The sequence below is a fragment of the Ranitomeya imitator genome, chromosome 1 (genome assembly GCF_032444005.1).
Source record: "Ranitomeya imitator isolate aRanImi1 chromosome 1, aRanImi1.pri, whole genome shotgun sequence".
Lineage (NCBI taxonomy): Eukaryota > Metazoa > Chordata > Amphibia > Anura > Dendrobatidae > Ranitomeya > Ranitomeya imitator.
The window spans coordinates 810,125,406-810,264,009 of NC_091282.1; the positions used below are offsets into that span (position 1 = coordinate 810,125,406).

Below are 138,604 nucleotides of genomic sequence, written 5' to 3' on the forward strand. Positions count from 1 at the left end.
CTGCCTTCTCCATGGGAGAGATAATCCTTTTGTTCTGAAAGCAAAAAGAAAAATATCAGGACTAAAAATAAAATTAGGAAATTTGGCTATTGTAAAAGTTGCAACATTTCCAGATTACACAAAAAGAAAAATATCTGGATTAAAAGGGATTACCGTATATATAGTCGAGTATAAGCCGACCCGAGTATAAGCTGACATTCCCCTAATTTTGCAACTAAAAACTGGGAAAACTTAATGACTCGAGTATAAGCCTAGGGTGGAAAATGCAGCAGAAAGCGGGAAATGTCAAAAGTAAAAATAGATACCAATAAAAGTAAAATTAATTGAGACATCAGTAGGTTAAGTGTTTTTGAATATCCATATTGAATCAGGAGCCCCATATAATGCTCCATAAAGTTTATGATGGCCCCATAAGATGCTCCATATTAAAATATGCCCCATATAATCCTGCATAAAGGTTAATAATGGCCCCATAAGATGCTCTTTAGACACATTTGCCCAATATAATGCTGCACAAATGCTGATTATGGCCCCATAAGATGCTCCATAAAGATATTCGCCCCATATAGTGCTGCACAAACATTGATTATGGCCCCATAAGATGCCCCATACAGACACTTGCCCCATATAGTGCTGCACAAACGTTATGGCCCCATATAGTGCTGCACAAACATTATGGCCCCATAGATGCTCCATACAAACACTTGCCCCATATAGTGCTGCACAAACGTTATGGCCCCATATAGTACTGCACAAACGTTATGGCCCCATACAGTGCTGCACAAATGTTATGGCCCCATATAGTGCTGCACAAACGTTATGGCCCCATACAGTGCTGCACAAACGTTATGGCCTCATATAGTGCTGCACAAACGTTATGGCCCCATATAGTGCTGCACAAACGTTATGGCCCCATATAGTGCTGCACAAATGTTATGGCCCCATACAGACACTTGCCATATATTGTGCTGTACAAACATTATGGCCCCATAGATGCTCCATACAGACACTTGCCCCATTTGCTGTTGCTGCGATAAAAAAAAAAAATCACATACTAACCTCTCCGTCGCTCAGGCCCCCGACACTTTTAATAGTCACCTGCTCTTTGTTCCGGCCGCCACTCCATCTTCAGCACTGACGTTCAGACAGAGGGCGCGCACTAACCATGTCACCGCGCCCTCTGACCTGAGCATCACTGCTGAAGACAGAGCGGCGCCCGGAACGGGGAGCAGGTGAATATCGCGCAGCGCTCCCCCTCCCCGTTATAGTCACCTGCTCCTGGTGCTGTCCCTGCTTCCCCGACGCCGCAGCTTCATCCTGTACTGAGCGGTCACCGTTACCGCTCATTACAGTAATGAATATGCGACTCCACCTCCTATAGATGTGGAGCCGCATATTCATTACTGTAATGAGCGGTACCATGTGACCGCTCAGTACAGGAAGAAGCTGCCGGCGCCGGGGAAGCCAGGGACCTGCAGGGGCCGCGCCAGGAGTAGGTGAGTATATGTAGACAGCCCCCGCTCCCCCTCCCCCTGCCGACCCCTGGGTATGACTCGAGTATGAGCCGAGAGGGGGACTTTCAGGCCAAAAAAGTGGGCTGAAAATCTCGGCTTATACTCGAGTATATACGGTACACATATTAAAACAGATTATCCATATCAACACTGATTATCAAATTCAGATTCTCAAGTGAACTAATCCAATTTCCAAAGGATAATAACAAGAGCACCGAATCAATGCTGTCCATTCACTTTGGTCAAGCCACGTGCCAATAAAAACATTACCCTAATAGCATGTTCAGAACAAAATGTGGTGAAAAATCAACAATGATATACCAGTAAAAATGTCCATTTGAAATGAAAAAACTGGGCAACATACTAAGTTGAATAATTTTAGAACTTTTTAATTTTAATGTCACTCGTGAGCAGTAAAATTTGACTAAAAAATAAACTGAAATCTTTTTGGGTTGAAGAAATAAAATAAATAACTAAAATAATGTGGTTGCATAAATATGCACACCCTAAGGGTTCACACACTCTGGTGTACAACACATCCGAGTGCTCTCCGATTTGTTTTATCAGACAGCACTCAGTGAAATGTTATACTATGGGGCAGTGCAGATCTGTGATGTTTATCAGAGAGCACTCAGTGAAATGTTATACTATGGGGCAGTGCAGATCTGTGATGTTTATCAGATAGCACTCAGTGAAATGTTATACTATGGGGCAGTGCAGATGTGATGTTTATCAGAGAGCACTCAGTGAAATGTTATACTATGGGGCAGTGCAGATCTGTGATGTTTATCAGACAGCACTCAGTGAAATGTTATACTATGGGGCAGTGCAGATCTGTGATGTTTATCAGACAGCACTCAGTGAAATGTTATACTATGGGGCAGTGCAGATCTGTGATGTTTATCAGACAGCACTCAGTGAAATGTTATACTATGGGGCAGTGCAGATCTGTGATGTTTATCAGACAGCACTCAGTGAAATGTTATACTATGGGGCAGTGCAGATGTGATGTTTATCAGAGAGCACTCAGTGAAATGTTATACTATGGGGCAGTGCAGATCTGTGATGTTTATCAGACAGCACTCAGTGAAATGTTATACTATGGGGCAGTGCAGATCTGTGATGTTTATCAGACAGCACTCAGTGAAATGTTATACTATGGGGCAGTGCAGATCTGTGATGTTTATCAGATGACACTCAGCCCAATGTTATACTATAGGGCACTGCAGATCTGTGATGTATCAGATAGCAGTGCATGGATTCGGCATGAGAAAACAATCACAGAACGCTGCAAGTGACTCCAATATTCGGGTCACATGCACTCATACCAGTCTATCAGACTGCACTCGGATGTCATGTACTCTCACAGAGGCAATGGAGGAGATGGAGAAATTAAGTTCTCCATACTCTCTGCACCAGTGATGTGATTCTCTCATGCAAGATGTCGTATCACACTCGGATGACACACCGATAAGAGTTTGAGCCGAGTGTCATTAGCATAATTGACCAGATTCTCTCGCATTAGAGCATATACACCAGTGTGAGCAAGCCAATAAACTAATACTTTGTTTAACTACCCTTTGAATTTATAATTATCTGTCTTTTTGGGTAGGAGTTTATCAGAATTGGCTGTTTGTTCACTATTCTTTGCACAAGGCCAACAAATCTGTCAGATTGCGAGGGCATTTCCTGTGTACAGCTACAGTATCTTCAGGTCACCCACAGATTATCAATTGGATTCAGGTCTGGGTTCTGGCTGGGCCATTCCAAAACTTTGATCTTCTTCTGACAAAGCGTTGAGCATCTATCTTGGCTACAAACTCTGTCAGTCCACTGTTTACCCAGCTTCCTGATGAACCTGTATCCCATGGGAGGGAAAATGCATTGAGGCCCTGCCTTAGGACCACTTCTTTTTTTTGCAATTTTTGCTTTTTATCAAACTATGTCAATTAGTGATTTCCCCCATTCTGAGTAAATGCATTGGGTATGACCATTGTCACAGGTTGCATCACTAATTATACAGATATACACATATGAACATTAATTTGTATGCTGTGAGTAGGGCTCTTCCTGCTTGATCACCACTGGGTTTGATTATGAGTGCCATTTTATTTTGTGTCACTTCATCATTCTTTATGCTACACTGGCTGTTGATGGTTGAATTTTGTGTAGTTTTAGGAACAGAGAGGGAAAGTCTACATTGAGAGGGGGCGCCACAACTTGGGTTGCTTCTAGAGAGCCAATCTCCGCAGCAAGGCAGTACCAGACAATAGGGCTGTTTAGTGACAAATTATTTTCCTCCCATCAAACCTGTCACAATTTTACCGTGACACAGAGGGGCCAGAAGGCCGGGGTGTCTGATTTTACGTACTCCTACACTGATTAGAAGCATATTAAACAGTGCAGGTTTCTGCTATCAATGCACAGGGATTAATCTGTTCAGTTGAGACCTCCTGGAGCTTTCCTGCTTTGATGATCTCAGCTGTTCAGTGTTGGCCACTTCCCTCTGCTATTTATACTCGCCTGTGGCAATCATTGATTGCCAGTGTTAGCTCCTACTGCCTGGAGTTGGAGGTGTTGGTTGTTTGAGGAGGCATTTGGAGTGTTGTTCAGAAGACTGTTGCTTGGCGATTTGTCTGTGTGCATATCCTCATCCTCTGGTATTTGGTTTTCCTTCCTTTACTTCCCAGTGTTTCACTCTGCTGTTTGTGAGTGCATATTTGTATGATTGGTATTGGTACGTCTTCCCTTGACTGAAATAAGCTCGTAGAATACCGGCACCTCTGGGGAGGAGTTTTTCGTGTGCTATTCTGACTGCATGACCACTGTTCGCTCTATTTGATAGCTGTGTTCTTCTGTGAGGTTAACAGGGCACAGCGTTCTCTTGTCTTAAGTGACTCTGTGAAGTAACAGAGTTCACTTATACCGCCATATAGTACCGTCAGTTACTAACAGCGGGTTTTACTCCTACACGGTGGACCCCGGGTTGCGAACGCAACTATTACTCTATAAATATATATTTGGTGCGCTCTAACAAACCCTAACAACAAGAGAATGTTGTCACATGCAGTACTTGCCAGAAATTCCAGCAGCTCCTTACATGTTGCTGTAGACATCTATGCAGCCTCCTGGACCAATTTTCTTCTTGTCATTTCATAAATTTCTGAGGGATGTCCATTTCTTGGTAATGTCACTGTTGTGCCAAATTTAAGCCATTTAAGGCCTCTTTATCCACTTAGGAGATGTCTCTTTTCTTCTACACTTGTTCAAAATTTCTGCACTCATTAAAAAGCAATATCAGCTAGGACAAATTAATTTTTGCGTGTTTTCAACCTCATTAAGAGTTTATTTACCATAGAGCAGAGCTGTAACAGGCTCTGTGCACACAATGCGGATTTTGCTGCGGATCCGCTGCGGACCCGCAGCAGTTTGACATGAGTTTACAGTACAATGTAAACTTATGGGAAACCGAAAACGCTGTGCCCATGCTGCGGAAAAAAACGTGCGGAAAAGCAGCGGTTTACATTCCGGAGCATGTCAATTCTTTGTGTGGAATCCACAGTGGTTTTACACCTGCTCCATAATAGAAAACCGCAGGTGTAAAACCGCAGTGGAATCCGCACAAAAACGGCGGTAAATCCACGATAAATTAGAAGGAAACACGCAGTGTTTTTGCCCTGCGGATTTATCAAATCCGCTGCGGAAAAATCCGCAGTGGACCATTCTACCTGTGCACATACCCACATAGTGTGAGTGAAAAGCTACATATGCTTGCGCTATCTCATATCAATGCTTCATTAAAAGCAGCACAGCTCAGGCTTTTCATGTTTCATGCCCTAAACACTCTGAAATTATTTTGTGTATGTGTGTGTGTTTGGATGGTTGGTTATAGATAGACTGCCAGTAATCAAGTCTCATGGAGTGGAAGGCAGCAATAACACAGAGTTCACCTTAGCCATTGATCAGAGCCTTTGGGGTTCTCAGTATAGTTGGCTGGTGACAAAGTTTATTGATTCTCAATGTGAGAGATTATAGCTGATAGCATTAGACCCTTCTAGAGCAGATCTCAGAAAATAGAAAAACAATTACAACTGGAGTGTACAGACAGAAAAAAATGGTAATAAATGCTTCATGCTTATCACATAGTGATTAGGAATACTATTATTACTCCAGTACACACCCAGTGACTTATTATATACAATATTGACCTGAAATGAGAAATACTTTAAACTTAAATCTCTGCTCTTGTATGGCTTCATGTGTTTAACATATTGCCTGTACTGCACCCTTGCATCACGGGGACAGGATGCTCTAGTTCTTAAATTATTTGAAAACAGAGACTTTCTTATTTCCATCTTTATTCCACACATGGAGAAAAGAAAAAATTATGATACTCTATAAAAATCAAACATCATACATTCTCCCATTCCAAGATAAAAAAGCCTTTATGGAAGCAAAAATCTTACCTGATCATGCTATTTTCTTCTGGAGCCTTTTTTAAGGTTGGGTCTCAAAGCTTCAGCACGACCCTGTTTTAGACCCTACATTGCAAAGAAATTAGCTTTACTAGATGCTAATAAAGCTCTGTTTGTAGCATAGTTAAGAAGAGGGAAGGAACTGTTACACATAGTGCAGGACCCATGTCGCATGACTTTTGAAATATGAGGTTATAACTCTAGAACACTTCAATGGATCCTGGTGATTCTGACATTGTTTTCTCGAGACATATTGTACTTCATGACAATGGTAAAAATTCTTTGATAGTACCTGCATTTATTTGTGAAAAAAACGGAAATTTGGCGCAAATTATGAAAATTTCGCAATTTTCCAACTTTGAATTTTTATGCAATTAAATCACAGAGATATGTCACACAAAATACTTAATAAGTAACATTTCCCACATGTCTACTTTACATCAGCACAATTTTGGAACCAAAATTTTTTTTTGTTAGGGAGTTATAAGGGTTAAAAGTTGACCAGCAATTTCTCATTTCTACAACACCATTTTATTTTTATTTTTTCACAAAAAATTTAATTCAGCTCCAATTTGTTTTATTTTACCAAGGGTAACAGGAGAAAATGGACCCCAAACATTGTTGTACATTTTGTCCTGAGTATGCCAATACCCCACATGTGGGGGTAAACCACTGTTTGGGCGCATGGCAGAGCTCGGAATCAAAGGAGTGCCATTTGACTTTTCAATGCAAAATTGACTGGAATTGAGATGGGACGCCATGTTTCGTTTGGAGAGCCCCTGATGTGGCTAAACATTGAAACCCCCCACAAGTGACACCATTTTGGAAAGTAGACCCCCTAAGGAACTTATCTAGAGGTGTGGTGAGCACTTTGACCCACCAAGTGCTTCACAGAAGTTTATAATGTAGAACCGTAAAAATAAAAAATCATATTTTTTCACAAAAATTATCTTTTTGCCCCCAATTTTTTATTTTCCCAAGGGTAAGAGAAGAAATTGGACCCCAAAAGTTGTTGTACAATTTGTCCTGAGTACGCTGATAGCCCATATGTGGGGGTAAACCACTGTTTGGGCGGATGGGAGAGCTCGGAAGGGAAGGAGCGCCGTTTGACTTTTCAATGCAAAATTGACAGGAATTGAGATGGGACGTCATGTTGCGTTTGAAGAGCCACTGATGTGCCTAAACATTGAAACCCCCCACAAGTGACACCATTTTGGAAAGTAGACCCCCTAAGGAACTTATCTAGAGGTGTGGTGAGCACTTTGACCCACCAAGTGCTTCACAGAAGTTTATAATGTAGAACCGTAAAAATAAAAAATCATATTTTTTCACAAAAATTATCTTTTCGCCCCCAATTTTTTATTTTCCCATGGGTAAGAGAAGAAATTGGACCCCAAAAGTTGTTGTACAATTTGTCCTGAGTACGCTGATACCCCATATGTGGGGGTAAACCACTGTTTGGGCGGATGGGAGAGCTCGGAAGGGAAGGAGCGCCGTTTGACTTTTCAAAGCAAAATTGACAGGAATTGAGATGGGACGCCATGTTGCGTTTGAAGAGCCACTGATGTGCCTAAACATTGAAACCCCCCACAAATGACACCATTTTGGAAAGTAGACCCCCTAAGGAACTTATCTAGAGGTGTGCTGAGCGCTTTGACCCACCAAGTGCTTCACAGAAGTTTATAATGCAGAGCCGTAAAAATAAAACAAAATTTTTTTCCCACAAAAATTATTTTTTTAGCCCCCAGTTTTGTATTTTCCTGAGGGTAACAGGAGAAATTGGACCCCAAAATTTGTTGTCCAATTTGTCCTGAGTGCGCTGATACCCCATATGTGGGGGGGAACCACTGTTTGGGCGCATGGCAGGGCTCGGAAAGGAAGGAGCTCCATTTGGAATGAGGACTTAGATGGAATGGTCTGCAGGTGTCACATTGCATTTGCAGAGCCTCTAATGTACCTAAACAGTAGAAACCTCCCACAAGTGACACCATTTTGGAAACTAGACCCCCTAAGGAACTCATTTAGATGTGTTGTGATAGCTTTGAACCCCCAAGTGTTTCACTACAGTTTGTAACGCAGAGCCATGAAAATTAAAAAAAAAAATCTTTCCCCCCAAAATTATTTTTTAGCCCCCAGTTTTGTATTTTCCCGAGGGTAAGAGGAGAAATTCGACCCCAAAAGTTGTGGTCCAATTTGTCATGAGTACGCTGATACCCCGTATGTTGGGGGAAACCACCGTTTGAGCGCATGGCAGAGCTCGGAAGGGAAGGAGCGCCATTTGGAATGCAGACTTAGATGGAATGGTCTGCAGACGTCACATTGCGTTTGCAGAACCCCTAATGTACCTAAACAGTAGAAACCCCCCACAAGTGACCCCGTATTGGAAACTAGACCCCCCAGGGAACTAATCTAGATGTGTTGTGAGAACTTTGAACCCCCAAATGTTTCACTACAGTTTATAACGCAGAGCCGTGAAAATTAAAAATCTTTTTTTCCCACAAAAAATATGTTTTAGCCCCGAGTTTTGTATTTTCCCAAGGGTAACAGGAGAAATTGGACCCCAAAAGTTGTTGTCCTATTTGTCCTGAGTACGCTGATACCCCATATGTTGGGGTAAACCCCTGTTTGGGCACACGGGAGAGCTCGGAAGGGAAGAAGCACTGTTTTACTTTTTCAACGCAGAATTGGCTGGAATTGAGATCGGACGCCATGTCGCGTTTGGAGAGCCCCTGATGTGCCTAAACAGTGGAAACCCCACAATTATAACTGAAACCCTAATCCAAACACATCCCTAACCCTAATCCCAACAGTAACCCTAACCACACCTCTAACCCTGACACACCCCTAACCCTAATCCCAACCCTATTCCCAACCGTAAATGTAATCTAAACCCTAACTGTAACTTTAGCCCCAACCCAAACTGTAGCCGTAGCCCTAACCCTAGCCCTAACCCTAATCCTAACCCTAACCCTAGCCCTAACCCTAGCCCTAACCCTAGCCCTAACCCTAGCCCTAACCCTAGCCCTAACCCTAGCCCTAGCCCTAACCCTAGTCTTAACCCTAACCCTAGCCCTAACCCTAACCCTAGCCCTAACCCTAGCCCTAACCCTAGCCCTAACCCTAGCCCTAACCCTAACACTAGCCCTAATCCTAGCCCTAACCCTAGCCCTAGCCCTAACCCTAACCCTAGCCCTAACTCTAACCCTAGCCCTAATGGGAAAATGGAAATAAATACATTTTTTTTATTTTTCCCTAACTAAGGGGGTGATGAAGGGGGGTTTGATTTACTTTTATAGCGGGTTTTTTAGCGGATTTTTATGATTGGCAGCCGTCACACACTGAAAGACGCTTTTTATTGCAAAAAATATTTTTTGCGTTACCACATTTTGAGAGCTATAATTTTTCTATATTTTGGTCCACAGAGTCATGTGAGGTCTTGTTTTTTGCGGGACGAGTTGACGTTTTTATTGGTATCATTTTCGGGCACGTGACATTTTTCGATCGCTTTTTATTCCGATTTTTGTGAGGCAGAATGACCAAAAACCAGCTATTCATGAATTTCTTTTGGGGGAGGCGTTTATACCGTTCCGCGTTTGGTAAAATTGATAAAGCAGTTTTATTCTTCGGGTCAGTACGATTACAGCGACACCTCATTTATATCATTTTTTTATGTTTTGGCGCTTTTATACGATAAAAACTATTTTATAGAAAAAATCATTATTTTGGCATCGCTTTATTCTCAGGACTATAACTTTATTTTTTTGCTGATGATGCTGTATGGTGGCTCGTTTTTTGCAGGACAAGATGACGTTTTCAGCGGTACCATGGTTATTTATATCTGTCTTTTTGATCGCGTGTTATTCCACTTTTTGTTCGGCGGTATGATAATAAAGCGTTGTTTTTTGCCTCGTTTTTTTTTTTTCTTACGGTGTTTACTGAAGGGGTTAACTAGTGGGCCAGTTTTATAGGTCGGGCCGTTACGGACGCGGCGATACTAAATATGTGTACTTTTATTGTTTTTTTTTTTTTTATTTAGATAAAGAAATGTATTTATGGGAATAATATTTTTATTTTTTTTTCATTATTTTGGAATATTTTTCTTAATTTTTTTTTACACATTTGAAATTTTTTTTTTTTTTACTTTTTTACTTTGTCCCAGGGGGGGACATCACAGATCAGTGATCTGACAGTTTGCACAGCACTCTGTCAGATCACTGATCTGACATGCAGCGCTGCAGCCTTCACAGTGCCTGCTCTAAGCAGGCTCTGTGAAGCTACCTCCCTCCCTGCAGGACCCGGCTCCGCGGCCATCTTGGATCCGGGGCAGGAGGGAGCAGGGAGGGAGGTGAGACCCTCGCAGCAACGCGATCACATCGCGTTGCTGCGGGGGGCTCAGGGAAGCCCGCAGGGAGCCCCCTCCCTGCGGGAAGCTTCCCTGTACCACCGGCACATCGCGATCATCTTTGATCGCGGTGTGCCGGGGGTTAATGTGCCGGGGGCGGTCCGTGACCGCTCCTGGCACATAGTGCCGGATGTCAGCTGCGATAGGCAGCTGACACTCGGCCGCGCTCCCCCCGTGAGCGCCGCCGATCGCGCTGGACGTACTATCCCGTCCGTGGTCATAGGGGCCCACCCCACACGGACGGGATAGTACGTCCGATGTCAGAAAGGGGTTAAGGAAAACATCCAGAGGTCCAATTTTTGTGGAACATCTATAGTACATACCGTTTATTTTTTCATCAACATAGCTTTGTTTTTTGTGCAATGAATTGTAATTTTTAATGTCAACATAAATTTTACAATTCCACTATTGTTTTTTTAGGGTTTCATTTTTACAGCGGTCATAGTGTAATAAAAATGCCCTGGCAAAATGATTCTTCAAATCACTTACATTATAACAATAGCAAACTTGTATTTTTTTATTACACTCCTCAATACTGAAGTTGCAACACTACAATGGAAACATACTACATATACGCTGCTTTCCCAAGTGCATATATAAAAGAAATGCCAAAACCACAAAAAATGTTTTTTTCATGTAAAGTAAATATGGATTATACAATACATTTATACCATACAATGTCAATTAAATGAGGATTATACAAGTATAGAATTTTCTATCCTCCCTACACAAATGGTAACCGTAATCAATAATCATGGATTTCTAAACCTAAAATAATGCATTAACTAAGAGCCAGCAGAAAGGGGGGGATATCATTTCATTTGTTTTAACTCATTCCCTCCCCTGGTTATAACAGTACATTCTAGAGAGGGTGTGAGTGCATGGCAGAGAGCTCAGGAGCTGAGTACCCTTCCTGCAGGGCAGATCCTGGCTGACTAATATAGCCACCTGCCGCTAGCTATGATCACTGCTGTTAGACTACTTAAGTGTGATTTAAGTGGTGATCTTGGTGGGGCGGCCTTTCCAGCATTCATCGCAACCTCCTACCCACAATGGAATTGGGATCAAATACTCTCCCCCCTAACACCCATTCCTGTGAATTGCGGTTCAAGTTGCCTATACGGTATGTGGACCAAAAAGCTAAATGAAAATGAAATAAAAATTGTTTTTAAAAATACATAAAAAACAAACAAAAAAGGATTTGAATCACCTTCCTTTTCCCCATCCAGAAATAAATGCTAAACCGTTAAAAAAAGCATATTCATTATCTGCAAGAGAACATATTATGAAAATATAACATTATTTAATCCTTAAGGTAAACACTGTAAGCAAAAAAATAAAAGTGACAGAATTGTTGTTGTTTTTGGTCACCACACATCCCACAAACCAATCAAATTGTTGTATGTTGAAAAATAACATTGATAAATAAAGTTATGGGAAAAAGGTGACACTAACGGATACTTTTTAAAAAATTTTAAAAGCTCTGAATTTTTTAAAGGGAATCTGGGTCACCAAATTTGAGCTATCTAACCTATTAATATAGCATACAGGTTATAGACTGCTGAAAATAGTGATACCTGTTTGTCTGATCAGATGCCTTGTTGTTGCTAACAAATCATCTTTTATCACTTTATATACGTGACCTCTTCCAGGCTCCGGGGCAGATGGCGTCTGGAGATAACTCTGCCCCCAGAGCTGCTTATACATGAAGGGGAGTTACTAATGTGATGTGTAATGGCTACCGGTGTGATGTGTAATGGCTACTCTCCTGATCTCACTGCAGAGCTGTGTGTGATTATAATTGACACATCTGCAGGTTCCTCTCAGCTTCAGTTTCCATCTTACTGGCAGACATGGTTGTAATACTGTTGTAATTCAGCAGAACTCAGGAGTGGATGAGAAATGCAGATGTGGTGACGTGTTCCTATTAGTGATGAGCAAATATACTCGTTACTCGAGATTTCTCGAGCATGCTCGGGGGGTCCTCCCAAGTATTTTTTAGTGCTCGGAGATTTCGTTTTTCTTGCCGCAGCTGAATGATTTACATCTGTTAGCCAGCATAAGTACATGTGGGGGTTGCCTGGTTGCAAGGGAATCCCCACATATACTTATGTCAAAAGAAAAAGAGAAGCAGGCACCGCACAGAATAATTAGGGATCAACCAAGTGCATATATCTATACAGAGAAGACCAAACAAAGAAAGATACGCACACAAATGGGATCAACCTCAAAAAAATATATATACACAATATTTATTGTTTTCAATACAAAAACACAACAAGGCAAGACATATTATATTAAAAACATTTGTAACCAGAAAAAAGGCTGATAAGCCACACATTCCCCCAGGTAAATACAAAAGTGTGGTAACACAGCACCTTACAATAATTAGTAAGTCCGGACAAAAAATGCATATAGAAGTGTAAATATAGAGAAAGGGATGTTCGAATCCCCTGCCTATCTGCTGCCAGCTATACAAGAGATCCCTCTAACGCAATGCTCATGTCCTAAACATAGGGACAATAGTATAGGCATATTTCACCCGACATACAGGAATCAGGTCCAAGAAAATACAACAAGAGACACCCCAAAGACACAACAAATTACTTATCCGCGCCAATAGTCCGGACACCTAGATAAACCTGGGCGGTCATATGAAATTTCAACGACCGGTAATCGAGTGCTGACCATGGGGAGAGAAAGACCAAGACCCCACGCGTATCAACGCTACACAAGCGTCTTCATCAGCGGAAGTAGCATATACTTATGCTGGCTAACAGATGTAAATCATTTAATCTAAACTTTGCTGTGCAATAAAAAATTATATTGTGGTACCGTTTTAGCAAGAAAAATCAATGTAAATACTTTTATGCCCAAAAATGACAAAAGTATTTTAGTAGTGATACCTGTCACAAAATGGCCCTTTCTACCACAGTAAACACATACTCCCCCCCTTTACGCCGAACAACAGATTGCATTCCAGAACGAGTTGCCCCACCCAACTGGATGGGTTCTGTCATTGAGTTACCGCGACAGAGAGAAGCCATAAGACCGCATCATCTGATAGCTCCTACTCCTGCGCTGAAAAGAAGCACTTCACCTTCTTTTTAAACGGTGCAAATTTCATTTGACAGTACAGGAGTTATTTGGGCATGTTGAGAGCTCTGGGAGTCTGGGCTCTCAGCTGAGAACATTTAGCCACTCCTATCCCCTATATAATCTGGGTCCTGACTGACACACATCGTCAGAGATGCTTCATGGCTGGGAGGATAGGAGTTAATGGTTATATGAGAAGGCATCTGGTAGGTTTATCTGAGGCTGCTGCTTGGTTTACTAAGTGTGATAACTCCCTTTCCTTCTACTTTGGTTTTTCCTGGTTTTGCTAAGATGGCGCCGCCGTGCAGTCGCGTGGTGTGCGGGGGGCGTGGCTAAAGCGGTGACGGCACCTGTCCAATAGATGGACACAAACAAAGGGCCAATCCCGACTCGTTTCGAGGGTACCCTCTTTCTCAAGGTGTGACCACCCTGCTCATCCTACCTATTATATAGCCACGTAATCAGGCGCTGTGTGTGACAATGAACCGCCCTCCTGCATCCAACACCGCCCAAAATATCACACATAGTACATCCCCAGCTTGTGAATCTCAGTGTTGCTCACAAATAATTACTACACCTCTAACTCAAATGCTAATGCTGGTACTAGACTTCCCCCTCTGTATTCGCCTTCAATGTCCAACATAAGAATATAATAAAAACATCAATATTTTATTCTAAACAAGTTACGAAATATAAATATGTGCCCAAAAAACTTTTATTATGTACTATACAAATACTAAAAAATCTTAAAAACCCCTGTAAACTACCTGTTAATCACCATATGCATATACAGTTTACACTCCATATTCTCTAAATACAGTTAGGGCCAGAAATATTTGGACAGTGACACAATTTTCGCGAGTTGGGCTCTGCATGCCACCACATTGGATTTGAAATGAAACCTCTACAACAGAATTCAAGTGCAGATTGTAACGTTTAATTTGAAGGGTTGAACAAAAATATCTGATAGAAAATGTAGGAATTGTACACATTTCTTTACAAACACTCCACATTTTAGGAGGTCAAAAGTAATTGGACAAATAAACATAACCCAAACAAAATATTTTTATTTTCAATATTTTGTTGCAAATCCTTTGGAGGCAATCACTGCCTTAAGTCTGGAACCCATGGACATCACCAAACGCTGGGTTTCCTCCTTCTTAATGCTTTGCCAGGCCTTTACAGCCGCAGCCTTCAGGTCTTGCTTGTTTGTGGGTCTTTCCGTCTTAAGTCTGGATTTGAGCAAGTGAAATGCATGCTCAATTGGGTTTAGATCTGGAGATTGACTTGGCCATTGCAGAATGTTCCACTTTTTGGCACTCATGAACTCCTGGGTAGCTTTGGCTGTATGCTTGGGGTCATTGTCCATCCGTACTATGAAGCGCCGTCCAATCAACTTTGCAGCATTTGGCTGAATCTGGGCTGAAAGTATATCCCGGTACACTTCAGAATTCATCCGGCTACTCTTGTCTGCTCTTATGTCATCAATAAACACAAGTGACCCAGTGCCATTGAAAGCCATGCATGCCCATGCCATCACGTTGCCTCCACCATGTTTTACAGAGGATGTGGTGTGCCTTGGATCATGTGCCGTTCCCTTTCTTCTCCAAACTTTTTTCTTCCCATCATTCTGGTACAGGTTGATCTTTGTCTCATCTGTCCATAGAATACTTTTCCAGAACTGAGCTGGCTTCTTGAGGTGTTTTTCTGCAAATTTAACTCTGGCCTGTCTATTTTTGGTATTGATGAATGGTTTGCATCTAGATGTGAACCCTTTGTATTTACTGTCATGGAGTCTTCTCTTGACTGTTGACTTAGAGACAGATACACCTACTTCACTGAGAGTGTTCTGGACTTCAGTTGATGTTGTGAACGGGTTCTTCTTCACCAAATTAAGTATGCGGCGATCATCCACCACTGTTGTCATCCGTGGACGCCCAGGCCTTTTTGAGTTCCCAAGCTCACCAGTCAATTCCTTTTTTCTCAGAATGTACCCAACTGTTGATTTTGCTACTCCAAGCATGTCTGCTATCTCTCTGATGGATTTTTTCTTTTTTTTCAGCCTCAGGATGTTCTGCTTCACCTCAATTGAGAGTTCCTTTGACCGCATGTTGTCTGCTCACAGCAACAGCTTCCAAATGCAAAACCACACACCTGGAATCCACCCCTGACCTTTTAACTACTTCATTGATTACAGGTTAACGAGGGAGACGCCTTCAGAGTTAATTGCAGCCCTTAGAGTCCATTGTCCAATTACTTTTGGTCCCTTGAAAAAGAGGACGCTATGCATTACAGAGCTATGATTCCTAAACCCTTTCTCCGATTTGGATGTGGAAACTATCATATTGCAGCTGGGAGTGTGCACTTTCAGCCCATATTATATATATAATTGTATTTCTGAACGTGTTTTTGTAAACAGCTAAAATAACAAAACTTGTGTCACTGTCCAAATATTTCTGGCCCTAACTGTAAGTGAAGTCCGTGAATGGACTCCACCCAATAAAATTTGAGTAAAATTAAATAATATGTTTGTACAAAGAACTTAACCTGAAATATTCAATAAATTAAAAATTTAAAATATTAAAACCGTGCATCTTCAGATAATATATAAAATATTATTTGTAAAAATGCTACACAACCTACAGGGCATACAACTCAATTTCATAGTTCAGTCCCTTGGGGGCATGGCTATCCAATGTGAAAATCCACTTGGACACCACTTTTGACATGGTCTTCAAATAGTCGCCTCCCCTCAGATTTTCCTTAACCCTTTGGATCCCACAGAAAGATGTATGGTCACAAGTCCGGTTATGTTTGTCAGCATAATGACGTGACAAAGGATGTCCCAGAAAACCTTTTTTAATGTTGTCAAGGTGTTCTTTTATTCTTTCTTTGAGTCGTCTTTTAGTACGACCAACGTAAAGTTTATCACACGGGCATCTCACTATATATATAATCCCTCTGGAGTGGCAGGAGATATTGTCCCGAATAATAAATGATGCAGTCCTATCTGCATTCCAAAATAAAGTCTGAACTGATAGTGTGCTTTGAGTGCGTACGAAGCACGAGCAACTCCGACAAGCAGAAAACCCCCCATTTTTGGAATGTTGATGCCCAGATGTAACCACATTGCCCATTCCCATTTTAATAGTCGGGGCTAGAAGGTTCCCAATGTTCTGAACCCTTCTGTAAATAAACCTCGGGCAGTCGGGCAGCAATTCTCCCACACTTTTGTCTTCTTTCAGGATGGACCAATGTTTCTCAATGATATTGGTGAATCTCCTTCTATTTGCATGATATTGCATAATGAAAGGCAAATCAGTAATCTCCTGTGATGTATTTGAAATTTTACATACTGATTTTTTTCCTTGGAATAAATCTGCTCTCACCAGGGATTTTGCATTCTTTCTTGCTTCTTCCAAAAATGACAATTGATATCCATTTTCTGTAAACTGAGACACCAAATATCTAGATTCCTCCTCATAATCATGATCCTTGGTACAGTTCCGTCTAATGCGTGTGAATTGGCTTTTTGATAGCATTTAGTTGAAAGCCTGTCCATATCCACATAGATATTGAAATCTAGAAAATTAACATTGGTATTGCACGTACCAATGTTAATTTTCTAGATTTCAATATCTATGTGGATATGGACAGGCTTTCAACTAAATGCTATCACAAAGAGGTGGATTGCAATAGTTACATCCAAACAGACAGTTGCCAAGCCAATTCACACGCATTAGACGGAACTGTACCAAGGATGGTGTGGCAGTTATTGCTGATAATGGTAGACAGTGTGGAGGCTTATTTAGGGTCATAACATGGACAGATATTTTTATGCAGAGGGCATTTTAATAACACTCTTATTTTTAACCCCTTAGCGACCGCCGATACGCCTTTTAACGGCGGCCGCTAAGGGTACTTAAACCACAGCGCCGTTAATTAACGGCGCTGTGGAAAAAGTGAATAGCGCCCCCCAGAGTCGGATTTTCTCCGGGGTCTCGGCTGCCGGGGTTAGCCGAGACCCCAGAGAACATGATTCGGGGGTTTTTTTACCCTCCCCGCTTTTGCGATCGCCGGTAATTAACCGTTTACCGGCGATCGCAAAAAAAAAAAACGCAATCTATTTTTAATTTCTCTGTCCTCCGATGTGATCGCACATCGGAGGACAGAGAAAAGGGGTCCCAGGTGGCCCCCCAATACTTACCTAGCTCCCCCGGTGCTCCTCGTGTCTCCCGGTGGGCACCGCCATCTTCAAAATGGCGGGCGCATGCGCAGTGCGCCCGCCCCCGCGAGAATCTTTGGGGTATCGGCTGCCGGGGGTAGCCGAGACCCCAAAGAGCATGATCGGGGTCGGTTTTACCGACCCCTGTTTTGCGATCGCCGGTAATTAACTGTTTACCGGTGACCGCAAAAAAAAAAAAAAAAAGTAAAGTGTAATTCTTTGTCCTCTGATGTGATCGCACATCAGAGGACAGAGAAATAGGGGGATTCGGGGACCCTACAATACTCACCTGTGTCCCTGGAACCTCTTGCTGCTCCTCCTGGCCGCCGGCAGAAGAAAATGGCGGGCGCATGCGCAGTGCACCCGCCATCTGTCTCCATCTGCCGGCCGGCAGGAGAATAGCAGTTGGGGCTAAAAGTAGGGTTAGGGGTAGGGTTAGGGGTAGGGTTAGGGGTAGGGTTAGGGGTAGGGTTAGGGGTAGGGGTAGGGCTAGGGTTAGGGTTAGGGCTAGGGTTGGGGCTAAATTTAGGGTTAGGGTTGGGGCTAAATTTAGGGTTAGGGTTGGGGCTAAATTTAGGGTTAGGCTTCTTTCACACTTACGTCGGTACGGGGCCGTCGCAATGCGTCGGCCCGACATACCGACGCACGTTGTGAAAATTGTGCACAACGTGGGCAGCAGCTGTAGTTTTTCAACGCATCCGCTGCCCAATCTATGTCCTGGGGAGGAGGGGGCAGAGTTACGGCCACGCATGCGCGGTCAGAAATGGCGGATGCGACGTACAAAAAAACGTTTCATTGAACGTTTTTTTGTGCCGACGGTCCGCCAAAACACAACTGATCCAGTGCACGACGGACGCGACGTGTGGCCATCCGTCACGATCCGTCGGCAATACAAGTCTATGGGCAAAAAACGCATCCTGCGGGCACATTTGCAGGATCCGTTTCTTGTCCAAAACGATGGATTGCGACGGAATGCCAAACGACGCAAGTGTGAAAGTAGCCTTAGGGCTAGGGTTAGGGTTGGGGCTAAAGTTAGGGCTAGGGTTGGGGCTAAAGTTAGGGTTAGAGTTGGGATTAGGGTTAGGGTTTGGATTAGGGTTGGTATTAGGGTTAGGGTTGGCATTAGGGTTACGCTTGGGATTAGGGTTAGGTTTGGGATTAGGGTTGAGATTAGGATTAGGGGTGTGTTGGATTTAGGGTTTTGATTAGGGTTATGGTTAGGGTTGACATTAGGGTTGTTTTGGGGTAAGGGTTGTGATTATGGTTAGGGTTAGTGATTAGGATTATGGATCAGGTTGGGATTAGGGTTAGGGGTGTGTTGGGGTTAGGGTTGGAGCTAGAATTGGGGGGTTTCCACTGTTTAGGTACATCAGGGGGTCTCCAAACACGACAGCCAATTTTGCGCTCAAAAAGTCAAATGGTGTTCCCTCCCTTCTGAGCTCTGTTGTGCGCCCAAACAGTGGGTTACCCCCACATATGGGGCATCAGCGTACTCAGGATAAATTGGACAACAACTTCTGGGGTCCAATTTCTCTTGTTACCCTTGTGAAAATAAAAACTTGGGGGCTACAAAATCTTTTTTGTGGAAAAATATATATATATATTTTTTTATGACTCTGCATTATAAACTTCTGTGAAGCACTTGGGCATTCAAAGTTCTCACCACACATCTATATAAGTTCCTTGGGGGGTCTAGTTTCCAAAACGGGGTCACTTGTGGGGGGTTACTACAGTTTAGGTACATCAGGGGCTCTGCAATCGCAACATAATGACCACAGACCATTCTATCAAAGTCTGCATTCCAAAAAGGCGCTCCTTCCCTTCCGAGCTCTGCCGTGCGCCCAAACAGTGGTTTACCCCCACATATGGCGCATCAGCGTACTCGGGATAAATTGGACAACAACTATTGCAGTCCAATTTCTCCTGTTACCCTTGTGAAAATAAAAACTTGGGGGCTACAATATCTTTTTGTGGAAAAAAAAATATTTTTTATTTTCACGACTCTGCATTCTAAACTTCTGTGAAGCACTTGGGCATTCAAAGTTCTCACCACACATCTAGATAAGTTCCTTGGGGGGTCTAGTTTCCAAAATGGGGTCACTTGTGGAGGGTTTCTACTGGTTAGGTACATCAGGGGCTCTGCAAACGCAACATAATACCCGCAGACCATTCTATCAAAGTCTGCATTCCAAAACGGCGCTCCTTCCTTCTGAGCTCTGCCGTGCGCCCAAACAGTGGTTTACCCCCACATATGGGGTACCAGCATACTCAGGACAAATTGGACAACAACTTTTGGGGTCCAATTTCTCTTGTTACCTTTGTGAAAATAAAAACTTGGGGGCTACAAAATCTTTTTTGTGGGAAAAAAAAAATATTTTTTATTTTCACGACTCTGCATTATAAACTTCTGTGAAGCACTTGGGCATTCAAGGTTCTCACCACACATCTAGATAAGTTCCATGGGGGGTCTAGTTTCCAAAATGGGGTCACTTGTGGGGGATTTCTACTGTTTAGGCACATCAGGGGCTCTCCAAACGCGACATGGCGTCCGATCTCAATTCCAGCCAATTCTACATTGAAAAAGTAAAACGGCACTCTTTCTCTTCCAAGCTCTGCGGTGCGCCCAAACAGTGGTTTACCCCCACATATTGGGTATCGATGTACTCATGAGAAATTGCACAACAACTTTCGTGGTCTAATTTCTCCTGTTACCCTTGTGAAAATAAAAATTTGTGGGCAAAAAGATCATTTTTGTAGAAAAAATGCAATTTTTTTTTTCACGGCTCTACGTTATAAACTTCTGTGAAGCACATGGGGGTTCAAAGTGCTCGCCACACATCTAGATAAGTTCCTTAAGGGGTCTAGTTTCCAAAATGGGGTCACTTGTGGGGGGTTTCCACTGTTTAGGCACATCAGGGGCTCTCCAAATGCGACATGGCGTCCAATCTCAATTCCAGCCAATTCTACATTGAAAAAGTAAAACGGCGCTCCTTCACTTCCAAGCTCTGCGGTGCGCCCAAACAGTGGTTTACCCTCACATATGGGGTATCGACGTATTCAGGAGAAATCGCACAACAACTTTTGTGGTCTAATTTCTCCTGTTACCCTTGTGAAAATAAGAATTTGTGGGCGAAAAGATCATTTTTGTGTAAACAAAAGCGATTTTTTATTTTCACGGCTCTACGTTATAAACTTCTGTGAAGCACTTGGGGGTTCAGAGTGCTCACCACACATCTAGATAAGTTCCTTAAGGGGTCTAGTTTCCAAAATGGTGTCACTTGAGGGGTTTCCACTGTTTAGGCACATCAGGGGCTCTCTAAACGTGACATGGTGTCCGATCTCAATTCCAGCCAATTCTGCATTGAAAAAGTCAAACGGCGCTCCTTCACTTCTAAGTTCTGCCGTGCGCCCAAAAAGTGGTTTACCCCCACATATGGGGTATTGGCGTATTCAGGAGAAATTGCATAACAAAATTTATGGTTACATTTCTGTTTTTACACTTGTGAAAATAAAAAAAATGGTTCTGAATTAAGATGTTTGCAAAAAAAAGTTAAATGTTCATTTTTTCCTTCCACATTGTTTCAGTTCCTGTGAAGCACGTAAAGGGTTAATAAACCTCTTGAATGTGGTTTTGAGAACCTTGAGGGGTGTAGTTTTTAGAATGGTGTAACACTTCATTATTTTCTATCATATAGACCCCTCAAAATGACTTCAAATGTGATGTGGTCCCTAAAAAAAAATGGTGTTGTAAAAATGAGAAATAGCTGGTCAACTTTTAACCCTTATAACTCCCTAACAAAAAAAAATTTTGTTTCCAAAATTGTGCTGATGTAAAGTAGACATGTGGGAAATGTTATTTATTAACTATTTTTCGTGACATATCTCTCTGATTTAAGGGCATAAAAATACAAAGTTTGAAAATTGCAAAATTTTTAAAATTTTCGCCATATTTCCATTTTTTTCATAAATAATCGCAAGTAATATCGAAGAAATGTTACCACTAACATGAAGTACAATATGTCACGAAAAAACAATCTCAGAATCAGCGGGATCCGTTGAAGCGTTCCAGAGTTATAACCTCATAAAGTGACAGTGGTCAGAATTGCAAAAATTGGCCTGGTCATTAAGTACCAAATTGGCTCTGTCACTAAGGGGTTAAGGGTACTGTGTTTGGATGTGCTGCAAAAGACCGGAGAAGAGGGAGGTCTGCAGAGAACAGCTGTGGATGTGAAAAGTCATCATGGCATCTAGACAAGATGGAGATGAAAAAAAGAGATGACTGAAAGATGTAATCTATAATGTACCTGGATATAAATGTTTATTTGTGATACTAATTTTCATTAGTACTGAGGTTTCTGTATGGTCCACAGTCTGATGATGGCTATTAATAACAATCCCTAGTGACTCTTTACCATTGTTAAGGACATACTTGGAGTTGTAACTTAAAGCAATACAATTGTTTATGGGGCTAACTTGATAGTAGAATTGATTGTTGTACCAAGCTTGGTTCTTGTGTTCAAGTACTCTTGGTTCTGGTCATGTATTTATGTACTTATGGTGGTTCTGGTGATGTATTCATGAACTGATGGAGGTTCTGGTGAAGGATTAATTTACTGATGGTGGTTCTGGTGATGTAGTCAAGTAGTGATGATGGTTCTGTTGATGTATTAATGTACTGATGGTGGATCTAGTGATGCATTTATGTGCTAACGGTGGTTCTGGTGATGTATTATGTATTCATGCACTGATGGTGGTTCTGGTGACGTATTCATGCACTGATAGTAGTTCTGGTAACATTCATGCACTGATGGTGGTTCTAGTGATGTATTTATTTACTGAAGAGGTTTCTGGTGCCATATTCATGTACTATTGATGGCTCTGGTGCTTTAATTATGTACTGATAATGATTTGGGCTTCGTATTCATGTAGTGATGATGATTCTGATCATGAATATATCACCAAAATCATCATCACTACATGAATACAGCACCACCACAACAATCACTACATGAATGTCACCAGAACCCGAATAAATCACCAGAACCAACACCAGTTTTGTGCAAGCAGTATATGTCGCATGACGGATGCAAAAACCATCAGATATATCCCTTTATTTATAATGGGGATCTGTTTATTTTCTATTAGGGTATTTGCCAAATGCTGGACACCTTAATTGAAACCAATCGACCCAAATTACAGTTATGCATTATTAGTTTCCATAATTATCCTTGGATTCTACGTTCAAAATATAGGACATTACGTTAGGGATGAATGCTGCAATTTTTTTTCCCTGTATTGTGTAAATGGTCCGCAAAAAATTATTGATTCTGTATCTAAATTTGAAATCGCTCCCTGTTAAGTCACATCCATAAAGTACAACCCTTTTTTTGAATGTTGAAAAAAAAAATTGTGAAAAAGGTAGCAATTCTAGTGGAAGTGGTCATCAATTGCTACCTAACACATCTCCCCTGCTCAGCCAAGAAAGGGGAATGTGCATTAGAGGTCCTGTTACCTTAAGGTACCTTCACACATAACGATATCGTTAACGATATCGTTGCTTTTTGTGACGTAGCAACGATATCGTTAAGGGAATCGTTCTGTGTGACAGCGACCAACGATCAGGCCCCTGCTGGGAGATCGTTGGTCGCTGAACAAAGTCCAGAACTTTATTTCGTTGCTGGATCTCCCGTGGACATCGCTAGATCGGCGTGTGTGACACCGATCCAGCGATGTCTTCACTGGTAACCAGGGTAAAAAAACAAACACTACATACTTATCTACCGCTGTCTGTCCCCGGCGCTGTGCTCTGCACTCCTCCTGTACTGGCTGTGAGCGTCGGTCAGCCGGAAAGCAGAGCGGTGACGTCACCGCTCTGCTTTCCGGCCGCTGTGCTCACAGCCAGTACAGGAGGAGTGCAGAGAAGCAGAGCGCCGGGGACAGACAGCGGTAGGTAAGTATGTAGTGTTTGTTTTTTTTACTTTTACGCTGGTAACCAGGGTAAACATCGGGTTACTAAGCGCGGCCCTGCGCTTAGTAACCCGATGTTTACCCTGGTTACCCGGGGACTTCGGGATCGTTGGTCGCTGGAGAGCGGTCTGTGTGACAGCTCTCCAGCGACCAAACAGCGACGCTGCAGCGATCCGGATCGTTGTCGGTATCGCTGCAGCGTCGCTTAATGTGAAGGGGCCTTTAGTCTTTGAGCCATTCCTTTGCTTTTGTTGTGGGGGTGGGCGACATTAGCTTTATCTGCCCTGGGCACCAAAATACTTTGTCCAGACTCTGCGTACAGACTGGAATAAATGTAATTCTGATCTTAAAGTGAACCTGTGAGCTGATACATGCTGCTCAATCAATGGCATGTACATCACGTATCAGGCACTGGCTGTAAGATCTCAGCAGCTGTTACAGTTTATAGCATATAGACTTGGGAAAGAAATCGCTGTGTAACTAGAAAGTGCTAATGGAATTTTCAAGATCCATTTGTGGTAAGTAGTTTCTTAGTGCAAACTGATATTCAAAAGTGGAGTTTTTTATTAATTTTGATTCACATAAAAGTGGAAAACTATTTTAAAGTTAAAAATATAATGTAGGTTGTATTTGTGATTCAATTTCAAATTATACTTCATCAACATATTACCTTGTAAAAGCCAGTGTGATATCCAGTCATATACCAAGCCATGAGCATACAAGCTAGTACATCTTCATCCTCTTGTTCCTCTTCATCATAATCCTCCCATTCTGTGCTGAAGAAAGGAGGTGGCGGTGGAGGTGGCGGAAGGGGTGCTGACTAGGGGAAAGAAAATGGAGAAAAGTGACAATAAAATGGGTCTGAAAAACACAGGGATAAATTATAATGTACAAGGTGACAGCTACATACAGGGGGCCAATTGTGCCAGGCAGGAAGATGAGCTCTCACAGGAGGTGGTGGTGGTGGCCAAAAGCAGCCCTGTGATTGGCAAAAAAAGAGAAAATGTAAATAAATATATATAGATATATATATGTCATTATGTTCACTGATTTTCCTTAACATCATCAAATGAATGAAAAATGCTACACGTGGACAGGAATCAGACAGGTTATTTAATTATCCCACTTCTAGCTCTTCTCTTTCAAAAAGCTAAAGCTACTTCTACAAAGCTGGAGCTGCAACATGAAGCAGATAGTTATGAAGAGATTGCAGTCATGATAATCTCTCCTTGCCCTTTCAGAAATATAAACACACGGGCCAGTTACATGGATGACAATCCATCAATTATTTGTATTATTTGAGTGCAGGCTCGGACTGGCCCATAGGGTAACAGGGCAATCCCTCGGTGGGCCCCAACCCCACTCTCTGGGCAGTTCATGGCATAATTCACTTGATTCATTCCGTACAGAAAAAGCAGCATCTCATGATGCATTAACCAAACTACTCAGTTTATTATTATATAGAGATATAGGTAAATTTGTGAACGAGGTGAAAAGTGGGCCTCACCAAAGTCAATGTTGCTGGTGGCCCTTGGTGCCCTAGTCCGACACTGTTTGAGTGTGTGAGGAAAACTATGCCGACACAGGGAGAGCAGATAAACCCTATGCAGATGTTACTTTTATGTTAAATTCACGCTCATACAGTGGTCTCCTCTGAGCACTACATCAGGATTTCTGTTGGAATCCCAAAAAGACAGGATCCTGACGGGAACGCCTACAGAGCCCTGATGGAGCCATTCATTTAAAGTTAACCTGTCACCATGAAAATGCTGTCCCATCTGCAGATAGCATGTTATAGAGGCGAGGAAGCTGCGTAGATACAGTTGTGCTCCAATGTTTACATACCCCGGAAGAATTTTTGCTTTCTTGGCCTTTTTTCAGAGAATATGAATGATAACACCAAAACGTTTTCTCCATTCCTAGTTAGTGGTTGGGTGAAACCATTTATTGTCAAACTACTGACCAACAGTTCTCATACCTCATTTCTTAATACCGTGCATTGACGCCTCTAACATCAATGACAGCTTGAAGTCTTTTGTGGTAATTGTGCATGAGGTTCTTTATTTTCTCAGATGGTAAAGCTGCCCACTCTTCTTGGCAAAAAGCCTTCAGTTCCTGTAAATTCCTGGGCTGTCTAGCATGAACTGTGTGCCTGAGATCTCCCCAGGGTGGCTCAATGATATTGAGGTCAGGAGACTGAGATGGCCACTCCAGAACCTTCACTTTGTTCTGCTGTAGCCAATGACAGGTCGACTTGGCCTTGTGTTTTGGATCGTTGTCAAGTTGGAACGTCCAAGTATGTCCCATGCGCAGCTTATGGGCCGATGAGTGCAAATTTGCCTCCAGTATTTGCTGATAATGTGCTGCATTCATCTTTTCTTCAACTTTGACCAAGTTTCCTGTGCCTTTGCAGCTCACACATGCCAAAAAAATCAGCGATCCACCTCAATGATTTACAGTAGGAATGGTGTTTTTTTCATCATATGCCTTGTTGACCTCTCTTCAAATGTAACGTTTGTGGTTGTGGCCAAAAAGTTAAATTTTGGTCTCATTACTTCAAATTACCTTGTTCCAGAAGTTTTGAGGCTTGTCTCTGAGCTGTTTTGTGTCTTGTAGGCGAGATACTTTCTGGCATTTGCGCAGTAATGGCTTTCTTCTGGCGACTTGACCATACAGCCCATTTTTCTTCAAGTGCCTCCTTATTGTGCATCTTGAAACAGCCACACCGCTAGTTTTCAGAGAGTCCTGTATTTCAGCTGATGTTATTTGTGTTATTTGTTGTGTTGTGTTATTTGTTTTTTTCCTTGGATATCTTTTTATATCCCTTTCCTGTTTCATACAGTTCACCTACCTTTTCCTGTAGATCCGTTGGCAATTCTTTTGCTTTCCCCATGACTCACAATCCAGAAACGTCAGAGGCTGGATGAAAGATGCAAGAGTCTGTCTGGATCCTAGAAACTCACTCAGCTTTTATGCACACACACTGATTGCAAGCAAACAGGTCACAGGTGAGGATGTTACCTTTAGTAGCCATTCAAACCCATTTGTGTCAACTTCTGCGCATGTTATGAGGCCAAAATCACCAGGGTATGTGAACTTTTGATCGGGGTCATTTGGATGTTTTGGGTTGTCATTATGATTTAAAAATAGAAAACACAGTAGTTTGACAATAAATGGCTTCAACCAACCACTAACCATGAGTGGAGAAAACGTTTTGGTGTTATCATTGATATTCTCTGAAAAAAAGGCAAGAAAGCAAAAAATTCTGCAGGGGTAGGTAAACTTTTGGGCACAACTCTATCTGTTGAATTATGTTATTATGCAATATATTTTATTGTCTGTGCAAATCCCCTCTGAAATGTAAAGTGCTGCACAATATGTTGGTGTTATAGAAATAAAAAAATATTATTATTGTTATTACTGTAATTGGGGGGATTTTTAATGTACGTGGGTGGACTGAAGGGACATTATTAAATGTCACTTAAGAAGCATTATTGTTATAGGATCACTCAAAGCATTGTCAGAGTCAAAGAGGAGCACTGAGAGCAGTATTAGTTTCTTGGGATCTAGGCACTGTTTTCTAGAGCACATGCACAGGGCTTTAACCCCTTAACGACCGCCGATATGCCTCTTAACGGCAGCAGTTAAGAGTATTTATTCCTCAATGCTGCCTTTTAACGGTGCTGAGAAATAAGTATATAGCGCCCCTCCAGCGTCTGAAAATCTCCGGGGTCTCGGCTACCGGGGGTAGCTGAGACCCCGGAGAACATGATTCGAGCTGGTTTTTACCATCCCCTGTCACGTGATCACCATTATTCACTGAATAATGGCGATCACAAAAAAAGGACGGTTTTCCATTCATTTCTTTCTCTTCGGATATGATCTAGCATACCAGAGAAGAGAGAAATGGGGTCCCTCGAGCCCTCCAGATACCTCTGCCATCCCTGGATCCTCCTGCTCTGTCCTCCAGCCCTCCATGTCATCTTCCTGGAAAAAAATGGCAGGCACATGCACAGTGAACCCGCCGAGATCTGCCGGCTGGTACCCGGCAAAAATAGATTTTTTTTTCTATTGTTTCATTTTGATCACAGCCATAGACCTTAGCACAAAATGTGTCAAAAATGAAAAAATAACCCCTTAGTTAGATAAAAAATAATAACATTTTGTTTTTTAATTTTTTCCATTCTTTGCAGTTAGGGTTAGGGTTGTGGTTAGGGTTAGGGGTGTGTAGGAGGAGTATTCTTCACATTCAGAGTGTTAGTAGACACAGGATGCTTACATTCAGGATGTCAATTATAAACTGCCTTTCCATGTACCTGTCGGACAGGAATATAATGAAGAAAGGTGGGAAGAGATACGTTTTTGAACCAGTTTCTGTTCCTGTCCATAAGTAGCATGAGTAATCATCATATGATGCTGTCCAATAAGATGTTTGAAAAATACATACTGTATTGTACTTGATAAAATACACAAAGTGCCAACAAAACATCATAGCTCACAAAAATACAAGGGTAAATGTTTACCTAGAGTTCGTTTAATGCAAAAAGCAGGTGTATTATGCAATACTCACCTTAGGTGGTGGAGGAGGAGGTAATGAAGGTGGAGGTGGTGGAGGGGGAGGTGGAGGCGGTGGTGGAGGTGGAAACGTGTACATCCAATCGGACTTCTTCCCTTGTTTTCTCCAATTGCGGGATAGGTCAGGTGAAGAGGTAGAACTCCTCCGAGTGTACAGCCAATCAGTGTCTTCCTCATCCTGCCAATCAAAGCTGTTAAATGTGAAAGCCAGCCTGCCTCCGGCGTACTGTGCATAACCTCCCCTGGTCTACTGGTGGCATGTATTGCGATAACCATGTAAGCATCAAACAGATAGATGTGTAGCCACAGCAATTCAGCAATTTCAGGCCATACAGTTGCACACTACAACCCACCAGGAATATGAAAGTAAGGTATATGAATTATTTTTGCATCGGAGAGTGAACTGTCAATGACTTTTTTTAGCTCAGTGATTTCATTTTTGTTTTTGTTTTTTCACTTCAAGAGAATCACCACCTTTTTATCCTATGTCACTTTTAGGCCCAGAGTTCTGTGCTGATTATTTCTCACCATACTGTTATAGCAATCAAAACTCTATACTCCATAGACTTGAAAATATGATATTCTGAATACCTGCCGCTGCCACTAGGTGGAGATTAGTAGCTTCCTGCACACGGTTTTTTTTTTTAACATTTGATTAGTATGTGTAAACAGTATGCAGTAAGCATTTACGTATCCCTTTATATATTATGGTGGCTGTAAGCTACCAACACGTTTTGCTTTATCTATGTCCATGTTGGGAATGTTGAGAACTGAACTAGAAAAAAAACAAAATCTAATTTTAATGAATGAATGAGTGATAAAGCTATATTAAAAAATAAATTAGCCCCCGATTAGAGAAGCAATGCACATTAATCAAGTTTTACACTTTGCTGGGAGTTTGACACATGGTAGACGCCCCGTCCCTGTCTCCAGTTTTGAACAAAAGTGCCTCTCTGATCCTATGGGCAGAGGGACGATATCATTGCTCTATTCAATTACAAACCCACCCCATGATCGGGAGAAGCTGAGATTCATGGGACAGTGGGAGGAGGAGTTGGGTGTCGAGCTGTCGGTGGAGACTTGGAGGAGGTGCTGCGACACGTTGTCCAAGGGCAGTCATCAATCCTCATTAGTAGAGACCTCGGTCAAAGTCCTTCACAGGACCTATTTAGTGCCAACTAAACTCCATAGCATATTCCCGAATGTCTCAAACTTATGCTTTCGGGGATGTAACTTACCTGGGGACATGACACATATATGGTGGACATGCCCAGTGGTATCCAATTTATGGCAAAAGATTAATCTTCTAGTGGACCAATTGGCTGGGAGAAAAACCAGTTTGGACGCCCCTGTTTTCCTCCTTGGGGCGGGAGACCCGACTCTTCTTAAAAGTCTATTTAAGTTGGCTACTTTCCTTTTTATGGCTACTAAAATTCCCATCGCTTCGAAGTGGAGGTCCCCCACGCTGTCGCTACAATTGGTTAAAGATAGGATGAATAAAATCATGCTTTATGAACGCATTGAGGCTACCAGAAATGACATGTGGGATCAGTTCTTCAAGATATGGAGTCCATGGATGGACCTGCAGCCTAATCTACTCTTGAGTCAGACTCTACACCTGTCCCCATAGGGGTTGGAACCTGCAGGGACAATGATTGATACATTTTAAGATGTAAATGCAGTTCCCCTTTCCCTTAATGTTTCCTCCCTATGTTGTCTTGGTATTGTCCCCTACGTTCAAAATAAGTTTATGTTCATATATTTCTCAGTTATAGACTCCCCTGCGAGGGAGTACATCTACATTTAAATTTTGTACTGTTATTGAAAATTTCAATAAAAATTTTTTTTGAAACTAAACAATAAATTAGCATATACAGTAATTGTGACATTATTTAGATTAAAAAATGTTAATTAACACTTGAAATAGATCACTTTGTTTGTAATGACTCTATATAATATGTGAGTTTAATTTTTTTTGTATTGAAGAACTGAAATAAATTAACTTTTTGATGATATTCTTAATTAATTTGGGAGAAGCATCTGTATATTCCTAAAGGTGCTATTGACATGAAATTCTCACCAGATGTCGGTAACAACCCATCCAATCCACACAGGCAAAGAAATCAAACCATAGATGCCCATACATTAAATTATGTGTAATAATGTGAAATGACACAGGAAAAAAGTATTGAACCCATCGGTGCAAAAAGCCATGGAAAGTGATGACACCAGGTAAAATTGATCAGTATGGTAATTAGAAAGCAATCCACTCCCAAGGCTCAAGAAACAGCTCAGCTTCATTAAGGCTATGTTAACATATTGCATTTTGCTGTGTTTTTTTAATGCAAATTAAAAGCTGTGTTTTACAGTACCAGCAAAAGCTATGAGACTTCGGAAATCTCATGCACATACATTGTTTTATTTTCCTAACTGATTTGGAAAACTGCATTTTTTTTTTTTTTTTTTTTTAAACTGCAGCGTGTCACTTCTTTCAGTGTTTTTGCAGTGCTTTTTCACCCATAGAAAGCAATGAGTAAGTGCAAAAACACAGCAAAAACACAGGTATTAGGTTTTGCTGCTTTTTTGGTGCTGAAAATTCAGAAACAGCAGGATGTGACCTTACAGGAAAGAAAATAGACAGAGATAAATAAATTTAAAAAGTGGCGTCCTCCTTATTTTTACTAACCAGCTGAGGAAAAGCAGAAGGCTGGGGGTTGGTGTTATTATTCTGGGAAGGGGCCAATATCCATTTCCATTATGGTTTTCAGCCTATCAATAACAGCTCACAGCTGTGAGCGTAACCTTTACTGGTTATTAAAAAGGAGGACCCCAGAAAATAATGTGTGGTCCCCCCTATTTTTAGTAACCAGCTAAGGCTAAACAGACAGCTGCAGACTGATCTTAAAAAGGCTGCAAAGGGGCCGTGGATATTGGCCCCCTCCCAGACTAACAACACAAGCCCTTAGCCGCCCCAGAAATGGCGCATCCATTAGATCCAACAACTCTAGCGCTTAACCTTGGCTTTTCCTGCTTGCCCTGGTGCGTTGGCAAGTGGGATAATGGTTTTGGGGTTGATGTCAGCTGTGTAATGTCCACTGACATCAAGACCAGGGGTTAGTTTGTCAGACATCCCCAATATTGACCCCGTAGTCAAAAGTAATAAACACACACAGAGAAAAGCCCTTTAATTGTAAAAAAGCGCCCCCTCTTTTACCCATTTATTAGCATACAAAAAAAAATCCATCCATAACATCAGTAATATCACCGCTCAGCACGGCTGGTGGAACACACTGACAGTAGCGTAAGAATGCGGCTGCAGTCACGTAATTAAGGTTTCTGCAGGTCACAGGCAGCGGTTCTTACGGTAACCTCTGTGTGAGCCATCCTGTGAACTGCGGTAACCTTACTGACGTCACCGCTCGCAGTGTGAGAAAGAACTCATGCTGCGAGTGGTGACATCGGTAAAGTTACCAAAGGTCACAGAAAAAAAATATGGGTGGTTCAAAAGGAAGTTGCATTATGTGACGTCCTTTTTCTGGGGGCACTAAACTTTATCAGCATACACAAGAGATAAATGTACAGGAAAAACGCAGCAATAATGCAACAAAAAATGCAGCAAAATATGCTTTTTGTATGCAGCTTCTTTACAGCCAAGCAAGTAGGTTTTGCATGTCGAAAAAAAAATGCTGCAAAAACGCAAAGTGTGAACATAGTCAAACAACCTAAATTGTCCATAAGCTAGTTATAACTTGTCTCAAAGCAGAAAACTCCCTAGTTACAGATCAACACTGCTGTATTTTCTGTGCAACCTTGTGCAGCCTTTTAATTTCTTCTTGCTTTGGGAGCACACACATGCAATGTTCACTACTGCATGGTGAAGCATGTGCAATGAAATATTACGTCCTGACACAGTGCCAGTGTCATGACTTACTTTGTGGGCGCAGTTAGGGCACAAATTTCACGGCCCCCGAAGGATGGCTTGAATACCCAAATGGCCCTTGGCCGAAAGACGGTTCCTCACCTCTGATCCAGTGGTTGATTTATAACTCATATGCTTGAATCTTGGGTTACAGCTAATATACAAATATTGACACCATGCCTTGCTGCAGTGCTAACAAGTAACTGACTCTTAAACAGCATTTCATTTTTTCTCTGTGCTAAATCAGAATTTGACACCCTAGTTTGAACATTATTGTTTGTAATTGAACAATCTATATTTCTAGAACAAAATGACAGCTCAGTGACCGATACAGGCAGCATCATTTCCTGAACTTACATAAATTTAGTCACCTCGCCTCACCCGTCAACTCAAGAGGAGAGTAAATGAACAGGAGAATGGAAGAGAGATTTGGCATTTTTAAAATTACTGCTGTTGGTAACCCACCATTCTTCGGAGTTGTTAATGGCACATGTTAATTCATCTCCTATGATTTGTTAATACGAGAAATTGCTCTCTGTGCATTTCATACATTCTTTTCGACGACCTCCTCACAGTTATAGAGCCCTAAATATCAAAGTGCATGGAAAAATACTTATCAAAGCAACAAAATTCACGTAACTTCATATCGCAAATGTCACTCAGATCTACCGGTTTAGGAACACCTACACCTACCTTCAACCCTACCAAAAAACAAAAATTGCAAAAATAATAACGATAAACAACTATTTACAAAGTCTCAGATGACAACATCATCAGAAAATCCAGAGGCATTGCTTGAACTTTTAACTGGTGAGGACAATACCCCTCCAAAAATGTCACCATGCCAAACTCCTCCAGCTGCGCCTGCAATAGAAAACCTGCAAGCAGTTGCTGTCGCTCAGGAAGTCTCAAGATGCTTCAAACCATTCTTTGATAAGAGATTAGATGTCCTCCGTGAATCTATCAATTCGGTTCTAGCCCTGATTATAACAAATGCACAACAAATTGCTGAACTGGAGAACAGGGACAATAATTGTGAAACTACCTTCATCTCTTTCGCTCAGGCATCCACCAACAGTCAAAGAGAAGAAATTTCCCTCCGTGTCAAGTTGGAGGGCCTAGAAAATAGAGGGATAATCTAATCACCTTTCTCACTACTGATCTAATACAAGCTTTGCAACTTCCTATCACTACGCATTCACTGATGGTTGAGCCCATTGCATAGGTCCTCAGGGAACAAAGAATGAGGACGTCCACTTCCGAACATTGCTAGATTCCTAAATTGGTCCACTAAAGAACAAATCTTCAGAGCGTACTGTCGAATCAACTAACTAACAGAGTTAAAAACAATCATATCCTCAGCCTTCAGGACTTTTCTTCTTCGATCACTCAAAAACATAAAGGCTTCCTACACATTTGTCAATACTAGTGATGAGCGAGTATACTCGTTGCTCGGGTTTTCCCGAGCACACTCGGGTGGTCTCCGAGTATTTGTGATTGCTCGTAGATTTAGTTTTTGTTGACTCAGCTGCATGATTTATGGATGCTAGCCAGGGTCGGTTTTAGACAAAGTGGGGCCCTAGGCAAAAATTTAAAGTGGGGGCCCCAAATGATAACATTACACTGTGGCCCCCATATTTAGGGGCCTTATATCGGCCAACGGGTCTGTCACTATTAGCTGTACGCAGGGGCGTTGCTAGGGTCAGAAAAGATTGGGGGCCCAAGACAAAGAGTTGACCCGAACGCCCTCTTAATTTTTTTTTAACTCTTCAGATAAAACAGTGCTAAATCTCTGAGAACAGATAGATGTCATCTGCAGTTCTATGTAACACCAGAGATAGCAGTGATAACTCTCGGAGTACAGATAATTTAGTATATATCACCTGCAGTCCTATGTATCACCACAGATAGACATAGCGTTTCAGAGTAAGACTATGTTCACATGCAGCATTTTTTTCAGTAGCCAAAACCTTTTCTATTAGCAGTAAAAATGTTGCGCTCAAAACACCTGTCTGTTTTTCAGCTTGTTTTGTGGTGCTCTTCACACTTTTTTAAGCTTTTTTTTTGGAGTGAGGATGTTTGTTTTGTCTACAGTATGTTTAAGGCCACGTTCACACGTTGAGTGTTTGGTCAGTATTTCAAATCGGCATATGTAAGCCAAAACCAGGAGGGTGAGAAATACAGAAGTAGTGACGTGTTTCTCAGGCTATGTGAACACGTTGCGGATTTTGCTGTGGATCTGCAGCCATTTTCCATGCGGTGTACAGTACCATGTAAACGTATGGAAAACAAAATCCGCAGTACACATGCTGCGGAAAAGCTGCGTTGTATTTTCTGCAGCATGTCAATTCTTTGTGCGGATTCCGCAGCGTTTTACACCTGCTCCATAATAGGAATCCGCAGGTAAAAAATGCTTTTGAAAACCGCACAAAAACTGCGGTAATTCCACGATAAATCTGCAGTAAATCTGCAGGTAAAACGCAGGGCGTTTTACCTGCAGATTTTTAGGAATCCGCGTGGAAAAATCCACAGCAGATTCCGCAACGTGTGCACATAGCCTCATTGTTCCACTGCTGTTTCCGCATTACAAATACTGACCTAATAGTTTAATTCACCAAAACCACTTAAAAAATTGCAGTGAGAAATGCTGTTGCAATATCTGCAGCTTTTATATTCTTTCATTGCTTGCTACGGGTGAAAACACACTGAAAGAAGTGACACGCTACAGATTTAAAAAGCGCTACAGTTCTGAAATCCAGTCAGAAAAACAAACAAGCGCGTGCAGGAGATTTTGGAAATCTCATATGTTTTGCTGGCACTTTGAAAAGCAGCTTTTCGCCATTTTCATAGGCAGAATTTTTGCAGCTTTTTCTTCTGCAAATAAGATGTTTACAGCATTTTATAGCACAAGCAAAAACTGAGATTTTCAGAAATCTCCTGCACACCCTTTTATTTTCCCGACTTAATTTCACAACTGCAGCGTTTTTTAAATCTGCAGCATATCACTTCTTTCAGCAATTAATTTCACCCGTAGAAAGCAATGAAAAAGTTTAAAAAATGCTGTAAATGTTACAACGTTGTTTTTCGCTGTGTTTTTGGTGAATAACACTAACTTTATTAAACATGTACTGTAGACCAAATGCATACTGTAAAAAACAAACAGCAAAAGCTCTAAGGGTGTGTGCCCACAGTCAGTAAACGCTGCGGGTCAACTGCTGTGTACTTGTGCAGCGTCCAACCCGCAGTGGCCAGATGTTACAGTATAGTGGATGAGATTTCAAGAAATTCCATCTCTACTATGCGTGCACTATCACCCGCAGAGACGGACATGGGGCGCGTCTGTCCAGGCTGCAGCATGTCAATTTATATGGCGTAGACGCGAGTCTCCGCAAGAGAAATCTCACCCCTGCAATGTATAGGATGCAGGGATTCTGCACAGATCAATGAACACACGTGGAATCACCTGTGTTCAAAAGATGGCAGCACTTTGGACACCGCACATGTCCGCTGCATCCAAAGGGCTGCCATTTCCAGATCCTCTGCACATACCCTAAAAAATGGGTGTTTTGAAAGCAGTGTTTTTACTGCCAAGAGAGCAGGCTTTGGCTGCAAAAAAAGCACGAAAAACGCTGATTCCTATGCACACCTGTACTATATGTGTATAGTTTACCCTTATTATTTCACGTGGGAATTTATTTCTATATAATAAATACCCCGATTCAGCAGACAATATTCCTGCCTTGTGTCATCCAGACAGTAGTGACAGCAGGTCGCCCTGTCAGATTGCAAGCAGTGATTCAGTGACTGTGGTCAGAGCCTATGCTGATGGATTCTGTATGTGACTGTGAAACCTGATCCTACAGCAAACAGCTCCACACCACATGAGTAAATCACTGCACTGAGGGGGCCTCAAGGGGGGTTTGGGAAAGACATTCCATTTCCAGAACAACAGAGCAATGCACAGCATTATTCACTGCTGTACACCCTCTGGGCACTTCATACAGGGGCTGCAGAGGCAGGGGGCCCCCTTTCTAGATGGGGGCCCCAGGCGTCTGCCTGTGCCAAACGCCGGCCCTGAGTACATGTGAGGGTTGCCTGGTTGCTAGGGAATCCCCACATGTAATCAAGCTGTGTAGTAGCCGCAAATCATGCAGCTGAGCCAACAAAAACTATATTTCCGAGCAGTCACAAATACACGGAGGCCACCCGAGCAATGAGTATACTCGCTCATCACTAGTCAATACCTTCATGACAACTCTATTAGGTTCCAGTTGTTATATCCAGCCAAACTAAAAGTCTAAGACAATGGCCGCACCCACATTTTTGATAATCCGATAAATGCATGCTTTTCCGGTTGCCAAATGAAGGATGACTAAACAGCTTTTAAAGAAGGGCTGGATGATTTAGTCGATAAACAGAACATTGTGAGTTATAGTTAAATTAGTGACAAATAGTATAATTGGTGGAGAAAGGTTGAACTTGACCTAGGTCTTTTTTTCAACCTATGTGTGTAATTATCATTTCAGTGGGAAAGCATAACTGACCTTCATGACTTTGTTTTCACTGTTAAGGGCTACATGGTCTGATATAATTAATTATAGTTACTAGTTATTCGTTATCTGTTCACATGTGATGTTTTTCTTTATTAATTTAATTATGCCCATTCTTCCTTTAGAGAGGTTCTCTAGAGGTGTGTGGGTTTCATTCTTTGCAGACTTTAAATAAAGCCCAGGATTTCTTCGCTCACTGGGATGAAAAATCCTGACCGCATTCCACTTTGCAGATGAAACCCTTTGTCAAGACATCAAAGATGAGTATATCAAACACCAATTCATCACCACATTATACAACCTCCAGTGATCTTAAGTTTACATCGTGGAACACAGCAGGCTTGAATACCCCTGTTAAACGTAGAAAGGTCCTTAATCATATAAACCATCATCTACCTACAAGAGACACACTGGGTGAAAGGGAAAAATTACACACTTAAAGCAAAAGATTATTCTTCAAAAACTATAATGTCAGCCCTCCCGCCTAAAACATATAGCAAATATGGCGGGGGTCTCATGTCCCCCATAGACCCTGATTACAGCCTTTAATATTACTGTGTTTAGGTGTTAGGGGTTATTTTAGGGCCAGGTTTGCGCTAAGTTCATTTAATAGATTTGGCTCAAACCGGTTCTGTCTAATTTTTGTGCGCCTGTTTTATTTTTTTTTTATTGGCCGTTGGCGCTTTTGGCGGTCTTTTTTGAATTATATAAACCTTCGGATGGTCATTACTCCCTCATTCTGCTGGTGCAAGAGGAACGAAGAGGACTCGACGGGGAATGGAGAATTTACTTCAGGAGCTCCTGTCCAGGGCTGGCAGAGAGGATGGAGTGGATTGGCTAAGGAGCTGCTTAGCTATGAAACCTATAATGGCAGCCTCCGAAACTATCCCTCCTCCTACAGAATCAGAGGTCCCCCCTCCTTCGTGTCAAGTATCTCAGGTTCTTCACGGCGTCGACTCCGGGGCAAGGTCCAGGAAGCAGAGGAAGACTTTCTCCCCGTCCGCTTCACCTCCAGCATCCAAGTGCGGCGTCCGCGAAGCAAACGGGAAGTCGCGATGTTGTCCCTCAGCGAAGTCTCGCAGCCCGGCGCAAGACTTCAGCCGCCATCATCAGGAAGAGCCCGCAACGTCATCGGAAGCTGCCAGAAAAGCCGGAGAGGGTCGCGGCCGTGAAAGCGCTGCGGTGCCCTTTTCTGCTGGCTCCCGGGCAGCTTCTGCATCGTCGGTTCGTGGTGACAAGTCGATACCAACTACGCTGCAGCAGTCTTCGGATGAAGAAGAGGATCTTCTAGCAAGCTCAGCCACACAGCTGCGCCCAATGAGCCCAATTCTGAGGGCTTGAGTACAGGCAGCTAAGGAGAGCGAATTCGTGAGGAACGTCCTTCCAGGGGTGAGACCTTGAATGTCCCTTTGTCTGTCCCACACAACCAATTGAGAGATTTAATTAAATCTGTGGTTGCCGAAGCGTTAGGTGACATAGCCAATTCTCCCATAGCACTAGCTTCTCATTCTCATTCCCCTATGGAAGCTCCTCTGTGTAATTCTGTTCCTGTCAATCCGTTTAAGGAAGCTCTAACATGTGAGCTTTCTCCCCTGGGTTTCCACTTAAGCCCCTCTGTTAAGGAGCTTATTTGGAATAACCAGTATGTCGACCTCTTTTCTTTACTGCCTCGCAGAGATCAACTTCCTAAATTTGATAAAAAGGATGACAAGTCTGAACCAGATGACACGAGACACAACATTAAATCTTTTAACAACCGGATTCAGGCCTTTTCTATTTATGCTGCCGTGCTGGGCGAAAAATCCCCTAACTTATGCAGTAATCTTTTTCAGCATGTAGATATTATTCTGGAGGCGTACAGAAATTTTGGTGGCTCGGCATGGCTCAATTATGACGAGACATTTAGACATAAGCTATCCGTTCATCCTGAGGTTAACTGGGGTTCCAAAGACATTGGTCTTTGGATTAACCTCATGCTTCCTATGAGGCATGTTAGCAATAGGCAGCCTGGTACCGCCTTTCCCAAAAAAAGGAGTTTGTTTCTCCTACAACGAGTCCTTTGGCAAGTGGAACAACAACTGTAGGTTCCGGCATGAATGCTCTTTCTGCGGGAACCCACACCCTATGTCTAAATGTTTTAAAAAACAAGCAGCCCTTCAATCTTCCATTAAGGATTCCAATACAAAAAACTCGGACCCCGGTGATTCTGGAAAGAATGGTATGCTGGTTAAACAGGTACCCAGATAGGGAGACCAGTAAAATTTTATTTCATGGATTTTCTTTAGGTTTTTATGTCCCACAGTTTAAAGGGAATGGCTGTACAATAGTTAAAAATTTGCCCTCCTTGTCTCTTTTCCCTGAAATCGCTAGAGATGAAATTTTTGATGAAATCAAGCTAGGCAGGGTTGCTGGCCCATTTTCGCTTCCCCCGTTTTTAAATTTTCGTATCTTCCCCCTTGGTGTTGTTCCAAAAAAATATTCTGGCTCTTTTCGTTTGATTCACCACTTGTCGTATCCTCAAGGCAAATCATTGAATGGGGAGTTGGACAAGACATTATGCTCTGTCACCTATTCTTCTTTTGATTGTGCCTTGGATATGTTGAGAAAATTTGGCCCTAATGCGTTGTCTAACTCTGATATCTAATCCGCTTTCAGACTCCTTTCAGTACACCCAGAGGGTTTCAATTCACTTGGTTTTTATTTTGATGGGTGCTTCATTTTTGTTAAATGTTTGCCAATAGGTTTTTCTTTGTCTTGTTTCTATTTTGAAAGTTTTTCTTGTTTTTTACATTGGGCTTTGGAATCCAGCTGTCACAAAGCTGGCATCCTTCACTATCTTGACGATTTTATTTTTGTTAGCCCCTCTCAGTCCCCATCCTGCAAAAATACTCTGGAAACCTTTTTACAATTATGTTCCCACTTTGGCGTTCCTGTAGCCCATGAGAAAACGGTAGGCCCATCAAACTGTATTGATTTCCTGGGTATTACCATTGATTCTGTTAGAATGGAAGTGATTCTCCCAGGGGATAAAATTTCTAAGCTGCATAGTTCCCTTTCTAATTTTTTGCCTAAGGACAAGGTCACACTTAAAGGGTTGCAGGCACTGCTAGGATCGTTAAACTTTGCATTACGGGCCATTCCAATGGGCTGTGTTTTTTCTAGAAGCCTTTACGAAGCCACCAAAGGCCTTTCGTCACCCAATTCTCACATCAGGATCAGCTCTGATTTAAAGGAAGATGCCAAGATTTGGCTTTCCCCTTTAGCAGAATTTAATGGGAGATCCGTACTGCAGTCTTCGTTTGTTACTGCGGACTCTTTTCCTTTTGCTTTTTCTACAGATAGCACTTCTGGTGTTAGTATTTTATTTATTTCGCATTGGGTCTCTTTACAATGGCCTGATAAGTGGGTCTCTGATAAGGTTATCGAGCTTTTTTCCATTTTTTTAGGCATTCATTTATGGGGACATTGTTTACAGAATTCTAGAATTTTGTTAATATCTTCGAACCAAGGGGTAGTTTTTTCAATTAATACCTTATCATCTAAAAATTTATGCACAGCTAGAATTTTGAGGCAGTTAGTGTTAGAATGCTTAAAACGCAATATTTGGCTGAAAGCAAGGTTAGGTGTCAGCGAATTTAGTTTTTTAACTAAATTTTAATTGAATTGTCAGTGGCTCAATTTCTACTAACAGGTGCCTTTGGCAGACAGAAAAGCAACATTTCGCCCTCCTTCAGTTTGGGATATAATCTCAACTTAGTCCATTATTTTATCCAGAATTCTTTATCTAAGAGATCATGGGCTGACTATTCAGTCGCATGGAAAAAATGGACCAATTTTTTTGAGCTTCATGGATTTAATACGACAGTTTCTAATTCTGTTTTGGCTTTGAAATTTGCGGAATCTTTGGCTGAAAAGGATCTGTCTTACTCTGCAATAGCAAAATGCTTTGCAGGAGTTTCGTTTTTTTTTTTTTTAATTATACGGTGGGACTGCTTTCATGGAGTTTTTTCTTGTTAAACAATTTTTGAAAGGCCTTAAGAGGAAGTAATTTTTTCCGGACTATTTCTCTTTCTTTGTTGAAAAGCATTTGCTCAGCTCTAGTTCATGTCTGCATTAACTCAGAAGAGGCATTATTATTTAGCTCAATATTTTCCCTGTCCTTTTTCGGGGCTCTTAGAGTTGGTGAGGTGGTTTCACCAAAGAAATCTGAACCTTCAGGGCTTTTGCTTTCTGACATTAAAATTTTTGACTCTTCTATCTTGCTGTTTATTAGAAAATCCAAAACGGATCAATTAAGCAGGGGAACTGAACTCAGATTAAATGCGTTTTCTGACCCAAGCATCTGCCCAGTGGCAACTTATCCAAATGGATTGGATTAAGGCCTGCAGTGCAGGGCCCATTATTTTTGCACAGGGATAACTCTCCGATTACCGTTTTTCAGTTTAATTTTATTTTTTAAAAGAGTTTGAGTTTTCTAGGCAAAGGGCATCTTAAGATTTCTTCCCGTTCCTTTAGGATTCGCGCTGCCACAGAAGCTTCCAGGGCCGGTTTATCTGAATCTAAGTTTAACCCCTTAGTGACCGAGCCAAATTTTTTAAATCTGACCAGTGTCACTTTATGTGGTAATAACTCTGCAACGCTTCAACAAATCCCAGTGATTTTGAGATTGTTTTTTCGTGACACATTATACTTTATGATAATGGTAAATTTTGTTCAACATTTATTGTGTTTATTTATAAAAAATATCAAAAATTTGAGAAAAATGTTAAAAAATTAGCAATTTTCTAAATTTGAATGATTATCCCTTTAATCCAGATAGTCATACAACAGCAAACCATTAATAAATAACATTTCCCACATGTCTGCTTTACATCAGCACCATTTGTAAAATGTTATTTTATTTTGTTAGCATTTTAGGAGGTTTAAAAATGTAGCAGCAATTTTTCATTTTTTCAAAGAAATTTACAAAATTTATTTTTTTAGGGACTTATCCATGTTTGAAGTGACTTTAGGGGTCCCATATATTGGGAAACCCACAAACGTGATACCATTTTAAAAACAGCACCCCTAAACATATTGAAAACTGCTGTCAGGTAGTTTATTAACCCTTCAGGTGCTTTACAGGAATTAATGCAAAGTCGTATGACAGAAATGAAAATGTGTATTTTTACCACCTAAATGTTGCTAACTTCTAAACAGATTACTACAGCCGTCAGACTCTAAGGCCACTATTTGGTCATGAATTGCCATGGCAAACATCAGGACAACAAAATCATGATCTGAGGGCACCAATTGTGACAAAGAAGAAGCCCCCACACTCTGTTAACCATTTATAATGATGTAGTCACTATTGACAGCATCATCTAAGGGGTTAAACAGATTTAGATGGTGCAAATACTGATCGTGGCTGGTACAGCAAGTTGTCAGCTATAGTGTACAACCGACAGATGCTGGATTGTCATCTGTATGGGGAGGCTATTCTCTTATATCTCAGGTCAGTTAAAAGACGTATTGGCGGTCATTAAGGGGTTAAAAAATTGGGAAGATGGGATTCAAAAAGATTCAAACTTTATGTTCGGCGTGATTTGTATGAAGATTAATTCTTTATTTTCTTATAGGTCCAACAATTATTTGGATCGTTGGACATTCCTTTGTATTCTGGGCCCAGAAGAGGGCCAGGCAGAGATCTTATTCTGAAAATTTATCTTTTAATCCCTCTAACATCCAGGTTTATTGGCACAGTATTCGCGGAATGAAATGATCTTCGCTGGTTTAGGAGTTAAAAGGTTGTATGTGGAAATTCCCTTATCCGGATTTGATCATTCTGCATATCGCTGGGAATGATTTGGGAAAAATCAATACTTTAAACTTGTTGGCTGCCATGCGGTCTGATATTATTTGCTTAAAGCAGATTTTCCCATTCTCTAGCCTTGTTTTTTTCCGAAATTATCCCCAGGCTTTTATGGCAACAAAGCCAATTTTCTTTCTTAAATAAAATCCGTAAAAGGGTGAAACTCTCCATGGAAAAATTTTTACCTCTCGTTAGAGGGTTTTCTTTTAGACATACGGACTTGGAAGGATTTTTACCTGGAATGTTAAGGCAGGACTTGGTCCATTTATCAGACATTGGACTCGATATTTTTAACTTGAATATGGGAAATATCATCGAAAAATGGCTGTGTGGTTTGGGGGGGGCCTTGACTCTGAGTTTCGGCCTTGTGGGAAAAATCACTCATTTATGGGTGGATTTGGTCATTTTGGAAGTTTGGAATTTTGGATTCATGAGATTTGGAAGATTATTTATTGGATAATTTTACAAGTATTTATGTAACCCTAAATAAAACCTCACAGCTATTTTTTATTCCATAACTTAATTTGTGCATGCGTATTTATTTATTTAAGAAATGGGTTTTATGGGGACATGATGGCTATTCTATTTCCTAAAGGTCTTCTCTACACAAATCAGGACAGATTAGCTAATCCTTATGGCAGATTTATTATGCTATCTGTGGACATTGCTGACCACAATTACATGTTATAAAATGTGTATGCCCCTAATTAGCCTGATTCTACCTTTATCCATAATCTTCTAGTCATTTTACAACAAACAGGGAAATCCTCAAAACATACGGTAATTCTAAGGGGTGATTTAAACTCTGTAATTGATCCACAAATGAACAGATCAAATCATGGTACTCAATCCCTATTCACTACAACAGCTCTCCCAGACATTGAAAGCATTGTCCCTTTGTGATCTCTGATGACTTCGACATAGCTCTACTAGAGAATACACATTTTACTCTGCAGCACATGATTCTTTTTCAAGAACACTTTTTCTCAGAAAGCCTATTTGAGCAGTTAACCCACACAGAAATACACTCCATCATAATTTCGGACCATGCTCCAGTCTCTCTCTCACCCTAATCTCTCCCACATCAATTACGATCTAAATTTTGGAGATTCCCTTCTTACCTTGCCAAGTCTGAAGATTTTAGCTCCGACCGTAATATGCATTGGAATAATTTCATTGATGATAATAGATTACATTTAAACGACACCCCTCTATTATGAGCCATCTCAAAAACTGTTATGAAGGGTCACATAAATAATTTTACAGTGTTAATAAAATGTAAATTTTAAGAACAATTCCATAAACTTAATAATGCCTTACTCAAAGTCCACCATGTATATACTGTATAATGCAATCCTCTCTCTTAATACAAAACAGATATACCAAGAAACAAAAAAGTTAAAGGAAAAATTCTTACATAGCCAAGCCCATGACAAAACAAACAGAGCCAAAAGAAGTATCATCGTTGGGACAATATACCAGGCTCACTGTTGGCGTGACTAACTCACCCTTATTCCACCCACAAACCTATACTTGCACTGCGAGATCCAAACGCCAAAGAACTACATACCAAAACATCAAAAATGAGCTAAGTACTATTTAATTTTTTGAAGACCTTTATACAGCTACTACTACTGATCTAGAATCCATTAATTTATTTCTTACTGCCCAAGCTCCAACTCAATTATCTACAGACCAAGCAAATGATCTTGATGCTCCCATAACAGAAGAAGTGAAACTGGCAATATCTTCTGCATCAAACAATAAATCACCAGGTCCAGATGGCTATACTGCCGAATATTGTAAATTTCTATTACTCGATATTGTACCTACACTTACCAGTCTTCCTAACCCAGTGTATACTGATAATCAACAAGTTGATGGATTATTTGATTGAAGAATAATAGTACTCCCAAAACTGAAGTGAAGATCACACTCTGGCTCAATCTTACCGCCCCTCTTCTCTCTTAAATTTGTTTGGTGATCTGAACATTTAAGTGTGACAAAAATGCAAAAGAATAGGAAATTAGGAAGGGGGCAAACACTTTTTTAACACAGCTGTATATGCTCAGGATCAGTCACATCCACCTTCAATGTTGTTGGGTCTTGATGCATAGAACGCCTTTGACACGGTGTCCTGGCCATTCCTTCATGCCACACTTTCACAGTGTTGTTTTGGGGCTACTTTCCATAACCTCCTCACATATACACAGCATGAGGTGGAGACCCAGATAAGAGTGAATGGCCTTATTACTTCATATTCCAAAATGTTTAGCTGAACCCACTAGAGTTGCCCCCTATCTCCTCTTTTATTTAATTTAGCCCTCGAACCATTAGGCCATGTGCACACGTTCAGTATTTTTCGCGTTTTTTTCGTGTTTTTTCGCTATAAAAACGTGATAAAAACGCGAAAAAAACGCTTACATATGCCTTCTATTATTTAAAGTGTATTGCGCATTTCTTGTGCAAATGTTGCTTTTTTTTCCACGAAAAAAATCGCATTGCGGGAAAAAAAAGCAACATGTTCATTAAATTTGCGAAATTGCGGGGATTCCGCACACCTAGGAATGTATTGATCTGCTTACTTTCCGCATGGGGCTGTGCACACCATGCGGGAAGTAAGCAGATTATGTGCGGTTGGTACCCAGGGTGGAGGAGAGGAGACTCTCCTCCACGGACTGGGCACCATATAATTGGTAAAAAAAAAGAATTAAAATAAAAAATAGTGGTATACTCACCCTCTGATGGCCCCGGAGTCCTCCCGCCTCTCATCGGTGCATTCCTATAGATGCTCTGTGTGAAGGACCTGCGATGACGTCGCCGTCTTGTGATTGGTCGCGTGACCGCTCATGTGACCGCTCACGTGACCGCGACGTCATCGAAGGTCCTGCACACACACCATCCATAGGAACGGACGCCGCTGAGGAGATCGGCTGTCTGCAGGTAAGTATAACCTTTTTTTAATTTTTTTTTTACTGTTTTTAAACATTCTAACTAGGGTTGAGCGACCTTGACCTTTTTAGAGTCGAGCCGTGTTTCGCGAAACCTGACTATCTTAGAAGTCGAGTCGAGTCGAATCGGCCGATTATCGCGAAAAGTCGGGTATCGTCCGAAACACGAAACCCAATGCAAGTCAATGGGGGAGCATAGTCGGCAGTGAGTGGAGGCCAGGAAAACACCTACACTGCCCATTTTAATGGCAAAAACATCCATTCTTGTTAAAGAAGCTTGTCAATCGTAATTTACCTTATAATAATTGGAAGGCATTTGAAATTGGGGGTCATTTGGCTAAAGTTGTGGGGGGTAGGGCTGGTTCAAGTAATTAGTGGGCCCAGTAAATCTGGACCACGTCACGGCAGTGGAGCAGGGAGAGGTAAGTATTTAAACTTTGCAAGTGCTGTGATCCTGAGCAAGCAGGGGGGGCCCACTCGTTGGCATTGGCACTGGCACAGGGCCCCTCAAAGTACAGCGGTGTGTTAGCACGGCGGGGGCGTCTCCCACCGGCAGCAACACTTTTGCGTACTATGAGAGGCCCTGTGCCAGTGACGTCGCCAACTAATATTCCTCCCCCCACCTGATGAAGGAACCTGCACTTTCATCTGCACCTTCCTCTTTGTCCCCATGTAAGGTGGTATGGTATGCGGGAAGAGGAACCTGACTTTCAGCAGGGTCACAATCTTGCTGTGTAGCGTGCACGGGGAATTTTGCGTTATGGGTCAATGTACCAGCAGACTCATCTATCACTGGCTGGGCAATGGGCAGGATGAGGAGGAAACACAGATATAGGCCCAAAGAATAAAGTGGGCTAAATGCAGTTCAAAATTGGTAACACAGGACTAACCAGGGGGCATTGCAGTGGAGGACAACTGGAATGAGAGGCTGACACAGAGAGTAGGCCCAAATCAGTAAGTAGTCGACATGCAGTTCAAAATTGGCAACCGTAGTAAACAGGCGGCCCAGCTTTGTTCAGTTGAGGAGAACAGCAAGGAGTGGCAGACACCGATAGTAGGCCCCAACCCAACTAGTAGGCCAAATGCAGTCTAACATTAACAACTACTTAACAAGAGCCTGAAAATGGAATTTCAGGACAGGAAACCAGGAGAACAGCAAGGAGTGGCAGACACCGATAGTAGGCCCCAAACCAACTAGTACGCCAAATGCAGTTGTTCCATTTAACTACAATTTAATGAGAGCCTGAAGATAGAAGTTCAGGAAAGGCAACCTGGAGAACACCTTGGAGTGGAACACACCATCTCTCTACACCCCATACCCAATTTGTAGGCCTAATGCAGTGTAGTTTTCAACAACTACTAAACGAGAGTCGGAAGATCGAAGCAATGTGGACGAAACCTGGGGAACACCTTGGAGTGTAACACACCGTCTCTCTACACCCCATACCCAATTTGTAGGCCTAATGCAGTGTAGTTTTCTACAACTACTAAACGAGAGTCGGAAGACCGAAGCAATGTGGACGAAACCTGGGGAACACCTTGGAGTGGAACACACCATCTCTCTACACCCCATACCCAATTTGTAGGCCTAATGCAGTGTAGTTTTCTACAACTACTAAACGAGAGCATGAAGATCGAAGCAATGGAGAGGAAACCTGGGGAACACCTTGGAGTGGAACACACCATCTCTCTACACCCCATACCCAATTTGTAGGCCTAATGCAGCGTAGTTTCCAACAACTACTAAACGAGAGCATGAAGATCGAACCAATGGCGATGAAACCTGGGGAACACCTTGGAGTGGAACACACCATCTCTCTACACCCCATACCCAATTTGTAGGCCTAATGCAGCGTAGTTTCCAACAACTACTAAACGAGAGCCTGAAGATTGAAGCTCAGGAAAGGCAACCTGGAGAACACCTTGGAGTGGAACACACCATCTCTCTACACCCCATACCCAATTTGTAGGCCTAATGCAGCGTAGTTTCCAACAACTACTAAACGAGAGCATGAAGACTGAAGCTCAGGAAAGGCAACCTGGAGAACACCTTGGAGTGGAACACACCATCTCTCTACACCCCATACCCAATTTGTAGGCCTAATGCAGCGTAGTTTCCAACAACTACTAAACGAGAGCATGAAGATTGAAGCTCAGGAAAGGCAACCTGGAGAACACCTTGGAGTGGAACACACCATCTCTCTACACCCCATACCCAATTTGTAGGCCTAATGCAGCGTAGTTTCCAACAACTACTAAACGAGAGCATGAAGATTGAAGCAATGGAGAGGAAACCTGGGGAACACCTTGGGGAGGCAGACACCGTTAGTAGGCCCTACCAAAGTTGTACACCCAATGCAGTTTTAAAATTCCTAGAGGCTGAAAACAAGACTATTGACGCTCAGCTTTTTTCAAAGGAACACAGCTGAATTGAGTGGCGCAGACAGACACAGGTAGTAGGACTCAAACCAAAAATGTGGCTCACTGCAGCAGAAAAAAGTTACAGGGGTACACAAGCTGCAGTGCTCTGGGCAGTGGAGGACAATTTCAATAGTGAACCGCAGACAGACTTTGTACGCCTACTATTAAAAAAAGGATGCTCTATGCAATTATAAATAGGTTCCAGGGGTACACGGGCAGCAGTGGTGTGGTCAGTGGAGGCCTAGTGGAAGGAGTGACCGCAGACAGGCATCGAAGGCCTAAAATAAAAAAATTGGGCTGGCTGTAGGCAATTTTAAATTGGTTCCAGGGGTACACGGGCAGCAGTGGTGTGGTCAGTGGAGGCATATTGTAAGGAGTGACCGCAGACAGGCATCGAAGGCCTAAAATAATAACACATGGCTGTAGGCAATTTTAAATTGGTTCCAGGGGTTCACGGGCAGCAGTGGTGTGGTCAGTGGAGGCATAGTGGAAGGAGTGACCGCAGACAGGCTTCGAAGGCCTAACATAACAAAAATGTCAATACAATGGTATTGTCAGTGGCAGGCATTGAAGGATGTCAGCGCATAGACTAAACATTGGTGGAGCTGTGAGATAATTTTGCAAGTGGTAGAGCACTGTTTGAGCTGGGGGGGGGGGAACTGTCTTGTGGCCGGCGGTACAGGCCCAGGGCCCCTCATATTACAACGGTGTGTCTGACGTTGGGTGCGCACCACCACCGCCAGAGACACTTTATTGTACTAGGAGGGACCCAGTGGCAGTGCCGTCGACCAAAAGCGGGCACACCCACCTCTTCAGACAAACAGCACTCTCACGGGTGCTGTCGCCAAGTGTCGATACCACGGCCACGTGTGGGGAGTTTGGCCATTTAGTGAGGTGTAAACATGTCGTATGCTGCACAATCAGGTGCAGAAAATTACGAGATTGGAAAAGGCATTCAGAATAGTCCACAGGCAAGACCTTTTCATAGGAAAGCTAGGTGTCAGCCGGGCAAGGTGGGGCAAAAGATTTCGAAATCCAGTTGTGGTTCATTTTAATGAAGGTTAGATCATCTACATTTTGGGTAGCCAGACGAGTCCTTTTTTCTGTTAGTATTGAACCTGCAGCATTGAATACTCTTTCTGATAGGACACTAGCTGCCGGGCAAGCAAGCTCCTGCAATGCATATTCTGCCAATTCTGGCCAGGTGTCTAATTTTGATGCCCAGTAATCAAATGGGAATGACGGTTGAGGGAGAACATCGATAAGGGATGAAAAATAGTTTGTAACCATACTGGACAAATGTTGTCTCCTGTCACTTTGAATTGATGCTGCAGTACCTGTTCTGTCTGCGGTCATAGCAAAATCACTCCACAACCTGGTCAGAAAACCCCTCTGGCCAACGCCACTTCTGATTTCTGCCCCTCTAACTCCTCTGGTCTGCTGGCCCCTGCAGCTCGTGTGAGAACGATCACGGGCGCTGTGTGCAGGGAATGCCAGAAGCAAACGGTCAACAAGAGTTGATTGTTTGGTTGCTAATATTAGTTCCAAGTTCTCATGTGGCATTATATTTTGCAATTTGCCTTTATAGCGAGGATCAAGGAGGCAGGCCAACCAGTAATCGTCATCGTTCATCATTTTAGTTATGCGTGTGTCCCTTTTGAGGATACGTAAGGCATAATCCGCCATGTGGGCCAAAGTTCCAGTTCTCAAATCTGCGGTTGTGCTTGGTTGAGGGGCAGTTTCAGGCAAATCCACGTCACTTGTGTCCCTCCAAAAACCAGAACCCGGCCTTGCCGCGCCACCAATTTCCAGTGGCCCCGGAAAAGCTTCCTCATTAAAAATATAATCATCCCCATCATCCTCCTCGTCCTCCTCCTCCTCTTCGCCCGCTAACTCGTCCTGTACACTGCCCTGGCCAGACAATGGCTGACTGTCATCAAGGCTTTCCTCTTCCTCAGCTGCAGACGCCTGATCCTTTATGTGCGTCAAACTTTGCATCAGCAGACGCATTAGGGGGATGCTCATGCTTATTATGGCGTTGTCTGCACTAACCAGCCGTGCGCATTCCTCAAAACACTGAAGGACTTGACACATGTCTTGAATCTTCGACCACTGCACACCTGACAACTCCATGTCTGCCATCCTACTGCCTGCCCGTGTATGTGTATCCTCCCACAAAAACATAACAGCCCACCTCTGTTCGCACAGTCTCTGAAGCATGTGCAGTGTTGAGTTCCACCTTGTTGCAACGTCTATGATTAGGCGATGCTGGGGAAGGTTCAAAGAACGCTGATAGGTCTGCATACGGCTGGAGTGTACAGGCGAACGGCGGATATGTGAGCAAAGTCCACGCACTTTGAGGAGCAGGTCGGATAACCCCGGATAACTTTTCAGGAAGCACTGCACCACCAGGTTTAAGGTGTGAGCCAGGCAAGGAATGTGTTTCAGTTGGGAAAGGGAGATGGCAGCCATGAAATTCCTTCCGTTATCACTCACTACCTTGCCTGCCTCAAGATCTACAGTGCCCAGCCACGACTGCGTTTCTTTCTGCAAGAACTCGGACAGAACTTCCGCGGTGTGTCTGTTGTCGCCCAAACACTTCATAGCCAATACAGCCTGCTGACGTTTGCCAGTAGCTGCCCCATAATGGGAGATCTGGTGTGCAACAGTGGCAGCTGCGGATGGAGTGGTTGTGCGACTGCGGTCTGTGGACGAGCTCTCGCTTCTGCAGGAGGACGAAGAGGAGGAGGAGGGGGTGCGAACGGCTACAGCCAACTGTTTCCTAGACCGTGGGCTAGGCAGAACTGTCCCAAACTTGCTGTCCCCTGTGGACCCTGCATCCACAACATTCACCCAGTGTGCCGTGATGGACACGTAACGTCCCTGGCCATGCCTACTGGTCCATGCATCTGTTGTCAGGTGCACCTTTGAGCTCACAGATTGCCTGAGTGCATGGACGATGCGCTCTTTAACATGCTGGTGGAGGGCTGGGATGGCTTTTCTGGAAAAAAAGTGTCGACTGGGTAGCTCGTAGCGTGGTACAGCGTAGTCCATCAGGGCTTTGAAAGCTTTGCTTTCAACTAACCGGTAGGGCATCATCTCTAACGAGATTAGTCTAGCTATGTGGGCGTTCAAACCCTGTGTACGCGGATGCGAGGCTAAGTACTTCCTTTTTCTAACCATAGTCTCATGTAGGGTGAGCTGGACTGGAGAGCTGGAGATCGTGGAACTAGCGGGGGTGCCGGTGGACATGGCAGACTGAGAGACGGTGGGAGATGGTATTGTTGCCACCGGTGCCCTAGATGCAGTGTTTCCTACTACGAAACTGGTGATTCCCTGACCCTGACTGCTTTGGCCTGGCAAAGAAACCTGCACAGATATTGCAGGTGGTGCGGAAAATGGTGGCCCTACACTGCCGGAAGGGATGTTGCGTTGATGACTAGCTTCATTGGCCGAGGGTGCTACAACCTTAAGGGACGTTTGGTAGTTAGTCCAGGCTTGCAAATGCATGGTGGTTAAATGTCTATGCATGCAACTTGTATTGAGACTTTTCAGATTCTGTCCTCTGCTTAAAGTAGTTGAACATTTTTGACAGATGACTTTGCGCTGATCAATTGGATGTTGTTTAAAAAAATGCCAGACTGCACTCTTTCTAGCATCGGATACCTTTTCAGGCATTGCAGACTGAGCTTTAACCGGATGGCCACGCTGTCCTCCAACAGGTTTTGGCTTTGCCACGCGTTTTGAGCAAGATACGGGCCCGGCAGATGGAACCTGTTGCGATGTTGATGCCTGCTGCGGCCCCTCCTCCTCCGCTTCAGAACTGCTGCCGCCTGCACCCTGTTCCCCCAATGGCTGCCAATCGGGGTCAAGAACTGGGTCATCTATTACCTCTTCTTGTAGCTCGTGTGCAACTTCGTCTGTGTCACCGTGTCGGTCGGTGGTATAGCGTTCGTGATGGGGCAACATAGTCTCATCAGGGTCTGATTCTTGATCATTACCCTGCGAGGGCAATGTTGTGGTCTGAGTCAAAGGACCAGCATAGTAGTCTGGCTGTGGCTGTGCATCAGTGCACTCCATGTCAGATTCAACTTGTAATGGGCATGGACTGTTAACTGCTTCACTTTCTAAGCCAGGGACGGTATGTGTAAAGAGCTCCATGGAGTAACCCGTTGTGTCGCCTGCTGCATTCTTCTCTGTTGTTGTTTTTGCTGAAGAGGACAAGGAAGCGACTTGTCCCTGACCGTGAACATCCACTAACGACGCGCTGCTTTGACATTTACCAGTTTCACGAGAGGAGGCAAAAGAGCTAGAGGCTGAGTCAGCAAGATAAGCCAAAACTTGCTCTTGCTGCTCCGGCTTTAAAAGCGGTTTTCCTACTCCCAGAAAAGGGAGCGTTCGAGGCCTTGTGTAGCCAGACGACGAACCTGGCTCCACAGCTCCAGACTTAGGTGCAATATTTTTTTTCCCACGACCAGCTGATGCTCCACCACTACCACTACCCTCATTACCAGCTGACAATGAACGCCCCCGGCCACGACCTCTTCCACCAGACTTCCTCATTGTTTTAAAAACGTAACCAAACTAACGGTATTTGTTGCTGTCACACAACTTACACGGTGAGCTATAACTTCAGTATGATTTAGCTACCCCTTTACAGGTGAGTGAGACCACAACGAAAATCAGGCACAATGTTACACACTCTGTTGTTGGTGGCAACAAATGAGAGAGATGCCACACACGCAGGACTGTCACTGAAGCACAAATGTAAATATTAATCTCCCACTGATTTGATTTTTATTTTTTTTTCAGGGAGACTTTAGGAAAAAAAAAATAGAATAAAATGATTTTTTCAGGAAGAATTTAGAAACCAAATAAAATAAAATGATTTTTTCAGGGAGAATTTAGAAAACAAATAAAACAAAAAAAGGCTTTCTATGGCCCACTGAAGGAGAGATGACGCACACAGGAGTCAGGAGTGGCACACAAGCCCAGAGGCCAATATTTATCTCCCACTGATTGATGTAGTGATTTTTTCAGGTAGATTTTGGAACCCAAATCAAGCTAAAAAAATAATAGGCTTTCTATGGCCCACAATTGGAGAGAGAGAGAGATGGCACACCCAGGAGTCAAGACTGGCACACAAGCAGAAAGGGCAATATTAATCTCCCACTGATTTGATTTTTTTTTTTTTTTCAGGGAGACTTTAGGAAAAAAAAATAATAGAATAAAATGATTTTTTCAGGAAGAATTTAGAAACCAAATAAAATAAAATGATTTTTTCAGGGAGAATTTAGAAAACAAATAAAACAAAAAAAGGCTTTCTATGGCCCACTGAGTGAGAGATGACGCACACAGGAGTCAGGAGTGGCACACAAGCCCAGAGGCCAATATTTATCTCCCACTGATTGATGTAGTGATTTTTTCAGGTAGATTTTGGAACCCAAATCAAGCTAAAAAAACAATAGGCTTTCTATGGCCCACAACTGGAGAGCGAGAGAGAGAGAGAGATGGCACACCCAGGAGTCAAGACTGGCACACAAGCAGAAAGGGCAATATTAATCTCCCACTGATTTGATTATTTTTTTTTTTTTCAGGGAGACTTTAGGAAAAAAAAATAATAGAATAAAATGATTTTTTCAGGAAGAATTTAGAAACCAAATAAAATAAAAATGATTTTTTCAGGGAGAATTTATAAAACAAATAAAACAAAAAATAGGCTTTCTATGGCCCACTGAGTGAGAGATGACGCACACAGGAGTCAGAAGTGGCACACAAGCCCAGAGGCCAATATTTATCTCCCACTGATTGATTTATTGATTTTTTCAGGTAGAATTTAGAACCCAAATCAACCAAAAAAATAAATAGGCTTTCTATGGCCCACTATTTGTGAGAGAGATGGCACGCTCAGGACTGGCACACAAGCCCAGAGGCCAATATTAATCTCCCTTTTTTTTTTCAGGGAAAATTTATAAACCCAATAAAAAAAATAATAAATAGGCTTTCTATGGCCCACTATCTGAGAGAGAGAGATGGCACGCTTAGGACTGGCACACAAGCCCAAAGGCCAATATTAATCTCCCTTTTTTTTTTCAGGGAGAATTTATAAAACCAAAAAAAAAAATAAATAGGCTTTCTATGGCCCACTATTTGTGAGAGAGATGGCACGCTCAGGACTGGCACACAAGCCCAGAGGCCAATATTAATCTCCCACTTTTTTTTTTTGTTCCAGGGAAAACTTATAAACCCAATAAAAAAAATAATAAATAGGCTTTCTATGGCCCACTATCTGAGAGAGAGAGATGGCACGCTTAGGACTGGCACACAAGCCCAAAGGCCAATATTAATCTCCCACTGATTGATTTATTGATTTTTTCAGGTAGAATTTAGAACCCAAATAAAGCAAAAAAAAAAAAATAGGCTTTCTATGGCCCACTGAGTGAGTGATGATGCACACAGGAGTCAGGAGTGGCACACAAGCCCTGAGGCCAATATTTTTCTCCCACTGATTGATGTTGTGATTTTTTCAGGTAGATTTTAGAACCCAAATCAAGCAAAAAAATAAATAGGCTTTCTATGGCCCACTGAGTGAGAGATGGCACACACAGGGATGGCACTCTAGCAGAAATGTCAATCTTAATCTCCCACAAAAAAAAAAAACAGGGAGTGTCCAACAACTACTATCTCCCTGCAGTAATCTCAGCCAGGTATGGCAGGCAGCAATAAGGAGTGGACTGATGCACAAATTAAATAAAAAGTGTGGACAAACAAAAAAGATAGCTGTGCAGAAAGGAAGGAACAAGAGGATTTGTGCTTTGAAAAAAGCAGTTGGTTTGCACAGCGGCGTACACACAGCAATGCAGCTATCAGGGAGCCTTCTAGGGCAGCCCAATGAGCTACAGCGCTGAGGGGAAAAAAAAAAAATGTAGCTTCCACTGTCCCTGCACACCGAAGGTGGTGTTGGGCAGTGGAAATCGCTACAGCACAAGCGGTTTGGTGGTTAATGGACCCTGCCCAACGCTATCCCTGCTTCTGACGAAGCGGCAGCAACCTCTCCCTAAGCTCAGATCAGCAGCAGTAACATGGCGGTCGGCGGGAACGCCCCTTTATAGCCCCTGTGACGCCGCAGACAGCAAGCCAATCACTGCAATGCCCTTCTCTAAGATGGTGGGGACCAGGACCTATGTCATCACGCTGCCCACACTCTGCGTTTACCTTCATTGGCTGAAAAATGGCGCTTTTCGCGTCATTGAAACGCGACTTTGGCGCGAAAGTCGCGTACCGCATGGCCGACCCTGCACAGGGGTCGGATCGGGTTTCATGAAACCCGACTTTGCCAAAAGTCGGCGACTTTTGAAAATGAACGACCCGTTTCGCTCAACCCTAATTCTATCTTTTACTATTGATGCTGCATAGGCAGCATCTATAGTAAAAAGTTGGTCACACTTGTCAAACACTATGTTTGACAAGTGTGACCAACCTGTCAGTCAGTTTTCCAAGCGATGCTACAGGTCGCTTGGAAAACTTTAGCATTCTGCAAGCTAATTTCGCTTGCAAAATGCTAAAAAATGTGAAAAAAACGGGAAAAAAAACGCAAAAAAAAAAAGGCGGATTTCTTGCAGAAAATTTCCGGTTTTCTTCAGGAAATTTCTGCAAGAAATCCTGACATGTGCACATACCCTTACTCTACCATCTTCAACACATCTCAAGCTTGTAAGATCTTAAAGTTGGTGACTCAGAATTTCAGATTGCAGCTTTTGCAGATGACATCATGCTAATGATTTCAGAGGCCAAACATTCCTTAATGAATCTGCCAGATGATCTTAAGAGTGTGGTAGCCTTAACTGGATACTGTCATGGTATCTACATTGCCTGTGGCCAAGGAACACCGTGAGTCACAGCTCAGTCGCCCTATGGGATCTGGAGTGTGCTGGACTGTCAGTTTTGTGAGTGACAGTCCAGATATCCAATCTGATCCTGAGGCGGGCTGGGTTGTCAACATTTTGATTGACAGTCCTGCTGCTCAATCTGCTTTAGTCTGCGGGCGTTTTCTCAGGTGCCTCCCAGCCCTAATCATTTTCCAGGTATTTAGCTGGCTAGCTGTTGATAGTCTGTGTCAGTTGTAGATTTGCTTTAGGTAGGTGTGTATGGTTGGTCTGTGTCTGACTCTGATCTTGCTGATAATGTTGGATTTTGTTGTGACTACTCTTTTGGATTTTCCCTTCTGCTTTTGACGCTCTCTAACTTCAGGTATTTGACACTGGATTTGGCCTCTGACTTTCCGTTTTTTGTACTCCCTGGTTTTGACATACCATCCTGGCATTTGACCCCATACTGTTACCTGACCACCCCTTTGTCTCACCTCTCTGTATTATGAGACCTCCTGGTATCTGACTTGGGACCTCCTGACTACCCTGTCTCATGGCTTGCCCGTGAGTAGTGACTTAGCATCACAGATACACTTTAAACATGGAAAAGTCAGAGACTCTCCTCCTTAAAGGATCCAGTAAGCAACTTTGGTCAACAAATATAGCAATAATTTTGAAAACTAACTTTCTTAACTACTTGGGGGTCAATATCCCTCGATCTCCCATACATTTATATTCAGCTAATATTAATCCCTACATTCAGTCACTAGAATCCACAATAAAGATATGGCGCCATTATACCCTTTCTTATTTCGGTAGAGCAAATTTACTTACAATGATATAATTTCCCAAATTGCTTTACCTATTCCACTTCCTACTGTAGTGCAGCAGGATTGATAGATTGCAACAGATAGGCAGGGACCACAGAAAGTTCAACATAAACGTGTTTTATTTTCAGACTCACAAAAACAGAAGTGATATTGCGCTGGATCGCAGCCGGGTTTTCACAAATAGTCCTTGTTCCAACCTGTTGCCGTGGGCAATGGCACCGTGGTAACTCCTGGGTGCGTCAGCATCCATGGTTTGGTTCACACAGGCCTAGATTGCACAGAGCCTCCTCATCCGCAGTGTGCAAGACTCCAAATTGACACACTCAAGGCCAAACTGAGAGATTAAATAGAATCGTGGCCATAAGGCTAGGTTCACATCGCACTAGTGCCATCCATTTAATGGATCCGCTGATGCCCAAAATCGCTTTTTTGCTACAATCGCGCTAACGCATGGTATCATTGCGTAGGCATACGTTAGCAATAGAGGCCTATGCACAGCGAACCCATCCGTTCACTCTCCGTTAGACCTATCGTACCCAAAAACGCGGTAAACCGCGGTCGAGTGTGCGTTACAAAGTAACGCAGCATCGCTAATGCATGTCGATTTTGACATGCGTTAGGATGCATTACGATAAAGTAAGTCTATGGGCGCGTTAATAGATCCGTTACATTGCGTTAGTGCCGCTAAGTAACGGATCCGTTAAATGGATCGCCCTAACGCAATGTGAACCTAGCCTAATAGAGCCACTTCCAAAACCCAGAGTGGAGAGAGGGATTCACCTCACTACCAAGCCTGCAAATCCCTTTAAAAATAAAATCCCTTGTCTGGTTTTCCTAACAATCTGACTGGGTCAACTATTTGGACCCAATCCATACTTCCTTTTATTTTGCCTTGTGATTCACAGGCGTACTGCTGTAAACTGATATATGACTCCGTCCGCATCCTGGGGGACACATATCGACCCTCGTATATGATCCCCTTCACTACCTCACATATCTCCCCCTCTGTTCAAACTTATTGGGTTGAACACTTGTCACCATACAGAGTGCCCGTGACAGGGCATCTGCTTTTTCGTGCGCCTTCCCTGCACGATGTTCGACCATGAAACTAAAGTTTTGCAGTGACAGGAACCATCTCGTAACCTGAGCATTCCTCTCCTTGGCATTTCTCATCCAGACCAAGGGTGAATAATCTGTCACCAAGCAAAACTGTAGCCCGAGCAAAGAATAGAATAGGGACTCCAAAGCCCACTTAATAGCCAGGCACTCCTTTTCCACTACGCTATAATTTTTCTCAGCCGGGGTAAGTTTCCTACCCAGGTAGGTGACCGGATGTTCTTCTCCGTTCACCTCCTGTGACAGGACTGCTCCTACGCCAACGTCAGAGGCATCTTTTTGCACGATTAAATCTTTCTTGAAGTTGGAGCTAGAGCAGATGGGCTTTCTGCACAACGCCATCTTCATATATTGGTACGCTTCCTCCGCCTGAGGGTCCACGTACCATGACCGACTGCTGACCCTTTAAGAGATCGGTCTGGGGGTGCTGTTCTCCTGGCAAAATTAGGTATGAACCGTCGGTAATACCCAATGATGCAGAGGAATGCTCTTGCCTGTTTAGTAGTAACAGGCCAGGGCCAGTTTTGAATGGCCTCGATTTTATTTATTTGGGGTTTGATAACCCCACGGCCGATCATATACCCTAAGTACTGGGCTTCCTCAAGACCTATTGCTCACTATTTTGGATTCGCTGTCAAGCCCGTGGCTCTGAGTGAGTTTCCTACCTCTTGTACTCGGGACAAGTGGGTATGCCAATCAGTACTGAAGATGATGATATCATCCAAGTACGCTGATGCATACTTCTGATAGGGCTCTAATACTATGTCCATCAGCCTTTGGAACATAGCGGGGAGCCATGTAGTCCAAAAAGCAAGATGACATAGTGATACAGACCCTTCGGTGTTATAAAAGCGGTCTTTTCTTTCGCCAACTCTGTAATAGGCACCTGCCATTAACTCTTGGTCAGATTGAGAAGGCTAAAGTACTGGGCCTGTCCCAGATTGTCCACCCTGGGCATTGGATAAAGGTCATATTTCGACTTCCGGAAATCATTCCAGAATCATAACGATTCGTCTGGCTTCGGAATCAGTACAATGGGGCTAGCCCACTCACTTCTGTATTCCTCAATTACTCCTAACTGGAGTATTTGTCTTACCTCACCCGCGATGACTTGCCTCCGGGCTTCCGGCATATGGTACAGTTTCATTCGTACCCTTACCTGAGGCTCGGTGACAATGTCATGTTGGATTACAGAAGTACGGCCAGGTAGTTCCAAGAATCAATCCGTAATCTTTTGCACTAATTTCCGAGCCTCTCGTTGCTGCTGTTTAGAGAGTGCTGCCTATCTTTCCTCTCTGTCGGCCTCTGTCCGGGCCGATATCGGAGGGTCCCCAGATGATACGACTGGAGTCGCATCCGTAATCATACACTCCCGTTCCTTCCACGCTTTAAGCAGATTTATATAATACAACTGTTCGAGTTTTCTTTTCTCGGGCTGGTATACTCGGTAGTTCATCTCCCCGACCTTTTCTTGGACTTCATACGGCCCTTGCCGCTTGGCCATAAGCTTACTTTCGGTGGTGGATACTAAGATTTTGGGCTCCTTCTCACTTGCGAGAAATACGTCCGAGTCTCGCAGGTTAAAACCCTGCTCTGGCGCCAGCACTCCAGAGCGGAGCGTGCAGCTCCATGTATTGCTGTGCGGCTGCATGCTCCGCTCTGGAGTGCTGGCACCAGAGCAGAGTTTTAACCTGCGAGACTCGGACGTATTTCTCGCAAGTGAGAAGGAGCCCTAATACTCAATCTCCTTCTTTAAAGGACCATACCGTGGCCTTTCTGTTATATGCTCGGCTCTGCACTGCCTGAGCAACCACTAAATGTTCTTTTACAATAGGCATGACCACTGCGATCCAATCCTGCATACTGGCCACGTGCTCTTTTACACTCTTATGTGGAGTAGGTTCCTGCTTCCACGTCTTTTTGGCTACATCGAGCAGGCCCCTAGGATGCCTGCCATACAGTAGCTCCAAGGGTGAAAATCCCATGGAAGAGTGCGGTACCTCATGAATGGCAAACATTAAATAGAGCAGTAACATGTCCCAATCCATCCTTGGAAACCACATTTTTTAACATGGATTTGAGGGTTTTGTTGAACCGTTCAATTAATCTGTTGGTCTGGGGGTGGAACACCGATGTGCGCAATTATTTTATTTGTAGATGCTTGCATAGTTCCTTTGTCACCTTGAACATAAAAGGAGTCCCCTGATCAGTGAGGATCTCCTTAGGTAGCCCAAGGTGACAGAACATGGCAAACAGCTCCCAGGCAATAAGTTTAGCTGAGGTGTGACAAAGCGGAATTGCCTCCGGGTACCGAGTGGCATAGTCTACTCCCACTAATATATGTTGGCAGCCACTGGCGGATTTTACTATTGGGCACACCAGATTCATAGCAATCCACTCCAAAAGGTACCACTATAATGGGTAGAGGTACCAAAGGATGCCGGAAGTTGGCAGTGGTTGAGGTCAGTTGACACTCAGGACACGACTCACAAAACCTCTGTATCTCGGCGTAGACCCCAGGCCAAAGGAACGGTGGAAAATATGTTCCTGTGTCTTTTTAACCCCTAAGTACCCCCCCTAACATGTGGGTGTGAGTCATTTCGAGCACCTCACTATGGTAAGATTGAGGCACTACCAGCTGTTCTACAACTTCGTCACAGATTTCATAACCCCTATAAAGCAACTCCTGGTTGACCGCCATGCGTGGAAACACCGCCTTCGCACCCGGTTGCTGAGCCACCCCATTTACCTCTATCACTCTTTCCCGTGCTCAGGTCAGAGTGGGATCCTGTAGCTGGGCGGTCCGAAAAGTTCCCCAAAGCACTTCCAGCTCTGGAATTGTCTGGATCTCCTCTACCTCTCCTGCCATCACCACTAGGGGAAACCTATCTGGTTCACACTCTTTCCCTATGACCCCTATGGCAGGAATCCCTGTGTCGGGATCTTAGGGCTCTGCACCCGGAAAAATGTTTGCCTGGGGAGTCTTAATTTTATTTTTCCACAGGGACCAGAACAGGGACAAGTCCTTTCCCAGGACAGTCCCATAAGGAAGGATCTTCACTACCCCCACCACATGTTTAACCTCTCCACATGGAGTAAAAAATGTAACCTCCACTGTCGGATACTTACGGAGTTCCCCATGAATACATACGACACACTTTTTTTCCAGTGGATTCTAAGCCAGAGATTAATGACTCATGCATAAGTGTCACTAGGCTTCAGTCTGGTGTCCGTTGACGTGCACCTGGCACAGATGCGGTTCACCCGCTGGGACGAATGGGTCCACAATGAAAACAGCCTGGGAGTACATCGACATACAGCGAGTAAACTCGCAGGTCATGGGTTCGGTTATCAGGGGGCAGTTGACAGCCACATGTCCAGGCCCTTGGCACCGCCAACACCTAAGAGCTGCGGCATGACTGGACCGTGGGACTGGTTATGGGGAAATGGGAATCTTGTCACTTTCACTCTGGGGTACCCCTGCAGTATGGCTCAGTGCTGATTGGCCCTAGTAGAAGGTTGTGTCACTTTCCTAAGCTACTAGGCTGGCGGGGCCCAGCGTGATAACCGTAGTGGGGCAGAGTTATGTATGAAGTCCTGAGTGGCCATATACTGCTTGATCAGGCTGACCACCTGGTCTAGGGTGCCTAGATCACCTTGGCTCACCTAATGCTGACCACAAAGGACCACTGAAACACCCCTTGTGCCCATACATATGTGTCAACCCCCAGTTGGGCAAGGATCTCACCTTTCAGTTTCCCATAGTTCTAAGCATCCTCCTGGCTGAGGTGTAAGTAGGTCTTCTGGGCATTGCCCACCAGGAATGAGGCCACCACTTCAGCCCACTGGGAAATCGGAAGGGGTTTCCCGCTCCGCTGTGCGCTCAAACACGATGAGGAAAGCTTCCATGTAGTCCTCAGGACTCATCTTCCTCAGCGATGACCGGACTTGGTCCTGGGCCTCAGAAAGGATCGGGTCACTTGTGAGGTCATCTCTCACAGGTCTGCAATCTGTTGCAGAATCAGATTGTTGGTCTGCTGCTGCTATAGCTACTCCTGCTGATTGTTACAGCGGCTGCTCACCGCTCTGTTCCTGGTCCTCAGCGTGCCGCCTCCGCCCCCTCACGCGCTCTTCTTTCAGCGCTCGGCGCGTTGTCCTCTCCTCCTCTCGGGCGGCGCCATCTTCTTCCGGCATCGCTCGTTCCTGTGCTCCTACTTCCAGCGCTCCTGCGCAGGCGCACAGGCTTCAGCATTAGATACAGCCTCACAGCTCCGGATCACCTAGCACCGGATGTGCTGCATCTGCAGCCAATCACCATGGAGAGCACGGTATTTCAGGCCACCTCCTCTGCTAGGAGGTGCCTGAGTATCTTTAGTGTTTGCTTAGTCTCTGGCCGTTCGCTTTGTCTCTGTACTTGCTTTGCGCTCCGGCGCTACTATTTACTGTGTTTGTTTTCCGTTACTTTGTTTCAGTTCCCTCTCCGTCCCTGGTTCTCCTCTGCCGATTCCTGCCTTCCGTTCCCGTGTCTTCTGCCTCTGGATTTTCCGCTGCTGATTCCGGTCCTCAGTTTTGTCTACTCTTCAGCCTTCCCTTTACTTGAGCCGTCCCTTCTGGTATCCGCTACCGTGGTAAGGTAACCTCTGGGCCTGCTCCTAAACAGCCCCTGTATAGGGGTTGGTTATCACCGGGTCTGCTCGCCCATGAGGGGGACTTCCACGGTCCAGAGGGTCCACTCTCGTACCCATCTCTGTAGTCCTAACACTGATACTTCTGCTGCTGCGCCTGACAGAGGGCCAACTGTTTCAGTATTTCCTCCATTTTACCGGCAGGCTTGAGCTGTAGCATTGCAGGCTTAATTACCGACATGCATCTTGCTTTGGGTATGCCTCAGTTCACAATGCCCACATTCTCCACCATATGTAGTGCAGCAGGGTTGATACAGTGCGACAAATAGGCAGGGACCACAGAAAGTTCAACATAAACGTGTCTTTATTTTCAGACTTAAATATCAACAGTCGAACTCAAGAAAGAAGTCTTCAAGATTGCAACAATGCGGTGATATCTCTATTTTTGGTGTGTTTTCTAAATTAAAACACCACGTATTTGGCTAAATAGTATCTTGAAGACTTCTTTCTTGAGTGCGACTGTTGATGTTTATGACTACATTTTGGAGAATCCCTCCATGTTCAGTCTGCACCAGCATTAGCGAGAGTGCACGTCTTGTTCTTCACGACTTTATTTTCAGACTCACATAAACAGAAGTTATATTCCTGCAGACCGAAGCCAGGTTTCCACAAATAGTCCTTGTTTCAACCCGTTGCCATGGCCAATGGCACCGCTGTAACGTCTGGGTGCATGAGCCACTGGGAAGTCCCTGGCTGTGTGTTGGCTTCACACAGGCCTGGGTTGCACAGAACCTCCTACTCTGCAGGTTGCAAGACTCTAAACTGACACACCCAAGGCCAAATTGAACGATTAAATGAAATCAAGGCCACTTCCAAAACCCAGAATGGAGAGAGGGATTTGCCTCACTACCAAACCTGCAAATCCCTCTAAAAATAAAAGCCCTTGTCGGGTTTTCCTAACAATTTGACAGGGTCAAATACTTGAACCCAATCCACCCTTCCTTTTATGTTGCCTTGTGATTCACAGGCTTACTGCTGTAAACACAAGGCGCTCCAGTCGGTTTAATATGACTCCGTCCGTATCCTGGGGGACACATATCGACCCTTGTATATGATCCCCCTCACTACTTCACACTACCCATACACCTAAAGCCAAAAGAAGAAGTAAAACCAATCAATTATTTGTATTGATCCATTATTTTCGAGGATGGGTATCCTCGAATCTCATTTTATATGTTATCTCAACCTAAGCTAAATGGTGACATAAATTTCCCCAACATAAAACTGTATACCGTAATTTGGCCTCTCTCCTTACAGTTATTGTACACTGGCTGCATGTTATTTACAGATCATTCTATTAATCAACAGTTCGTCTCTCATATATCTCTCACATCGGCACTTTACCTGCCATTTTCCCAACTGCCTGATAACTTCCCAATTAATCCTTTATTAATATAAACATGGAGATCATGGCAGAAGACCAGATAGTTGTTGTCCTTACACCCACCTCTCCCTAATCCAAAACCCTAGCTTCCAACATGGACAATCTCATCATACATTTTACCTTTGGTATGAAATGGGAGTTGGATCTATTGATAATTTATTAGATCACTAGACTGTGGCCCGATTCTAATGCATCGGGTATTCTAGAATATGCATGTCCCCGTAGTATATGGACAATGATGATTCCAGAATTCGCGGCAGACTGTGCCCGTCGCTGATTGGTCGAGGCAACCTTTATGACATCATCGTCGCCATGGCAACCATTATGACATCTACGTCGATACTGTGCCCGTCGCTGAATCAGAAACGTGAGATGTCTACGTCCTTTATGACATCATCGTCGCTGTGCCCGTCGCTGATTGGAGACGCGGGATTTCTACGTCGATGCTGTGCCGGTCTGGCGGCCTCGACCAATCAGAGACGCGGGATTTCCAGGACAGACAGACAGACAGAAAGACAGACAGACAGAAAGACAGACAGACGGAAAAACCCTTAGACAATTATATATATAGATTCACATCAACATATACTATTTCAGAGCTTAATTCTAAATACCCCCAAATCTCTATTGCATTCTTTACCTATCTACAAGCTAAGACACACATATCAACTATTCTTCCCCACCTTACCGACACAGAGTGGAACCGACAACTAAGGATATTCTTTTCACAATCTCAGCCCTCAAAAAAGTCAAATATCAAGGTATTATATACAGTAAGTTTCTTAATAAACCAATAGTATCACCCAGTCAACATCACTAGCCAAATGGTTGTGGGATATACCAGAAATCACTACACCAACCATACTTTCAGAAATTGATTATAGCCATAAGTACATAGATGGGTGATAGTTACAAAAAGGGGTAGGGGGAAAATTGCCATGGAGCTCAGTCGTGATCTGGTACAATCTAGTAAATATGCCTGTTTGGCTGATATTAACTCCTTAAGCCCCGAGGGTGGTTTGCACGTTAATGACAGGGCCAATTTTTACAATTCTGACCACTGTCCCTTTATGAGGTTATAACTCTGGAACGCTTCAACGGATCCCGGTGATTCTGACATTGTTTTCTCGAGACATATTGTAGTTCATGATAGTGGTAAAATTTCTTTAATATTACCTGCATTTATTTGTAAAAAAAATGGAAATTTGGCGAAAATTTAGAAAATTTCGCAATTTTCCAACTTTGAATTTTTATGCCCTTAAATCACAGAGATACATCACACAAAATCTATATATATAATTGTCTAAGGGTTTTTCCGTCTGTCTGTCTGTCTTTCTGTCTGTCTGTCTGTCCTGGAAATCCCGGCTCTCTGATTGGTCGAGGCCGCCAGGCCTCGACCAATCAGAGACCGGCACGGCATCGACGTACAAATCCCGCGTCTCTGATTGGTCGAGGCCGCCAGGCCTCGACCAATCAGCAACGGGCACAGCGACGATGATGTCATAAAGGACGTAGACATCCTGCGTCTCTGATTGGTCGAGGCCGCCAGGCCTCGACCAATCAGCAACAGGCACAGCGACGATGATGTCATAATGGTTGCCATGGCGACGATGATGTCATAAAGGTTGCCTCAACCAATCAGCAACGGGCACAGTCTGCCGCGAATTCTGGAATCATCATTGTCCATATACTATGGGGACATGCATATTCTAGAATACCCGATGCGTTAGAATCGGGCCACAATCTAGTACTTAATAAGTAACATTTCCCACATGTCTACTTTACATCAGCACAATTTTGGAAACAAAAGTTGACCAGCAATTTCTCATTTTTACAACACTTTTTTTTAGGGACCACGTCACATTTGAAGTCATTTTGAGGGGTCTATATGATAGAAAATACCCAAGTGTGACACCATTCTAAAAACTGCACCCCTCAAGGTGCTCAAAACCACATTCAAGAAGTTTATTAACCCTTCTGGTGCTTCACAGGAATTTTTGGAATGTTTTTAAAAAAATGAACATTTAATTTTTTTTCACAAAAAATTTAATTCAGCTCCAATTTGTTTTATTTCACCGAGGGTAACTGGAGAAAATGGACCCCAAAAGTTGTTGTACAATTTGTCCTGAGTACCCAGATACCCCATATGTGGGGGTAAACCACTGTTTGGGCGCATGGCAGAGATCGGAAGGAAAGGAGCGCCATTTGACTTTTCAATGCAAAATTGTCTGGAATTGAGAAGGGACGCCATGTTGCGTTTGGAGAGCCACTAATGTGCCTAAACATTGAAACCCCCCACAAGTGACACCATTTTGGAAAGTAAACCCCCCACAAGTGACCCCATATTGGAAACTAGACCCCCCAAGGAACTTATCTAGATGTGTTGTGAGAACTTTGAACCCCCAAGTGTTTCACTACAGTAAAGGTACCGTCACACATAGCGACGCTGCAGCGATACCGACAACGATTCGGATCGCTGCAGCGTCGCAGTTTGGTCGCTGGAGAGCTGTCACACAGACCGCTCTCTAGCGACCAACGATGCCGGTAACCAGGGTAAACATCGGGTAACTAAGCGCAGGGCCGCACTTAGTAACCCGATGTTTACCCTGGTTACCATCCTAAAAGTAAAAAAAAACAAACAGTACATACTTACCTACAGCCGTCTGTCCTCCAGCGCTGTGCTCTGCACTCCTCCTGTACTGACTGTGTGAGCACAGCGGCCGGAAAGCAGAGCGGTGACGTCACCGCTCTGCTTTCCGGCTGACCGACGCTCACAGCCAGTACAGGAGGAGTGCAGAGCACAGCGCTGGAGGACAGACGGCTGTAGGTAAGTATGTAGTGTTTGTTTTTTTTTACTTTTAGGATGGTAACCAGGGTAAACATCGGGTTACTAAGCGCGGCCCTGCGCTTAGTAACCCGATGTTTACCCTGGTTACCAGTGAAGACATCGCTGAATCGGTGTCACACACGTCAGCGATGTCTGCGGGGAGTCCAGCGATCAAATAAAGTTCTGGACTTTCTTCCCCGACCAGCGACAGCACAGCAGGGGCCTGATCGCTGCTGCCTGTCACACTGGACGATATCGCTAGCGAGGACGCTGCAACATCACGGATCGCTAGCGATATCGTCTAGTGTGACGGTACCTTTAATAACGCAGAGCCGTGAAAATAAAAAATCATTTTTTTCCTACAAAAATGGTTTTTTAGCCCCCCAAATTTTTATTTTCCAAAGGGTAACAAGAGAAACTGGACCCCAGATGTTGTTGCCCAATTTGTCCTGAGTACGCTGATACCCCATATGTTGGGGTAAACCCCTGTTTGGGCGCACGGGAGAGCTCGGAATGGAAGGAGCACTGTTTTACTTTTTCAACGCAGAATTGGCTGGAAATGAGATCGGACGCCATGTCGCGTTTGGAGAGCCCTGATGTGCCTATTCTAACTGAAACCCTAACCGAAACACGCCCCTAACCCTAATCCCAACCATACCCCTAACCTCAACTCCAACACACCCCTAACCCTAATCCCAACCATAACCCTAACCACATCCCTAACCCTGACACACCCCTAACCCTAATCCCAACCGTAAATGTAATCCAAACCCTAACCCTAGCCTCAACCCTAACGCTAGCCCTAAAACCTAACCCTAGCCCTAACCCTAGCCCTAGCCTTAACCCTAATGGGAAAATGGAAATAAATATATATTTTTTAATTTTTTTATTTTTCCCTAACTAAGGGGGTGATGAAGGGGAGTTTGATTTACTTTTATAGCGTTTTTTTTAGCGGATTTTTATGATTGGCAGCCGTCACACACTAAAAGACGCTTTTTATTGCAAAAAATATTTTTTTGCGTTACCACATTTTGAGAGCTATAATTTTTCCATATTTTGGTCCAGAGTCATGTGAGGTCTTGTTTTTTGCGGGACGAGTTGATGTTTTTATTGGTAACATTTTCGGGCACATGACATTTTTTGATCGCTTTTTATTCCGATTTTTGTGAGGCTGTATGACCAAAAAACAGCTATTCATGAATTTCTTTTTTTTTTTTTGGGGGGGGGGGGGCGTTTATACCAATCCGCGTTTGGTTAAATGGATAAAGCAGTTTTATTCTTCGGGTCAGTACGATTACGGCGATACCTCATTTATATCTTTTTTAATGTTTTGGTGCTTTTATACGATGAAAACTATTTTATAAAAAATAATTATTTTTGCATCGCTTTATTGTGAGGACTATAATTTTTTTATTTTTTTGCTGATGACGCTGGATGGCAGCTCGTTTTTTGCGGGACAAGATGACGTTTTCAGCGGTACCATGGTTATTTACATCCATCTTTTTGATCGCGTGCTATTCCACTTTTTGTTCGGCGGTATGATAATAAAGCATTGTTTTTTGCAGCTTTTTTTGTTTTTTTACAGTGTTCACTGAAGGGGTTAACTAGTGGGACAGTGTTATAGGTCGGGTCGTTACGGATGCGGCGGTACTAAATAGCGTATTTTCCGGCGTATAAGACGACTTTTTGACCCCTAAACATTGTCCCAAAAGTCGGGGGTCGTCTTATACGCCGGGTACGGTGTGTGCAGGGAGCGATCCTGGATGTCGGCGTGTGGTTCCCAGGGTCTGGAGGAGAGGAGACTCTCCTTCAGGCCCTGGGATCCATATTCATGTAAAAAAATAAAGAATAAAAATAAAACATGGATATACTCACCCTCGGACGGCCCCTGGCTCACAGCGCTGCTAGCGTCTCCCTCTGTTCCTGAGAATGCAGTGAGTGAAGGACCTTCGATGACGTCGCGGTCAGGTGACCGGTCACCTGACCGCTCATGTGACCGCGACGTCATCGAAGGTCCTTCACTCTCTGCATTCTCAGGAACAGAGGGAGACGCTAGCAGCGCTGTGAGCCAGGGGCCGTCCGAGGGTGAGTATATCCATGTTTTTTATTTTTATTCTTTACATGAATATGGATCCCAGGGCCTGAAGGAGAGTCTCCTCTCCTCCAGACCCTGGGAACCACCCGCCGTATAAGATGACTGGGTGTATAAGATGACCCCCATCTTATATGGCAGGCATATCCCAAATTCCATATTTTATATGGAAAAGTTGGGGGTCGTCTTATACGCCCAGTCGTCTTATACACCAGAAAATATGGTATGTGTACTTTTATTGTTTTTTTTATTTAGATAAAGAAATGTATTTCTGGGAATAATTTTTTTTTTCTTTATTTAGGAATTTTTTTTTTTTTTTTACACAACTAAATTTTTTTTTTTTACTTTATAACATTGCCCCAGGGGGGAGGGCATCATGTTATAAGATCAGATCGCTGATATGACACTTTGCAGAGCACTGTGTCAGATCAGCGATCTGACATGCGCTCCTGGCTTACCAGCGCCTGCTCTGAGCAAGCGCTTGGTAAGCCACCTCCCTGCAGGACCCGGATGCAGCCCCACGGCCATTTTGGATTCGGGGCCTGCAGGGAGAAGAAGGTAGGAGACCCTCGGAGCAACGCGATCACATCACGTTGCTCCGAGGATCTCAGGGAAGCCCGCAGGGAGCCCCCTCCTTGCGCGATGCTTCCCTATACCGCCGGAACACTGTGATCATGTTTGATCGCAGTGTGCCGGGGGTTAATGTGACGGGGGCGGTCTGTGAGCGTGGCCGATCACTATGACGTACTATCCCATCCCTGGGAATTAAGTCCCAGGTCACCTTGATGGGATAGTACGTCAAATGGGATTAAGGGGTTAAGAATGCAAGCCCAGGACTGGGATCACTACAGCAGGGCGTTGCTCCTAGCAAACAGGAAAACAACTGCTGTAGGAAGGAGGGAAATAGGAGTGCAGGAAATGCCAGACAGATATTGGTGGTAGTGGACTCTATAATTAGGGGGACAGACAAGGTCATCTGCCGCCGAGACATGAATACCGAACAGTGTGTTCTCTGCCGGGTTCTCAGATTTGACATATTGCGGACCGGATAGATTGCTAAGTGTGGTTGAGAAAAAAACAGCGGTCATGGTACACATCGGTACCAATGCCAAAGTTAGAGGGAGGTGGAAGGTCCTTAAAATTATTACAGGGAATTAGGAGAGAAGCTGAAGTCCAGGACATCCCAGGTGATGTTTTCGTAAATACTGCCGATGCCACGAGCGTCACTAGAAACACTTAAGGAGCTTAGAGAGATAAATAAGTGGGTTAGAAATTGGTGCAGGAAAGAAGAGTTTGGCTTCATGAAGAACTGGACAGACTTCTGTCAGCTTCAGGTTCTACTGTAGGGATGGACTGCACCTCAATGGGGAGAGTGCAGCTGTGCTTGTGAAAAAAATGGTAAGATGGATGGAGGAGCTTTTAAACTAGGATCTGGGGGGAGGGTAGTTGTGCTAATAAGGGGACAGATGTAGTAGACAGAAAGAGTGAGACCGTAGGGGTCAATGATGATTTAGGGGGACTGGGATATGCAAGGAATGTAAGGAACAGAGTAGGAGTAACAAATAATATTAAATGTCTGCTGGCAAATGCAAGAAGTCTCGCAAACAAAATTAATGAACTGGATACTCTTATGTCAGTCACAGAATACGATGTGGTGTGGTGGGCATTACGGAAACCTGGCTGGATGAAAGCCATGACTGGGTAACAAATGTAGAGTGCTACACTACATTTAGAAAGGACAGGAAAGACAGAAAAGGTGAGTATTTTCGTAAAATACAACTTGAAGGGAACCTGTCAGCAGGATTGTGTACAGTAACCTACAGACAGTATCAGGTCAGTGTAGTTATCCTGATTACAATGATACTTCGGGTGATGAAATCCGTTATGTGGTTGATGTTTGACCCCTTAACCCCAGGGCCATTTTCTGTTTTTGCTCCCCTTCTTCCCAGAGCCATAACCTTTTTATTTTTTGGTCCAAATGGCCAGGTGACTGCTTGTTTTTTTGCGGAACAAATTATACTTTTGAACGACACCATTGGTTTTAACATACTGTGTAGTGGAAAACGGGGGGAAAAAAATCCAAGTGCGTGAAACTGAAAACAAAGTGTAGTTGTTTTTTTTTTTTTTTTTTTTACCATGTTCAGTAAATGCTAAAACTGACCTGCCACTATGATTATCTGGTCATAACGATTTCATAGACACCAAACATGTCTAGGTTCTTTTTTATTTAAATGGTGAAAAAAAATCCAAACTTTGGTAAAAAAAAATAAATAAAAAAAGCGCCATTTTCCTACACCTGTAGCATCTCCATTTTTTGTGATTTGGGGCTGCGTGAGGGCTTATTTTTTGTGCGCCAAGCTTACGTTTTTATTGATACAATTTTGGTGTAGATATCATCCATTATTGCATTTTATTGCAATGTAGCGGTGACCAAGAACATAATTCTGGCGTTTTGACTTTTTTCTCGTTACGCCATTTAGCAAACTGGTTCATTCTTTTTTTATATTGATAGATCGGGCGATTCTGAACGCGGTGATACCAAATATGTGTATGTTTGAGGGTCTTTTTATTGTTTTATTTTGAATAGGGCGAAAGGGGGATGATTTGAAATTTTATTTTCTTTTAATTTTTTCATATTTTTAAACATTTTTTAAAACTTTTTGCATGCTTCAATAGTCTCCATGGGAGACTAGAAGCTCCAGTTGTCTGATCGACTCTGCTACATACAGGTGATGATCATGCCATCATGGGTTGTCATGCCAACCCATCGGTGACTCGCGATCACGTGAGAGGTCACCGATGGGCGGGATTTCCGGCGTGCTTGCCGGAAGTGCAAGTTAAATGCTGCTGTCAGAGATTGACAGTGGCATTTAACAGCCACAGGTGGATCGCGATTCCACCCGCGGCTGTTAGAGGCACATGTCAGCTGTTCAAAACAGAACGGAGCCCACAGCAGCCAACATCAGAAAGGGGTTCATCTTTATATTCAGGTTTGAGTTAATGATATGCCAGTGCTTAGGGGGCAGTGTGTGTGTGGGGGGGTTGTGCTCTGGTTAGCTATTCATACTGAAGACTGCTGACTGCCCCCTAGATAACATAATGAATAATATATATATATATATATATATATATATATATATATACACATTTGTATACAATACGTAAAAAAACCATTCTGCAGGCAGCCGAATGAGCATCAAATCTTTGAAACAGAATGGTATAACCACAATTTTGGAAAGATGCCAAGATTTTGGGGGTTTTGTGTGAAGTTATGTCCAATTTGCCTTTTTTCTCAAGGGTGCCAACACGTTCGGCCATGATTATACAATTATACACTGCTCAAAAAAATAAAGGGAACACTTAAACAACAGAATATAACTCCAAGTAAATCAAACTTCTGTGAAATCAAACTGTCCACTTAGGAAGCAACACTGTTTGACAATCAATTTCACATGCTGTTGTGCAAATGGAATAGACAAGAGATGGAAATTATTGGCAATTATCAAGACACACTCAATAAAGGAGTGGTTCTGCAGGTGGGGACTGTTGTGAATTCTGTGGCTGAGTTTACTTCTGTGGTCACAAGTGGTATTGCAGTCTCTGGGCTTCCTCCCTCAGGTGTTTTGGTGAGCTCGTTGGCTGCCTTGCTATTTAGCTCCACCTGAGTCTGTCTTCCTTGCTCCTTGTCAATGTTCCAGTGTTGGATCTGAGCTACTGCATCTTTCCTTGGGCCTGCTGCTCTGCTAGATAAGTGCTTCTAGTTTGTTTTCTGTTTTTTCTGTCCAGCTTGCTATTAACTTTTGCTGGAAGCTCTGAGAAGCAAAGGGGTGCACCGCCGTGCTGTTAGTTCGGCACGGTGGGTCTTTTTGCCCCTTTGCGTGGTTTTCGTTTTAGGGTTTTTTGTAGACTGCATAGTTCTCTTTGCTATCCTCGCTCTGTCTAGAATATCGGGCCTCACTTTGCTGAATCTATTTCATTTCTACGTTTGTCTTTTCATCTTGCTAACAGTCATTATATGTGGGGGGCTGCCTATTTCTTTGGGGTATTTCTCTGAGGTAAGTCAGGCTTGTATTTCTATCTTCAGGCTAGTCAGCTCCTCAGGCAGTGCCGAGTTGCATAGGTAGTGATAGGCGCAATCCACTGCTGCTTATAGTTGTGTGAGGATAGATCAGGTACTGCAGTCTACAGAGATTCCACGTCTCAGAGCTCGTCCTATTGTTTTTGGTTATTGCCAGATCTCTGTATGTGCACTGATTACTGCACGCTGTGTTGCCTGATTGCCAGCCATAACAGTACAAGGAGCCACACCAATGATTCCCAATAGAGGGAAAAAAGAAATCCTGACATCATTTTTTTTTCTTAGCTCTGTCTTCAGTCTTTTTTTTCCCCTAGACATTAGAGTGCTTCAGGACACAGCTGTGGACATGGATATTCAGGCTCTGTGCTCCTCAATGGATAATCTCGTTGTAAATGTACAAAAGATTCAAGATACTATTGATCAGAAATCGATGCTAGAACCAAGAATTCCGATTCCTGATTTGTTTTTTGGTGACAGAACTAAGTTCCTGAGCTTCAGAAATAATTGTAAGCTATTTTTGGCCTTGAAACCTCATTCTTCTGGTAATCCTATTCAACAGGTTTTGATTATTATTTCTTTTTTGCGCGGCGACCCACAGGACTGGGCGTTTTCTCTTGCACCAGGAGATTCTGCATTGAGTAATGTTGATGCATTTTTCCAGGCGCTGGGATTGCTTTACGATGAGCCTAATTCAGTGGATCAGGCTGAGAAAAATCTGCTGGCTTTATGCCAGGGTCAGGATGATGTAGAAGTATATTGTCAGAAATTTAGGAAGTGGTCAGTACTCACTCTGTGGAATGAATCTGCACTAGCGGCTTTGTTCAGAAAGGGTCTCTCTGAAGCTCTTAAGGATGTAATGGTGGGATTTCCTATGCCTGCTGGTTTGAATGAGTCTATGTCCTTGGCCATTCAGATCGGTCGTCGCTTGCGCGAGCGTAAATCTGTGCACCATCTGGCGGTATTGTCTGAGAGTAAACCTGAGCCTATGCAGTGCGACAGGACTATGACTAAAGTAGAACGGCAAGAACACAGACGTCTGAACAGACTGTGTTTCTATTGTGGTGATTCTACTCATGCTATTTCTAATTGTCCTAAACGCACTAGGCGGTTCGATAGCTCTGCCGTTATTGGTACTGTACAGTCCAAATTCCTTTTGTCCATTACCTTAATGTGCTCTTTGTCATCGTATTCTGTCATGGCGTTTGTGGATTCAGGCGCTTCCCTGAATCTGATGGATTTGGATTATGCTAAACGTTGTGGATTTTTCTTGGAGCCTTTGCGGTGTCCTATTCCGTTGAGAGGAATTGATGCTACACCTTTGGCCAAGAATAAGCCTCAGTACTGGGCCCAGCTGACCATGTGCATTGCTCCTGCACATCAGGAAGTTATTCGCTTTCTGGTACTGCATAATTTGCATGATGTGGTCGTGTTGGGGTTGCCATGGCTACAAACCCATAATCCAGTATTGGATTGGAACTCTATGTCGGTAGCCAGCTGGGGTTGTCAGGGAGTACATGGTGATGTTCCATTTTTGTCTATTTCGTCATCCATTCCTTCTGACATCCCAGAGTTCTTGTCGGACTTTCAGGATGTATTTGAAGAGTCCAAGTCTGATGCCCTACCTCCGCATAGGAATTGTGATTGTGCTATCGATTTGATTCCTGGTAGTAAATTCCCTAAGGGTCGTTTATTTAATTTGTCCGTACCTGAACACACCGCTATGCGCAGTTATGTGAAGGAGTCCCTGGAGAAGGGACATATTCGCCCATCGTCGTCACCATTGGGAGCAGGGTTCTTTTTTGTAGCCAAGAAGGATGGTTCGCTAAGACCGTGTATTGATTACCGCCTTCTTAATAAGATCACTGTTAAGTTTCAGTATCCCTTGCCATTGATTTCTGACTTGTTTGCTCGGATTAAGGGGGCTAGTTGGTTTACTAAGATTGATCTTCGTGGTGCGTATAATCTGGTGAGAATCAGGCAGGGAGATGAATGGAAAACGGCATTTAATACGCCCGAGGGTCATTTTGAGTATCTGGTGATGCCGTTCGGACTTGCCAATGCTCCATCTGTTTTTCAGTCTTTTATGCATGACATTTTCCGTGAGTATCTGGATAAATTCTTGATTGTTTACTTGGATGACATTTTGATCTTCTCAGATGATTGGGAGTCTCATGTGAAGCAAGTCAGAATGGTTTTCCAGGTACTGCGTGCTAATTCCTTGTTCGTGAAGGGATCAAAGTGTCTCTTCGGTGTGCAGAAAGTTTCATTTTTGGGGTTCATCTTTTCCCCTTCTACTATCGAGATGGATCCGGTTAAGGTTCAGGCCATCCAGGATTGGACTCAGCCGACATCTCTAAAAAGTCTGCAGAAATTCCTGGGCTTTGCTAATTTTTATCGTCGCTTCATCTGTAATTTTTCTAGCATTGCCAGACCATTGACCGATTTGACCAAGAAGGGTGCTGATTTGGTTAATTGGTCTTCTGCTGCCGTGGAAGCTTTTCAGGAGTTGAAGCGTCGTTTTTGCTGTGCCCCTGTGTTGTGTCAACCTGATGTTTCTCTTCCGTTCCAGGTCGAGGTTGATGCTTCTGAGATTGGTGCAGGGGCGGTTTTGTCACAGAGAGGTTCTGGTTGCTCAGTGTTCAAACCATGTGCTTTCTTTTCCAGGAAATTTTCTGCTGCTGAGCGTAATTATGATGTGGGCAACCGAGAGTTGCTGGCCATGAAGTGGGCATTCGAGGAGTGGCGTCATTGGCTTGAGGGTGCAAAGCATCGCGTGGTGGTTTTGACTGATCATAAGAACCTTACTTATCTTGAGTCTGCCAAGCGCTTGAATCCTAGACAGGCCCGTTGGTCGTTATTTTTTGCTCGTTTTGATTTTGTGATTTCATACCTTCCGGGCTCTAAAAATGTGAAGGCGGATGCTCTGTCTAGGAGTTTTGTGCCCGACTCTCCGGGGTTATCTGAGCCGGCGAGTATCCTCAAGGAAGGAGTCATTGTGTCTGCCATCTCCCCTGATTTGCGGAGAGTGTTGCAGAAATTTCAGGCTAATAAACCTGATCGTTGTCCGGCCGAGAAACTGTTCGTCCCTGATAGGTGGACTAGTAAAGTTATCTCTGAACTTCATTGTTCGGTGCTGGCCGGTCATCCAGGAATCTTTGGTACCAGGGAGTTGGTTGCTAGATCCTTCTGGTGGCCATCTCTGTCACGGGATGTGCGTGCTTTTGTGCAGTCCTGTGGAATTTGTGCTAGGGCTAAGCCCTGCTGTTCACGTGCCAGTGGGTTGCTTTTGCCCTTGCCGGTCCCGAAGAGGCCTTGGACACATATTTCGATGGATTTCATTTCTGACCTTCCCGTTTCTCAAAAAATGTCGGTCATTTGGGTGGTCTGTGATCGCTTTTCTAAAATGGTCCATCTGGTGCCCTTGGTTAAATTGCCTTCCTCCTCTGATTTGGTGCCTTTGTTCTTCCAGCATGTGGTTCGTTTACATGGCATTCCTGAGAATATTGTTTCTGACAGAGGTTCCCAGTTTGTCTCGAGGTTCTGGCGAGCCTTTTGTGGTAGGATGGGCATTGACCTATCTTTCTCCTCGGCCTTCCATCCTCAGACTAATGGCCAGACCGAACGAACCAATCAGACCTTGGAAACATATCTGAGATGTTTTGTTTCCGCTGACCAGGATGATTGGGTGTCATTTTTGCCGTTGGCTGAGTTCGCCCTTAATAATCGGGCCAGCTCGGCTACCTTGGTCTCTCCATTTTTCTGCAATTCTGGGTTCCATCCTCGTTTCTCTTCAGGACAGGTTGAGTCTTCGGACTGTCCTGGTGTGGATTCTGTGGTGGACAGGTTGCAGCAGATCTGGACTCAGGTAGTGGACAATTTGACCTTGTCCCAGGAGAAGGCTCAGCTTTTCGCTAATCGCAGACGCCGTGTGGGACCCCGACTTCGTGTTGGGGATCTGGTTTGGTTATCTTCTCGTCATATTCCTATGAAGGTTTCCTCTCCTAAATTTAAACCTCGTTTTATTGGTCCGTATAGGATTTCTGAGATTCTCAATCCGGTGTCTTTTCGTCTGATCCTCCCAGACTCCTTTTCCATACATAATGTATTCCATAGGTCGTTGTTGAGGAGATACGTGGCACCTATGGTTCCATCTGTGGAGCCTCCTGCCCCTGTTTTGGTGGAGGGGGAATTTGAGTATATTGTGGAGAAGATTTTGGATTCTCGTGTCTCTAGACGGAAACTCCAGTATCTGGTCAAATGGAAGGGTTATGCTCAGGAAGATAATTCCTGGGTTTTTGCCTCTGATGTCCATGCCCCAGATCTTGTTCGTGCCTTTCATGTGGCTCATCCTGGTCGGCCTGGGGGTTCTGATGAGGGTTCGGTGACCCCTCCTCAAGGGGGGGGTACTGTTGTGAATTCTGTGGCTGAGTTTACTTCTGTGGTCACAAGTGGTATTGCAGTCTCTGGGCTTCCTCCCTCAGGTGTTTTGGTGAGCTCGTTGGCTGCCTTGCTATTTAGCTCCACCTGAGTCTGTCTTCCTTGCTCCTTGTCAATGTTCCAGTGTTGGATCTGAGCTACTGCATCTTTCCTTGGGCCTGCTGCTCTGCTAGATAAGTGCTTCTAGTTTGTTTTCTGTTTTTTCTGTCCAGCTTGCTATTAACTTTTGCTGGAAGCTCTGAGAAGCAAAGGGGTGCACCGCCGTGCTGTTAGTTCGGCACGGTGGGTCTTTTTGCCCCTTTGCGTGGTTTTCGTTTTAGGGTTTTTTGTAGACTGCATAGTTCTCTTTGCTATCCTCGCTCTGTCTAGAATATCGGGCCTCACTTTGCTGAATCTATTTCATTTCTACGTTTGTCTTTTCATCTTGCTAACAGTCATTATATGTGGGGGGCTGCCTATTCCTTTGGGGTATTTCTCTGAGGTAAGTCAGGCTTGTATTTCTATCTTCAGGCTAGTCAGCTCCTCAGGCAGTGCCGAGTTGCATAGGTAGTGATAGGCGCAATCCACTGCTGCTTATAGTTGTGTGAGGATAGATCAGGTACTGCAGTCTACAGAGATTCCACGTCTCAGAGCTCGTCCTATTGTTTTTGGTTATTGCCAGATCTCTGTATGTGCACTGATTACTGCACGCTGTGTTGCCTGATTGCCAGCCATAACAGGGGACCACAGACCACATCTCAGTAAGAATGCTTTCTGGCTGATGTTTTGGTCACTTTTGAATGTTGGTTGTGCTTTCACACTCGTGGTAGCATGAGACGGACTCTGCAACCCACACAAGTGGCTAAGGTAGTGCAGCTAATCCAGGATGGTACATCAATGTGAGCTGTGGCAAGAAGGTTTGCTGTGTCTGTCAGCGTAGTGTCCAGAGGCTGGAGGCGCTACCAGGAGACAGGCCACTACCCTAGGAGAAGTGGAGGGGGCCGTAGGAGGGCAACAACCCAGCAGCAGGACCGCTACCTCAGCCTTTGTAAAAGGAGGAACAGGAGGAGCACCGCCAGAGCCCTGCAAAATGACCACCAGCAGGCCACAAATGTACATGTGCCTGCACAAATGGTTAGAAACTGACTCCATGAGGATGGTCTGAGTGCTCGACGTCCACCGATGGGGGTTGTGCTTACAGCCCAACACCATGCAGGACGCTTGGCATTTGCCACGGAACACCAGGATTGGCAAATTCGCCGCTGGCGCCCTGTACTCTTCACAGATGAAAGCAGGTTCCCACTGAGCACATGTGACAGACGTGACAGAGTCTGGAGACGCCGTGGAGAGCGATCTGCTGCCTGCAACATCCTTTAGCATGACCGGTTTGGTAGTTGGTCAGTAATGGTGTGGGGTGGCATTTCTTTAGAGGGCTGCCCCGCCCAGCCCTCCATGTGCTCACCAGAGGTAGCCTGACTGACATTAGGTACCGAGATGAGATCCTCAGACCCCTTGTGAGACCATATGCTGGTGCGGTTGGCCCTGGGTTCCTCCTAATGCAGGACAATGCCAGACCTCATGTGGCTGGAGTGTGTCAGCAGTTCCTGCAAGATGAAGGCATTGAAGCTATGGACTGGCCCGCCCGTTCCCCAGACCTGAATCCGATTGAACACATCTGGGACATCATGGCTCGCACCACCCACCAAAGTTACATTGCACCACGGACTGTCCAGGAGTTGGCGGATGCTTTAGTCCAGGTCTGGGAGGAGATCCCCCAAGAGACCATCTGCCACCTCATCAGTAGTATGCCCAGATATTGTAGGGAGGTCATACAGGCATGTGGAGGCCACACACACTATTGAGCATCATTTCCTTGTCTTGAGGCATTTCCACTGAAGTTGGATCAACCTGTAACTTAATTTTCCACTTTGATTTTGAGCATCATTCCAACTCCAGACCTCTGTGGGATATTAGTTGTGATTTACATTGATAATTTTTATGTTTTATTGTTCTCAACACATTCCACTATGTAATGAATAAAGATTTAAAACTGGAATATTTCATTCAGTGATATCTAGGATGTGGGATTTTAGTGTTCCCTTTATTTTTTTGAGCAGTGTACATCATAAATGTTATAAATAGAATGGTTTCTGTTTAATCAAATCAAACATTTATTACTCTATTTCCTTTGTTTATACACATTCTGTGTTTTTTGTAATCTTTTAAAAAAATGGCAAATGCAAAAATTGCCATGTCAGGGAAGAAGTTAAAGCTAAAAAAACAGCATGAGCTCCACTGGTCTCTGTGTTAGGCTGGGGTCACACTTGCATGTGTAATTTGAGAAACTTACACGAGTCTCTCGTAACAATACCCGGCACTGCCGCCGGCACTCGAGACCGGAGCATTTAGCTGCATGTATTTCTATGTAGCCGCACACTGCAGTCCCGAGTGCCAGCGGCAGTGCCGGCTATTGATGCGAGAGACTCGCGCAAGTTTCTCGCATTACACCCGTCAGTTAAGTATAGATGAAATAGTTTCAGGAGTTAAGATGCCAGACAATTAATATGGTGGCGATAGCATGGATCATCATAGTGACATTGATGACAATGGGAATTAAGTGAAAACTAATTGAAACACTTGAAATAATATACCAAAAAACATCAATGTACACTAAAATAACTTTTATAAGTATAAGGACCTGTACAGACGACTGTATTTTCGGTCCAAGTGCGATCCGACTAAACATCAGATTGCAGAGCCTGTCCAAGGAAAAAATTGCAGCATGCCTGAGTTTGATCCAATATTAATTGCCATTGGATGCCATGGGTTGTGTAAGATTCATCAAAATGTTGGAGTAAAATGCTAACAAAAAGAGTAATGAAGACAGAATATGGGAAAAGTGAGTCATTACAGGAGATGAGGAGGGGGGTTATAATTATTTATCACAGATCATAGGGAAGTGATAACAATGACAAGAAAGATTTAGTCACCTGTTTAACAGGTGGGGTGCTGTCCCCACTACTCCCCACAGATACTATTTCATCCAGCTGATGCCTCTCAGTATTTCCATAGCCGTCATACTGCACCACACATGTCCCTGATTCTCTGTCAATGGATTTTACCGTAGCAGGATAGACACATCCATCTTCTGACCACACAGCACTACAAGGGTCTCCCACCTTCCACTAAAAATCAAGACAGAATAAAATGGTATAAAGTCTCATGCTAAAATATCACCCCCAAACGCAAGTTAAACCACTAATACATTCATATAGTGGACTCGGTGCACCCTTGGCATGGCCAAGAGCTCAGTAAACTGATTGGAGTGCAGTATAAATTAAATCTTCAGTCCTGAATGCACTGACACTGCAGGTGATGAGCGCACACAGCGTGTACAGGTGAGTTTGCATCACTCTACTGTCTGCAGCGGCCGCTTGCTGCATGCAGAATGAAACAGTAATGGCCAGCGAATGCTGGTAGGATAAAGATAAGGGAAGGAAATGACAGGGTGCTCACACTGACACTGCAAGAGCCCAGCAAGTGTGGGCACACACAGCGTCAGAGTGCGATCTGATCTCTCCTGTCCACGTCGGCTGCCCACTAATGTGTGATCCTTTGTGCAGCGAATGGCCATTGCAGACAGGAGAGGGGTGAGAACACATTAGCACACACTGACACTGTGTGTGCTCTCTGCTCTGATTTCTACACTAATAATTTTAATAAGGGCTGAGTCTCCTATGTGAATGTATAAACCGTTTAATTTGAGGTTTGGGAGTGACATACTCCCTTTAATTTGATACTGATCTCCCACCTCAATCTTGGGAGTCAGAAGTTCCAGTATAAAATTAATTGGGGTCTTTTTTTAAGATATTGGACAAAAAAGTAATTTTTTGCATTTGTACCCACCACGTAAAAAAAAAGTTGAATCATTTCTGCAAGCTATTTGACAGAGTTGTCCCATTTTTATTATTTTACTAGCACTTAGACAAAATGTGGCATAAATTTCAGATACTTGTAGATGAGGGCGCCACCACTGTGATCCATACGTACATCAAGAATAGAGCAATGGCACACGCTGTCATTAATATCTATTGGAACTTTGAAAATACCCAAACAATCTCTGCAATTTACAGTGTTTCCAAAGAAATTAATAGGGAGAGCCGCACAGGTACGGTCACCATTTCTTACAGCGTGTGACAGGGCCCCATTCTTGAGACAGATGCAGGTCTCAAGAGTGGGACCGTATCTACTGGGACATTATTAGCATACCCTGCTTATCCATGCCATAATACGTCCCACGTGGGAATCCTCCTTTAAGTTTGATGCATTTTTGCAAACTGTGCACTAAATTGATCCTAAGGTGGCTAAAGACATGTTTGAAAGTTTTTTGAGCATTTTCCCAGCGTTTTGGGGCACCTTTTGTATTGGTCTTATCAGGGTACTTTTTTAAAACTGCATTCAACAATGAAGAAACGTCTGTTATTCAAACAAAGACACTGTCTTAAAGCTCAGAAATACTACTGGGCATGTATTAAAGGGAGCCTGTCACTAGGTTTAGCCGATAAAAGATACGGCCACCGCCTTTCAGGGTTTATCTACAGCATTCTATAATGTTATAGATAAGCCCCCGTTTCCGACCTGAAAGATAAGAAAAGTAAGTTTTATTATACTCACACAGGGGGGCGGTCCGGTCCGATGGGTGTTGCAGGTCCAGATCCGGTGCCTCCCATCTTCTTATGATCGCCGCCCTCCAGCTTGTTTCATGGCTCCCTGACATCGCGCTCTGGCGCAGGCGTACTTATCTGCCCTGTTAGAGAAGAGCAAAGTACTGCAGTGCGCAGGCGCTGGGCCTCTCAGACCTTTTCCGGCTCCTGCGCACTGAAGTACTTTCCCCTGCCCTCAAGAGGGCAGATAAGTACGCCTGCGCAGGAGCGCATTAGAAGATGGGAGGCACCGGACCCACACCAGCGACCCCCATCGGACCGGACCGCCCTGCAGGTGAGTATAATAAAACTTATTTTTCTTATCTTTTAGGTCGGATCGGGGGCTTATCTACAGCATTATAGAATTGTATAGATAAGCCCTGAAAGACGGTGGGCGCATCTTATATTGGCCAAACTTGGTGACAGGTTCGCTTTAAGCATTCCCATTGACTTAAAGCGCCGCTTGGCATCTTAGCAAACCTGGGTATGCTCAAAAGCCTGAACATTATGGACAAGTGTTTTCCTACATAGAAAGATAGATGTACTTAGGGCTCATACTCACTTATGCGAGAATACCCGGCACTGCACCTGGCACATAGGAGCGGAGCGCGTGGCTGCATGTTTTCCTATGCGGCCGCACGCTCCGATCTGAGTGACGGCAGCAGCGCCGGGTATTGCCATGCGAGACTCATCCGAGTCTTGCACAAGTGAGTATTTTTAGTGTTTTTTTAGGCAACTTTAACAGTGAACCCACTCCAAACCTGCCTAAAATAAGATGTTGTGTGCACACACCCTAAGGCGGGAGACACACTAGCATATCACATACGATGCGAGAGTATTGGATGCGATGTGCTAATGACCCTCGGATCCTGCTCTGCTGGCAGTGTGATCTGAGTGTCCGTGCTCTGTGCTCCGATCCTCTCACATGGGAGATCGCAGCACACGAGCAGAGGAGACGGAGAAAGTAATTTCTCCATCTCCGCCGCTTCCGGCATCGGCGTATATCTCACTGTACTCAGGTGATATCCGAGTGCAGGGCGATGTTTCTCTTGCACCCATAGACCTATATGGGTGCGTGCGATCCGAATCTTGCATGCAACCACAGCATGCTGCTTTTTTATCCGTCTGATCGCGATCCAATCAGAGCAGGAAAAAAAACACCACTGAGAACAGAAACATAGAATTAAATTGGTACAAATGCAATCCGAGTTTATAATCAGATTGCATTTGTCCAATTTAATTGCAAGAGGGAGCGAGCCCTATCAGTTTTCTTTTATTCCATTCCTTAATGGTTTTACAGACGTTAGAAATTGCATGCAGATAGCATCTAGATATGCAATGCCTTTTATTACAAAATCTCAATCAGTTGCTTATACAGGTCCTTCTCAAAAAATTAGCATATAGTGTTAAATTTCATTATTTACCATAATGTAATGATTACAATTAAACTTTCATATACTATAGATTCATTATCCACCAACTGAAATTTGTCAGGTCTTTTATTGTTTTAATACTGATGATTTTGGCATACAACTCCTGATAACCCAAAAAACCTGTCTCAATAAATTAGCATATCAAGAAAAGGTTCTCTAAACGACCTATTACCCTAATCTTCTGAATCAACTAATTAACTCTAAACACATGCAAAAGATACCTGAGGCTTTTATAAACTCCCTGCCTGGTTCATTACTCAAAACCCCCATCATGGGTAAGACTAGCGACCTGACAGATGTCAAGAAGGCCATCATTGACACCCTCAAGCAAGAGGGTAAGACCCAGAAAGAAATTTCTCAACAAATAGGCTGTTCCCAGAGTGCTGTATCAAGGCACCTCAATGGTAAGTCTGTTGGAAGGAAACAATGTGGCAGAAAACGCTGTACAACAAGAAGAGGAGACCGGACCCTGAGGAAGATTGTGGAGAAGGACCGATTCCAGACCTTGGGGAACCTGAGGAAGCAGTGGACTGAGTCTGGTGTGGAAACATCCAGAGCCACTGTGCACAGGCGTGTGCAGGAAATGGGCTACAGGTGCCGCATTCCCCAGGTAAAGCCACTTTTGAACCATAAACAGCGGCAGAGGCGCCTGACCTGGGCTACAGAGAAGCAGCACTGGACTGTTGCTAAGTGGTCCCAAGTACTTTTTTCTGATGAAAGCAAATTTTGCATGTCATTCGGAAATCAAGGTGCCAGAGTCTGGAGGAAGACTGGGGAGAAGGAAATGCCAAAATGCCTGAAGTCCAGTGTCAAGTACCCACAGTCAGTGATGGTGTGGGGTGCCATGTCAGCTGCTGGTGTTGGTCCACTGTGTTTCATCAAGGGCAGGGTCAATGCAGCTAGCTATCAGGAGATTTTGGAGCACTTCATGCTTCCATCGGCTGAAATGCTTTATGGAGATGAAGATTTCATTTTTCAGCACGACCTGGCACCTGCTCACAGTGCCAAAACCACTGGTAAATGGTTTACTGACCATGGTATTACTGTGCTCAATTGGCCTGCCAACTCTCCTGACCTGAACCCCATAGAGAATCTGTGGGATATTGTGAAGAGAAAGTTGAGAGACGCAAGACCCAACACTCTGGATGAGCTTAAGGCCGCTATTGAAGCATCCTGGGCCTCCATAACATCTCAGCAGTGTCACAGGCTGATTGCCTCCATGCCACGCCGCATTGAAGCAGTCATTTCTGCCAAAGGATTCCCGACCAAGCATTGAGTGCATAACTGAACATTATTATTTGATGGTTTTTTTGTTTGTTATTAAAAAACACTTTTATTTGATTGGATGGGTGAAATATGCTAATTTATTGAGACAGGTTTTTTGGGTTATCAGGAGTTGTATGCCAAAATCATCAGTATTAAAACAATAAAAGACCTGACAAATTTCAGTTGGTGGATAATGAATCTATAATATATGAAAGTTTAATTGTAATCATTACATTATGGTAAATAATGAAATTTAACACTATATGCTAATTTTTTGAGAAGGACCTGTAGGTCTTGACCAGTAACTGTGCCACAGTAGTCCTTCTAATACATCTATTAATGCAGCTCTTCCCCACTCAGTGCCCCTGGACTACCCCTTTAAAGCCTTTAAGCTTAAGATAGTGACTGACTTAAAGAATTCATTATATTTTGGATTAGTCTAGGAGTAATGTTTAAAGGGGTTTTTAATTTTTTAGACAAGTGGACCCCAATCTATTCCAGGAATGTAAAATAAAGACAGATAGCACTCACCTCTCCCTCCTCCAGTGCCACATCTTGCTGCCGTTCTGGTCTCTGTGTTTTGGCTGCAGCGGTGATGTCACGTCAGCCACTTGCATCACTGAGCTTAGCGGCTTGTGCCAACAGTGCATTCACTGCTGCAGGCAATCACAGAGCTCAGCAGTTTGTCTGAACTCAAGGTTGGCTGCAGCAGTCATGTGAACTGTCAACATAACATCACCACTGCAGCCAAAACACAGAGACCAAAAGTGTGGCGGGGGGCCAGTGCGAGAGCAGGGAACGGGGAGTAATATTCATCTTTTACACTATGGAATTGTTTCAGTTCCACTTTTCTAAAAGTGAAAAACCCATTCAACAATGTAAGTTCCAAGACTAAAACAAACAACAACAAAAAAAGACTAGTTAAACAGTGGTTCTCCCACGAACAAAAGTATATTTTAATCAATAGATCATCTACTATATAATTGTCTAAGGGTCACTTCCTTCTGTCCTTCTGTCTGTCACGGATATTCATTGGTCGCGGCCTCTGTCTGTCATGGAATCCAAGTCGCTGATTGGTCGTGGCAAAACGCCCACGACCACTGCCACGACCAATCAGCGACGGGCGCAGTCCGGCGGCAACATGGCCGCTCCTTCCTCCCCGCAGTCAGTGCTCGCTCCATACTCCCCGCAGTCACCGCTCACACAGGGCTAATGACAGCGGTAACGGACCGCGTTAGGCCACGGGTAACTCATTCCGTTACCGCCGCTATTAACCCTGTGTGACCAAGTTTTTATTATTGATGCTGCCTATGCAGCGTCAATAGTAAAAAGATCTAATGTTAAAAATAATTTAAAAAAAATAAAAAATCATTATATACTCATCTTCCGCTGCCTTTCCCACTCCTCGCGACGCTCCGGTAACCGCTCCATGCAAGCGGCAGGTTCCGGTGGCAAGCATGGTATGCGACAAGGACCTGCCATGACGTCACGGTCATGTGACCGCGACCTCATCACAGGTCCTGCGCGAGAAGGACCTGCCATGACGTCACGGTCATGTGACTGCGACATCATCACGGGTCCTGCGCTACCAACCCTGGGACCGGAAGCTGCCGAGTGCAGCGCACACAGGCGACATGACTACAAGGGCTCCCTCGGAAGGTGAGTATATGTTCGCCCTCGGAAGGTGAGTATATGTTTATTTTTTATTTTTTAACCTGTGACATACGTGGATGGGCAATATATTACGTAGCTGGGCAATATACTACGTGACTTGCCAATATACTACGTGACTGGCCAATATACTATGTGGCTGGGCAATATACTACATGGCTCTGTGCTGTATACTACGTCGCTGTGCAATACACTATGTGGCTCTGTGCTGTATACTACGTCACTGGGCAATATACTACGTAACTGGGCAATATACTGCGTGGCTGGGCAATATACTACGTGGCTGGGCAATATACTACGTGGCTGGGCTATATACTACGTGACTGGGCAATATACTACATGGTTGGGCACTATAGTACGTGGCTGTGCAATATACTACGTGGCTGGGCAATATACTACGTGGCTGGGCTATATACTACGTGACTGGGCAATATACTACATGGTTGGGCACTATAGTACGTGGCTGGGCAATATACTACGTGGCTGGGCAATATACTACGTGGCTGGGCTATATACTACGTGACTGGGCAATATACTACATGGTTGGGCACTATACTACATGGCTGGAGAATATACTACGTGGCTGGGCAATATACTACGTGGCTGGGCAATATACTACGTGGCTGGGAAATATACTACGTGGGCTGGGCAATATACTACGTGGACATGCATATTCTAGAATACCCGATGCGTTAGAATCGGGCCACCATCTAGTGAAATAATAATATTTTCCACAATTGGATATGTTTAACCCCTTAATGTCCAGTGACGGATATATCCAACATTGGATGCTTCCCCATTTGGTGCGGGGTCCGGCGGTGAGCCCGCACCTATACCGGCACATGATAGCTGATGGGGTATTTTTTATGTAGGAAATCCATGGGACAACCCCAATACAAAAACATCAATACATATTTAAACGTTGATAATTCATTGAGCCTAGTACACAAACATGCAGATTTTCATTTATGGTACTCACTTTGGATACAAGAGAGCGAGAAGTAGGCTGTGTGGTCGGGTGGGTTAAAGGAGGAGGAGGCTGTGCCTTCTTTTTCTTGCTCCACTTCTCCCCATCATCTTTTGGGTGATCCTTGTAACCATCTCTCTCCCATTCTGGCTCTCTAGGTACCTCTCGTTGACAATCTTTTTGGGTATCACTAGATGCGGTGGCTCCTTCTTGTCTCCGGTTCTTATCACTGCACCTGAGCATATCCTGAAGGATAGTGAATGATACAGTTAGAGGAGTATTGGGTCATATTTGCAACAATAACCAGCAACAGGAACTATATTTTACCAAATATATGTTTTTAAGGAACATATGGTTATGTAGATATTTGTTCAGCAACTTTGCAGCGGCTCTGCTGTTATGAAGAGTTGCAGTCACCTTCAGCTTCCAGCAGCGGTGGACATGTATGTGCCAATGAACTGTGTTCCTCTAGCACTCCTGCTCACATTTTTTGAAACGCATATTTGTTCTCCATTGCCCATGGATGTAAGTAGGAGCCTGGAAGTGTTTGGAAATACTTAAAACAATAGCAAGGCAGCAAGAATTTGGTCAGTGCTTTACATGAGTATTTGTAAGCTAAAACCAGGAGTGGAACAATCAGAGGAAAAGTATAATAGAAACATATGCACCACTTCTGGATTTATCACCCACTCCTGATTTTGGCTTAGAAATACTGAGGAAAAATACTGACCAAATACTGAATGTGTGAACATGGCCTTACTGCAATATTTTACTCCTGCTGACAAATGGTTTCTAATCCAGCCACAGACTACTAAAATTCTAACAGAATAAAATGGTCCAATGAAAGGCAAGTGACTGAAAATAAGATATTATCTGTTTTTTTCACATAGGAAATGTAGCTTTTTTCACACGAAAGTAGGATAATCCCATTAATGTTTCATCGTAAATCCCCACCTATAATCTGCTATTTTTATGCTCGTGTCTTCTATTGTGTCTAAGCTTTTTTGTGGGCTCCTCCTCAGGCACAGCCACTTTCATACTCTTTAGGCCGGGGTCACACTTGCGAGTGCAATGCGAGAAACTCGCGTGAGTTTCTCGCCTCAGTACCCGGCACTGCCGCCGGCACTCGGGTGCGGAGCATGCGGCTGCATGTATTTCTATGTAGCTGAACGCGCCGGTCCTGAATGCCGGCAGCAGAGACGGATATTGAAGTGAGAGACTTGTGCGAGTTTCTCGCATTGCACTCGCAAGTGTGACCCCGGCCTTATAAGTAGACTCCAGGTCCGGTTCAATAATTTTTTGCATCTCATGTTCAAAATATAATCAACACCATTTTACTTCAAGAATTAGCGTATGCATACACCTAGTGCCCAGTCCATGTAAGGCTTTATCCCTTGTTTTCCTTTATATGTTACTTAATGGCATTGAAAAACAGTAAAGCACAGCCCCATTATACATAAACACAACTGGAAATTCAAGTAAATGTGAGTTTAAGATGACCTTTCACTAGTCTGAGCATGTTAAACCGGCCACACCATGGAATAGGGGCTGCAGAGCTGAGAAACACGTCATTTTTAACAAATTTCTCCTATGTTTTGTGAGATATTAGCCTGTAGAATTAAAGTTATAATTTATGATAAGCCAAAATCAGTCTTACATGAGAATTTTTCTCTGGTGGCATTCACTTTTTCCCCTGCACGATGTTGACCAATCATAAGCAGGAGGAGTCACACAGGAGAAAAAAAGAAGATGCCCTCTACAAGGTCACTGTCCTCTCCTGTCAGATGTAAAGACAGACATTCATGCTCTCAGCAATGATCCTTGTACTTACTATTCAGACTATAGCAGAACTGAGCGTGATTACAAACATCCTTTACATTTTACAGCAGTCAATTTAGAGGGATGTGGAATAAAGCAGAGCTGAGAATGATTACAAACATTTTCATCTTACAGCAGCCTGGGCTTTGCAGGGGAGTAGAGCTGAGGTATGACATTACAAATGCCTCTGAAACTGCAGCACTCTTCTCACAGTGCTACTAGCTCTGCTGTAATTACCCTCCCCCCACACTGACTGTTGTTAGATGAAAGCTAACTCTGTAATCACACTGGGCTATGCTATACACAGTAGCTGCAGGAGCTGAGGCTGCCTATCATTACGTGTCTCACAGGAGAAAGCATGTTCTAAGTTTCTCTAGAGGGTTGCTCTTTATTTCCCTACATGATGCCTCCGGCTTATGACTGGTCAGCATCATGCAGGTTTAAAAGTAGAGACCCCCAGAAAAAAATTCTGGTAACAACCCTTAGGCTAGGTTCACATTGCGTTAGTGCAGTCTGTTCAACGCATACGTTAAACGGACTGCGTTAACGCAAGTGCCGAAAAAGATCGCGTTTATGCAATCATGCTAGCGCAGATGCTCTATCTGTGCTAGCGGTGACGCCAGTTAATGGGCGCGCTAACGCATGCGTTACATAGCGTTAGTGCCGCTATGTAACGGATCCCGTCAGCGCATTGCCATTAATGCAATGTGAACCCAGCCTTAGACTTATCAGAAATCTCTGCATGTGATGACAAATTAAAGGGAACCTCTCAGTAATGCTACTAACCTGCAGATATAGGATTAATATACAGGTTAATAGCATTAGGAGAGTGCCCGGCACCAAAACAAAAGTGCGGCAAGTGGGAAAAAATGAACTTTATTTTTCTTGGGATCCACACGCACAGCCTCAACGTGCGTTTCACGTTGGCTTCCTCAGGGGGCCGTGCGTTGTGGTTGAGCACGTGATCTCACAAATCGGAATATGGGTAAGAGCTCCTTACTGATAGATGCATTTTGCCATCTGGTGGGATCCAGGATTTAACCATTTATAACGTGACCTTATCCCTTTTTGTAATGGCTTAGTACATTGATTACTATTATAATGCTGCATTGTCACTTTATTTAAAAACTGTAATCCATTGTTTACGCTCTCCTTACTCTATACCATATTTGGAATACTCACGCTCCCCCTTTTTTTGGTATCCGCTCTCCGATTTGAATTACTTTGTTCCTTGATACATATTTTACACTTATTGTTGCCTTGTATGTCTAATCATGAGTAAAATATTTTTAGATTTCATCTTGGACGATATACTCCAATTTTTGTGTACGCATAAAAGCATTATCTGACCTGACAGGTTCCCTTTAAAAAATAAAACTGTTATATTCAGCGCGGCAACCAGTATTCCATGATGTGGCCAATTACCATGCCTAAACTTGGGAAAGGTCCACTTTAAACTAAGAGGTCTTACCAGAAAGTAAGAAAAATAACTATTTCTCCATTTAATGAAAGCAAATGTGACGGACAGAGGAAATGTACATTACCTTCCTACACACTGTCGCCTTTACGATAGAAAAAATGCTGCTTTGGGGTTTTGCCTCAATTTGGAAATCCGCCCAGGGCTCTGAGTGGCATCTAGCTGACTGATCAGAAATGCAAGAAGAATTCGGTGAAAACTGTCATTCTTCATTCCACTGTATGAGACTTAGCTGGAATTCTAGTTTTAAAGCGTGTCAACAGTATTTATGCATTTAACCACAGCAGAGGGGAACGTATAACAGTTTTCTGTCACTTTAAGCTAAAAATTAATTAGTATTTATTATTAGGTAAATGCAGCTAGTAATTAGGTACCTGGAAAGACTGGACAGCCTTTTCATAGGATTTAATAAGAGCAGCATCGTCCCACTCATCAATATCTTCACTCTGAAAGACCCGAGAGAAGATATTTCAAGACACATCCGATTCTCATGTTCTCATGTAGCACACTTATTTCTCTCCTTTTCCTTCCGGGAAAATACAGTCATTACTTATCACACAGTCACAAAGCCATATCCATTCCTGTCATACTCAGGAATACACGTATCCATCATCAGCTCCAACTTCTAAGATCAGGACACGTACAAAGGACCCCCTACTCTTAACGATCAGCCATAAGGACGGGCTCATATCTTCCCAGCTTATAGTCACCAGGATATGACTCACATTTCATTTTGTATGAAGAATAATTGGTTTAGTCACCTTTTAATTATTTCTGATTTATAGCAAAGGCCATTTTTTATCCATGTTCTCTTTCTTACGTCTTACTCATAGCAGAAGCCTACATGGTGGCACAAGAAGTCCATAAGCTAATATTACAGAGCCATAGGCAATCTGTGTTTTGCTGTCATTGCTTCTATGGAAGCATATTTTTGTAATATGGAATGAAATAACACATATCCCAATCATTTACCTCATAGTTTCTTCCTTATGCTTCCGTCGGAGGTATACAATGGTGGAAAATAGACCTACAGATATCTATGGATGTCCTCTTATAGATTAACTAGCTATTAAACCCGTTCTACGCCCGGGTGGCAAGCATTTATATTGGTATATGGTCTCCATCCTGTCATGTGCTGCTCCATCCTGCATCCCCATCCTGTCATGTGCTGCTCCATCCTGCGTCCCCATCCTGTCATGTGCTGCTCCATCCTGCATCCCCATCCTGTCATGTGCTGCTCCATCCTGCGCCCCCATCCTGTCATGTGCTGCTCCATCCTGCGTCCCCATCCTGTCATGTGCTGCTCCATCCTGCGTCCCCATCCTGTCATGTGCTGCACCCATCCTGCGTCCCCATCCTGTCATGTGCTTCTCCATCCTGTGTCCCCATCCTGTCATGAGCTGCTCCATCCTGTGCCCTCATCCTGTCATGTGCTGCACCCATCCTGCGTCCCCATCCTGTCATGTGCTTCTCCATCCTGTGTCCCCATCCTGTCATGAGCTGCTCCATCCTGTGCCCTCATCCTGTCATGTGCTGCACCCATCCTGCGCCCCCATTCTGTCATGTGCTGCTCCCATCCTGCGCCCCCATTCTGACATGCGCTGCTCCCATCCTGCGCCTCCATTCTGACATGTGCTGCACCCATCCTGCGCCTCCATTCTGACATGTGCTGCATCCATCCTGCGCCCCCATCCTGTTATGTGCTGCTCCCATCCTGTGCCCCCGTTCTGTCATGTGCTGCTCCCATCCTGCGCCCCCGTTCTGTCATGTGCTGCTGCCATCCTGCACTCCCGTTCTGTCATGTGCTGCTCCCATCCTGCGCCCCAATTCTGTCATGTGCTGCTCCCATCCTGCGCCCCCATTCTGTCATGTGCTGCTCCCATCTTGCGCCCCCATTCTGACATGCGCTGCTCCCATCCTGCGCCCCCATGCTGACATGTGCTGCACCCATCCTGCGCCCCCATTCTGACATGCGCTGCTCCCATCCTGCGCCTCCATTCTGACATGTGCTGCACCCATCCTGCGCCCCCGTTCTGTCATGAGCTGCTCCATCCTGCGCCCCCATCCTGTCATGTGCTGCACCCATCCTGCGTCCCCATCCTGTCATGTGCTTCTCCATCCTGTGTCCCCATCCTGTCATGAGCTGCTCCATCCTGTGCCCTCATCCTGTCATGTGCTGCACCCATCCTGCGCCCCCATTCTGTCATGTGCTGCTCCCATCCTGCGCCCCCATTCTGACATGCGCTGCTCCCATCCTGCGCCTCCATTGTGACATGTGCTGCACCCATCCTGCGCCTCCATTCTGACATGTGCTGCACCCATCCTGCACCCCCATCCTGTCATGTGCTGCTCCCATCCTGTGCCCCCGTTCTGTCATGTGCTGCTCCCATCCTGCGCCCCCGTTCTGTCATGTGCTGCTGCCATCCTGCACTCCCGTTCTGTCATGTGCTGCTCCCATCCTGCGCCCCAATTCTGTCATGTGCTGCTCCCATCCTGCGCCCCCATTCTGTCATGTGCTGCTCCCATCCTGCGCCCCCATTCTGACATGCGCTGCTCCCATCCTGCGCCCCCATGCTGACATGTGCTGCACCCATCCTGCGCCCCCATTCTGACATGCGCTGCTCCCATCCTGCGCCTCCATTCTGACATGTGCTGCACCCATCCTGCGCCCCCGTTCTGTCATGTGCTGCTCCCATCCTGCGCCCCCGTTCTGTCATGTGCTGCCCTATTCTGTCATGTGCTGCTCTATTCTGTCATGTGCTGCTCCCATCCTGTGCCCCCGTTCTGTCATGTGCTCCCATCCTGCGCCACCGTTCTATGCCCCATACGCTGCTCCATAAAGGTTTATGGCCCCTTTACAGGGCCGGCGTCAGCACCCGGCGCACCGGGCAAATGCCGGGGCCCTGGGAAGAGAGGGGGGCCCACTCACGCTGTCATAGATACAGCTGGGAGAGCAGAGCAGGAGATAACGTGCTCTCTCCGCCCACAAAGTCACTGCTGGCTGCGTTCTCTTAACCCCTATGTGCCAGCTCTGACACAAGCATCTTCTCACTCAGTAAGTGCAGCCAGGCAGGCACACATAGGGGTTAAGAGAAGGCAGCCAGTGTGACATTGTTTGTGGGCAGAGAGAGCACGTTCTCTGCTCTGCTCTCCGCTCCTGGCTGGCTGCTGTGCTGCTGAAGTTATGAGGCAGATTCAGGAGGAGCTCCTACCAGTGCCTGAGTGAGTGGCGCTGCTATATACTACGTGGGCTGCGCTGCTATATACTATGTGGGCTGCGCTGCTATATACTACGTGGGCTGCGCTGCTATATACTACGTGGGCTGCGCTGCTATATACTACGTGGGCTCGGCTGCGCTGCTATATACTATGTGGGCTGCGCTGCTATATACTACGTGGGCTGCGCTGCTATATACTACGTGGGCTGCGCTGCTATATACTACGTGGGCTGCGCTGCTATATACTACGTGGGCTGCGCTGCTATATACTACGTGGGCTCGGCTGCGCTGCTATATACTACGTGGGCTGCGCTGCTATATACTACGTGGGCTGCGCTGCTATATACTACGTGGGCTCGGCTGCGCTGCTATATACTATGTGGGCTGCACTGCTATATACTACGTGGGCTGCGCTGCTATATACTACGTGGGCTGCGCTGCTATATACTACGTGGGCTGCGCTGCTATATACTACGTGGGCTGCGCTGCTATATACTACGTGGGCTGCGCTGCTATATACTACGTGGGCTGCGCTGCTATATACGTGGGCTGCGCTGCTATATACTATGTGGGCTCGGCTGCGCTGCTATATACTACGTGGGCCCGGCTGCGCTGCTATATACTACGTGGGCTGCGCTGCTATATACTACGTGGGCTGCGCTGCTATATACTACGTGGGCTGCGCTGCTATATACTACGTGGGCTGCGCTGCTATATACTACGTGGGCTGCGCTGCTATATACTACGTGGGCTGCGCTGCTATATACTACGTGGGCTGCGCTGCTATATACTACGTGGGCTGCGCTGCTATATACGTGGGCTGCGCTGCTATATACTACGTGGGCTCGGCTGCGCTGCTATATACTACGTGGGCTCGGCTGCGCTGCTATATACTATGTGGGCTGCGCTGCTATATACTACGTGGGCTGCGCTGCTATATACTACATGGGCTGCGCTGCTATATACTACGTGGGCTGCGCTGCTATATACTACGTGGGCTGCGCTGCTATATACTACGTGGGCTGCGCTGCTATATACTACGTGGGCTGCGCTGCTATATACTACGTGGGCTGCGCTGCTATATACGTGGGCTGCGCTGCTATATACTACGTGGGCTCGGCTGCGCTGCTATATACTACGTGGGCTCGGCTGCGCTGCTATATACTATGTGGGCTGCGCTGCTATATACTACGTGGGCTGCGCTGCTATATACTACATGGGCTGCGCTGCTATATACTACGTGGGCTGCGCTGCTATATACTACGTGGGCTGCGCTGCTATATACTACGTGGGCTGCGCTGCTATATACTACGTGGGCTGCGCTGCTATATACTACGTGGGCTGCGCTGCTATATACTACGTGGGCTGCTATATACTACGTGGGCTGCGCTGCTATATACTACGTGGGCTGTGCTATATACTACATGGGCTGCTATATGCTACGTGGGCTGCTATATACTACGTGGGCAGTGTTATATACTACATGGCTATGTTTATATGCGATCATGAATCGGGGTATGTGTTAAAGGGGGGCCCACTGAGACTCTTTCGCCCGGGGCCCTCAAAAACCTGGAGCCGGTCCTGCCCCATAAGATGCTCCATAGTATATGCCCCCGTACACTGCTCCATAAAGGTTTATGGCCCCCCATAACATGCTCCATAGTATATGCCCCCGTACACTGCTCCATTATGGTTGATGGCCCCATAAGATGCTCCATGGTATTATATGCCCCGTCGCCGCTAGCTCAGGCCCCCGACACTTGCTATATTCACCTATAATAATAATAATTTTTTATTTATATAGCGCCAACATATTCCGCAGCGCTTTACAAATTATAGAGGGGACTTGCACAGACAATAGACATTACAGCATAACAGGAATACAGTTCAAAACAGATACCAGGAGGAATGAGGGCCCTGCTCGCAAGCTTACAAACTATGAGGAAAAGGGGAGACACGAGAGGTGGATTCACCTGGCCCTGATCCAGCGCTGCGTCCGGTCCGTGTTCCGGCTCTTCTGGCTGTGACTGTTCAGTCAGAGGGCGGCGCGCATTAAGCGTGTCATCGCGCCTTCTGAACTGTGAACGTCACAGGCAGAGGACCCGGGAGACGGAGCCGCACGCAGCGCTGGAACGGGGGACAGGGGAATATACTTACCCTCCTGGCGCGTCCCTGCCTCTCCGGTGGAGATCGCAGTGTGCGTTCAGTGTTTACGCATACCGTGATCTCGTGGGAGCATCACTCTGTGGGGTCCAGACTGCGTCGGCGCTTGTGCTTGCGCAGTCTATAAAGGCTTCGGACAGAGTGACGCTCCCAGCGTTATATTATAGATGCCACAATTGAAAGCGAACCTAAATCACCGTTATATTCCCACGCAGGGTGATAGTAGGTTTCTGAAGATGTCGCTCACTGAAATGTCTCTTACAGTATAAGGACGGTTTTACAAGTCCGTTTATTTCCGGTACCTGTGGCACACGTATGGCAACTGTGTGCCGCATCAATACCACACGGACAGATGGCAGGGAAGAAGCGCTGTTCCCCACTGCCGGGTGCTGAAGACGGCTCTCATCATTCTCCCCTGCTCCCGCCGATCGCCGGCAGAGCAGGGGAGAATGATGAGAGCCGTGTTCAGCACCCGTTGCCGGGGAACATCGCTTACTGTAGTGCTTCTTTCCCAGCGCCGATGCGTGTCACACGGATGACATCCATGTATGTTCTCCATCTGCACATGTGCGGGATGTTTTGCGGCCCATGATGTCAGTAAAAAAAGGACATATCTACATGTGAGCCACACGGACACAAGGTCCGTGGAAACACACTGACATGTGCACAGACCCATTCATTTGAATGGGTCTACGTGTGTCAGTGTCTGCGGTAGGTGTGAAAACTGTCACATGTACTGGAGACAAGGATGTGTGAAAGAGGCCTAAAAGAAATAATAAAGTATTATGCTCTGTGAAGAGTCTGGTTGGTGGTCCCAGTCTCCTCAGCAGTCCTGCAGTTTGGGCTTGATTGACATCCTACAAGTCAAGTCTAGTGACATTTGGCACAAGCTGAGATGACACAGATGCTAGTACACCTTGCTGTAGTGCACATGTGCAGGATGCCGCAAGAGGAAGCTTTCACTGCATGACTCCTGGGGTGCTCTGAACCACCCACACGACTCTTCACCGGTAAGCACTCTACTTTATAACTTTACCTTCATGCTATAAGGAAGACTGCAGAGAGCAAGAGCTTTAGAAAGCTATCACCATGTACTGAAAGGTTTGCTCTAAATCAGCAGGTTTGCTTGTAAAGGGAATCTGTGAGAACAATCCAACCCACCATACTATCTATATGGTCATGTTGCTCTCTGAAAAATTGTCATCCATACTTTTAAGTATGTAATCCGTTGCTCCCTGACAAATTAAAAATATCTATTTTACATATAAAAACGAGGCCAAAGTGCTTTTGGTGTGCCGAAGCACTTCCCAAACCTCTGCCTCCCAAGGATTATTTCTTGCCTAGTGTCACCTTCTTCTCTTTGACTGACACCTTACTCACTATGTGGTCAAGCCAGGGAGCTATGAGTCAAAAAGAAGAGGGTGTTAAGCAGTTAATAGAGTCTCATTTGCATATGAATTTTGCACAGCAATTTTTCAGTTGTCAAAAACCAACAGAGTGCACAAATAAAGGCATATCTTATGGAGAATGATGCGACCATATACAGGTCCTTCTCAAAAAATTAGCATATAGTGTTAAATTTCATTATTTACCATAATGTAATGATTACAATTAAACTTTCATATATTATAGATTCATTATCCACCAACTGAAATTTGTCAGGTCTTTTATTGTTTTAATACTGATGATTTTGGCATACAACTCCTGATAACCCAAAAAACCTGTCTCAATAAATTAGCATATTTCACCCATCCAATCAAATAAAAGTGTTTTTTAATAACAAACAAAAAAACCATCAAATAATAATGTTCAGTTATGCACTCAATACTTGGTCGGGAATCCTTTGGCAGAAATGACTGCTTCAATGCGGCGTGGCATGGAGGCAATCAGCCTGTGACACTGCTGAGATGTTATGGAGGCCCAGGATGCTTCAATAGCGGCCTTAAGCTCATCCAGAGTGTTGGGTCTTGCGTCTCTCAACTTTCTCTTCACAATATCCCACAGATTCTCTATGGGGTTCAGGTCAGGAGAGTTGGCAGGCCAATTGAGCACAGTAATACCATGGTCAGTAAACCATTTACCAGTGGTTTTGGCACTGTGAGCAGGTGCCAGGTCGTGCTGAAAAATGAAATCTTCATCTCCATAAAGCATTTCAGCCAATGGAAGCATGAAGTGCTCCAAAATCTCCTGATAGCTAGCTGCATTGACCCTGCCCTTGATGAAACACAGTGGACCAACACCAGCAGCTGACATGGCACCCCACACCATCACTGACTGTGGGTACTTGACACTGGACTTCAGGCATTTTGGCATTTCCTTCTCCCCAGTCTTCCTCCAGACTCTGGCACCTTGATTTCCGAATGACATGCAAAATTTGCTTTCATCAGAAAAAAGTACTTGGGACCACTTAGCAACAGTCCAGTGCTGCTTCTCTGTAGCCCAGGTCAGGCGCCTCTGCCGCTGTTTATGGTTCAAAAGTGGCTTTACCTGGGGAATGCGGCACCTGTAGCCCATTTCCTGCACACGCCTGTGCACGGTGGCTCTGGATGTTTCCACACCAGACTCAGTCCACTGCTTCCTCAGGTTCCCCAAGGTCTGGAATCGGTCCTTCTCCACAATCTTCCTCAGGGTCCGGTCTCCTCTTCTCGTTGTACAGCGTTTTCTGCCACATTGTTTCCTTCCAACAGACTTACCATTGAGGTGCCTTGATACAGCACTCTGGGAACAGCCTATTTGTTGAGAAATTTCTTTCTGGGTCTTACCCTCTTGCTTGAGGGTGTCAATGATGGCCTTCTTGACATCTGTCAGGTCGCTAGTCTTACCCATGATGGGGGTTTTGAGTAATGAACCAGGCAGGGAGTTTATAAAAGCCTCAGGTATCTTTTGCATGTGTTTAGAGTTAATTAGTTGATTCAGAAGATTAGGGTAATAGGTCGTTTAGAGAACCTTTTCTTGATATGCTAATTTATTGAAACAGGTTTTTTGGGTTATCAGGAGTTGTATGCCAAAATCATCAGTATTAAAACAATAAAAGACCTGACAAATTTCAGTTGGTGGATAATGAATCTATAATATATGAAAGTTTAATTGTAATCATTACATTATGGTAAATAATGAAATTTAACACTATATGGTAATTTTTTGAGAAGGACCTGTATGCCTTTAAAGTGATACTTTTTTATTTAAAAGACTAAGCGGGCGATGTGTCAAACCTTTTAAAGAGAATCGGTCACCACATTTGACATTATTAAACTATTAATATGAGCAAACAGGACTGAAAATAGTCCTCCTTGTATGTCTCATATAGCTGTGTTGTTGCTGAGAAATCCTCTTTAATGGCTTTGTACAAATGACCTCTTCCAGGCTCCGGGGCAGATGGTGCCTGGAGATAACTCTGCCTCCAGAGCTTATTTTACATGAAGGGGAATTACCAGTCTGATATGTAATGGTTACCAGTGTGATGTATAATGGTTACCAGTATGATTTGTAATGGATTACCAGTGTGATTTGTAATGGATACCAGTGTGATGTGACATGGTTACCAGTGTTAACCAGTGTGATGTGACATGGTTACCAGTGTTACCAGTTTGATGTGACATGGTTACCAGTGTTATGTGTAATGGTTGCCAGTGTTACCAGTGTGATGTGACATGGTTACCAGTGTGATGTGTAATGGTTGCCAGTGTTACCAGTGTGATGTGACATGGTTACCAGTGTTACCAGTGTTATGTGTAATGGTTACCAGTCTTAGCAATGTAATGTGTAATAGTTACCAGTGTGATGTGTAATAGTTAACAGTGTTGTGTGTAATGGTTAGCAGTGTGATATTCAATGGTTACCAGTGTTAGCAGTGTGATGTGCAATGGTTACCAGTGTTACCAGTGCTATGCGTAATGGTTACCAGTGTTACCAGTGTTAAGCGTAATGGTTACCAGTGTTAGCAGTGTGATGTGCAATGGTTACCAGTGTTATCAGTGCTATACGTAATGGTTACCAGTGTTATCAGTGCTATACGTAATGGTTACCAGTGTTATCAGTGCTATACGTAATGGTTACCAGTGTTGGCAGTGTGATGTGTAATAGTTACCAGTGTTACCAGTGTGATATGTAATGGTTACCAGTGTAATGTGATATGGTTGCCAGTGTTAGCAGTGTGATGTGCAATGGTTACCAGTGTTATCAGTGCTATACGTAATGGTTACCAGTGTTGGCAGTGTGATGAGTAATAGTTACCAATGTTACCAGTGTGATATGTAATGGTTACCAGTGTCATGTGATATGGTTGCCAGTGTTACCAGTGTGATATGTAATGTTCGCTCTCTGCTCCTGATCTCACTGCAGAGCTGTGTGTGATTATAACTGACCTATCTGCAAGATCCTCTCAGTTTCCATCTCACAGGCAATGTTGCAATATTGTTACAATACAGCAGAGCTCAGAGAGAAGCAAAAAATGCAAGAAGACAAATTTAATTACTCCTGTCTTGTGTTAGCTACATGTGTCACACTGTAAATAACTCCTTCATGTAAAATAAGCTCTGGAGGCAGAGTAATCTCCAGGTAGCATCCAGGCCCGAATTATCTCAACAACAAGACATCTGATATGAGGCACACAAGGAGGGCTGTCTTCAGCATTCTATAACTTGTATGCTGTATTAATAGGTTAGGAAGGTGAAATGTGGTGACAGATTCCCTTTAAGCCAGCAATCTGCGTAAATTGCTTAGAAAAGTTGTTATTTTTTTGGCGCAACATGAACTTGTGAGAAAAATGTGTGACATTTGGCATTTTCCCAGAAATTTGAAGCAGCTCGTGTTCACTAAATTCAGAAAAAGTGCCGGCATTCGTTAAGCCAAAAATGGTACTTCAGTCTCAGAATGGAGTAAGATTCCTGGCGAGGTGCATGCCATGGAGAAGATTCATTAAGTGATGTGCGCCTCTTAATGAATTTGGCACATCATGCCCCAGCGAGCCCTTCATTGACACTGACATGCCAGTCTTAAGGAATCGGCCCCTAAAAGTGTCATCACAATTTGTAGAAATCCCGAGATTAGAAAAGGCCCCACGGTGAATATCCATTGGTCACATTGTTGCTTTCACAGATTGCTCAGCTGGCTATTTGATCACTGTTTTGCTTATACTGTGCCACTGGGGGATCGGTGGCACCCCATTCACACTCCCTATGTCTATGAGAAGGGGCAAATGCAATCTGGATTCTGTTCCTTATACCCCAGCTGCCTAGTTTTCTTTCATGATATGTATTATTTCTCATTGTTTCCCGATACCTTGTAAATATGGAACATAGAGTATGTGTGCTGGACACTAGAAAGAACCTATTCGAGCCTTTGCCTAGCAACAAGTGTACAAAGCCTTATAGACTTATATTGCCGATGACATTTCTATAGCAAATGATTTCAGAGTGCAAAAGGAGTGACTATATCCACTAGCTGCCACTGTAATTACAGACCCTCGTTACACTCATTTCACTTGGTTCATGTTCCCTAACATATAGCTAGTACCTGATTTGCTATTTTCGTGAGAAGGTGGCGGATGATCAAATCTACATTGTAACGACACATTGTACCAACTTCTCTGCCCTACGTAGACATGGATGCTGTATACATTGACAGTGCCAGGAAGAGTAACAGAGGGGAATTTCTCAGCCCCAGTTTTCCCCCATGTCTTCGGCAATGATTCAGTTCATAGCATGTTGATGAGGAAATTGCTAAAATACGTTGCATTTTTGGCCAATAACTAACGTAATAAGGGCCATGGCCTATATGAACATGTACTGTCGATCACACCGCGCGAGTTTATAGAAGATTACATGAAAGATGGACATATCAGCTTCCATCTAATGTTCACGCGCAGCTCAATTAGCCACAAGCAAGTACGTCTTCTGCCTCCTATCAGCAACAGATTAATTATTCCATGCCGCAAATTGCCTGGACCTTGTCCATACTAGCAGTAGATTGACTACACAATTACTGATGGAAGAAGGTACAGTACAGACAGTAACATGCATGGAAGACGAGAGGTCCCACAGCAAGTATCAAATGTGTAGTTTGCCACCCAGGACAGTAGGCCTGGTAATTGTTTCCTTTTCTACCACCTTTCCATAAGCCTTGGACCAAATCCTCGCCCCATGTTTGCCCACACTCCTGTTCCTCTGTGTAAGGGCAGAGACAGACTGCCGTATTTCTCGTGCGAGAATCGCATGGTAAAGCTCGTAGTGGCTGTGGCTCTCCTGACCTGAGCTTGACAGCTGCATAGTAATCCATCATACTGTCTTGCTCGGGTCAGGAGAGGTGCCGGCCAGTGCGTGCAGTGCGATCCTCGCACGAGTTATACGGCAGTCTGTCTCTGCCCTAAAAAAGATAATCCTGAGAGGTTCTCTTCTCACTAATCAATGCCAAAGTGGAAGGAATGAAGCAATGTTGGCCTTCATTTCTCCAAGGGGCACATAGCCACTGTATGTTCAGCCTGTATGGTGTATATATATCTTATATATAATTGCCTAGAATACTACTTCCTGCAATTTGTGCCAACTTCCGTGGCTTTGTCCGGAGCTAATGTCCGGAGCTAATGTCCGGAGCTAATGTCCGGAGATAAGTGACGTCAACAGTGTCCAGTGTTTGATTGGTTGCCGCCTGCTGCGAGCGACCAATCAGAAACGTGCCGTACTGTGACACACTCCGCCCGCCATTTTGGTGTGATTTTTGAATTTTTACCTCACAGCAAGTTTCTACTGCGTGGAGGCGGGCCCAGTGACGTTGCTCTTCAAGCTCCTGCCGAATTTCAAGTATATATGGATTCTAGACTCCCGATTCTTTAGAATCGGGCTGCCATCTAGTATATATATAAATATATATACAGTATATATATATATGTGTGTGCGTGCGTGCGTGCGTGCGTGCGTGCAGCCTTGAACACATATACAATGCTGCAAGACAGTTAAGTTGGGGGAAACCGTTATGGCTACGATAATGGGTGCTGTTGTTGAGTGTCACCTAGTATCTGTTAACCATCTGATGCAGAATCAGTAAATTATAGGGAATCTATCAGCAGGATTTCGCCCCACAAACCATTTATATGCACATGTAGCTCTTTCACAGACGAATCCAGCCATGCCTTTCCATTAGCAGTCCGTTCTTCAATCACTAAGAAATCAGCATTTAGATTGATATGCAAATGAGGCTGTAGATCTGAAAACTCTGTCACTCCAGCTCTATTCTCCACCCAGCATCGCGGCCTCTTCCGACATGACTGACAAATCCTTTGCATGAAGCCACACAGCATAGAGGCTGTCAGTTAAACAGGAGGAATCGGAGCTGGGTTAGGAATAGAGCTGGAGTGACAGAGGCTTCAGATCTCCAGCCTCTTTTAGATATTCATTCAAACACTGATTTCTTAGTAACGGCGGTACAGACCTGCCATGTAAAGGTATTGCTGGACTTGTCTTTGAAAGAGCTACATGCTCATACAAATAGCTTGTGGCTGAAATCCTGCTGACAGATTACATTCTATGCTATAGTTCTGGTAAAACTCAAGTTGTGGAGATTGGTTCTCGTATACATCACAGCGGATTGGATCTCGGCATTAATCCAGCCCCCAGCAAACATATAGGTTAAAAAAAAATCGCTTGTAGATGATGTGATGATGTGCAAGGGGCATGGACTCGGCAAGGATTGCTACAGGACATGGCAATCATCAAACTACTGTACAAGGCACCAGGAGACACTTGGTTTTTGGATTTTCCCAGGACAGCCATATAAAATGACATTGGTTACTGTATTTCCATATCATGTTTTGCTCTGCTGGTCGCACCAGCAATGATTCTAACATATACGAGAGGCCTGTACTGCGCGTTTCGATCAGCGGGCACAAGACGGTGACATCGCACGGGAAGATCATTTCATAGGAACGGCAATGTACGCCGGCTGGCAGATCGCGCCAAGGTAAAAGCTACGAGCAGACAACAATGGAACGATTACAATGGATCCCACCGCGGCTCGCCCCCGCACAAATACGATTACATCGCCAGTGAAACATGACAGAATCGACACTGGACCTCTGGAGAAGAGCAGAAAAGACCAGCAGCCGAGGAGAGAAGCCGGCCCGTTAACCCCTTGTGTTCCGCCTGTCTGACAGCGACTTTGAAGGCACGGAATTACTTTACTCCCCGGCTCCTCCATGTTGTTGCTAGGCAGATGATTCCCTTTACTCCCCAGCACAAGCCAATTTGTACTATGTTCTCCTATGGAGCTGACAGGGATGTGGGGTTCTGCGCAGGGCACGGAGCGGGGCATGGAAATGAGGCATTCCTGCTATATGCTGCATGCAGCAACATGTACCACCACCCACTCTCCTAAGCAGGCATGCCCACTGTGGTGAGGAGACATGCATGCCAGCACCACCGCACACCAGGACATCCATGCCCACACCACCAACACAACATGTACACTGAGCTAGTCGTCACCTGGGAGCTGTCCTTGTGATACACTATCTCCCTGTCACAAGCTGCCATCCTCCGGTCAGTGCTCTAGACTCATCCCAGCCACCGGCACCCCATCCTTGCGCTGCAGCCAGTCTACCATATGTAGGGAGCTCTGGGAAATGTAGTCCTCTACCCGCAGAGCCAGATGCGCTGCATCACCAGCAAGCATCATCCCCCAGAACGCAATGCTTCCCACTGGCGGCGGGACGGCGCCACCTAGTGCTCAGTGAGCGGAACTACAACACTGATTTTGTCCTCACCCATGTGAACCTGTCCCTGGCCCTGGCCCTGTCACATGACATTGAAAATGAAAAACAATCTATGGATACGGATTCAGTAGCTTCAAATTGTTATATACATATTATTAAGTAGCATACAATTTTATACTTATGAACGGGAAAAAAAATTCTCACTGTTGAAGACATAAAAGAATAAGTATCTTTACGTAATATAGTAACTATACGTAATATATATGAAAGAAGTCATGCGATCAACAATAATATTTTTTCTAACTATTACAAAAGATGGGAACCTTGAATTAATACCTTCTTGAGTCCTCAATCTTCTAGAATTATTTAGCATTCTTGCTCTAATAAACTACTTTACACTTTCCTCAGATATTTATTGCAAATTTTCAGTGTTTATTCCAATTCTGATATTACAACCATATGAACTTCACGATAGTGGCAACATTTCTTTGATATGACTTACATTTATTTGGGAAAATATCGGAAAATTGGCGAAAGTTTCAGAATTTTCAAACTTTTTAAGATTTCTGTCCTTAAACCAGAGAGTCGTGTCGCACAAAATAGTTTACAAATAACATTTCCCACCTGTCTACATCAGCACAAGTTTTTAAACATTTTTTTTTTGTTATAAGGGTTAAAAGTTGACCAGCGATTTCTCATTTTTCCAACAAAATCTACAAAACCATTTTTTTAGGGACCACCTCACATGTGAGGTGACTAGATGACAGAAAACACCCAAAAGTGGCACCGTTCTAAAAACTGTACCCTTCAAGGTGCTCAAAACCGCATTCAAGAAGTTTAATAACCCTTCAGGTGCTTCACAGGAATTCATCGAGTGTGAGAGGAAAAAATAAGCATTTACCATTTTTACACTGTGAAATGGGTAAAAATGGCACTAAAATTTGTCCCACAATTTTTGCTGAATGTAGAAATTTCCTATATATAGCTGAACAGCACTGCTTAGCCACACGGCGAGACTTGGGAGTGAAAGAGCGCTATTTGCCTCCTGCGGCGCAGATTTTCCTAGAATAGTTTGTGGACTTAATATATAGCACCCCTAAGTGCTAGAAAAGCAGAAATCCCCCTTCAAGTGACCCAACTTTAGGAATTTATGGGAGGTGGAGCCGCATATTCATCACTGTAATGAGCGGTACCATGTGACCGCTCACACAGGACAAGTGCCAGCGCTGAGAGGAGGCATCGCGGGAGCTGGGTGAGTATTTCTCTGCTAGTGGGGGGTAGGGAGGGGTGGGAGGCAGGAGATGACCCCAAACTTTATTTTTAGCAAAAAAAATTGATTTTTCATCCCTTCTCTCCAGCGAGCGCTGCAGGGGAGAAGAGATGAATGCCGCCTTCAGCACCACACGCAGGGGACAGCGCTGTCTCTCCTGCACGGTCCGTGTGGTCCTCAGGCGGCACATGGGCGGCACACGGCTGCCGCACGTGTGCCACACTGATGGGCCACGTGAGCACACGGACACGGATAACTCCAGTACCGATTTCTCCGGTACCAGAATTATCTGGACGTGTGAGACTGGCCTAAGGCCGGGATCTCACATGCGAGAAATACGTCCGAGTCTCGCATGGTAATCCCCAGCCCTGCTGCCTGCACTCCGGAGCGTAGCAATACATGGAGCCGCACGCTCAGCTCCTAAGTGTCCGGTGCAGGGCTGGGGATTACCATGCGAGACTCGGACGTATTTCTCGCATGTGTGATCCCGGACTAATAAGGCAACAGAGTTACCTGGTCTCTGCTCAGCGGTGTCCTTCTTTTCAGGAGTGCACAAAACTGTGGTCGATGCGCTTTTATACTCGTCTAAAAAACAGACACCGCTGGTTCACAGGTCCTATGGTGTCTACTTTTTAATAACTTTTGTTTTTTACTTTTTTACATTGTCCCAGGATGGGACATCATTGTATACTGACAGATCGCTGATCTGATGCAATGCTTCTGTACTGCAGGGCATCAGAGCATCGTCTGGCAGGCGCCACCTTCAGAGGCCACCTTCACTGCAGGACCCTGAATGACCCCGCGGCCATCTTGAGCCCCGGGGTCACAATGGAGAACATAGACACAACACGACTGCATTACATTGTGCCGATGGAAGCACAGAGCGAGCTCACTCCCTCTGCAATGCTCCTCAATGTCACTGTCACTATTGACAGCGGCAATAGAAAGGTTTAAGCAACCGTGACCGGTGCTAGCACTGGTCATTGGCATTGCTGGAGGGTGCCAGCTCTCACTTAGACCTGACACCCGCACCTGATTGCAGCGGCACGTGAGCTGGCGCAATCGCGGCACCATACATATACGGCGGTCTGCAGAAACACAGGTCCCATGTCGGGAAGGGGTTAAATTATTCTCCTTTTCCCCCCTTTCCACTCACTTTTCCCAAACTTTCCGTGATTTTGAGACACTTTCATGGACAAACCGTGAGTCGGGGAAGTCAATGAGTCCGAGATCATAGGCCAGGAGGGTATGTCATCATAAACACAGGAGTGAGACAAATGAGTATTCAAGTCAAAGTCCAGGTTATTAATTTCTAGAAGGTAGTGGAGCAAGACAAAAGGGTTAAGCAATCGGATGGTCAAAGGTAAATTCAAGGTCAGGAAACAAACATCAGAATATAAGAACTCAGAACACACGCACGCATGCACGCACGCATGCGCACACACACACACACACGCTCAGCTGATCCTCACATCATCCCTAAGACAATGGAAGTGACAATTTCTATCCTTATTAAAGTATTGTTCATCATTCCACTTCCTTTCTTACCTTTCCTATTCCACCTTTAATATTATCCTTTATTTTGTTAAAATTATAAAAAATTCAAAAAAATATTGAAAAAATTAAATGAAACACAGTCAGAACCTCATTACATAGTCTGAAGTATGTGGACATCCAACCATTTTCCACAGGAACATTAAGGGCTCATACTAATTTGCGAGAAAAACGGACAAGCGCCATCCGATAAGAAAATCGGACTGCACTCTGACCAATGTTAATCTATGAGTCAGAGCTCATCTGCAATTTTTTTCTCAGCTGAAATCGCACTGAGAAAAAAATCGCAGCATGCTGTCATTGTCCTCGTGTCTCTTGCAAAACTTACCAATGCAAGTCAATGCGTGTGATTAAAAAAATTGCACAGCACAATGATGGGGGTGGGGAAGGGGACAATAAGTAATGTGGAGCAGAGGACAATGAGGGGGTGGGGAATTTGGATGGGAGTAAGGGGGGCTTATAATGAACTTATGACTAGGGGGATGGGGAGGAGGACATTAGATATGGATGTGAAATTAATTAGCTGGTGGAGGAGGGTGCTAATCCCCTGATAGTGTCCTGATAATGTCTTCTCCCACCCCCAAATTCATTATGATGCTATCAAAGACTTAGGCTGCCGTCACACTAGCAGTATTTGGTCAGTATTTTACCTCAGTATTTGTAAGCCAAAACCAGGAGTGGAACAATTAGAGGAAAAGTATAATAGAAACATATGCATCACTTCTGCATTTATCACCCACTCCTGGTTTTGGCTACAAATACTGATGTAAAATACTGACCAAATACTGACCGTGTGACGGCAGCCATATAATGAATGATGAGGGGACACAGGAGAGTGACTAAGGCTTTGTGCTCATGTTCAACCTTTTTGTAGGAGGAAATTCTGCTGCATAACATAATGTGTTGGCAGGAAAACGTTTTTTACATGCTTTTGTTACGTATTTTACCCACAAAATAAACGAATTAAACTGCAAGAATTGACATGCAGATTTTAATGTGCTGCAATTCTACAAGGAAAAAATAAGCAGCGTGTGCATGAGACTTTAGGGATTTCCGTCACTTTGCTTGTACTGTAACACCTTGTATATTTTCTGTGTGCACATAGCCGAATAGTTAATTGGGGAGAGTCACAGACTGAATAGTTTATATTTATTGGGTGCCAGAGTTAATAGTTAATGGGGGGCATAGTGATGCTTATTACTTTATATTTTGATTGGTGCATGGCTAATAGTACACTGCTCAAAAAAATAAAGGGAACATTTAAACAACAGAATTGTCCACTTAGGAAGCAACACTGTTTGACAATCAATTTCACATGCTATTGTGCAAATGGAATAGACAACAGATGGAAATTATTGGCAATTACCAAGACACTCAATAAAGGAGTGGTTCTGCAGGGGGGGACCACAGACTACATCTCAGTACCAATGCTTTCTGGCTGATGTTTTGGTCACTTTTGAATGTTGATTGTGCTTTCACACTCGTGGTAGCACAAGACAGACTCTACAACCCACACAAGTGGCTCAGGTAGTGCAGCTCATCGAGGATGGCACATCAATGCGAGCTGTGGCAAAAAGGTTTGCTGTGTCTGTCAGTGTAGTGTCCAGAGGCTGGAGGCGCTACCAGGAGAGGGGCCAGTACACCAGGAGATGTGGAGGGGGCCGTAGGAGAGCAACAACCCAGCAGCAGGACCGCTACCTCAGCCTTTGTTCAAGGAGGAACAGGAGGAGCACTGCCAGAGCCCTGCAAAATGACCTCCAGCGGGCCACAAATGTGCATGTGTCTGCACAAACGGTTAGAAACCGACTCCATGAGGATGGTCTGAGTGCCTGACATCCACAGATGGGGGTTGTGCTCACAGCCCAACACCGTGCAGGACGCTTGGCATTTGCCACAGAACACCAGGATTGGCAAATTCGCCACTGGCGCCCTGTGCTCTTCACAGATGAAAGCAGGTTCACACTGAGCACATGTGACAGACGTGACAGAGTCTGGAGACGTGTGGAGAGCGATCTACTGCCTGTAACATCCTTCAGCATATCTGGTTTGGCAGTGGGTCAGTAATGGTGTGGGTGGCATTTCTTTGGAGGGCCGCACAGCCCTCCATGTAGGTAGCCTGACTGCCATTAGGTACCGAGCTGAGAACCTCAGACCCCTTGTGAGACCATATGCTGGTGTGGTTGGCCCTGGGTTCCTCCTAATGCAGGACAATGCCAGACCTCATGTGGCTGGAGTGTGTCAGCAATTCCTGCAAGATGAAGGCATTGAAGCTATGGAAAGATCCGCCCGTTCCCCAGACCTGAATCCGACTGAACACATCTGGGACATCATGTCTCGCACCATCCACCAACATCACATTGCACCACAGACTGTCCAGGAGTTGATGGATGCTTTAGTCCAGGTCTGGGAGGAGATCCCTCAGGAGACCATCCGCCACCTCATCAGGAGCATGCCCAGGCGTTGTAGAGAGGTCATACAGGCACATGGAAGCAACACACACACACCTGAACATCATTTCTTTGTCTTGAGACATTTCCACTGAAGTTGGATCAGCCTGTAATTTGATTTTCCACTTTGATTTTGAGCATCATTCCAAATTCAGACCTCCATGGGATATTCATTTTGATTTACATTGATGATTTTTACGATTTATTGTTCTCAACACATTCCACTATGTAATAAATAAAGATTTGCAACTAAAATATTTCATTCAGTGATATCTAGGATGTGGTATTTTAGTGTTCCCTTTATTTTTTTAAGCAGTGTATATTAATGGTGGGGTACAAATGTGTATTCAGGGGGAAGACATGTATGTATACAATGTATATGACCTTGTTATTTTTAGGAGTGTGACAATCATCGTGACAAGACGATTCGTGGCTGGGAGATGTTGACATGAAGGTCTGACCAGATGGAGAAGAAACAGGAGAAAGCGGCTCTAATCAGATGAGACATCAGAGGTAAGTACCTCGATGCAAATATTATTCTTTATCTGCACTGTGTGACTTGGAGTGATAATGTTATCTGTAAAATGCCATAGTCTACGTTCTCACATTTATGTGAAATGTTCGTGTGCTACCAGATCGCATATGGACTTGTAGAGTTTTCCAAGTCCATTTACACATCCGTGAAAATCACAGCTCTGAGAATGAGATCCGTGAGAGTCAGAGAATGTCCTTTTCTAATCAGATTTTGAGGATCAGAATAGGACATGGTCAATGCGACTGTAAAAGCGGGCAGCATACCGACACTGCACGGATACAGGAATGTAGCCTTATTGTGTATAGTACAGTCCCATAGTATATAGTGTGCTCACTTATTATGTATAGCACAGTCCATTAGTATATACAGTGTCTGTAAAGTCATGGTGCACTTTTGACCAGTCACAGGATCTATTTATAGTTTACATTTTAGCGCCCTTTCTCTGGCCCAATCATATCAGACCTGTTCATGAGGAGAGATAACAAGAACCAATCAAACAACACAAACTCATTTAAGCTGTTGCTGAGCCCCCAGTCAGATTAACCCCTGATAAACTGAACTCTGATTAATACGCTGCCAGGTCTGTGACATCATGCAACCACAAGCTTATGCCAGCTGTGTGGTTTTCCATGCCTACCTTGAGTATGAACATAACACCCCTAAAGTGAACGTGTGGTGTGGCCTGATGCATGATAAGGCGATAGGCCCATTATTTTCGCAGAGCGGTCTGTGATGGCAAACACGTATCTTGACATGTTGGAATTGTATGCAGTGCCACAATTTCCAGAAGGAGTCATCTTTCAACAGGACGGCGCTCCTCCACACTATGCCACCATTGTTCGTGAGTTTCTGGATAGAACATTCCCCCGGGAGTGGATAGGCAGGGGTTCGATCAAGCTATGGCCAGCAAGATCCCTGGATCTGACACCCTTAGACTTTTACTTTTGGGGCTATGTGAAGCAACATGTGTACACTGAAAGTATCAACGACACTAATCACTTAAAACAGAGAATCACAGACGTTACTCACTCTGTTACACCAGATGTCCTTACCCGTGTGTGGCAAGAACTTCACTATAGTTTGGATGTGTGTAGTTCAACAAATGGAGCCCACATCAAATGGCATTGAATAGGTATGAAGCTGGGAGAGTTTTTCTTTTATTTGGAGCAGATTTCACATTTCTATAGGTTTTTGTTGCTTTCCAGTGACTGGTCAAAAGTGCACCATGACTTTACGGACACATTGTAGTGTACTCACTTATTATGTATAGCACAGTCACTTGGATTTACCTGTGTTCAATAGAAAGCAGACCTTTGTATGCAGCGAACATATGCTGTGTCCAAAGCGCTGCTAATTTCGGGTTGTGGTAACGTAGCCTTAGGCCGGCTTCACACTTGCGAGTTTTACGGATGTAAGAGCGCAGAAACTACGTCCGTAAAACTCGCAAAACATACGGCACAATTATTCTCTATGCCCCTGCTCCTATCTGCCGTATTAAACTGATCAGTATTATACGGCTTTCTACGGCCGTAGAAAATCGCAGCATGCTGCGTTTGTCACCGTATTGCGCAAATAAAACGTCAATGAAAGTCTATGGAAGCCCCAAAAATACGGATTACACACGGACCAGCAGTGTGACTTGCGAGAAATACGCAGCGGTGTTAGCGAGAAAAGCCGGCAATTCAGTCCGGTGTACAGTAAAATCACACTGACAGCTTACAGTAGAATAGGTAGAATAAATGTGTACACATAGAATAGGTGTAAATATATATATATATATATATATATATGTCAGTGAGACACATATTTACATATATATTAATATTTCTTCCAGCGCTAGACAGCTTTAAAGCCGGTATTTCAATTACCGGCTTTTGCTTTCTCCTTCCTAAACCCAACATGATATGAGACCTGGTTTACATACAGTAAACCATCTCATATCCCCATTTTTTTTGCATATTCCACACTACTAATATCAGTAGTGTGTATGTGCAAAATTTGGCCGTTCTAGCTAGTAAATTAAGGGGTTAAATTGCGGAAAAAATTGGCGTGGGCTCCCGCACAATTTTCTCCGCCAGAGTAGTAAAGCCAGTGACTGAGGGCAGATATTAATAGCCTGGAGAGGGTCCACGGTTATTGGCCCCCCTGGCTAAAAACATCTGCCCCCAGCCACCCCAGAAAAGGCACATCTGGAAGATGCGCCTATTCTGGCACTTGGCCACTCTCTTCCTATTCCCGTGCAGCGGTGGGATATGGGGTAAAGAAGGGTTAATGCCACCTTTCTATTGTAAGGTGACATTAAGCCAAATTAATAATGGAGAGGCGTCAATTATGACACCTATCCATTATTAATCCAATACTAGTAAAGGGTTAAAAAAAACGCACACACATCATTAAAAATTATTTTAATGAAATAAAAACAAAGGTTGTTGTATTATTTTATTTAACGCCCAATCCAATCACTGAAGACCCTCGTTCTGTAACCAAAAAAACATAATAAACCAACAATATCCTTACCTTCCGCAGATCTGTAAAGTCCAACGATGTAAATCCATCTGAAGGGGTTAAAATATTTTGCAGACACGAGCTTTGCTAATGCAGCAGCTCATGTCTGCAAAACCCCGGAGAATGTAGGTAAAGTAGGTCAATGACCTATATTTACCTTCATTTGCGGTGAGGCGCCCTCTGCTGGCTGTTCCTAGATCGTGGGAATTTTCCTAGAAAGCTCCCTGGCTCGAGTTCATATGAGGACAACCAGCAGAGGGCGCCTACTTTACCTTCATTCCCTGGGGTTTTGCAATCATTTGGGTTTTAGCGCTGCATTAGCAGAACTCCTGCCTGCAAAATATTTTAACCCGTTCAGATGGATTTACATAGTTGGACCTTACAGATCCTGGGAAGGTATGTATTTTTTTGGTTTATTATTTTTTTTTTATTTACAGATCGAGGGTCTTCAGTGAGTGAATTGAAAGTAGAATAAATTAATACAACAACCTTTGTGTTTTATTCATTAAATTAATTTTTAATAATGTGTGTGTGGTTTTTTTTTTAACCCTTTACTAGTATTGGATTAATAATGGATAGGTGTCATAATTGACGCCTCTCCATTATTAATTTGGCTTAATGTCACCTTACAATAGCAAGGTGGCATTAACCCTTCATTACCCCATATCCCACCGCTACACGGGAATGGGAAGAGAGTGGCCAAGTGCCAGAATAGGCGCATCTTCCAGATGTGCCTTTTCTGGGGTGGCTGGGGGCAGTTGTTTTTAGCCAGGGGGGGGCAATAACCGTGGACCCTCTCCAGGCTATTAATATCTGCCCTCAGTCACTGGCTTTACTACTCTGGCGGAGAAAATTGTGCGGGAGCCCATGCCAATTTTTTCCGCCATTTAACCCCTTAATTTACTAGCTAGAACGGCCAAATTTTGCATAGACACACTACTAACATTAGTAGTGTGGAATATGCAAAAAAAAAATGGGGATATGAGATCGTTTACTGTATGTAAACCAGGTCTCATATCATGTCGGGTTTTAGGAAGGAGAAAGCAAAAGCCGGTAATTGAATTACCGGCTTTAAAGCTGTCTAGTGCTGGAAGAAATATTAATATATATACATATATGTGTCTAATGACATATATATATATATATATACCTATTCTATGTGTACACATTTATTCTACCTATTCTACTGGAAGCTGTCAGTGTGATTTTACTGTACACCGCAATGAATTACCGGCTTCTCTCACTAACACCGCTGCGTATTTCTCACACTGCTGGTCCGTGTGAGATCCGTATTTTTGGGGCTTCCATAGACTTTCATTGACGTTTTATTTGCGCAATACGGTGACAAACGCAGCATGCTGCGATTTTCTACGGCCGTAGAAAGCCGTATAATACTGATCAGTTTAATACGGCAGATAGGAGCAGGGGCATAGAGAATAATTGTGCCGTTTGTTTTGCGAGTTTTACGGACGTAGTTTCTGCGCTATTACGTCGGTAAAACTCGCAAGTGTGAAGCCGGCCTAAGAACTCAGAACACACACACACACATACACACACACACACAAATACACAGGCTCAGCTGTCACTCACAATCCTGACAGCTCTGCACATCCCTGATCCTCACATCATCCCTAAGACAATGGAAGTGACAATTTCTATCCTTATTAAAGTATTGTTCATCATTCCACTTCCTTTCTTACCTTTCCTATTCCACCTTTAATATTATCCTTTATTTTGTTAAAATTATAAAAAATTAAAAAAAATATTGAAAAAATTAAATGAAACACAGTCAGAACCTCATTACATAGTCTGAAGTATGTGGACATCCAACCATTTTCCACAGGAACATTAAGGGCTCATATTAATTTGCGAGAAAAACGGACAAGTGCCATCCGATAAGAAAATCGGACTGCACTCTGACCAATGTTAATCTATGAGTCAGAGCTCATCTGCAATTTTTTTCTCAGCTGAAATCGCACTGAGAAAAAAATCGCAGCATGCTGTCATTGTCCTCATGTCTCTTGCAAAACTTACCAATGCAAGTCAATGCGTGTGATTAAAAAAATTGCACAGCACAATGATGGGGGTGGGGAAGGGGACAATAAGTAATGTGGAGCAGAGGACAATGAGGGGGGTGGGGAATTTGGATGGGAGTAAGGGGGGCTTATAATGAACTTATGACTAGGGGGATGGGGAGGAGGACATTAGATATGGATGTGAAATTAATTAGCTGGTGGAGGAGGGTGCTAATCCCCTGATAGTGTCCTGATAATGTCTTCTCCCACCCCCAAATTCATTATGATGCTATCAAAGACTTAGGCTGCCGTCACACTATCAGGATTTGGTCAGTATTTTACCTCAGTATTTGTAGCCAAAACCAGGAGTGGAACAATTAGAGGAAAAGTATAATAGAAACATATGCACCACTTCTGCATTTATCACCCACTCCTGGTTTTGGCTACAAATACTGATGTAAAATACTGACCAAATACTGACCGTGTGACGGCAGCCATATAATGAATGATGAGGGGACACAGGAGAGTGACTAAGGCTTTGTGCTCATGTTCAACCTTTTTGTAGGAGGAAATTCTGCTGCATAACATAATGTGTTGGCAGGAAAACGTTTTTTACATGCTTTTGTTACGTATTTTACCCACAAAATAAATGAATTAAACTGCAAGAATTGACATGCAGATTTTAATGTGCTGCAATTCTACAAGGAAAAAATAAGCAGCGTGTGCATGAGACTTTAGGGATCTCCGTCACTTTGCTTGTACTGTAACACCTTGTATATTTTCTGTGTGCACATAGCCGAATAGTTAATTGGGGAGAGTCACAGACTGAATAGTTTATATTTATTGGGTGCCAGAGTTAATAGTTAATGGGGGGCATAGTGATGCTTATTACTTTATATTTTGATTGGTGCATGGCTAATAGTACACTGCTCAAAAAAATAAAGGGAACATTTAAACAACAGAATTGTCCACTTAGGAAGAAACACTGATTAACCATCAATTTCACATGCTATTGTACAAATGGAATAGACAACAGATGGAAATTATTGGCAATTACCAAGACACACTCAATAAAGGAGTGGTTCTGCAGGTGGGGACCACAGCCCACATCTCAGTACCAATGCTTTCTGGCTGATGTTTTGGTCACTTTTGAATGTTGGTTGTGTTTTCACACTCGTGGTAGCATGAGACGGACTCTGCAACCCACACAAGTGGCTCGGGTAGTGCAGCTCATCCAGGATGGCACATCATTGCGAGCTGTGGCAAGAAGGTTTGCTGTGTCTGTCAGTGTTGTGTCCAGAGGCTGGAGGCGCTACCAGGAGACAGGACAGTACACCAGGAGACGTGGAGGGGGCCGCAGGAGAGCAACAACCCAGCAGCGGGACCGCTACCTCAGCCTTTGTGCAAGGAGGAACAGGAGATGCACTGCCAGAGCTCTGCAAAATAGGGATTTTTGTGTTACTCACCGTAAAATCCTTTTCTCTGAGACGCTCATTGGGGAACACAGGACTGTGGGTGTATGCTTCTGCCGCCAGGAGGCTGACACTAAGTAAACATGAAAAAAAGTTAGCTCCTCCTCCATCGTATACACCCTGACACTGGCTACCAGAGACTCCAGTTTGGTGCAAAAAGCAGTAGGCGAACAAAACACAAAAAATAATATAACAGCATAAATACAGAAAACTTATGTCTAGAAAAGATCCTACTGACTAATGTAATCAGATATAACCAAAGCAGCCGTAAGGCTACCAGGGAGGGAGCTGTGTCCCCCAATGAGCGTCTCGGAGAAAAGGATTTTACGGTGAGAAATATAACTCACCAGTAAAAGACATCCAGATAATGGTTGTCTATAAATGCGCCACTGCCGCTTGAAGAATCCTTCTACCCAGACTTGCATCCGCAGAGATCTGGGAGTGGACATTATAATGTTTGACAAACGTATGCAGACTAGACCAGGTCGCAGCCTTGCAAACCTGTTCTGCTGAGGCCTGGTGCCGAATGGCCCAGGAAGCCCCCACTGCTCTAGTTGAATGAGCCTTGATTCCGGCTGGAACCATCACACCCATGGTGCGATAGGCCTCCGGAATGGCCGCACTTATCCACCTGGCCAGGGTAGATTTTGAAGCCGCGCATCCCTTCCTGCGACCCTCTGGAAGGACAAACAGAGCATCTGTCTGGCGAAAAGGAGCCGTTCGGGAAACGTACGTCCTCAGAGCCCTCACCAGATCCAACGTATGGAGAGCTTTTTCTACACGGTGCGTAGGTGCCGGACAAAAAGAGGGCAGAACAATATCTTCATTGATGTGGAATGATGAAACAACCTTCGGCAAAAAGGACGGTGCTGGTCGGAGCACTACCTTGTCCTGATGAAAACGCAAAAAGGGGGTACGACAGTTAAGGGCTGCCAGCTCCGATACCCGCCTTATGGACGTTATTGCCACTAAAAATACGACTTTCCAAGAAAGAAACATCAAAGAAACATCTTGAAGAGGCTCAAAAGGAGCGTCCTGTAAAGCCCTTAAGACCAGATTAAGGTCCCAAGCTTCCAAAGGAGTCTTATAAGGAGGGACCTTATGAGCGACTCCCTGGAAAAAAAGTCCTGACCTGACGATTAGTAGCAATCTTGCGCTGAAAAAGGACTGATAAAGCCGAAATCTGCCTTTTAAGGGTACCCAGAATCCAGGCCTGCTTGAAGGAAGGCTAGAATGTTAGGAACGGAAAAACGCAGAGGAGGCAGCCCGCGCTCTCTACACCAGGAAAGGAAAACCTTCCAAGTGTGATAATAAATCCTGGCTGAAACGGACTTACGTGCACTGATCATAGTATCAGCTACATCTTGAGAAAACCCTGCCTGAGTTAAAACCCAAGATTCAATGGCCAGGCCATCAAACGTAGGACCCCTGAGTTCTGGTGGTAGATCGGCCCTTGAGATAGAAGATCAGGCCGATCGGGGAGCCGCCATGGAACCCCGGCGAGAAGTTGTACCAGGTCTGCATACCAGGTCCGTCGTGGCCAATCCGGGGCGATCAGGATAGCCGGTACTCTCTCTGATTTGATCTTCTTGATTACCCTCGGGAGCAGTGCCAGAGGAAGGAACAGATAAGAGAGATGAAATTGATTCCAAGACAGTACCAGCGCATCCACGGCGATTGCCTGGGGGTCTCGGTACCGAGAGACAAAACTGGGCACCTTGGCATTCACCTTGGACGCCATTAGATCCACATCCGGAGTCCCCCAAAGATGGCATATCTGAAAAAATACCTCGGGATGGAGAGACCATTCCCCGGAGGCTAGACCCTGACGGCTTAGGAAATCTGCCGCCCAGTTTTCTTCGCCCGGAATGTGGACTGCTGAGATCACAGAGTGATTTCTCTCTGCCCAGAGTAGAATTTGTTTTACCTCCTGCATGGCTGCCTTGCTGCGGGTGCCCCCCTGGTGATTTATGTAGGCTACCGCTGTGGCGTTGCCCGATTGAATTCAGACAGGGCGACCCGCCAGAAGATGGTGGAAATGTAACAAGGCTAGTCGAACTGCTCGAATCTCTAAGATATTGATGGGGAGATCTGATTCCCGAGGAGACCAGCGTCCCTGAGCTGTGGGGTGAAAAAACACCGCTCCCCAACCCAGGAGACTGGCATCTGTGGTAACCACTAGCCAATTGGTTGGGGGAAAGGGCTTCCCCCTGAGTAGAGATGAGCTGTTTAGCCACCAAGAGAGGGCCTGCCTGACCTGGAGAGACAACCGAAATCTGCGGTTGCGAGAGAGAGGATTTCTGTTCCACACTGCTAAGATTGCTTGTTGGAGGGGTCGAAGATGAAGCTGCGCAAACGGAACCGCCTCTATAGTTGCAACCATCTTTCCTAACACCCTCATGCCGGACCGAATCGTATGAGAGTACGGTTGTTGAAGATTCCTCACTTCCCGCCGAAGGGCTAGGACCTTGTCCTGGGGAAGGATTGATAGGGCTTGAGAGGTGTCGAAGATCATGCCTAAAAATGAGATCTTCCGAGACGGCTGAAGGGATGACTTCCTTAAATTTACCAGCCAACCTAGACGAGAAAGGGTGTCCAGAGTGATGCCGACATTTTCCCTGCAAGATTGAAAAGTCGGTCCCTTGATCAGCAGATCGTCTAGGTATGGCAAGACAACTATACCTCGGGAGTGCAGAATGGACACCACAGTTGACATGACTTTTGTGAACACCCTGGGAGCGGAGGCCAGCCCGAAGGGTAATGCCGTGAACTGGAAGTGTAGATTCTTTACGGCAAACCGGAGAAATCTTTGATGAGGCGGAAAGATGGGAATATGTAGATAAGCATCCTGAATGTCTACTGAGGCCAAAAACTCTCCTTTTTCCAGAGAGGCGATGACTGACCGGAGAGACTCCATCCGAAAGTGACGAACACGGACGAACCTGTTTAAGAGTTTGAGATCTAGGATAGGCCTCACTGCTCCGTCCTTTTTGGGTACTACAAAAAGATTGGAATAAAAGCCCTGAACCCTTTCCTCCCTTGGAACAGGAGAAATGACACTGCTGATACGAAGGGACTCTATGGAATTGAACAGGCTTTGACGGAGAGACTCGGACCTGGGAAGACGGGATGGGAAGAACCGGGGAGGAGGCAGCCGAACCAGCTCTATTTTGTACCCTGATGATACAAGCTCTCCAACCCACCGGTCGTGGATTACCTGAAGCCAGACCTGGCGAAATAAAAGAGAATCAAAACAGTATTCCCACGATTGGAAAGAATCGTTAAACTAATTGTATCATAACGTAACCTCCAAACCAATCCTACATATGCCCCCGTTCTACGCAAACATAGACAAAATCATATAGAGACTGAGGCGTTTTACGAACTATGTATAACAATCTTTATTAGAATAAAAACATATTAATAAAAGGTATTACCCACAGGTGGAATGAGCCAAACAAAAAGTCTTAATGGCACCACTCCTGAGCAACTGGCAAAGCCCAATGAATCATAATACGATACAACTGCACAAGACGGGGTCCCTGCTAGAGTAAACACTACACCTCACAGGATGTTTTTTAAGCCACAGTGGCACATCAAAGTTTATCATAGATAGAATCTAATCATCTGCAGGAAAACACACACAGCAGTCTTTAGGCATAGTATCAATAAGTAACAAGGACTTACCGAAGCTCAAGAGATGGTGCCACAGCCCCTACGCGCGTTTCGGCGCTGTGCCTTCGTCAGGGGGGAGTGGCATCATACTCCAAACAAGCTCCTTTTAAACTGTGATCAGCCAATGGAGACTTCCCTGTGCCCTGTGGACAGGAAGTGCGCGCATACACAGATGCATGATGGTATGTGTAGTCCCGACATATAGCATACACTGGCCGCGGTCCTATCAGATGGACACTATGCCCGCACGTCATCAAAGATGGGCGGCGCGCAAGGAGCAGGCCCCCAGCCGCGCGGCCGCACATGGGAGGAGACCCGGCCAAGCAGCCCGCCCACCCAATGACGCGCGTAGCAACAGACCACGCCCACCGATGCTCCATACCGGATAAAAGATCCCTCACATACAACTGCTACATGTCTGGTAAATGTGGTACCGAGATATCATACACACCAGCCGAAACCCTGTCAGGTGGGCGGTGTGCCCGCACGTCACCAGAGATGGGCGGCGCACACGGCGCAAATCGCTCACCGAGCTACACACGGGAGGAGACCCGGCCAAACAGTCCGCCCATCCAATGACGCGCGCGGCAACAACCGCCGTACGTCACCAGAGATGGGCGGCGCACAAGGCACAAATCGCTCACCGAGCTACACACGGGAGGAGACCCGGCCAAACTGTCCGCCCATCCAATGACGCGCGCGGCAACAACCCACGCCCACCCATATTTGTAAGCACATACACATCGGCAAAGGGAGATAGGGGTCGGCATAGTTCCGGAAGATCAGCTGTGAGTAGACCAAGAGGTGCACAGTCCAATATATCATAGCTAAAAATAATAGAAACAATCTTTACAAGAACGTATGGAGGCGTTAGAGGGAACCATTATTAATAGTGTGTGACTTAAAATGCAAAAAAGTGCACATGGTGTGCAGAAGTAAGACTGCAATCACCATTGTCTAAAAACAAAAAATAATAAAACAAGTGAATCAAAACTAATGAATAGTTACCAAAAATGGCTAAAAACATCACTAACAAAATTAATGATGAAATCAACTGTGACACAATAAGTGATGTGTTCAATAATAAATAAACGGGCTGTGCCCAAGTCCAACACCATAAGAGGCGTAGACAATGGGCAAAGTCCTAATATAAACCCAATAGTCAATTATCTATTGAGTGTGTACTACATCAAAGACTACAAAGTAGTCTTAGATCATAAAGAATAATATATATAAGAATGCACGTGAAAGCGAATAATAAAATTCCCTCGTTGAGTCTCCATACATACCTCACAATGAAAAACACATATAAAAAAAATACATATAAAAAACGGTAGATATTATTAAATAGCTTGTGCAAAGAGTGATATAACACATCTACCCTATCGTGTGTCCACGTACAAATCAGCAAATTGAAGGACACATAATTTTGCAGGACAAGATGACGTTTTCAGTGGTACCATGTTTATTTATATCCATTTTTTGATCGTGTGTTATTCCACTTTTTGTTCGCCGGTATGATAATAAAGCGTTGTTTTTTGCCTTGTTTTTTATTTTATTTTTTTGCGTTGTTCACTGAAGGGGTTAACTAGTGGGATAGTTTTATAGAGTGGGTCGTTACGGATGCGGCGATACCAAATATGAGTACTTTTATTGTTTTTTTTTTATTAGCATAAATAAATGGATTTATTGGGACCTTTTTTTTAATCTTTATTTGGGGATTTTTTTTTAATATATATACATTCTATTCTTTTTTTTTTACCTTTCTAGCATTGTCCCAGGGTGGGATATCACTATATTTCATCAGCTCGCTGATCTGACACTTTGCATAGCACTGTGTCAGATCAGCGATCTGACAGGCAGTGCAGGAGGCTTTCCGACGCCTGCTCTGATCATGCGCCGGCTAGCCACCTCACTTCGTGACCCGGAAGGAGTCCAGCGGCCATCTTGGATCCGGGGACTCCTTCCGGATCACCGGAACAACGCGATCGCATCGTGTTGCTCCGGTGGGAGAGCGCAGGGAGCCCCCGTCCCTACGTGATCCCCCTCTATGCTGCTGTCACTACTGACAGCAGCATCAGAGGGGTTAATTGCCCGCAATCGGCGAATTGCTGCGGGGTGTCAGCTGTCATATACAGCTGACACCCGCACCCGATCACAGCGGCGCGCCATACTAGTACTGCGGCTGGCACAATTGCAGTTGCCGCAGCGCTGTACTAGTACGGCGCATGGCATGAAGGGGTTAATAATATTTATGTTACTCACTTATATAGCAATATCTTATTCCACAGTGCTTTACATAATCACCACTGTCCCCAATGGGGCTCACAATCTACATTCGCTATCAGTATGTCTTTGGAGTGTGGGGGGAAACTGGAGAACATTTGTTGTCCTTGGTGGGATTTGAACCCAGGAACCCAGCACTGCAAGGCTGCAGTGCTAACCACTGAGCCACCGTGCTGCCCTGTAGTCAATAGAAAATTCAGTCTACCTGCTTCAGTGAAAAAAGGGATGAGAAAAAAACTGATGCAACTAGGATGACAACTGAGCCCCCCCCCCCAAAAAAAAAAAAAGTCTTTCTCTCTGACTCACCACAAAAAAAGTCTATTTTCCATCATCATGCCATACTAGCAGGTTAGTGCTTTAATAGTATATCTTTCACTATGCTGCTGGTCCTGGTCTGAAGCATATTCTGAAAAAGTCGTCTCCAAGCTGTGGCTCTTGTATTTGGTGACAAAAAACCCTGAAAAGCACATTATTTACATGTCCCCTGTTAGTGAAAGTGAGAGTTATGTCCTTGTTCTTCTAAAGGGTCAAGTTATCGTAGCGTTTTTGATAAAATCTTATGTATAGCGGATAAAGTGTAAACGTGGATTCTTGGCATATCAAACTGCATGTGTCTTATTGGTATCTGTGCTCTCCACATTAAAGCTGTAAAAATATCAAGCATCTGTGTGGCACATTCACTGCTCAGCTTATCAAAATGGATTCTTTACACAGCAAGCAAAATATGGACAAAATACTGAGTTTACCAAAACTACGTTGACATGCAAATTAGTTTTCAAATTGATTGCAGCTAAAAGCAGTTTATTAATGGCTACACTGTATTGTGTCGTTAAGCCGCAAAACCACTCAACTGCAACACCGCCCAAGGCGGATAGACAAATGTATACTTTACACAGAATGGGACAGGACTAAATACACAGCACTACCACCGAGCTGTGTTATGGCCATCCTAATGCAAAATAATGAAAGGCATTTTAGATTTGAAACTTTTTTCCCCACTATAAGTTAAACACATTAGCGATTTTTTTCATTTGCTCCTTAAAGGGAATCTGTCATGTGAAAAATGCTAAATGGGGTTTTCAGTTACCACTCAGTACATAGTAACCACATCCTGGCTTTGACTGACAGCCGGCTCTCTACTGATGCACTGCTGACCTGGCTGTCAGTTAGTGCTCAGGGCGCAGTTACAGCCACCACTCACTATGTAGGTGATTTGTGTTGTTACATATAATAAAATTCAGGGACATCTGAATGAGGCTTAAATAGTTTGCATTTCAGTGCTAGGAAATTTTTAACATAGAGTCTGTACATAGTTGGCTGCGAAGTTTTGTTTTTGTTGTTTTTTTCCACTATTCTGAAAGAAATCAACTGGAATATAAGTTGGTATACATACAATGTGTAGTAGCATGTTCACACTCCCCATTAAAAAGATAGAACCTAACATAGAAACAAAGTGAACCTATACCCTGCTATAATTGAAAAGCAAAGTTGGGATGGCTTTTATCCTTTTTGTTTTTTTAAATCAAAAAGTGTTTACCAAGTACCCCAAGTTATTTATATGCATTATTGCTTTTTACTTATAGCAGGGTGTATGTTCATTTTGTTTCTATCTTATTTTCTTTTCACAGCTCTAGTGTGTGTATATTTGTTTTTTGATATGTATTTGCCTTTTAATAATGCTGTATCCCTTTAAGCCATGTCAGAGATATGCGTCCCCTTTAGCTAGCCAGCATGCTCCCTGTTATGAAAGGTAATTCAGTACCACAATGGACATAGAGGTCAGCGCACATACAGTGACCTGGCAATAACCCAAAAAACAAGAACGAGCTCTGAGACGTGGGAACTCTGTTGACCGCAATCCCTAATCCTCTCCAACACACTAAAGGCAGCCGTGGATTGCGCCTAACGCTCCCTATGCAACTCGGCACGGCCTGAGAAACTAGCTAGCCTGAAGATAGAAAATAAGCCTACCTTGCCTCAGAGAAATACCCCAAAGGAAAAGGCAGCCCCCACATATAATGACTGTGAGTTAAGATGAAAAGACAAACGTAGAGATTAAACAGATCTAGCAAGGCGTGGCCTAGCGACGAATGTGAGCGGACGTGCGAAGGGTCTCTCTCCCTGCACCGCTCCTTAAACCTACCCTTTCAGGCGCCGCCGAACGCCGAAAACCGGGCAGAGGGACCCCGCAAGTCCCCGGCGAGGGGAAGAAGGCTCCGGAGTTGATAAGCGGTGAGGAGCGGAGATGCCGCGCCGCAAACAGTCGGCGCCTGCAGCCGGCGCGAAAATTCAAGATGGCGCCGTGGCCGAGGAGGAGGCGGCCAGGGCCAGCGCTACATACCGCCGGAGGCTGGAGGTAATAGCCCGGCTGGAGCGATTTGCCCGCACGGAGGAGGGGGGAGCCCTGCTGCTGGGTCCAGAGGGACTTGAGGTGGAGGAAGCCCTGATGAGGCAAGAAAGTGGAGGGGACGCTGGGACCGGTGAAGTGGAGGTGCAATGTTCCCCAGGGAGGGCGCAGGGAGCGCACAGTGCAGAAAGTGTGACACCTGCTGCTAGCCCTGTGCAGACCAATGACTCTGATGTGGTACAGCAGCCAAGGATGGGGGAACCAACACTGCAGGACATTTTCTCTGTCGTTATTCACTGCAAATCTGCCCTGGCCGCGCTGAATCTGAGGGTGGATGATCTGACAGTTGAAATAAAGTCCCTTAACTCTGCTATGCGCAAAGTGGAGAAAAGAGTGGAGGTGGTGGAGGAGCGTGTGGGCAGTGTGGAGGATCAGACAAACGAACTGTTAAAAAGAGAAAAGAAATATATTCAACGAATTGCAGAGCTGGAATTTAAGACAGATGATTTGGAAAACCGATCTCGGAGAAACAATTTAAGAATAATTGGGGTGCCGGAGAAGGTGGAGGGAAATAATTCCACTGAATATATTGAGGCATGGCTCAAGAACTCGGTGGGAGGAGCAGACCTTACCAAACATTTCTCGGTGGAAAGGGCTCATCGGGTCCCCACTCGCCCTCTGCCGCCCGGCTCGGCCCCTCGTGCCATATTGGCAAAAATTCTGGACTACCGGGATCGGGAGACTTTACTGAGAAAGGCCAGGCTGAGTGATGGCCTGAGTATAAATGGGAATCGGATCTCCATTTATCCGGACTACTCGGCATCGGTGCAGAAACTTAGAATGAAGTTTGGGGAGGTCAAGCGACGGCTCCGTGAACTGGACCTAAAATATTCAATGCTCTACCCAGCTAAGCTTAGGGTCGTGGCGCTGGACCGTGTTCAATTTTTTCAAAATCCGGAGGAGGCGATGCAATGGCTGGACACCAACGCCAAGAAGATTGGCACTGAGCGGAACCGTTAAGAATGTTTCGGAAGGATTGTGACTCTGCTGGTTCTGCCTCTCTTCGTTGGAGGGGTCCTTTCTGAATGTTACTGTTGTAGATGGTTCAACTGCACCTAACGTTTACAGTATTATGTTCGGCGGCGTAATGAATATTTCATATTGGTCGCGGTGTGGGGGGAAGAGATGGACGGCAAAAGACTTAGTTCTAGGGTATACTAAGTGCCCTCGGTTCTCATATAGAGAAAGAAAGTTCGGAGTATCTGAGTTATCTTGAGTTTTAGATGGGGAAGGTTGGGTTAGTTGTTGGGATGGGGGGTGGGAAGGGGGGGAGGAGGGCATTGGGGGAGACCTGGGAGAGACGATTCTTATTTTATACCTTTTTCTAAGGAAATGGGAGGGAAGGTTAATATTATAAGTTGGAATGTTAGGGGGCTAGCGGACGCTACTAAACGTGCGGCAATATTTCAGTACTTAGTGAAACAGAGGCCCTCGGTGATATGCCTGCAAGAAACTCACTTAGTGGAGGAAAAAGTAGATATGTTACAGAAAAAATGGGTGCGCAGGGCATATCACTCGACTTTCTCTAATTATGCAAGGGGGGTGTCTGTTTTGATCCATACTAGTACTCCATTTGAGGAAGTTGAGGTTAAAATTGATAAAGATGGTCAGTATGTCCTTTTGGTGTGTAAAATTCTTAACCGTCTGATTTGCATTGTTTCAATATATATACCCCCGCCGTATTCTGGTAAGAAAATTCAAGAGATTTTGGAGCATATGAGAGGGTGGGTCGGGGTTCCTCTTCTGGTGGTTGGAGATGTGAACAATATTGCCGACGACCATTGGGATAAGAGTAATCACGCTCCGCTACGTAGGGACGGTAATGGCACTCCTTTTGGGAATTACCTTAGAGAAATAGGCTGGATTGACTTATGGCGGGTTCGAAACGCTAATACTTATTCTTATTCCTGTTACTCGACCACGTATGGTTCTATGTCTCGTATTGATGTCGCCATGGGCAATGATGGGATGAACGAATTGTTAAGTGAGGTGGAATATAATCCCAGGATTCTATCAGATCATAGTCCAGTTCGGGTATCATTAAAATTATCTGAACAGGTTGGTTCACGGAAGATGGGATGGAAGGTCCACCCCTCCTGGTTACAACTCTTGGACATGGAAAGGGTGGGGGCTGAAATAGAGGAGTTTTTTAGGATTAATGATGGGAGTGCGGAATGCCACGTAGTATGGGACACCATGAAGGCGTATTTAAGGGGGATTCTGTTTCGTGACATTTCACGACATAAGACTAGGACTAGAGTACAGGATCAAGCTATTCTGGAAGAACTGAAGGCAGCTGAGGCAGCATTGGGGGCCCATTGTACTAAGGAGTCTCAGAGTCGGATGAGGAAGGCCCAGGAGGAGGTCAATCAATTATATTTGAGAAGGGCGGAGAGATTGCGGGCCTTTCAAAAAGCGTCTTTTTATTCAGAGGGGGAAAAGGTGGGGCATTTACTTTCGGTAGTGGCGTCTGCACAGAGGGACTCCTCTCATGTCTACTCCATTAGGAGGGAAGATGGAATATTGGTTACTCAGGGGGAGCAGATTTTGGAAGTGTTTAGGAAATTCTACAATAAGCTATATACTTCAAGTGTGGACAGGGGGGCTGAGGACATGACGGACTACTTGGAGGGGATTGACCTGCCTAGGTTGAGTAAAGAAGACTGTGAGTTGTTGGAGGAGCCGATTGGGGAGGAAGAATTGGGGGCCGCTTTGGCGGGGGTTGCTGGGGGTAGGGCTCCGGGGGCGGATGGTATTCCAGCTGAGATGTACAAGGTATTGAAAGAAACTTTGTTGGCCAAACTGTCGGAGGTGTATAATAGGTCATTGGAAAGAGGGGAGTTACCTGTTTCAATGAGAGAGGCTATCGTGGTCGTTATCCCTAAGGCCGACAAGGACCCACAATTACCAGAATCCTATAGACCAATCTCACTTTTGACGGCTGACATTAAGATACTGGCAAAAGCTCTGGCAAACAGGTTATCTAGGGTGATTGACAGACTGGTTCACCCGGATCAGTCAGGCTTTATGCCCAATAAATCAACGGCACTTAATCTGAGAAGGTTATTTTTAAATTTGCAAATCCCTTCTGACAATGTTGGCAAACGGGTTGTGGTATCCTTGGACGCTCATAAGGCTTTTGATTGCGTGGAGTGGAGTTATTTGTGGTCAGTACTGGAACGAATGGGGTTTGGACCTAAATTTATCTCATGGGTGCGGCTGTTGTACTCTTCTCCGGTGGCCAAAATTAGAGTGAATGACGCTCTCTCTGAGACTTTCTCTTTATCTAGAGGTACTAGACAGGGCTGCCCTCTGTCCCCGCTGCTCTTCGCCTTGGCGGTGGAACCCCTTGCCGCAAAGATCAGAGGGTCCCGGGAGGTGAAGGGTTTTATGTACGGGGAGGCGGAAGAAAAAGTAGCGTTATACGCTGATGATATCCTGCTCTTCTTGGAGGATTCCGAGGGGACCTTGGTAAAGACGGAGGCCATTATTGAGGAATTCGGGAGTTATTCGGGCTTAAGGATCAATTGGGACAAATCGAATATGATGTTGATAGATGGGGATAGTGGGGACGGTGATGGGGGGGACTCTGTCACAAGGTTGAGGCTAGTTGAGAAATTTAAGTACTTGGGGATTCAGATCGCACTCCCTCTGACTAGCTTTGAGGAACTGAATTTGGCACCTCTTCTGCGTAAGATACGTACCAAGGTCCAGGCGTGGAAAAAGCTACACTTATCGGTAATTGGTAGGATTAACCTGATAAAGATGATTGTGATGCCGCAGTTACTCTATGTGTTGCACAATTCCCCTATATGGATATCGCAGAATAGGTTTCGGAGGATTAGATCTTTGTTTGGTGAGCTGATCTGGGGTGGGAAGAGCCCCAGATTTAAACAGGAAACCCTACAGAGACCAAAGACGGAGGGAGGGGTGGCATTGCCCAATCCGTGGTTGTATTTTTTGGCCTCACAGTGTCAGCATTTCAAGGGATGGGGAGATGGGTCAGGTGGGATGCGGGCACCTTGCAGCCTGAGATCATTGATTGGGACAAAGGTGTTGAGTGAGGGCCTAGAGGGGGGACATTTCCGTGAGAAAGGTTCTAAATTTTGCACTGTAAGGCTCATTCACAAGGTGTGGGATAAAGTTAAAGGAATTAGGGGTGTACGGGCACTCACTAGATTCTCACCCATTTGGAACAACTGTGTCCTACAGGAGTTTAGACAGATGGAGGGATTTCATATTTGGAGGGAGGCAGGCATCTCTCGGATGGGCCAGATTTTACATCAGGGTAGAATTAGAGACTTTGAGATATTGCAGGAAGAATTTTTACTCCCGGAGTCTGAGATGTACCAATACCGTCGTCTTTCTCATGCGTACCGGGCACAGTGTAAGAGAGGGCCTGTTGAAATCCAGGTGGATCTTATGCTGGATTTTATCCTTGAAGGGGGAGGCACGAAGGGGGTGATTTCGGGTATATATGAATTCCTTCTATTTTCTTTTCTGGCGGAGCACCCTATTAGAGCAAGGGCGAAATGGGAGGCTGACCTGGGGGCGATTGATGATGACCGATGGGAATCAGTATTGGATTATGTGCCCAAGATATCAATGAGTGAGCCTGGTAGGCTGTCACAATTATTTGTCATTCATAGGGCTTACAGAACCCCAGACATGTTGTTCAAAGCCGGATTAAGGCCTAATTCAGAATGCCCTAGATGCTCGCAGTCCGAAGCAGGCATCCTTCATATGTTGTGGCAGTGCCCCAGGCTGTCCTCCTTTTGGGTGGTGGTGTTGAATAAAGTGGGTTTGGCATATTGTTGTAATGTGCCTCGGGATCCTCTGGTATGTGTTTTGGGCTATGTGGAGGAGGTAATAACTGATAAGCTGTATAAAACGGTTATAGCTAGACTGTTATTTATTGCGCGAAAGTTGATCGCCAAATTCTGGATTAGGGAAGAGCCACCAACAAGGAGAGACTTTATGAAGCAAGTGGACCATATCATTGCTTTGGAGAAGAGTATCTACGTTAGGAGGAATAAGATGGACCTCTTTGACAGGTTGTGGAGCCCGTGGCTTGAATCAATGTGACCTGAAGACCTTTTGCCCCTATGGAAATATTTTTTGACAAGTCATCTTCCTCTTCTTGTACTTTTGTATGTGATAATTTAGTGGGGGATGACTCTTGACAGGTCTCTAGTGGGTGGGGGGAAGGGGGGTGGGAGTTTGGTTTGGGACTAAATAAGTTTTCTAACAAAAAAAAAAAAAGTATTGTGTATTTGTATATTGCTGAAAACAAACTATTCCTTTTATTGTCTATGCACAATTTTGATGGTTTAATAAAAATATCTGATTCAAAAAAAAAAAAAACAGATCTAGCAAAGTGAGGCCCAACTTTCTGAACAGAGCGAGGATAGGAAAGGTAACTTTGCAGTCAACACAAAACCCTACAAAAACCATGCAAAGGGGGCAAAAAGACGGCACGGAGGTACACCCTCTGCGTCCCAGAGCTTCCAGCAAGCAGAAAAAAACAAATTGACAAGCTGGACAGAAAAAAACAGCAAACAAATAGCAAAGAGGAACTTAGCTATGCAGAGCAGCAGGCCACAGGAACGATCCAGGAGGAAACAGGTCCAATACTAGAACATTGACTGGAGGCCAGGATCAAAGCACTAGGTGGAGTTAAATAGAGCAGCACCTAACGACTTCACCACATCACCTGAGGAAGGAAACTCAGAAGCCGCAGTACCACTTTCCTCCACCAACGGCAGCTCACAGAGAGAACCAGCCGAAGTACCACTTGTGACCACAGGAGGGAGCTCTGCCACAGAATTCACAACAGCCCCCTTCCTTTGGGATGTTCAATGCAGAGATGTCAGTTCGGACATCACTGACGGTTATTCTGTAGGTGTTTACCTTCCTTAGGCCGGCGTCACACTGGCGTTTAAAACGGCCGAGTGCAATGCGATAAAAAATCGCATTGCACTCGGACCAATGTTAACATATGGGGCAGTTCCCAGCAGCCGACTTTTTGTCGGCCGTTTTCCTCGGTCCGAGACAATCGCAGCATGCTGCGATTGTCTCAGACCGAGGAAAACTCTCGGCTCACTCACACCCATATAAGCCTATGGGTGCGAGAGAGACAGCGCACATCACTCCGATATCATCCGAGTGATGTGCGTTATAAGCGGACCCCGGCAATGGAGGAGATGGAGAAATTCATTTCACCGCCTCCTCCGCAGCTGTGCTCCGATCCTCCCTGTGCGAGAGAATCGGAGCACAGACGCATGACACTCGGCTCCTGCTCAGGTGCGAGCAGGAGCCGAGGGTCATTAGCATATCGCATCCGATGATCTCGCATCGGATGCAATACGCTAGTGTGACGCCGGCCTTACAGTGCATGCGACCGATTGCAGCCAAGAGATATACATGGTCCTGCTGGGTCAGCAGACCACATGTCAGAAGACATGGTGTCATGGTGTCCTACTGGCAATACGTAAGGACCCTTGGCGCGTGTTGCCGGCTGGCATATTATGGCCAGAATATCAACTAGTACCTTACATATATTTATAGGTTTTGTTTTGCAGTTGGGCCCAAATTGTTCTGTACACTGTGGCCTCTGTTCACACAGGATGCATTTTAGCACTGGGCAGCCCGCCATAGGACGTTATTAATAGGCTGGAGCCAGATGCTTTGCATTCCTTATGTGAACACGCCACATACAGAGTATTTTATCTTAGTGCATTGGTGTACCACACGGCCAAACCCTTATTGAAGGCTGGCTGTTTCATTAGGTATTGCACCTGTGCATTTGCTATTTTATTTTGGGTCCGCTGCACCCTGCTTGTGCATTTGTATTGAGGGCCATTTAGACAGACAGGTTAGTGTAGCAAGTTGTGTGCAAGTTTTGCATATGGCGAGTTTTGCGCGTGGCGAGTTTTATGTGTGGTGCGTTTTGAGTATGTGCAAGTTTTGCGTGTGGCAAGTTTTCCATGAGGTGAGTTTTGCATGTGTGGCTAGTTTTGCGTGAGCGTAGTTTTGCATGTGGCGAATTTTGCGCGTGGCGAGTTTTGAGCGGTGACTTTTGTGTTTCGACTTTTATGTGGCGAGGTTGGTGTACGTGTGGTGAAATGTGTGCTGAGGGTGGTATATGTGTTCAAGCACATGGTAGTGTGTGGCACATTTTGTGTGTGTGTTCATATCCCCGTATGTGGTAAGTATCCCATGTCGGGGCCCCACCTTAGCAACTTTATGGTATATACTCTTTGGTGCCATCACTCTCATTCTTTAAGTCCCCCTTGTTCACATCTGGCAGCTGTCAATTTGCCTCCAACACTTTTCCTTTCACTTTTTCCCCATTATGTAGATAGGGGCAAAATTGTTTGGTGAATTGGAAAGCGCGGGGTTAAAATTTCGCCTCACAACATAGCCTATGACGCTCTCGGGGTCCAGACATGTGACTGTGCAAAATTTTGTGGCTGTAGCTGCGACGGTGCAGATGCCAATCCCGGACATACACACACACACACACACACACACACACACACACACACACATTCAGCTTTATATATTAGATGCATAGTGATCAAGCTATGGCAAGTTTCCCAGTCTCAACAGTACACAGTTCACCTACATATCCCAGTATGCAGTTGAGAGGATGACTAGTGACCACGCGCTTATAGGCTGTCTGTATATGGCCCAAAACTGCTCCCCAATGAGTGCAGACATGGGCATAACCATAACATTTGCAATAGTCCTGCTTCCTGTTGGGCGCACCTCGGGAACCCAGAATCATTTCTAAGACCTATTTTAAACATAATTTCAGGTGATCTGTATACTCTGTGAAAGACGTAGAGCTGCGAGTCATTTGGGCTCACTAAGCGAGAGATTGGGTATGTATTCCAGAGCCAAAGCCCACTCATATTTGTGATAACACCAATCTCCGATTCCCATTTCTGTCTAACCAACAGAGGGAATTTCTTAATGACGACAAAGAGAAGGTCATTATAGACACTGGATATTACCCCCTTTGTGGCTCCCTCTGAGCAAATAGTGTCCAATACCACATCTCTCTGAGTCTTAACATCTTTCACTTTACATTGGGCTCTATAGGTGTGTTTGAGTTGAAAGTATTGAAAGAAGCAACTATCAGGTAGATGGAACTCTTTTTGCAGACAGTCAAAGGATTTAAGCCCCTCATTGCTGACCACCTGGTGAACATACTGTATACCTATACTCTTCCAGTTCCCAAACTCAGTTAGTTTGGCAAATTCTGAGAGTAAGTCATTACTCCAAATAGGTGTGTACATTGATAAGTGTTCGACCTCCCTTGTTTGGTTTTAAACCAAACCTTGGAAATTAAGTCCAATGTAGGGTAAACTGAGAGACCCCCAAACCTGCCTGCCTCTAAACTTTCCACAAGAGGCCCCTGTCCCACAGTAGTTTGAATAATTTTACAGACCGAACTGCCCGTGTCACTTTCTTTCCATCCCTTCATATGTTGGCATTGAGCCGCCAGAAAATATAACCAAGCATTGGGCAGTGGAAGACCACCGTCGTCTTTTGGTCTCTGCAAAGTTTCTAGTCTTTTTCTGGACTGTTCTTTACGCCAGATCAAATCTCTGAAAAGCGTATTTATCTTATGGAATCTAGATAGCGAGAGCCAAATGGGAGGCTTATGTAGAATATATAAAATCTGAGGCATTAACACCATCTTAATAACTTTAACCTGCCCACCACAGAGAGTTGGAGTTTACACCATGCCGTTATTTTAGTTTCAATAAATTTTTATTTGGAATTTTTTAACCAAACAGAGAAAATTTCCCATACAAAAGAGAAAAATTATTGAGAAACAGCATTTAATAAAGGGAAAAAAAAGAAGGACGAGACAAAGGGCGAACCAGACTCACACAGATAAAGACACAACAAGTACAAAGGGTAAGAAACCCCAGGGTAGGGGACACAGAAGATTTCCACAGAACAGTTGGTGATCAGTATATATAAAACGGTATTATACATCTAAACCAATGACTGAGCTATCCGAAATTCTACGCAAACCCATTTATACATACATGAACGAAATGTAGAATTAAGGAATACTCAATGAGATAGAAGCTTGTCCATAGGTTACAAGAGAAGCCATTCCAACAAAGGCGCCACAGCCAAGTCATCATCATTCCACATATACATGGCTTATCATGGGGAGAGCGCGTGAGGGCTTGAGTCAGCTGAACATTGGGGTCTAGGTTGAGCCAGGGGTTCCATATTTGAAAAAAGGTATTCCACTCATCATTCCTAGTTGCTTGGATACGTTCATATAGTAAAATTGTATTCATCCTATCTCTGACTAAGGATATAGAAAGTGACAGAATTTTCCACTTAGTTGCTATGGAAACCTAACAAATACCCCTTAATCTAAAGGACACATATTCAAAAAGACTAGAAAAAAATATAGTACAGCGTCCACATAAATACGTAGTCAGCACATGTTCTACGCTACATGTATGAAGAAAGCATATACAAAAGATGCGTATCTTGAACAAATTTTTATTATAATAGAAAAAATATTGCCATAAAACGTTGAAACATACAAAATTTAAAATCTGGTAGCCAAAAAAATGCTCGGAATATGAGCCAAACAAATATACGTGGCACCACTACTGAACAAACAGCATTACAAAGAAATAGTAATACCAACATAAATACATTCTAAGGACTAGCATAATTCTAGGTGGGAGTCAGAGAGCAATGCCTCAAATAACCAGTAAGGGACATCAAGCCGTAGTGGTATACCCGGCTCCCACTACCCAGTCGTACTCATAACGGTAAAAACAGTGTATATCAAAGTACTTACATAGACATATCAGTCCTTGCTGATGTTCAGGAGATGGTGCCACAGCCCCTACGCGCGTTTCGGCAGCGTGCCTTCGTCAGGGGAAGTGGCATCATACTCCCAGAATGCTCCTTTTAAGCTAGGTTTAGCCAATAGCAATAATGTTCCGCCCAATCGTGCACATCACGTGATCTTGTGTAGAAAGGATGCCGGTACGTGTGACATGGACATGTGATCCAACCGAGTGGCATGCCGGTATTTGTAGTCTTGGATCACAGAGATTCCCCACTCGATACTAACAAAACATGGCGCACACGACATCGGCGATCCCAGGAGCAGGCCGGGAAGGTAGGCACGCCCACGGCAGCTGACGACATAAGCACAGAGTCCCCAGCCGCGCGGTCGCATACGGCGGGAGACCCGGCCCATCTGTCCGCCCACCGCATATGACGAGCACCACCGCCGGCCACTCCCCCGGAGCGCCTGAGCGCATGCGCCCCAGCCATACTTCACTATCCACGGACTACAAAAATCTTAGGGGATTGTCCGTATCGATTATGCAGGACAGACATCAGTCAACTCCTCCACACCCCGAATCCGGGTGAGTCTCAAGCCTCATACGATTCTCCCTCAATAGAGAGGGAAAGCCCTATCTCCCGTGTGTCTTAGTCCAAATCTATACATACAGGGACATACTTGAAAAAGATCGATAAAATAAAGAGACATATAAACGACCAACTTGCACCTACGAGTCAATATAGCAAGGTATATATCAAGGGGCTAAGTACAAATTAATAGTGACAAGAGAATATAATAAGGAAAAGAGAAAAAAATAAACAAGTGCAAGAAAAACTGCAGAGACCCAATTGATCAGAGATCCATCCAATTTGGATACCATAACCAGCATAATCACAAATGGCCAGACACTGCCATGCATCAGGTTAAACCTATGCATAGCTGTATCCAAAATATACTCATATAGAGGTCTCTGGAGGGTTATCTTATATATCCGAAAGTGACCTCCGACAGTGTGAACTAAATATATAAAGAGTACATACCTGCGTATATGTATATACCTACATAAACGCATATATATACACTAGCTATTGAACCCGTTCTACGCCCGGGTGGCGAGCATTTATATTGGTATATGGTCTCCATCCTGGTATGTGCTGCTTCATCCTGTGTCCCCATCCTGTCATGTGCTGCACCCATCCTGCGTCCCCATCCTGTCATGTGCTGCACCCATCCTGCGTCCCATCCTGTCATGTGCTGCACCCATCCTGCGTCCCCATCCTGTCATGTGCTGCACCCATCCTGCGTCCCCATCCTGTCATTTGCTGCTCCCATCCTGCGCCCCCATTCTGACATGTGCTGCTCCCATCCTGCGCCCCCGTTGTGTCATGTGCTGCTCCCATCCTGCGCCCCCATTCTGTCATGTGCTGCACCCATCCTGCGTCCCCATCCTGTCATGTGCTGCACCCATCCTGCGTCCCCATCCTGTCATGTGCTGCACCCATCCTGCGTCCCCATCCTGTCATTTGCTGCTCCCATCCTGCGCCCCCATTCTGACATGTGCTGCTCCCATCCTGTGCCCCCATTCTGTCATGTGCTGCTCCCATCCTGCGCCCCCATTCTGTCATGTGCTGCACCCATCCTGCGTCCCCATCCTGTCATGTGCTGCACCCATCCTGCGTCCCCATCCTGTCATGTGCTGCACCCATCCTGCGTCCCCATCCGGTCATGTGCTGCACCCATCCTGCGTCCCCATCCTGTCATTTGCTGCTCCCATCCTGCGCCCCCATCCTGTCATTTGATGCTCCCATCCTGCGCCCCCATCCTGTCATGTGCTACTCCCATCCTGCGCCCCCGTTCTGTCATGTGCTGCTCCCATCCTGCGCCCCCATTCTGTCATGTGCTGCTCCCATCCTGCACCCCCGTTCTGTCATGTGCTGCCCTATTCTGTCATGTGCTGCTCCCATCCTGCGCCCCCGTTCTGTCATGTGCTGCTCCCATTCTGCGCCCCTGTTCTGTCATGTGCTACTCCCATCCTGCGCCACCGTTCTTTAATTTGCTGCTCCCATCCATATGCCCCATACGCTGCTCCATAAAGGTTTATGGCCCCCATAAAATGATCCATAGTATATGCCCCATACACTGCTCCATAAAGGTTTATGGCCCCCATAAGATGCTCCATAGTGTATGCCCCGTATGCTGTTCCATAAAGGTTTATGGCCCCCATAAGATGCTCCATGGTATATTCCCCCGTACACTGCTCCATTATGGTTTATGGCCCCCATAAGATGCTCCATAGTGTATGCCCCGTACGCTGTTCCATAAAGGTTTATGGCCCCCATAAGATGCTCCATGGTATATGCCCCCGTACACTGCTCCATTATGGCTTATGGCCCCATAAGATGCTCCATACTCTATGCCCCCCTACACTGCTCCATTATGGTTGATGGCCCCCTTAACATGCTCCATTCTATATGCCCCCGTACACTGCTCCATTATGGTTGATGGCCCCCTTAACATGCTCCATTCTATATGCCCCCGTACATTGCTCCATTATGGTTGATGGCCCCTTAACATGCTCCATTCTAGATGCCCCCGTACACTGCTCCATTATGGTTTATGACCCCTTAACATGCTCCATTCTATATGCCCCCCCGTACACTGCTCCATTATGGTTTATGGCCCCTTAACATGCTCCATTCTATATGCCCCCGTACACTGCTCCATTATGGTTGATGGCCCCTTAACATGCTCCATTGTATATACCCTGTATGCTGCTGCTGCAATATAAAAAAAAAAAAATACACTCACCTATCGTCACTGGGCGCCGAGTGCTGGGGGCCTCAGCAGGCGGGGACACCGGCGCGCTGTGGGGGTCAGGTGCCGGTATCGCTGCCAGCTCAGGCCCCCCAGCACTTACTATACTCACCTGTCTGTCCCGTTCCACTGCTGCGCGCCGCCATCTTCCTCTGGCCGTGACTGTTCAGTCAGAGGGCGGCGCCGGCGCGCATCATCGCGCCCTCTGAACTGAAGGTCACAGGCCGAGGACCGGGAAGATGGCGGCGCGCAGCGCTGGAACGGAGGACAGGTGAATATAGCCGATACTCACCCTCCTGGCGGTCCCTGCTTCTCTGTTGGAGATCGCGGTGTGCGTTCAGTGTGAACGCATACCGCGATCTCCCGGGAGCGTCACTCTGTGAGGCCCAGACTGCGCCGGCGCTTGTGCAGTCTATAAAGGCTTCGGACAGAGTGACGCTCCCAACGTTATATTATAGATGCGGTGAAAAATCCAGATACTGTAATCCCAACAAAGTAATAAAAGTGAGGACAGTGCAAAGTGTGAAGATATATATATTTAATTAAAGATAAATATATTGACCGATAGAAGGGTCACATTTATTTCATATAAAGTGCATAGTTATAATATCTCAATAGAGACCAGAGATTAAAGTGCAGATAGTGCCAGTGCAGAGAACCATTAGACTCTTATCTTTTCCCTATGACTATAAACATAGATACCAACATAACCCCATGGATATTAACATAGATATTATTAAAGAAGCACAATTTTTTAAAATAAACATCAAATATGTCGTATATAGAGACATTATTATACGTCTCATTATTTTGAATAAGTAAGTCTCTCTAGTCCCATAGGTCACATTTGACCCGACAAATGGTTGATCCATGCTGGTATACTTGATGATGGGTATTGGATATAGCTTGTCCATATTTCACGGGAGCAATCATTCTTTTTGGTATCATACTTTTCTGAAACCAGCCAGGAAGCGGGAAGAAGAGCAGTCGGTGTTATAAGATGATATGTAGTCGCACCATCCATCTACAACAGCACACTAAGGAGCATGGGAGAGAATTGATGTTAATACCAGAATGATGACAATTAAGATCATAAAAACAAACATCAAAAAGGATTAAAA

The 138,604-nt window shown here is 44.5% G+C and overlaps 1 protein-coding gene across 4 annotated transcripts; it reads right to left on the reverse strand.

Annotated features, from left to right (window-relative positions):
- Positions 1-5,980: 5,980 nt before the first annotated feature.
- LOC138649140 (survival motor neuron protein-like) lies at positions 5,981-104,634 on the reverse strand. 4 transcript variants are annotated; one of them, XM_069739300.1, is made up of 9 exons: positions 104,433-104,604; positions 90,952-91,023; positions 90,645-90,743; positions 87,295-87,528; positions 80,233-80,427; positions 28,250-28,432; positions 24,590-24,658; positions 24,350-24,499; positions 5,981-6,055 (listed from the first exon to the last, which is right to left on the reverse strand). In XM_069739300.1, the coding sequence occupies exons 1-9, from the start codon at positions 104,478-104,480 to the stop codon at positions 5,990-5,992; spliced, it is 1,116 nt and encodes a 371-aa protein (XP_069595401.1). In that variant the 5' UTR covers positions 104,481-104,604; the 3' UTR covers positions 5,981-5,989. The 4 variants fall into 4 exon arrangements, with proteins under 4 accessions (XP_069595401.1, XP_069595409.1, XP_069595424.1 ...); XM_069739308.1 differs by lacking the exon at positions 90,645-90,743 and having other exon boundaries at positions 104,433-104,634; XM_069739323.1 differs by lacking the exon at positions 80,233-80,427 and having other exon boundaries at positions 104,433-104,567.
- Between the last annotated feature and the right edge of the window lie 33,970 nt (positions 104,635-138,604).

What these genes read in the sequence shown, in the direction of transcription:
- LOC138649140 (XM_069739300.1), bottom strand. Translation starts at nt 104,480, where the DNA reads ATGGCAGCTTGTGACAGGGAGATAGTGTATCACAAGGACAGCTCCCAG. An exon ending in AGGCTGTCCAGTCTTTCCAG is followed by an intron (nt 90,744 to 90,951) that starts GTACCTAATTAC and finishes ATTTCTGATCAG; the next exon opens with TCAGCTAGATGCCACTCAGA. An exon ending in CCTGGCACAATTGGCCCCCT is followed by an intron (nt 24,500 to 24,589) that starts GTATGTAGCTGT and finishes TCTTTCCCCTAG; the next exon opens with TCAGCACCCCTTCCGCCACC.